The 144,179-nt window shown below is 38.9% G+C and overlaps 1 protein-coding gene across 1 annotated transcript; it reads left to right on the top strand.

The window, feature by feature from the left end:
* The first annotated feature begins 99,894 nt into the window (after nt 1-99,894).
* On the top strand, nt 99,895-138,837 carry DBX2 (developing brain homeobox 2). The gene is made up of 4 exons (XM_027542643.1): nt 99,895-100,616; nt 117,309-117,404; nt 128,967-129,154; nt 136,512-138,837. The coding sequence occupies exons 1-4, from the start codon at nt 100,217-100,219 to the stop codon at nt 136,848-136,850; spliced, it is 1,023 nt and encodes a 340-aa protein (XP_027398444.1). The 5' UTR covers nt 99,895-100,216; the 3' UTR covers nt 136,851-138,837.
* The last annotated feature ends 5,342 nt before the right edge of the window (nt 138,838-144,179 follow it).

The following is a 144,179-nucleotide window of genomic DNA, read 5'->3' as shown; positions in this document are numbered from 1 at the left end:
ATGTATGTGAACAAAATGGTTTCATTATTTTTCTCATCTAAAATTGTCAAGCTACTGGAACATAATTTGATAGACCCCTGGAGACCACCAGTTATCTATAAGCCACACTGTAAGAAATATTAAACGTCTAGGTGACAGTGGAATTCCAGACAAGGTGGAATTTAAGGTTGAGAAATACTGCAGTGGAAGAATAAAGATGTATAATTTTCAACTAATTACAGGAAATGAAATGATTAAAGAACACTATTTCATAAGCATTTTCTCATGTCATAAAAATCCCTTTAGACCCTACTCTTTAATTGGCTGTTTAATTTTCTATTGTGCTGTTGGGCCAGCAAACAGAATTCAACAGTATAGAAAAAAGATTTTCACACCACAAGAATGCAGCAATGATGTTATTAGAATTTTTATTAACACTATAAATCAAATCAATAGACTCAGAGAAAAATAACATCAATGGATAGTGAAAAGGTACTTGATGCAATTCAACAAAAATTTCATGTTTTCCTATATTCTTAATAGTTTTTGTGCACAAGAGACTTATATTTCCTTGAAAGTTGGAAAGAACTAGTAGGAAAAATCCTGAAAGTTTTCTATTTTTTAAAGTAATGATTTGGTAACCCTCCATTTCTTGGTTATAGATGATTATTCTTCTATGCAGATTTTGTTGATTTTCTTAAATTTGTATTTTCACAGAAAAGTGTCTGTTTTTTAAGACTAAATTTTATAGGCAAGGAATTAGAAATGGACCACTACCATCATTAATTACTCTTTTTCTAGCTGTTATAATAGCTTTTTTTGTCCTTAGTTTTGTTTTTTTGTGGTTTTCAACTTTTCTTGATTAGATTTTCTAGAAGTTTATCCATTATATTTTTTCACCAAGAGATTCTTCATTTAACTGTTCAACCTACTTTTCAAAATTCATTAATTACTGTTTATTTTTATTATTTTTCTCTTCTTTACTTAGATATTTTATTAGATAATTGAGTATACTTTATCTCTTTCAACTTGAGTTGGGATTATTTATTTTCATTTATAGTTTAAATAATAATAATTAAAATTATGCATTTGCCTTCAGAGGAATTTTTTTTTTTTTCAGACAGAATATTTTAATTTACTCCGTTGTACTTAATTTTTTTTAAATTCATGAACATTAAAAAGTAGGAAATAAGGACATTTAATATCTTAGAGTTGGGAATTCCCTGGTGGTCCAGTGGTTAGGACTCAGCACTTTTCACTTCAGGGACCTGGGTTCTTTTTTTTTTTTTTTTTTTTTTATTTTTAAACTTTACAAATTGTATTAGTTTTGCCAAATATCAAAATGAATCCGCCACAGGTATACATGTGTTCCCCATCCTGAACCCTCCTCCCTCCTCCCTCCCCATACCATCCCTCTGGGTCATCACAGTGCACTAGCCCCAAGCATCCAGTATCATGCATCGAACCTGGACTAGCAACTCATTTCATACATGATATTATACATGTTTCAATGCCATTCTCCCAAATCTTCCTACCCTCTCCCTCTGCAACAGAGTCCATAAGACTGTTAATTCATTTAACAATTTTATTGAAAGTCTACTGTGAGCCAGGCAATATTTCAAGTGCTGGGAATTTAATACTGAATAAAACAGACAAAATCTCTGGCTTTGTGACATTTACATTTTAGTGGGAGAAGGTGGAAATTAAGTAAAAGATAGAGTAGATTATGTAGTATATGAGAAAGTGATAAATTTTAGGGAAAAAAGAAAGCAGAAAGGGTAGAAAAAGAATTCTAGGGAGTAGAATTGGTAATTTATTATATTTTGAGAATTCTCAATTTAGTACCTTAATTTTATTTTAGTCCCAGTATAAATTTGCATGCTTATTTTCTGCTTTTCCAGTCATCATTGAGAAGAATACTCTAAATTTTATAATTGATTTTAAAACTCTTATTTATTTCTAGTTTTCTTGAATTTAGTTAGAGACTGTGTACAGAAAGGTTTTGTGTTGGTGTATTTGTTGATATTTCCTTTGTAGCCATTTAAGTTAGTGTTATACCTAGCAGCAAGTACCAGAAAACACAATCAAGGAAGAGGTTGACTTATGTTCCAGAACAAGGGGCTGACTTATATCCTGGAACAGTAGGAAGTTCAGGACAACCATGAAGGAAAAAAGCTCTCTCTCTTCCTGCTCTCCTGATCTGCAGAGATGGTGCTGCCATCTTGGGCATTCCATGTATGGGCTAGACAGTTAGGAAGAGTGAGGCAATGAGGCAGCCCTAGGAGATTCATGCTGCTGGGTCTTTGGCCAGAACAGAACCACATGGGCACCCCCAGCCACAAGGGAGAACACAGATAGGTTTCTGTTTAGTTTCTGGTCTCAAGTAATAAAATTCAGAATGACTGTTTGGTAGGCCAACCTAGTGAATACAGTACACTATCAATTTTTATAAACATATTAGAAAACTATATTTTTTTCCAATTAAAAATTTTTTTAAAAACGGAAATATAGATAATTTACCATGTTGTGTTAGTTTCAGGTATATAGGAAAGTGATTCAGTTTTTTTTATATATATATATATATGATTCAGTTATATATCTATATATATGATTCAGTTTTATATATATATATATATATATATATATATATATATATATATATGAGAAGGCAATTGCACCCCACTCCAGTGCTCTTGCCTGGAGAATCCCATGGACAGAGGAGCCTGATGGGCTGCAGTCCATGGGATCGCTAAGAGTTGGACACGACTGAATGATTTCACTTTCACTTTTCACTTTCATGCACTGGAGAAGGAAATGGCAACCCTTTCCAGTGTTCTTGCCTAGAGAATCCCAGGGATGGGGGAGCCTGGTGGGCTGCTGTCTATGGGGTCGCATAGAGTTGGACACGATTGAAGCGACTTAGCGGCAGCATATATATATATATATATATATATAGTTGTTGTTCAGTCCCTTAGTCATGTCTGACTCTTTGCAATCCCATGTACTGCAGCATGCAAGTCTTCCTTGTCCTTCACCATCTCCTGGATCATGCTCAAACTCATGTCCACTGAGTCAGTGATGCCATCCAACTCTCTCGTCTTTTCATCCTCATCTCCTCCTGCCTTCAATCTTTTCCAGCAACAGGGTTTTTTCAGTAAGTCAGCTCTTTGCATCAGGTGGCCAAAGTATTGGAGCCTCAGATTCAGCATCCGTCCTTCCAATGAATATTCAGGACTGATTTTCTTTAGGATTGACTTATTGGATCTCCTTGCAGTCCAAGGGACTCTCAAGAGTCTTCTCCAACACCACAGTTCAAAAGCATCAATTCCTCAGCACTCAGCTTTCTTTACGGTCCAACTCTCACATCCATACATGAACACTGTAAAAGCCATAGCTTTGACTGGATGGACCTTTGTTGGCAAAGTAATGTCTCTACTTTTTAATATGCTGTCTATGTTGGTCATAGCTTTTCTTCCAAGGAGCAAGTGTCTTTTAATTTCATGGCTGCAGTCACTATCTGCAGTGATTCTGGAGAGCAAGACAATAAAGTCTGATACTCTTTCCACTGTTTCCCCATTTATTTGCCATGAAGTGATGGGGCCAGATGCCATGACCTTCATTTTCTGAATGTTGAGTTTTAAGTCAGCTTTTTCACTCTCCTCTTTCCTCTTCATCAAGAGGCTCTTTAGTTTTTCTTTGCTTTCTACCATATGGGTGGTGTCATCTGCATATCTGAGGTTATTGATATTTCTCCTGGAAATCTTGATTCCAGCTTGTGCTTCATCCATCCCGGCATTTCACATGATGTAGTCTGCTATAAATTAAATAAGCAGGGTGACAATATACAGCCTTGACGTACTCCTCTCCCAGTTTTGAACCAGTCAGTTGTTCCATGTGTGGTTCTAACTGTTGCTTCTTGACCTGCATACAGGTTTCTTAGGAGGCAGGTGAGGTGATCTGGTATTCCCATATCTTTAAGAACTTTCCATGGTTTGTTGTGATCCACACAATCAAAGGCTTTAGTATAATCAATGAAGCAGAATAGATGTTTTTCTGGAATTCTCTTGCTTTTTCTATGATCCAACGGATGTTGACAATTTGATCTCTGGTTTCTCTGCCTTTTCTCTTTTTTTTTTTTTTCCCAGTTTTTAAGCATCTTTATTGAGGTATAATTACACAACATGAAAGTCATCTGTGTTAAATTTACAATTTCATGAATTTTAGCTTGTTAACAGAGTTGCACAAATGTCACTATAGTCAACTTTTAAAATATTTCCATCACCCCCAAAAGATCCCTTGTGTCCATTTACACTCAAACTCAAGAAAAACACCATTTTCTCTCCCTCTAGATTTGCTTTTTAGGGGGAGTAGTCCTCTGCCTTTTCTAAATCCAGCTGGAACATCTGGAAGTTCTCAGTTTAAGAACTGTTGAAGCCTATCTTGGAGAATTTTGAGCATTTCTTTGCTAGTGTGTGTGTTACTATTCTTTAGAGCTCTGCATTCAGATCTTTCCTTTTCTCCTTTGTCTTTTGCTTCTCATCTTTTCTCAGCTATTTGTAAGGCCTCCTCAGACATCCATATGCCTTTTTGCATTGCTTTCTCTTGTGGATGATTTTGATCACTGCCTCCTATACAATGTTATGAACCTCCATCCATAGTTCTTCAGGCACGCTGTCTATCAGATCTAAACCCTTTAATCTATTTGTCACTTCCACTGAATAATTGTAAGGGATTTGATTTAGTCATACCCAAATGGCCCAGTGATTTCCCCTACTTTTTCCAATTTAAGTCCAAATTTTGCAATACAGAGTTCATGATCTGAGCCACGGTTAGCTCCAAGTCTTGTTTTTGCTGACTGTATAGAGCTTCTTCATCTTCAGCTGCAAAGAATATAATCATTCTGATCTTAGTATTGACCATCTGGTAATGTTCATGTATAGAGTTGTCTCTTGTGTAGTTGGAAGAGGGTGCTTGCTATGACCAGTATGTTCCCTTGGCAAAACTTTGTTAGCCTTTTCCCTGCTTCATTTTGTACTCCAAGGCCAAGTTTGCCTGTTACTCCAGGTATCACTTGACTTCCTGTTTTACATTCCAAAATGACATTTTTTTTTTGGTGTTAGTTTTCTAAAGGTGTTGTAGGTCTTCATAGAACCATTCAACTTCAGCTTCTTCAGCATTAGTAGTTAGGGCATAGCCTTGGATTACTGTGATATCAAATGGTTTGGCTTGGAAATGAACAGAGATCTTTCTGTTGTTTTTGTTTTTTTTTTTTTTTTTTTTTAACTCTTTTTTTTTTTTTTTATTTTTTTTATTTTTTTTTATTTTTTTTTTAAACTTTACATAATTGTATTAGTTTTGCCAAATATCAAAATGAATCCGCCACAGGTATACATGTGTTCCCCATCCCGAACCCTCCTCCCTCCTCCCTCCCCATACCATCCCTCTGGGCCGACCCAGTGCACCAGCCCCAAGCATCCAGCATCATGCATCGAATCTGGACTGGCAACTCGTTTCCTACATGATATTTTACATGTTTCATTGCCATTCTCCCAAATCTTCCCACCCTCTCCCTCTCCCACAGAGTCCATAAGACTGTTCTATACATCAGTGTCTCTTTTGCTGTCTCGTACACCGGGTTATTTTTGAGACTGCACCCAAGTACTGCATTTCAGACTCTTGTTGACTATGAGGCCTACTCCATTTCTTCTAAGGGATTATTGCCCACAGTAGTAAATATAATGGTCATCTGAATTAAATTTTCCCATTCCAGTCCACTTTAGTTCACTGATTCCTAAAATGTCAATGTTCATTCTTGCCATCTCCTTTTTGACCACTTCCAATTTACCTTGATTCATTCCAGGTTCCTGTGCAATATTGTTCTTTACACCATTGGACTTTACTTTCACCACCAGATACACCTACAATTGGGCATTGTTTCTGCTTTGGCTCAGCCTCTTCATTCTTTCTGGAGGTATTTCTCCATGCTTCTCCACTAGAATATTGGGGACCTCCTGACCTGGGGAGTTCATTTTCCAGTGTCTTATATTTTTGCCTTTTCATGCTGTTCATGGGGTTCTGAAGGCAAGAATGCTGAAGTGATTTGCCATTCCTTTCTCCAGTGAGCCATATTTTTTTTCAGAATTCTCTACCGTGACCCATCTGTCTTGGGTAGCCCTACATGACATGGCTCATAGTTTCATTGTGTTAGACAAGGCTGTGATCCATTTAATAAGTTTTGGTTAGTTTTCTGTGATTGTGGTTTTCATTCTGTCTGCCCTCTGGTGGATGAGGATAAGATGCTTGTGGAAGTTTCCTGATGGGAGGGCCTGGCTGTGGGGAAAACTGGGTCTTGCTCCTGTGGGCAGGACCATGCTAAATAAATCTTTAATCCAATTTTCTGCTGAAGGGTAGGGCTGCATTCCCTCTCTGTAATTTGGCCTGAGGCCAAACTATGGTAGGGTTAATGGTATAATCACAAACTCCTTCAAAAGGACTTATGCCAGGACTTATGTTCCCAGGACTGTTGTATTCAGTGCCCCTGACTCAAAGGCAGGCCACTATCAACCCATGCCTCTGTTGGAAACTCCTGGACACTCACAGGCAAGTCTGGTTCAGTCTCTTGTGAAGTCACTGTTCCTTTCTCCTGGGTCCTGGTGGGCACAAGGATTTGTTTGTGCCCTCCAAGAGTTTGTTTCCCCACTCCTGTGGAAGTTCTGTAATCAAATCCCACTGGCCTTCAAAGTCAAATTCCGTGGGGTTCTCAGTCCCTTTGCCGGATCCCCAGACTGGGAATATCATATATATATATATATATATATATATATATATATATATATATATATAATATATCTTAAATGTGGAATCTAAAAAAATTAAATGAATCTATTTACAAAACAGAAAGCCACAGATGTAGAAAACAAACTTATGGTTACCAAGGGAGAGTGGGATAAACTGGGAGGTTGGAATTTACATATATTCACTCAGTTCAGTTCAGTCGCTCAGTTGTGTCTGACTCTTTGTGACCCCATGAACTGCAGCACGCTAAGCCTCCCTGTCCATCACCAACTCCCAGAGTCCACCCAAAGCCATGTCCATTGAGTTGGTGATGCCATCCAACCATCTCATCCTCTGTCGTCCCCTTATCCTCCTGCCCTCAATCCTTCCCAGCATCAGGGTCTTTTCAAATGAATCAGCTCTTCGCATCAGGTGGCCAAAGTATTGGAGTTTCAGCTTCAATATCAGTCCTTCCAATGAACACCCAGGACTGATCTGCTTTAGGATGGACTGGTTGGATCTCCTTACAGTCCAAGAGATTCTCAAGAGTCTTCTCCAACACCACAGTTCAAAAGCATCTATTCTTTGGGGCTCAGCTTTCTTTATAGTCCAACTCTCACATCCATACATGACCACAGGAAAAACCATAGCCTTGACTAGACAGACCTTTATTGACAAAGTAATATACTCACTGCTGCTGCTGCTGCTTCTGCTAAGTCGCCTCAGTTGTGTCGGACTCTGTGTGACCCCATAGACGGCAGCCCACCAGGCTCCCCCATCCCTGGGATTCTCAAGGCAAGAACATTGGTGTGGGTTGCCATTTCCTTCTCCAATGCATGAAAGTGAAAAGTGAAAGTGAAGTCGCTCAGTTGTGTCTGACTCCTAGTGACTCCATGGACTGCAGCCCACAAGGCTCCCCTGTCCATGGGATTTTCCAGGCAAGAGCACTGGAGTGGGTTGCCATTGCCTTCTCTGAATATACTCACTACTATATATTAAATAGATAAATAATAAGAACAGGAAACTCTACTCAATACTCTATAATGACCTACATGGGCATGCATGTGTGCCAAGTTGCCTCAGTCCTTTCTGACTCTTCACGACCCTATGGACTGTAGCCTGCCAGGCTCCTCTGTCCATGGGATCCTCCAGGCAAGCCCTGACCTATAGGGGAATACAGTCTTAAAAGGAGTGTATATATGTATATATATGGGCTTCCCTAGTGGCTCAGCAGTAAAGAATCCACCTGCAATGCAGGAGACATGAGTTTGATCCCTCGTTGGGAAGATTCCCTGGAGAAGGAAATGGCAATCCAGTCCAGTATTCTTGCCTGGGAAATTCCACGGACAGAGGAGACTGGTGGGTTACAGTCTAGGGGGTTGAAAAGATTCAGACATGACTTAGCAACTGGACGACGGCAAATGCTTATGTATAACTGATTCGCTTTGTCATATAGAAGCAACTAACACAAAATTGGCAGAAGGAAATGGCAACCTACTCCAGTATTCTTGCCTAGAGAATCACTCGGACAGAGAAGCCTGGTGGGCTGCTGTCCATAGGGTCGCACAGAGTCAGACACGACTGAAGTGACTTAGCAGCAGCAGCAGCAATACAACATTGTAAACTAACTATACACCAATAAAAACTGATTTAAAAATAAAATTTTCAGATTCTTTTCCATGATAAGTTATTGGAAGATACTGAGTATAGTTCCCTGTGCTATACAGTAGCTCTTTACTGTTTACCTATTTTATATATAGTAGTGTGTATATGTTAATCCCAAACTCCTAATTTACCCTCCACCTTGCCCTCTTGGAAACCATAAGTTTGTTTTGCATGCCTGTGAGTCTGTTTATGTTTTGTAAATAGTTCATTTGGATCATTATTTTAGATTCCATAAGTGATATCATATGATATATTCTCTCTCTGCTTAACTTATTTTACTTAGTATCATTATTTCTAGGTCCATCCATGTTGCTGCAAAGGCAACAGTGAACTACATGTTTTTTATAGGGCTCCTTTTCCCCTTGCTAAAGCTGATACTTTGGCCACCTCATGTGAAGAATTGACTCGTTGGAAAAGCCTCTGATGCTGGGAGGGATTGGGGGCAGGAGGAGAAGGGGACGACAGAGGATAAGTTGGCTGGATGGCATCACTGACTCGATGGACATGAGTTTGAGTGAACTCCGAGAGATGGTGATGGACAGGGAGGCCAGGCGTGCTGCGATTCATGGGGTCGCAAAGAGTTGGACACGACAGAGCGACTGAACTGAACTTTCCCCTTGTATTGCAAATGCCATATGTCATTGTTTATTTTTTTGTACTTGATCAGTAAAAGGTTAAAAATGATCTTCTAGAATAACATGTTTTTTGTTTCTGCTTTTATTTTTACTAATCATTATTTTCTTTCTTCTTCTTTTTTTTTTTTGGCCCTACCTTGTAGCTTGCGGTTCCCTGACCAGGGATTGAAACCACGCCCTATGCAGTGAAAGCACTGAGTCTTAATCATGGGATTGCCAAGGAATTCCCCTCATTACTTTCTATATTTCAAAGCTATTTTATTTACAGCTTAAAGGTTAATGATACTTTTTTATTGTGAACTGATGCCTTTTATGTTATTTATTTCTTTTTTACTTGAACTTTGCAAAATTTATCCTGCTTCTTCTGCTTTTTTAATTTCCCCTTGGCTAGAATATCTTGGTCCATCCTTGTATTTTAACCTTTGTCATTTTGTTTTAGGGCATCTCTTATTTGCATCACATACTTCCTCGTTATTACAACTATTTGCCCTGTTCCTATGATGGGCCTGGCAGTTCTTGATACTGGAGAGATAACAGGAAAGAGAACAAAGGGTGCAATTGTGGGACCATTACATACATTGGACAAGTATAACCCTTGGAATGTAATTATTGAGCAACTTTATTTTTATTTATTGGCATCCCTTCAAATTTACTCATGGAGTTAATTCATCTTTATGCTGATTTCCTTTCCTCCTCTAAGTTTCAATAAAATTGAGTTCAAAAGAAAAACTACATTAGAAGATGGGAAGGATCAGTAACAGTGCCCAGATTTTCTCAGAGGGTTAATTTGTAAAAGGCCTGAGTTGGGGAAGGGGGTTGTCTTTAAATAGTGTTTAAATTTTAATTATTATTTGACATATTAATTATTACCTGAAGGTAATGAGGAGAATCATAGATTTTGCATTAAATTTCACGTCAGGAAGAAGGAAGAGCCAGACCCATATGCATACACTTCTCTCTCCTTTTCACGTAATCTGGGGTCCAGATTGCATTTATTATTAAATTATAATTTTTACAAACCTTCTCTTTTGAATTGTTCTTACCCTATCAATTTGATTTTGCACTATATTTTCAATGATTATTTAGAATGAGTTTCATTTTTAATTTCTTTTTAAGTTGCACCACATTTTTTATTTTTTTTGCAACCACATTTTTTATATCACATATTTTCTCTTCTAAATTTTGATTTTTTTCTCTGTAGGTTAGAACATAAGTTTTTACATATCTGAGATAATGTATCTATGGCCTAAGTAAATTATAAGAAATTTATCAGGTTATTACATTCTTGAGCCTCACAGTCTCTCCCTTGTAACTTGTGATCTTTGATTCAGTGTCTTCTGGCATTAGTGGTACATGAAATTTGAAGGGAAGCTGGCTTTGTTCCTCAGTAGGAAACTAAACGGTTTGTGTGAAAGGCTACAGAAATTTTTCATTATCCTTGATGTTCAGGAAATTTGCCAGAATAGTTGACGGTTAATTTAATTTATTTTGTCTGGGATGTAGTGTGCCTTTTAAATCTGCATACTTAGCACATTAATAAAATTTTCCTTAGTTTTGGTTCCGATCTTTAGTTTATTGTTCCTGTAGATTTGCAATTAGATTGAAGAAGAGTCTCCATCAAATTTAAATTCAAATACATGCTGCATAATTTTTCCACATTCATTTATTTTTGTATAGAAATATTTGAGTAATAAGAGTGATTTAATAATTTAGGTAAGTATTTTTTACATACAAAGCCAAATTTTAAAAAGTATCTAACAACCTTTAATGAAGTCTAAAATTCTAGATAGTATTATCATGACAATTCAAGATAAGGGTGTGGTAGGAGAGACAAAAGGACAGTTAGAGTATGTTACAGTACTTGTCTTATTTAGGAAAAATAGATCATAAGTTTAAGAAATTTACAGAAAAAGAAATCTAAGAATGAGTACTCACCAGAAAAATAAAAATAGAATGCATAATTTTCACATCAGACAAAATTTTACTAAGTAGAAGACAGAATATCAGAAATAAAGTACAGTAAAGTATAGAATAAGATAGCAGAGTAAGTTTGAACACAGCACAAATTAAAATGAATATAAATGTGTTGAACCGATGATGGTTCACATACTCTCGGATAGAATAAACAACAACCAAGATCTGGCAACATTTGCTCCATATGTTACTGGGGACTTGTGCCAGACTCATTGTGTGTAACAGGAAATAGGGACTGCGGTAGGTTCCCCAGACTGTAAAGATAAAGCTAGGACATCTACCAGACCTTTATAATTTATGGAAGGTGGTTTATATGGGGAGGCAAGGGAAGATGAGAAGAAGAGAATGGCAATCCACTCCAGCATTCTTTCCTGTAGAATTCCATGGACAGAGGAGCCTGGTGGGTTATATGGGGTCTCAAAGAGGCAGACACGAGTGAGCAACTAACACACACACACACACACACACACGAGGGAAGATGAAGTGTTACTTGCTTAGTATGGAATTCATGGGTGAAAGTGAAAGTGTTAATCGCTCAGTTGTGTCTGACTCTTTGTGACCCTTTGGACTGTAACTCATCAGGCTCCTCTGTCCATGGAATTCTCTGGGAAAGAATACAGGAGTTGGGTAGCCATTCCCTTCTTTAGGTTCAGTCCACACCTAGGGACTGAACCTGGATCTCCTGCACTGCAGGCAAATTCTTTACCATCTGAGCCACCAGGGAAGCCCCGTGGAATATGTGGGTAATTCTATCTAATCCTGGATTTCAGTATTGGAAAGCCTGTTTTCGTCTGGACCCATGTTATATTTACCCATTGTAAATATAACACTGCTCTTGACTGTCAGGCAGATGCTAAAGGGAAAGGAAGAGGAAAGGGCTATTTTTTGTTTGTCCTGTGTCACCAAGCAGATATCTTCTCCATCAGTCTGGTGGGGGAGTTATGTGAGAGGGCAAAGAGAGGCCTGGAGTGTTCCTTTAGAAAACTCCCTCCACAGGACAGGAAACATTGAGAGTAAAAAGAGGTTTTCCTTATATTAGTCTCTTTTTTAAAATGCATTTAAAAATTGTGGTAAAATTCACATAATATCAAACATACTGTTTTAACCATATTTAACTGTACAGTTCAGTGGCACTAAGTACATTCAGACTGCTGTGTAACTCCCACCATTATCCATCTCTCCAATTTTTCACCTTTCTAAACTGAAACTCTGTTCCTGTGTTAAGCACCAAGTCCTCTTTTCCTTTCCCTCCTCGGGCCCTGGCATCTACCAATGTACTTTCTGACTCTGAATTTGACTGTTTTAGGTATCTTATGTAAGTGGAATCAAACAGTATTTGTCTGCACCTAATGTATGCAGCAGCAGCAGTATATGTTGGAACACATTATTAAGCTTAACAATATATGTCCTACAGATTGTACCTTCTTCCCCCACCCCCTGTGCTACACAGTAGGCTCTCATTAGTCATCTTGTTTATTCACAGTAGTGTATATATGTTAATCCCAAAATTTCCCAATTCATCCTCCCTCCTCTTCTCACTCTTATTCTCCTTTTGAAGTCGTTTCTCATACTTTCCTACTTCTCTCTCAATCTTCTGGCTTGCTTTAATATCTTGTCTGCCACTTGGAGGACCCCAAACAGGGTCTTCTGCTTTTCCTATCATTCACCTGTGCCTTTCATCTCATGTCTGGTTGGGTCTCTATTGAACCATCATTTGCAATCTTGTGTGTTTATCCTCCTCTTCTTGGACTTGAGGACTTGTGAGGTGCATGCAGGGGAAGTTAGAGGAGATAGTACCTACAGTGCAAATTATGACCACAAGCAAGCACTACAAAAATCACTTCACTACCCAATCTATTCCTTAAGCAGGCTTGTGAAGTTCTTGTATGTATGTGTGTATATGTGCTCAGTTGTGTCCAACTCCTTGCAACCCCATGGACTAAAGCCTGTCAGGCTCCTCTGCCTATGGAATTTTCCAGGCAAGAAATACTTGAGTGGATTTCCATTTCCAATCAAGGGGATCTTCCCGTCTCAGGGATTGAACCTGAATCTCTTGCATCTCCTGCATTGGCAGGTGGATTCTTTAGCACGTGTGCCACCTGTGGAGTTATTAGCACTCTTATTTTATAGAAGCAGAAACTGAATTTTAGAAAAATTAAATATCTTTTTCTCAACCACTCTCCAAAGTGGAAGAACCAGAATTCTAAGCTAATTTTTTTTTTATTTTTAGTCCTTTGCTCTGCCTGCTATAACATGGTTCATTTTTAAAAAGTGTTTCTTTTTCAGCATTTCTTGACTTGCTAGCCTCTTTCTCTTTAGCCTTCAGATAAGAGAATGCCAGAGTAATTCTAGAAAACAGACATATGCGAGAACATCTTTTCTTATATGTTTGAGAGAATCCATACAAAAGTACTTTAACAATTAAGCATGCACACATTCTGTCCAAGTGTGCACACATTCCGTGTTAGTTGGTGCTGTTATCTTCCCAATGCCCAGTCCCTGATAACCCACATTTGACTGATTATCTCTTTAATCCCCACTTGTCAAGTTTGGAAAGTGGGTTGGAGCAAGTGGAACAGTCCATTTCCTAAAGATTCTTCTTTCAACTGGTAAATCTCTCTGGGAGGACAGACATTATTTCCATCACACTTTAGGTAGAATAAATTGGTCAACCGTGCTCTTTCCAGCTGGAGATCTTAGTGCTAACATCAGCTTCACTTTCTCCTCATCTACACTCTCATCTGGACCCAACTCCCTTAGTTTCAGGTTCCATATTGCCCAGTCCCAGAATTATCTTTTCAAACCATCAATTGACCTTTTAATGAAAAGGTATCATAGAACATTTCAAACATACACAAAGGCAGAATAGTAAAATAAATCCCTCTATATCCATCATTCAGCATCAATAGTTATCAAAACTATACAATGTTGCTATATATATTTTCTTTGCTGAAATATGTAAAAGAATACCCCAGGCTTCATGTCATTTCACTCCTACACACTTCAGAATGAGTTGAGCTCAGGTTTTTAAACATCATCAACACTCCTCTAAGAAGTATGGATCTTATTCTCTATGTTCATGATTCACCAAATTATTTTGTAAACACCCCATGCATTTGGTGTTCAAATTTCCAACTCAACTATATAAAATAATTTAAATGAATCCATCGGTTGTGTTTACTTCAAAATCTATGAGGAAAAAAAGTCTGCATAATTTAAACCAGTGGATCAGTGGCCAACAGTTACGTGGCGTAATGGCTCAGCTGGATGGAGGGGTAGGAAAATCTAGTTGGAATGGCTGCTCCCCAGCTGACTCCTGCAGAGCAGGAGGCCCTGACCTCCCTTCCCCAGCCTTGCCTCCAGAACGACTGCCATCGGCTCTGCTCCCTGCTGCACGATTGGCTCAGCTGTGCAGCAACAGGCTGCCAGCCACAATGAAGGCATTCTTTAAGGTCAGCTGGAGTCCCACCTGCTCAAGGAAGGCTTTCACAGATACAGTTTCCAGTTGGTACTCTCACTTTCTTTCCTTTTTAAAAAATTTGGCTGCCTTGGGTCTTAGTTGCAGCGCGCAGGATCTTCACTGCAGTGTGCCTGCTTCTTCAGTTGCAACACGGGAGCTATTCTTTAGTTGTGGCACTTTGGCTCAGTGGTTGCAGTGCTTGGGCTTAAGTTGCCTTGAGATGTGTGGGATCTTATTTCCCTGACCAGAAACTGAACCCTTGTCCTCTGCACTGGAAGGAGATTCTTAACCACTGGACCACCAGGGAAGCCCCCCAGTTGGTAGTCTCTTTAGCACACAATTTAGCCACTGTTTCGCACATATATCTTGTCTTCCTAGGTAGACTGCAGCTACATCAAGATAGAAACCATGTTTCGTTTTCTGCCATGTAACTACCTGTACTCAATAATGATGGCAAGCAGGTGCTCAATAAATATTTATTAAGGAGCAAACGGAGTTCAATTTGAATTTTCATTTGGGCTGAAGTTTTTAGTGGCCATTTTTCTGCTCAGCATCAAGGCATAAAAAGAGAGAGATAGAAAAAAACCTGCAGAGGCCCTTCTGTCTGAGAATGTAGATAAAAGCCAAGTTGAGTTGGCCCTCACCCATCTACTTGTTCAGCTTGCCCTACAAGTCCTCTTAAATCCTGCCTGTTCTCTGCTTGAACAACCTACAAATGCTCTTTTCTTTTTCTTCCCTTGCGCAAATGACTAGGGCAATTTTCTGTTGTTGGCACACATTGTGGTATGACCACATGTTTAAGAATCATGAAACCCTACATGAGAGATCAGTCCCTAGATGAACCTTTACCCAAATCAACAGGCTCATTCCTGCGGCAGCACCATGGTGCCACCAAGTGGACTGTTTTCAAACAACTCAACTCATCGTGAACTGGCAAGTCAATTTGGAGTTGGAGCACGGGTGGCCAGCACATTTAGGGAACTGCAGCTTTTATTCTCTGCATTAGTATGCCTTGAATTTTTGATGAATTCTGAAAACTGACTTACTTAAACTTCTTGAAATTTTATTTTCTTTAACTTCTGCTTGATTTCTTTAAGAAAATTCCTAACGAAAGTGTCATGGCATACAATATCGTGTGTGCTTACCTTTTATTTTACTATATTTTGGGGAAAAAATCAGATCCTCATGATTTGGGGGAGAACTTTTAAACACTATATCTCCTAGAGAGGTCTATTTAAAGGCTATGACCACATGTTTAAGAATCATGAAACCCTACATAAGGAATCAGTCCCTAACTGATGCCCGTTGCCTATGTACAGTTTTGATGTTTAAGATTTTCTGGAGTTAGACTATCTTATTATTCAGAACAGCAAACAAATGGTGCAGGAAGAACTGGACACCTGTATGCAAAAAAACCTGAATCTCAAGTCGTACCCTGCAGCACATACAAAAATTAACTTGAAATGGATATGATTGTCACAGATATCTCAAGCCTCAGCTGACTGCCCAATTTGAGAAAATCCTTAAAGAAATTAGATAACTCTAAGATGCCTTACTCTCTCCTACTCTCCAGAGGCTAAAGATCTCTTACCTGTATTTTTTTCAGTAAAGTCCCAAATAATGAGTTTTCTTTCTTTAAAAAAGTATTTGGTTGATTTAATATTTAATTTTTCTAAAACTGCCTCTTTACAGTAGTGTAGTAGGGAAGTGTATTGGACAAGAAACCAGAAACCTTGTATTTCATGCCTCTAAGCACCTGATTATGGGGAAAATCACTTAATGTGTCTAAGTCTTTGTTGTATTATCTGCAAAATGATAGTAGTCAATTACCTGAATATGTTTAGTTATTCTAAGGTTCAAGTGAAATAAGGTTTGAAGTTGTTGTTATTCAGTCCCTCAGTCATGTCCAACTCTTTGCAACCCCATGGACTGCAGCACACCAGGCTTCCCTGTCCTTCACTATCTCCCGGAGTTTGCTCAAACTCATGTCCATTGAGTCAGTGATGCCATCCAATCATCTCATCCTCTGTCATCCCCTTCTCCTCCTGCCCTCAATCTTTCCCAGCATCAGGGTCTTTTCCAATGAGTCAGTTTTTCACATCAGGTGGCCAAAGTACTGGAGCTTCAGCTTCAGCATCAGTCCTTCCAATGAATATTCAGGGTTGATTTCCTTTAGGATTGACTGTTTTGATCTCCTTGAGGGACTCTGAAGAGTCTTCTTCAGCACCACGGTTCGAAAGCATCAATTCTTTGGCACTATTTAATATTCCTCAAATCATTCTGAAAAAATGTTATAAATAGGTAATCTGGGTGAAAATATATGTATATTCTCTGTGCTATTCTTATTTGTGCAACTTTTCTGTAAGTTTGAATTTATTTCCAAATAACAACAATTTTTAAAAAGTGAGACAAATATTTTAATGAAGTCTTCCATTCATTCTCATCATTATTTTCAGTTATTATAAAACTAAACATCTGCATGGCTCCTAACCATTTACAGAGTACTTTCACACATTTTATTTATTTAATCTTCATTAAGAAAGTGCCATTTTAAATGCCATTTGGAGCAACATGGATGCAACTACAGATTATCATACTAAGTGAAGTAAGTTAGAAAGAAAAAGACAAATATATATGATATCACTTATATGAACTTATCTAAGAAACAGAAACCCTGGACTCACAGACATAGAGAACCGACTTGTGATTGTCAAGGTGGAGGTAAGAGAAGATACGTATTGGGAGTTAGGGGTTAGCAGATGCAAACTATTATATACAGAATGGATAGAAACAAGGCCTAACTGTGTAGCATAGGGAACTATATTCACTACTCTGTGATAAACCATAATGAAAAAGAATGTGTGTGTGTGTATATATATGTATATGCATGTGAATAACTGAATCACTTTTCTGTAACAACAGAAATGAAAACAACATCTTCCATAAGATCTTAAGAAAAAACCTGAATGAACGTTTTGGCCAACTCAATAAATCTATTGTACTTCAATAAAATAAAAATTTTAAAAGCCTGATTTAATAGATAAAGAAACAGTCAGAGGCTTCTTGTGAGGCCTTTACTAAGTCATCTTTATATTTCCACTGCCTTACCCAGTGAATGAATGAAGGGAGGAAGGCAGGGATGGTGAACTGACTTGCCCTAAATTTTAAACCTAGAGTTGCATGAACAGGACTGAGACTCAGCGTCTGGGATCCTCTTGCTATTTTGTGGCTATCAGACATCATAAAACACACTTAAGTCTTAGACCAGGATTAGCCATTATTTAATTACTCTTTGATGATTCACAAGTCACATACTCTTACTGTGCCCTAGGCTAACTTTTATATATGCCATTTATCATCCTGTAGCTAAGGGAAATAACAGTTGGAAAAAATGTTAATCAAATCCTGGAAGAGTGAAAACTACCCTGTAGTAAATTCCAATATATTGCCTTTATCAGTGATGCTGCTTAACCTAACAGGAAAACAACAACAAAAAAATCTTACATAGACATTTTCTTAAACATGAGAATAAAGAAGATGCTATCAAGATACCTACACTGCTTATTTTGATGGCAAAGCTCACCCCTAATATGAAATTTTGTGTACTCTTACTTGGAGCTCTTGAAATTTAAAAAATATTTTTAGTATTTTTCCCCCCTGCATTTAAGGTGAAAATCCTGGAGAGCTAAAGGAAATTTGCTCTAACAGGTGAAGAAGAGACATGTTACCAGCAGCAGAAATAGTTTCTGGGAACAGGTTATTAATCTTCTTGGTTTTAATCCCTGTGAAATATTTTTGACGTTAGCTGAATTCAGTTTTTTTTTTAAAGTGTAAAAAGTTATACTAATTAAAAGCAACAGCAGCACAAGAATAAAGAAAAACAGAAATGTTAAGAACATGAATGGAATCCTAGGCTGCTGGTACTGCAAAGGATTTCCCAGTCTAAATGTACCTATCTGGTGAGAAGAAAATTTGGTATCAGTGGCAGTTGTGGGAATACATCATGACCAGACTTCCTTTCATGACTGGGCCTTTAGTCAGCCTGAATTGACTTCTCTTTTGTTATGTGAGTACTGAATCTAAATCTGGACACTCATGTGTAGAGAGGTGCTATGGTTGGGAGATGACAAGGGTGTCATCTAGGGAGGATAGTTGTCCACTTGACCCAGCCTGAAAGGTGATTAGACAACTGATTATGGCTTATTAATCACCCCTCCCTAATCGGGCCTTGGGACAAATAGACATGGCCTATGACCCCTCAGTCTACATTCAGCTCTCCATCTCTTTTCCATGTTGTATCATCCTGCTCATCAGTGAACTGAAAATCAGATGCAAGTTGATTCTTAATGCTAAGGCAAAAGAAAATGGTTTGCAGTTATCCTCATACAGATTTCTATTGGCATAATTCATAGCAAGAGAATCTCCTCCTGTGAGTTATCCATCCTCCATGAATGCTCAGTTTGGTAGATTATGTGAGCAGATTATGTGATTATGTGAGCAGACAAGCCTACCATTGTCATTTTAGGAACAACAAATTTACTCCTCAATTCTTTAGTCAGTATATTGTTATTGAGCACATTTACGGACTGATGGTTCAAAGATGAATAAAGCTGTCTCTCTGCTTTGGGGAAAACATGATCACCAAAAAATGATGTGCACTAAGATAGAATGGGGGTGAGCACAAAGTTCTACAGTACAATTTTTGAAGTGAAGTTGCTTAGTCGTGTCTGACTCTTTGCGACCCCATGGACTGTAGCCCACCAGGCTCCTTGGTCCATGGGATTTTCCAGGCATGAATACTGGAGTGGGTTGCCATTTCCTTCTCCAGGGGATCTTCCCGACCCAGGGATCAAACCCAGGTCTCCTGCATTGTAGGCAGATGCTTTACTGTCTGATCTAACAGGGAAGCCTAACAGTACAATTTTTAGTAGGCTCCTAATCTATTCTATGATAGTTACTTGACTCTTTTATGGAAGTCAAGTAAAACCTCCGGAGAAGAAGATAACTAAGCAGAGCATCGAAGGACTCATAAAGGATAGCCACAATAAGGAAACCCAAGGGAAGAAGGGAATTCAAGTGGAGGGGCTAAAATATGTAAAGGACACGAAAGAGAACAGGATAGATTAAGGAAATAGCAAGAAGTTGGTACAGCTGGAGTTAAGAAAGTGTCAGATCATGAAGTTAAGGAAAAGTCAAATCCTTATAGGGCACTTCAAGAAGTTTGGATTTTATACTGATGGTTTTAAGACCACACTGAAGGGTTTAATGGATTGACATGTGGGTGAGTCTGGAAGCAAAATTCTAGCTAAGAGGCTATTGTGCAAATGCAGACTAGGAAGCATGGTGGCCTGGCCCCAACTCCAAACCCAACATGGCACACCTTCTTACAGCTGTGTGCTGTGGATTGAATGTTTACTGAGAAAGAAGAAATGGGGGTGGAGAAATCTGGAACCCATTTGTGCTCTCCATCCTTTTAAGAATTGTTAAATCATGTCATATTCAGTTTTAAAGAATCGCATACTTAGAAGGCTGTGGTCTCAATAACGTAATCTGATAGAGGGTAAAAGTCTTGCTATTCAACACTGAAACACTGAGTGCTGACCCATGAATACCTAAAAGATGGATGAAACCAGGTAGAAAAATTACTAGAAAATTATGGTGTCATATTTCACCAAAACTTGTTATTATGTCTTCTCATAGTTATTCATATTACTCCATGAATTCTACATGGAGTATCTTCATGAAGTACATGTATTCATCAGTTTAGTTCAGTCACTCAGTTGTGTCTGACTGTTTGCAACCCCATGAACTGCAGCATGCCAGGCTTCCTTGTTCATCACCAACTCCTGGAGCTTGCTCAAACTCATGTCCATTGAATTGGTGATGTCATCCAACCATCTCATCCTCCGTCGTCCCCTTCTCCTCCTGCCTTCAATCTTTCCCAGCATCAGGGTCTTTTCCAATAAGTCAGTTCTTCGCAGCAGGTGGCCAAAGTATTGGAGTTTCAGCTTCAGCATTAGTCCTTCCAATGAATATTCAGGACTGATTTCCTTTAGCATTGACTGGTGTGATCTCCTTGCAATCCAAGGGACTCTCAAGAGTTTTCTCCAACACCACAGTTCAAAAGCATCAAATTCATATATTCATAGGTTAGAGCTGAAAATTATTCCTTTGTTAATTCTTAGTTTTGAATCAAGAAGACTGTATTATGTTCATTTTAGCACACTCAGAACCTCAGACAGGGACTGCTATATAGTAAGTGCTTAATAGGTGGTTGAAAATCAAGAATTAAAAACACATTGACTAGAACTGATTTTCTAGGACCTTTGATGATCTTCATGAAAATTCTAAAAAACTTATTTAACACCAAATAAAATATTAATTGGAAGTAAAATAAATAAATACCATATTCATTGATGATAAATACAGCTTTTGAAGTGTTTAATACAGTTTACAAAAAAGCAGTGGGAATCGTGTGGGTGTAACTGAGTGAAGAATTTGGTCTTTTGTAATTCTGAGCTATTTGAAATGAGAAGGGTTGAATAGTTTAAAAAATGGATGGGAAGAGCTGGGGGTTTAATTGCACCCTGCAATTTTCTTCTCATAACTGTGACTACAGAAAGAACACTTTCTAATTTTTTCTAATGTTCACAAAGATGATTCTGGATCAAGGACTGTGAGAACCTTTGAATATAAGAGCTAGAAAAGCTTAAATGGATTCATGCACCTACCTCTTCATTGCATCCAAATTTTAAATATAATCAAATAATAATCAATATATATATCACTATGTAATTGTAATTTATAATTATATAAATCCTTTAGCTTTAGGGAAAAAAATCACATTATATACTTTTTAAATACTAGTATTTCATTTTCCTTGGTCATTTTGAGCGATGCTTTGTAATATGAAGCCTTTATTTTTGCAATAAAAGCAAAACTTTTCAGCAAGTAGAGTGCAAATTATGCACCTTGTATCCTTACACCATAGTACAGTCATGAAATTTATATTATACCAAACAAATTATTTACTAAATGCATGCTAGTACTTTCTTTGTCTTTTTCTTTGTATTTTAGTCATGCAGATAAGGAAGAATATTTTCATAGAGATTCCTTACTAAATACTTGTTAACAATAGTGACCAGTCACTACAGGCGAAGCCCATACTGTGCCTATACCCAGAGCATATACCTTTGTGTCTATTATCCCAGGAGGCCTCCTCTTTTTTTCTTTTTTCTATTATAAGATGCAGTTTTATTTTTTTTTTAAGTTTCATTCATCTAAGGAGCTCTCTTCCATTTTTTCCTGTTGTCCATATTGTGCTTTAGTTTATTTCCTAAGAATTCCAAGTAGAGGAAATGGAGAATTTTGGTTTAAGTGGAGGCACGGGAACTTGCATTTTCCTGTTGGTGGCAGCACTGCCTTTGTTTTCTTTGTCCGTACAAGGAGGGCTTGCATTGAGAACAATCATACTAAACATGCAGGGGAGCTTTGAGTACAGAATGTTTTGAACGAATCAGAAGAACAAAAATGAAACTACCTTATATGTACAGTAAAGCAACTTCATTTTAAGAAAACCAAATGAATTAAATCCGAAAAAACAAATTTACATTACAAAAACATTGCAAAATCTTCAACTAGTGAGTTTTTTTTTTTTATCAAATATACATTTTTTATACTGATAAAATTTTTACTTAGTCATTCTACAGAGTACTGTATGATAATAAAATATTTTGTGATAATAGAACATTTTGCATTTGATAGGATTTTTTAAGTTCTCAAAGCTTGTGACTAGTTCTTATCTCACATCTTCTACTGACAATGTGTAATATTCTATAGCACAAGAAACACAGCATAGTATCGAACGTGTAACTTCTAATTCAGCACCCCTTTCACAAAACTCCATTCCTATGAGGTGTTTTTTGTTTTTAGTCTGTTGGGCTTTTTTTAGTAGAGGCATATGTCTATTAAAAATAACATAAAATTGTTTTGAACCCCTGGCTATATTAAAATACTGTGCATTTAGCAGAATATTGAGATATATCATTTAAACTCTTAAATAATGGACGTATTGTAACATATTTTAAAGTTACTTCCCTTTTATTTGAATATGTTTTAAGCAAATCTATAACACGCTGTATGGAAAATTTAGGAGATACCAATCTTCTTAGTATGTTAATGAACATTTTACTGGTATTTTATTTTATATTCTGGAGTAATAATTTGACATTACTTCTATGTGTAATGAAAATTATTGGCTTATCAATTTATGCCAGGCCCCTGGATTTTTTTTTTTTTTTTGAGGAAATAGTATAAGCATGTCTTTGATCCAATAGTTTAAAGAAATAAGCATAACACACAAAAAGAACGAGTAGAAAATTTGCCCTCAGCACCACCACTTTAATTTTACAAGAGGGACAGAATCTAATTTTATTCTGTTGAGAACAAAAGGGGGTGGAGGTGTGCAAAAGCACCAAACACTGGTGATTTGCATCCAAGATCAGTCATTAAATTGAGTGCTTTAAACAAATCTGGTGTAACTTATTTTTCATGTAGCTGGTGCTCAATAGTACTGACTGATCAGTTAATTGACTTTGATAAGTTATTAATTTGGCTGGTTTAGTTCATAATTTGTTTTCCTATTTGCTGCCTGATTGGTCCATCTCTTATCAATTAGCTTCAGACTAGGTTTTTTTCCTTGAAACTAACCTTCTTCTGTTGTTCCATATATTTTTTTCTGAAATGGCTTTCTTTTCAAAAAAGGGCTTTGTTTTTGAGCAGCAGAGTTGAGAACTGTGACCAGGTTTCCTGTTAAGAAAAATAGTAGCTGCTCTGGGACTAGGAAGTATATCAGTGCCACTGATGTAGGGAGGCAGCCAGCCAATTTCTCACAGGTAATTTGCTTCCTTTGTCATCTAGTGTCTGGGTGTGTGCTCAGTTCCTCAGTTGAGTCCAACTCTGTAGCCTCACGGACTGTAGCCCATCAGATTCCTCTGCCCATGGAATTTTCTAGGCAAGAACAGTGAAGTGGAGTGCCATTTCCTACTGCAGGGGATCTTCCTGACCCAGGGATTGAACCTGTGTCTCTTGTGTCTCCTGCATTGGCAGGCAGATTATTTACCATTAGTGCCACCTGGGAAGCCCTCTGGACAGTAGTTCTTAACCCAAAGGAAAGTGTGGAGTATCTACATGGCCCCTTGCCTCTTGCTCTGCCCTGTCTCCCAGTTCTTGAGTCTTCTAGCACTATTTGCTTTTCAATCTGTCCACCTTTCCAAACTTCTCCTGGCCTCTAATGCTCTACTTAACCTTGACTACTCCGAGGTGGTGTCCCATTTTCCGAAACCATTTCCATATCCTTGTCTCAAGATCAAAAATTTATTTTGATAGAGATTTTGCTACCTGGTTGTTAAAAGAGTAGCAATTAAACCAATTCATAACAACAACTGCAGTAATCTTTATAAGGGTATTAACATTTTAGAAGAATACGTTTTTAAACCAAAAAATAAAGCTGTAATGACAGAAGTTCATATCAGTAAAGACGTGTTTAAGCCAGGAATCTTCAGGTTCTTATTAAGTGGAGGTTTATTCTCATTCTTATTCTATCTAGATCTTTTAAAGAATGAGAGACAATTTGTTGCGATAAAAGCTAACAGTTTGCCTATACACCGGCACCATACTTGGTCAAGTTCTACTTGGGCCTGACAGCCTTGTAAATGGTTAAGCACACTTGTAGTTTAGTGAAGAGAATCTCAGTAATTTAATTTATCACCTTCCTTCTCTGATATGAACAAAAGAGGTGACTAATGTTGTAGAATTTGCACCAGAGATATATCAAGGGAAGTTTCTGTTTTTTGCTGAGTGTATGGCCTTGGGCAAGTTTCAGAAACTTTCTAACCTACAGCTTTGATATTCACCTCATATAGTTGATGTGTGTGATTCCTGGACAGGGAAAATTGCTAAAATTCTCAAGTATGTGTTTAAATTTGAAGTAATTTGCATCAGAGTGCCATTATTGTTATTGTTGTTTTTAACTCATCAAAATAATTCTAAAGTTAATATGGAAGAGAAAGTGTACAAATATTCTCAAGAAAATTAAGAAAGATACAAATAGTGAAGGGGAACCTGTCATATCAGCCAGTAAAACTTCCTGTAAGAGTAATACAATCAGAAATTATGAATATTGGCTCAGGAATGAATGAATTGATCTATGAGACAGAGAGTGCAGAAACTGATTCAAGTATTCTTTAAAGTAAAAACTTAGTGTATGGGGATGCTAACATTTTACTTTAGTGAGAAGAGGGAGAATTACCTTATAAACAGTGTTAAAGTAAAGGAATATTCACCTGGAAGGGAAACAAAATATATTTGTATCTTACAACAAGTATAAAGAGAATGTTAGAATATAATGAAGGTGATTATGAATCTTTAGGGTAGGGTTGAGGGATTTATGGGCAAGACAAAAATTCATAATTCATAAAAAATGGACAGACTTGACTCCATAAAAACCTAAAATTTCTGAACGGTAAAATATACTATTACAAAGTTGAGAGGCAAATGATAGACTAGAAAATAATATTTGCAGCATTTATAACAAGGTGTTAATTTCCCTCATATATAAGAACTCCTGTGAATGGATAAAAAACAAGAAATATAATTTAAAAATAGGTCCTCAAGATGATCTAGCAAATCTCAAAAGAAGGATACAAATACCCAATAAATATTTTGAAAAGATACTGTACCTCAATGGTAGTTAAGGATATTAATATTAAATAAATAAAAGATACATTATTTTTTAGGTATCAGGGAGATAGAATTAAAGAAAAAACTTTTCAAATTGACTTTGGCAAAAGGGTGGAGAAAATTGATATCTCTTAAGCACTCTTGGTGAATGTGTGAATTGTTAAAACATTTTTGAAAATCATCTGGTAACATGAATTTAAATGTGCTTATCTCTGACCTAGAAATGCATTTCTAGGAAGCTAACTTACATAAATCAAATCAGCAGTTTTAACGAAAAAGCTGAGTGAAACTTCATATTGCTGCTTTTAAAAATGGACATTTTCAAACCCTGGGAATACCCTGAATATTCACCAATATTGACAAGTGTTTGCATAGATTATTATTCATACATACTATAGAATATTGTGCAAATATTTACATAGGTTTATAGTTTACAAAAATTTCCATGATTTATTACAAAATGAAAAAACCAAGGGGCTAAGCAGTATGTGTAGTATGATTGGATTTTTATAACAGAAAAAGACTATATATGTGTGTGTCTAAACATAAGATGAATATGTGGTGTGTATGAGCATGTGTGAGTGAGTGTGAGTATGTTCATGTGTGTGAAGACATCGAAAAACTTATGTAAGGATACATTACAAATGTTAAAAGCAGAGGAATGGAATTGGATTACAGGGAGAGACCACTAATTTTTTTTTTTTTTTATTTCCATGTTGCTTGAATGAGTACACGAAGCTTTATGACTTATGATTTGAATTGTGTCCCCTCTCCAAATTCATAAGTTGAAGTCATAACTCCCAGTACTCAGAGTGTGATATTATTTGGAATTAGTTACAGATGTAAATTGGTTAAGCTAAGATGAGATCATATTTGAATAGGTGTCCTTATCACTGCTGTCCTTATAAAAAGGGGAAATTTAGATACAGAAACAGCCAGGCATAAGAGAAAAGACAATGTGAAGAGATACAGGGAGAAGATGGTTATCTGTATGCTGAAGAGAGAGGCTTGAAAGTCATCTTTTCCTCACAGCCTCAGCAAGGGCCAACTGTTGCTGCCAGCACCTTGATCTCAAACTTCTAGCCTCTAGACTCATGAGACAATAAATTTCTGTTGTTTAAGCCACATTGTCATGGTAGCCCTGGCAGATGAAGATAATTGCTGTGCAAATTAAAAACCAATACAGTAGGACTTCTCTGGTGGTCCATTGGTTAAGAATCTGTAGGAAACATGGGCGGAGAAGGCAATGGCACCCCACTCCAGTACTCTTGCCTGGAAAATCCCATGGACAGAGGAGCCTGGTAGGCTGCAGTCCATGGGGTCGCTAAGAGTCGGACATGACTGAGCGACTTCCCTTTCACTTTTCACTTTCATGCATTGGAGAAGGAAATGGCAACCCACTCCAGTGTTCTTGCCTGGAGAATCCCAGGGATGGGGGAGCCTGGTGGGCTGCCGTCTATGGGGTCACACAGAGTCAGACACAACTGAAGCGACTTAGCAGCAGCAGCAGGAAACATGGGTGCAGTCTCTGGTCCAGGAAGATTTCACATGCCGTGGAGCAACTAAGCCCAATGTGCCACAACTACTGAACCTGTGCTCCAGGGCCCTCAAGCCACAATTACTGAGCCCACATGTGCATCTACTGAAACCTGCGTGCCTAAAGCCTGTGCTCTGCAACAAGAGAAGCCGCAGCAATGAGAAGCCTGCGCACTGCAGTGCAGAGTAGCCCCCACTCTCCACAACTAGAGAAAGTCCATGTGTAGCAGTGAAGACCCAGAGCAGCCAAAAATAAATAAAAATAAAAATTAAAAATCTGTTGAAAAGAATCTGCCTGCCAACGCAAGGGACGTGGGTTTGACCCCTGGTCCGGTAAGGTTCCGCATGTCGCAGGGCAGCTAAACCTGTGCACCACAACTGCTAAAGCCTGCGCGCCTCGAGCTTGCATTCCACAAGGCACCGCAGTTAGAGAGTAGACCCTGCTTGCCACAGCTAGAGAAAGCCCGTGCACAGCAGCAAAGACTCAACACAGCCAAAGATAAAAGAAATAGAAAACAAAAAAGCACAGAAGCTTAAAAAAAAAAACAAAACCCAATATAGTATTTTTGAAAAGGCAAGGAATAAAAAGTTTATTCATTTAAAAAACACTTATTAAAGGTATTCCATTTGGAGAATCATGGATTCTAATACATAGATTGTATGGATCTAATACAATATTGTAAAGTTTAAAAATAAAATAAAAAAATAAAAAAATAAAGGTATTCCATATTAATTCTTTTACTTAATTTTTTAGAAATGTTGAAGGAAAAGATATAGTGACCACATTTTATAGAAGCTCAGTAACTTTTTCAGAGTCACATAGTGAATACATTTGTGGGTAGGAGTCCAGCTGACTTCAAGTGCCTGGGGAACAGTCGCTTTTCTCTGCTGAATCCCACTGCTGAGTGTTTGATCTCTTCATTGCCCATTTCAAATCTAAGGTGAGCGTTCAGGGAAAAATTAGTTCTCCCCTTCGCATCTCTATAATGTCAACATGAATTGCAGAATAAAAATGTCAGAATGACATTGCCCATAATAAATGATACCCAAGTGGAATGATTTTAGGGCATCTCGCTTTATTGTATCATCTTGAAGGGAAAGACAGTGAACAATGGTCATAGGCTTTTCTTGGTTGTTCTCAACATTTCATGTTCATTTTTATCTTGCTAGGTATATAAACTGGAGAGCTTAAAATCCAGGAGACTGGAAGAAAGGAATATTTCACAAATCGTAAGACTTAATCACAGATATATGTTTGGCTCAATGACATGTTTCAGAGTTTTATCAAGGATAAATCAAAGAGAAAACATCCATGACCTTGTGATACAGACATTATACTTTCCATATCTTTTAGTGTAGGATTTCTTTGTTGCTCTAATTGCTTAGGAAGGGAACTTTGATTATCTTATCTGTCAGTTCTAGTGATAGTAATTATCCATGTTTAGATGCTTATTGTTTTATTGTATCATTTATAGAGAAACATTTAATTCACCCTTAACATCCAGCTCAATTATCACTTTCTGTCCTACTCTCTCTGGTCAATTAGTTGTACCCACCTCTTTGCACAAGAAACACATTTTTATTTTTTTATTTTTTATTTTTTTCTCTAATTTTATTTTATTTTTAAACTTTACATAATTGTATTAGCTCTGCCAAACATCAAAATGAATCCGCCACAGGTACACATGTGCCCCCCACCCCGAACCCCCCTCCCTCCCCCCCTCCCCATACCATCCCTCTGGGCCATCCCAGTGCACCAGCCCCAAGCATCCAGCATCATGCATCGAACCTGGACTGGCAACTCGTTTCCTACATGATATTTTACATGTTTCATTGCCATTCTCCCAAATCTTCCCACCCTCTCCCTCTCCCACAGAGTCCATAAGACTGTTCTATACATCAGTGTCTCTTTTGCTGTCTCGTACCCCGGGTTATTGTTACCATCTTTCTAAATTCCATATATATGCGTTAGTATACTGTATTTATGTTTTTCCTTCTGGCTTACTTCACTCTGTATAATAGGCTCCAGTTTCATCCACCTCATTAGAACTGATTCAAATGTATTCTTTTTAATGGCTGAGTAATACTCCATTGTGTATATGTACCACAGCTTTCTTATCCATTCATCTGCTGATGGACATCTAGGTTGCTTCCACGTCCTGGCTATTATAAACAGTGCTGCGATGAACATTGGGGTACACGTGTCTCTTTCCCTTCTGGTTTCCTCAGTGTGTATGCCCAGCAGTGGGATTGCTGGATCATAAGGCAGTTCTATTTCCAGTTTTTTAAGGAATCTCCACACTGTTCTCCATAGTGGCTGTACTAGTTTGCATTCCCACCAACAGTGTAAGAGGGTTCCCTTTTCTCCACACCCTCTCCAGCATTTATTATTTGTAGACTTTTGGATCGCAGCCATTCTGACTGGTGTGAAATGGTACCTCATAGTGGTTTTGATTTGCATTTCTCTGATAATGAGTGATGTTGAGCATCTTTTCATGTGTTTGTTAGCCCTCTGTATGTCTTCCTTGGAGAAATGTCTATTTAGTTCTTTGGCCCATTTTTTGATTGGGTCGAAGAAACACATTTTTAGATACAGAGTATGTAATGTGTTCTCAATGACATGAATTCTCTTGTATTATTTATATATCAGAATCTCTTGCTAAATTACAAATTCATTAGGGTTTGAGGCCACTCAATCTCTATGTTTATTAGCATTTTAAAAACTTTCATGTAAGAAGTGACCACGAGAGCAGAGGGAATTAAAGGTACAGGACGGGTCAGGAATGAGATGGTGGACAAGCGTCTTCACTACCTGGGCCTTCATCGTTCATTTATCACATGTACTTCACCTTCAGTTGGCATGATCACAGCTCAGTAGTTTGCATTCCCTCCTCAGAATGTACTTTTTCCTTTCTTCTTTTGTCTCCTTTCTCTGTGGCAAAAACAGTTATTAGTAGTAATATCAGTACCATTACTAATACTGGTAATACTAACACATAGCATGCATTGTGTCTGGCATTGTCCTAAGTGGTTTCAGTTCAGTTCAGTTCAGTTCAGTCGCTCAGTCGTGTCTGACTCTTTGTGACCCCATGAACCACACCACGTAAGGCCTCCCTGTCCATCACCAACTCCCAGAATTCACCCAAAGCCATGTCCATTGAGTCGGTGATGCTATACAACCATCTTATCCTCTGTCATCCCCTTATCCTCCTGTCCTCAATCTTTCCCAGCATCAGGGTCTTTTCAAATGAGTCAGTTCTTCGCATCAGGTGGCCAAAGTATTGGAGTTTCAGCTTCAACATCAGTCCTTCCAATGAACACCAAGGACTAATCTCCTTTAGGATGGACTGGTTGGATCTCCTTGCAGTCCAAAGGACTGTTGCGTCTTCTCCAACACCACAGTTCAAAAGGATGAATCCTTCAGCACTCAGCTTTCTTTATAGTCCAACTCTCATATCCATACATGACCACTGGGAAAACCATAGCCTTGACTAGATGGACCTTTGTTGGCAAAGTGATGTCTCTGCTTTTTAATATGCTATCTAGGTTGGTCATAACTTTCCTTCCAAGGAGTAAGTGTCTTTTAATTTCATGGCTGCAGTCACCATCTGCAGTGATTTTGGAACCCAGAAAAATAAAGTCAGCCACTGTTTTCACTGTTTCCCCATCTATTTGCCATGAAGTGATGGGACCGGATGCCATGATGTTTGTTTTATGAATGTTGAGTTTGAAGCCAACTTTTTCACTCTCCTCTTTCACTTTCATCAAGAGGCCCTTTAGTTCTTCTTCACTTTCTACCATAAGGGTGGTGTCATCTGCATATCTGAGGTCATTGATATTTCTCCCGGCAATCTTGATTCCAGCTTGTGCTTCATCCAGCCCAGCGTTTCTCATGATGTACCCTGCATATAAGTTAAACAAGCAGGGTGACAATATACAGCCTTGACGTACTCCTTTTCCTATTTGGAACCAGTCTGTTTGTTGTTCCATGTCCAGTTCTAACTGTTGCTTCAAGACCTGCATACAGGTTTCTCAAGAGGCATGTCAGGTGGTCTGATGTTCCCATCTCTTTCAGAATTGGCCACAGTTTATTGTGATCCACACAGTCAAAAGCTTTGGCATAGTCAATAAAGCAGAAATAGATGTTTTTCTGGAACTCTCTTGCTTTTTTGATGATCCAGCAGATGTTGGCAATTTGACCTCTGGTTCCTCTGCCTTTACTAAAACCAGCTTGAACATCTGGAATTCATGGTTCACATATTGTTGAAGCCTGGGCTTGGAGAATTTTGAGCATTACTTTACTAGTGTGTGAGATGAGGGCAATTGTGCGGTAGTTTGAGCATTCTTTGGCATTGCCTTTCCTAGGTGGTTTACCTGTGCTAAATAACTTAACTCTTAGAAAAAATCTCTTTGGTAGGCACTATTACTAGCCTCATTAAAAATAGGTGATAAAACAAAAGTATCAATACCTGCCTGATTAACTTGCCTGCAGTCATGTAACTCCTAAATGACAAACCTATAATTCAACTCAGTCAATCTGGTTCCAGAGTCTGTGCTCTAAAGCACTACGTCTTTACCAGGAATATCATACCTGTAATTGTAATGTGGTAGAAAAGGGGGATAACATTCTTTCTTCCTATCTATCTGTGCTCAGTCATATCCGACTGTTTGTGGCCCCATGGTCTGCAGCTCACCAGGCTACTCTGTGCGTGAAATTCCTCAGGCAAGAATACTGGAGTGGGTTGCCACTTCCTACCGCAGGGGATTTTCCTGACCCAGGGACTGAACCTGTGTCTCCCGCATCTCCTATCTACCTATCTATCTATAGCTGTTTATGTTAAAACATATAAATGCCTCATTTAGTTGCCAAACTTTAGTACAGGGCCAAGACTTTTTCTTTGAGAATGATGCTGCTGATTCAAGTTTCTGCTGGTTCATCTTGCATTATCTCTGTTCCTTCTGCATTGTTCTATAATTTTAGTTTTGGTTTCATTAAACAGGAAGAGAAATTTAAGCGCATTTGCAAAGGAATCTAGGCTTAAAATCCATCTAGATGTTTTTTTTTTTAATTTTATTTTATTTTTAAACTTTACATAATTGTATTAGTTTTGCCATATATCAAAATGAATCCGCCACAGGTATACATGTGTTCCACATCCTGAACCCTCCTCCCTCCTCCCTCCCCATACCATCCCTCTGGGTCGTCCCAGTGCACTAGCCCCAAGCATCCAGTATCGTGCATCGAACCTGGACTGGCATTTTAGAGTGTTCTTCCAGTGATTTATAGGTGTCTTACCTACACCTAATGCAACACCAATTTCATTTTTTATAGTGACTAATTTATGAAGCCTTTCCAAAGCAATCATTTTTATAGACAAATCATTCTCTTCCTTATCATGCAAAAATAGAATGTTTAATATTTAATTCAATTCAGTAATTACAGTAATAAGTATAATTGGCATAAACACTGGAGAATAAATGCCCCTGACTTTTGATAAGCACTTAAGTCATCAAGTGAGAGGGCAAGGCTGGCACATTCTAGAGGGCGGTTACTGCCACCAGCAACCTGTAGCCATGATCATCAGGAAGTATGTTTACAAAGGGAATGGGAGGGAGTGTCAGTAAATCTGGTGTTGAGTGGAGGTGGTTGAGCAAGTGCTAATGTGTTCTGTATCTTCTGAAGCCTCACTCAACTATTTCCTCCTCTGCAAGCCTTCTCTGGGAGTCTCTCCACCACACACAGAGGTGGTCACTTCTTCTGTGACTACAGTACATTGTTTATGTTTCTATTATATACTTATCGGAGAAGGCAATGGCACCCCACTCCAGTACTCTTGCCTGGAAAACCCCATGGATGGAGGAGCCTGGTAGGCTGCAGTCCATGGGGTCACTAAGAGTCAGACACGACTGAGCAACTTCACTTTCACTTTTTACTTTCATGCATTGGAGAAAGAAATGGCAACCCACTCCAGTGTTCTTGCCTTGAGAATCCCAGGGATGGGGGTGCCTGGTGGGCTGCCGTCTATGGGGTCACACAGAGTCAGAGACGACTGAAGGGACTTAGCAGCAGCAGTATATACTTATAATTTAAAATATACTTTTCTCAATTGTTTATGGTGATAAAATACATGCAGTATAAATTTACCATTTAATTATTTTTAAGTCTACAGTTCTGTGGCAGTAAGTATGTTCACTTTGTTGTGCAACCATCATTACCATCAGTTCAGTTCAGTTCAGTCGCTCAGTTGTGTCCGACTCTTTGTGACTCCATGAACCACAGCACGCCAGGGCTCCCTGTCCATCACCAAGTCTCAGAGTTTACCCAAACTCATGTCCATCAAGTCTGTAATGCCATCTAACCATCTTATCCTCTGTTGTCCCTTCTTCTCCTACGTTCAATCTTTCCCAACATCAGGGTCTTTTCCAGTGAGTCAGCTCTTCCCATCAAGTGGCCAAAATACTGGAGTTTCAGCTTCAACATCAGTCCTTCCAATGAACTGATCTCCTTTAGGATGGACTGGTTGGATCTCCTTGCAGTCCAAGGGACTCTCAAGAGTCTTCTCCAACACCACAGTTCAAAAGGATGAATCCTTCAGCACTCAGCTTTCTTTATGGTCCAGCTCTCACATTCATACATGACTACTGGAAAAACTATAGCCTTGACTAGATGGACCTTTGTTGACAAAGTAATGTCTCTGCTTTTTAATATGCTGTCTAGGTTGGTCATAACTTTTCTTCCAAGGAGTAAGTGTCTTTTAATTTCATGGCTGCAGTCACCATCTGCAGTGATTTTGGAGGGCCCCCCCTCCAAATAAAGTCAGCCACTGTTACCATCCATATCCAGAACTTTTTCCATCTTGCAAAACCAAAACTCTGTGCCTATTCAACAATAACTCCCATTTCCTCTTTTCCCAGACCATGGCAACCGTCATCCTACTTTCTGCCTCTAGGATTTTGAGTGTTTAGATACCTCATACAAGTAGACTCACACAGTATTAGTTTTCTTGGTGTGATTGATGTATTTTAATTAGTATAATGTATTCAAGCTTCTTCCATACTGTAGGATGTGCTAGAATCTTCTTCCTTTTTGGGACTGAATATATACATTGTATGTATATACCACATGTTGCTCATCCATTCATCTGCCCACAGATGTCCAAGTTGCTTCCACATTTAGCTCTTGTGAATATTGCTACTATGGGCATGGGTGTACAGCCATCTCTTTGAGATCCTGCTTTCAATTCTTTTGGGCATTAGATGTATCTTTTTTAAAGGTAGCTCTTCCCCAGTAGAATGTGAACCAAATTTTCCCTCTTCAGTGGATATCACATTTCCTGACACATAGTACTGTAATAAAGGCTTATTAAGTAAAACATACTCCACACATAAGTGGAGGTTGTATCTAAGACAGATCTAGAGCTATGATTACTAGCTGTTTGCAATTTTGTACCTTGAGAACTATTCAAACTTGAAGTGAAATTGCTTTGTGAACTTTACATAATTTCTGTCCTAAATCCTAAGGTTTGCTTTCCTCCTTTCTTCTTTTCTCCATAGGTAATGGTGTATAGACTTGAACAATGTGTTTTCCTTCTAAAACTAGGTCTACTTAATTTTTCTAACTGTAGCTTCCTATATTTAAATTCAAGGTGACAGAATTTCCCCAGGAAGTCACAAAACACTATTAATTCTTGATGTCTGTTTACAGAAGAGTCTAAGCCTTTAGAATACAACATGAAATCTCATATTTTTTACTTAACGTTTGATGCAGACATGTTGGATAACTACTGAGTGTTTATATCAGTTAACTGATCATCATTACTGCCACTCAAAGAGTCAATTTCTAACTGCTGAAAAGACTGTATGTAACTTCTATAGGGAAGGCATACGTTTTAGAGTTTAAAAAGAAGAGAGAAAAGAAATGCTTTGAAGCATAGGCTCACACAAACAATTTAGTGGAGAAACATTTCAATAGAGAAAAGGAGCCAAACTTTGATGAGGCTGATCACTGTCAGGAGCTGTTTCAGCTAAACTGCTGACCTAGTGAGGTCGATGGTGTAAGTGAAGTGTAATTAATCATGCTTTTAATGGGATAAGTCCTGCATTTCTTCTCCTTTGCTGCTATTCTAAGGAAAGTATATATTTTTTACTTCAGTCATGGTATAGTAACTTTATTTTTACAATGACTTCCTGTATGTACATTTTTACTGGTATAGTCTACAAGTAATTGTTTGAGATAAAGAGATTAAAGGAATGGAAAAAGAAAAAAAAAGAAAAAGACCAGGAAACACAGTAGCCTTATATTTATGAGAATTCTTCACCAATAAAACCATTTTCTTTTTGGTTTGTGTTCAGATTGTAGTTATCTAGCCAATTGTTTTTCCATTTCAGTCTTATTGGGCTAGAACAATAAACTTATCTTTAAAATTTAACATTTTATTATTTAGCAAATGATATTTTTGTATAAATATATTTGAAAGGATAAGGGCCTGATTTTAGTAATGTGCTTATATTCTCATTCAAGGAAACAAGCTGAGGTGGACCGCAGAAGGTGAAAAAGACCTTCAGAGGTTTCCCTCATGTTCTAATCACAGAAAACTGAAGAAATCTGTCAGCAAATACTTTTTATTTCTCTGCTCCCAAATTAAAATTATATAAGATTTCCCTAGTTTTAGTATTTAATTTTAATATGTACATAAAAATCTGGAAAACACTTATACTTTGTGGTATTTGTCAGACATATCCCCAGGCAACAGTAAATTGGTTAATTTTTCTGCAATCCCTGTATGTCCTTCTTTCTAGCCAATCCTCCCTTTCTTACCCCAATACGCACATCACACACTGCCCAGCAGTGACCCAGAGAAGAAAGGAGAAAGGGTTATTATTTACAGAGCTTGCAATCTAGTTGGGGAGACAGGCAATAAAAAATTAATTTCTAACATATGTCAGGAAAGGATGAGTCCACCGAAGAAAATTAAATCTGGAAGAGGAATTAGAGAACCATGAGCATCAGAATGTGTTTTTTTAAAAAACATTGATTTTATTATTATTTTCTAATAGTGATATCAGTACATTTCCAAATTAAAGTATCTCTTATTTATCTTTAGATAAATACATATGCAAAACATTAAAAATGTAATCATCTCAGCCATGTTCATAGATAGGAAGATTCAATATCGTCAAAGTGTCAGTTTTTCCCAATGTGATCTATAGATGCAATGTAATCTCAATCAAAATCCCAACAAGTCATTTGTGGATATTGATAAACTGATTCTAAAGTTTATACAGTGAAACAAAAGATCCAGAATAGACAACACAATGTTGAGGGCAAAAAAAAAAAAAAAAAAATTGGAGAACTAATGCTACCTGATTTAAAGACTTACCATAAAGCTATAGTAATTAAGACAGTGTGGTACTGACAAAAGACAGGTCAATGTAACAGAACAGACAGCCTAGAAATAGATCCAGACATTTAGTCAACTGATATTTGATGACGGACTAACAAAAGTACAATGGACAGAAGATAGGTTGTCAAGAAATGGTGCTAAAACAACTGGATATCCACATGCAAAAAAATGGATCTAGACACAGACCTTACATTCTTCAAAAAAAATGAACTTGAAATGGAATGTAGAATTAAATACAAAGTGCAAAACTGTAAATCTCCTGGGAGATAGCATAGAAAAAAATCTAGATGGACTTGAGCAAGGTGATAACTTTTTAGATACAATGTCAGAGGCTCAATCTGTGAAGAAATAATCAACAAGCTAGATTTCATTAAAATTAAAAACATCTGCTTCACAAAAGGCAATGTCAAAAGAATGAGAAATCAAGCCGCATATTAGGAGAAAATATTGGCAAAAGACGTACTAAGTAAAGAAAGGATCACTATCCAAATATACAAAGAACCATTGAGACTCAAGAGTAAGAAAACAAATAACCCGATTGAAAAATGGGCAGAAGACCTGAACAGATGCTTCACCAAAGATATATATATATGATAAGCACATGAAAAGATGCTCAACATCATATGGCATTAGAGGAATGCATAATTAAAATAATAATGTGGTACCACTACACACCTACTAGAATGGTGAAAATCCAAATCATTGAAACACCAAATGCTGGTGAGGATGTAGAGCAACAGGAACTCTCATTCGTTGTTGATAGAAATATAAAATGTTACAGCCACTTTGTGAGACATTTTGGCAGTTTCCAACAACTCTAAACATATTCTCACCATATGAGCCTGCAATTGTGTTCTTTGATATTTATCCAATTGAATTGAAAACTTATGTTCACACAGAAACCTACACATGGATATTTATAGCAGTTTTATTTATAATTGCCCCAAACTTGGACTTAACCAAAACATCCTTTAGTAGGTGAATAGATAAATGAACTGTGGTACATCTCAACAATAGATTATAATTCACTGCTAAGCAGGAATGAGCTATCAAGTTATGAAAAGATATGGAGGAATCTTCAGTTCAGTTCAGTTCAGTCACTCAGTCGTGTCCAACTCTTTGCGACCCCATGAATCCCAGCACGCCAGGCCTCCCTGTCCATCACCAACTCCTGGAGTTCACTCAGACTCACGTCCATTGAGTTGGTGATGCCACCCAGCCATCTCATCCTCTGTCATCCCCTTCTCCTCCTGCCCCCAATCCCTCCCAGCATCAGGGTCTTTTCCAATGAGTCAACTCTTCACATGAGGTGGCCAAAGTACTGGAGTTTCAGCTTCAGCATCATTCCCTCCAAAGAAATCCCAGGGCTGATCTCCTTCAGAATGGACTGGTTGGATCTCCTTGCAGTCCAAGGGACTCTCAAGAGTCTTCTCCAACACCACAGTTCAAAAGCATCAATTCTTCGGCGCTCAGCCTTCTTCACAGTCCAACTCTCACATCCATACATGACCACTGGGAAAACCATAGCCTTGACTAGATGGACCTTTGTTGGCAAAGTAATGGCTCTGCTTTTGAATATGCTATCTAGGTTGGTCATAACTTCCCTTCCAAGGAGTAAGTGTCTTTTAATTTCATGGCTGCAGTCACCATCTGCAGTGATTTTGGAGCCCAGAAAAATAAAGTCTGACACTGTTTCCACTGTTTCCCCATCTATTTCCCATGAAGTGATGGGGCCGGATGCCATGATCTTTGTTTTCTGAATGTTGAGCTTTAAACCAACTTTTTCACTCTCTACTTTCACTTTCCTCAAGAGGCTTTTGAGTTCCTCTTTACTTTCTGCCATAAGGGTGGTGTCATCTGCATATCTGAGCTTATTGATATTTCTCCTGGCAATCTTGATTCCAGCTTGTGTTTCTTCCAGTCCAGTGTTTCTCATGATGTACTCTGCACATAAGTTAAATAAGCAGGGTGACAATATACAGCCTTGACGTACTCTTTTTCCTATTTGGAACCAGTCTGTTGTTTCATGTCCAGTTCTAACTGTTGCTTCCTGACCTGCATACAGATTTCTCAAGAGGCAGGTTAGGTGGTCTGGTATTCCCATCTCTTTCAGAATTTTCCACAGTTTATTGTGATCCACACAGTCAAAGGCTTTTGCATAGTCAATAAAGCAGAAGTAGATGTTTTTCTAGAACTCTCTTGCTTTTTTCCATGATCCAGCAGATGTTGGCAATTTGCTCTCTGGTTCCTCTGCCTTTACTAAAACCAGCTTGAACATCAGGAAGTTCATGGTTCATGTATTGCTGAAGCCTGGCTTGGAGAATTTTGAGCATTACTTTACTAGCATGTGAGATGAGTGCAATTGTGCAGTAGTTTGAGCATTCTTTGGCATTGCCTTTCTTTGGGTTTGGAATGAAAACTGACCTTTTCCAGTCCTGTGGCCACTGCTGAGTTTTCCAAATTTGCTGGCATATTGAGTGTAACACTTTCACAGCATCATCTTTCAGGATTTGAAATAGCTCATCTGGAATTCCATCACCTCCACTAGCTTTGTTCGTAGTGATGCTTTCTAAGGCCCACTTGACTTCACATTCCAGGACGTCTGGCTCTAGGTCAGTGATCACACCATCATGATTATCTGGGTCATGAAGATCTTTTTTGTACAGTTCTTCTGTGTATTCTTGCCACCTCTTCTTGATATCTTCTGTTTCTGTTAGGTCCATACCATTTCTGTCCTTTATCGAGCCCATCTTTGTATGAAATGTCCCCTTCTTAAATGCATATTGTTAAATGAAAGAAGCCAACCTGAAAAAGCAACATAGTATTTGATTTCAACTGAATTGAAATATATGATGTTGTGGAAAAACCATGGAGACAGTGAAAAATGATTGGTTTTCGGGGGTTAACAGGAAGGGATAGAGGAATAGGCAGAGCATAGAGGAATTTAAGGTAGTGAAGCTGTTTTTTATGATACTACTGTTATGGATACATGTCATTACACATGGGTTAAGACCCACAGAATGTACAACACCAGGAGTGAAAATGTAAGCAATGGACTTTGGGTGTTAGCTGATGTTGGTTAGCTACATCAGCGAACCAACTGATGTAGGCTCATCAGCTGTAACAATCATATCACTCTGGGGTGGGATGTTGCTAGTGGGAGGCTGTGTGAATGGAGGAAGATGAGGATATATAGGAACTCTGTGCTTTCCACCCAATTTTGCTGTGAACCTAAGACTACTCTAAGAATAAACTCTATTTTTTAAAAAAATCATTGTTTTGAGCATCACTGTCCTTAATCTCCTAATGTTCAGTGTCTAGAAAATCACTGTTTCAATCATATATATTTATGATGGGAGGGTTAATCTGGCCCCTGTTACTTCATCTTAGCTGGAAGTGAAAGTGTCTCTTTTCCAACATCTGTGTTGGTCTCACTTCTAAAATTAGATCCGAAGAAACAAATTACACTTACTTTAGTGTAAAAATTACACTTTATATGTTTTAAGCCAGAGAGTATAAATGCAAATTTCTCTAAGAGCCATTAATTTAAGGAAACATTTAAAAACACTTCACTAATAGCCATAAGTAGGCTTTGTCCCCAGTTTCATAAAAGGCAGCCTTGAGCATCACCCCCAACCCCCACTCAGTTCAGTTCAGTTCAGTCACTCAGTCATGTCCGACTCTTTGCGACCCCATGAATTGCAGCACGCCAGGCCTCCCTGTCCATCACCAACTCCCGGAGTTCACTCAAACTCACGTCCATCAAGTCAGTGATGCCATCCAGGCATCTCATCCTCTGTCGTCCCCTTCTCCTCCTGCCCCCAATCCCTCCCAGCATCAGTCTTTTCCAATGAGTTACCTCTTCTCCAAACTCCAAAGTACTGGAGTTTCAGCTTTAGCATCATTCCTTCCAAAGAACATCCAGGATTGATCTCCTTTAGAATGGACTGGTTGGATCTCCTTGCAGTCCAAGGGACTCTCAAGAGTCTTCTCCAACACCACAGTTCAAAAGCATCAAGTCTTTGGCACTTAGCTTTTGTCACAGTCCAACTCTCACATCCATACACGACCACAGGAAAAGCCATAGCCTTGACTAAATGGACCTTTGTTGGCAAAGTAATATCTCTGCTTTTCAATATGCTATCTAGGTTGGTCATAACTTTCCTTCCAAGGAGTAAGTATCTTTTAATTTCATGGCTGCAATCACCATCTGCAGTGATTTTGGAGCCCAAAAATATAAAGTTTGACACTGTTTTCACTGTTTCCCCATCTATTTGCCATGAAGTGATGGGACCAGATGCCATGATCTTCGTTTTCTGAATGTTGAGTTTTAAGCCAACTTTTTCACTCTTCTCTTTCACTTTAATCAAGAGGCTTTTTAGTTCCTCTTCACTTTCTGCCATAAGGGTGGTGTCATCTGGATATCTGAGGTTATTGATATTTCTCCCGGCAATCTTGATTCCCGCTTGCGTTTCTTTCAGTCCAGCATTTCTCCTGATGCAGAGTTCCAAAGAATAGCAAGAAGAGATAAGAAAGCCTTCCTCAGCGATCAATGCAAAGAAATAGAGGAAAACAACAGAATGGGAAAGAATGGAGATCTCTTCAAGAAAATCAGAGATACCAAGGGAACATTTCATGCAAAGATGGGCTCGATAAAGGACAGAAATGGTATGGACCTAACAGAAGCAGAAGATTTTAAGAAGAGGTGGCAAGAATACACAGAAGAACTGTACAAAAAAGATCTTCATGACCAAGATAATCATGATGGTGTGATCACTCACCTAGAGCCAGACATCCTGGAATGTGAAGTCAAGTGTGCCTTAGAAAGCATCACTATGAACAAACCCCACTCAGAGGTGCCTTATTTCTCTCTCTGTACAGTGCCTTAGGATGACCTGAATCTCCACAATTCCTTTCACATCCTACTTTACTCCAGTCTGCACACTTTCAGTTCAAACAATCTGCTCTGGACTGTGTCCTGTTTTTTTTTTTTTTTTTGACTAATATATACTGGAGAGAGAATGGATATTATTGGGTAAATATACTGTGTGTGCATTTTAATGGGCCTTCTGTGAATGTTTTGTGCACAGAAATGACTCCAATGATGGAAATTCTAGGTATTTTGGCAGGTTCGTGGAAGTGATATTTTAGGTAGGTCAGAGTTTTGATGTTCCTGCATCACACACATTTGGCTGGCTTGTACTATCCCTTCTTTAGGGTCAAACCCATAAACAGATACATGCTTCCAGATTTCTCTTTATTAATAAATGTTAGTTGGTTTCTACTTCTAAATTTCTCTGCATTGCCTTTAAAAATAGCAACAAGTGAAAGTAAAATGAGTATGTCATTCTTTCCCTTCCTGTTAGTCAAAGAAAACAGTCGAAGAGCTGTGACAGCAATTAACTATGTATCTTAAAGAGTCCAGGAGTATTTCCAGTCTATAAATGTCCATTCTTTATGGCCTTGAACATTGAAACTAGTTATCTGAAGCCTAAGAGGTTTTTCGTTTAATTGAACCTGGTCTGATTTTACAAATATGAAAGTGACATTCAAGTAACCTTTGGAAATTAGTGGATGGGGAAGAGGACTGAAAATCAGATCAATAAAGTAAAGTAAAATGGGGGAGCAGAGTTACTATCTGCTGAAAGTGACTTGCTTTGTGGTCCAGTGGTCAAGAACCTACCTTTCGATGCAGCAGATGTGCGTTTGATCCTTGGTCGGGGAACTAAGACCCCACATGCCTCGAGGCATTGTGCCATGCTAGATATAAGCCCACATGCTGCAAGCAAGATCCAGCACAGTCAAAATAAAAATAAATAAATAATATGAAGTAAAAAGTAAAAAATATATAAGCTGTTGAAAGTACATGATGGCATATGTGTCTTCTGATCTAGTTATTAATAGTCTGACAATATACTGCCTGAATCGGACATTACTGAGTGACTGAAATGAACTGATACTGCCTGAACTTCCTGAATAAACACGATTTGCTACTTTTGTGGTAATCAAGTCATGGAAAAAAGAGGAGTTGGTAAGTAATGAGTTGTTGGTATCTATCAACAATAGCATGGCTTTATCTTTGGTATTGGGAATAGTAACATGAAGCAACAGAAGTAGAGTGTGTGTGTGTGTGTGTGTGTGTGTGTGCTCAGTCATGTCCGACTCTTTGTGACCCTATGGACCGTAGCCTGCTAAGCTCCTCTGCACATGAAATTTTCCAGGTAAGAACACTAGAGTGGATTGCCATTTCCTAGTCCAAGGGATCTTCCCGACCCAGGGATCGAACTCACCATCTCTTGAGTCTCCTGCCTTGGCAGGCAGATTCTGTACCACTAGTGCCACCTTGGAGGCCCAAAGATAGAGTCCTTGTCTTCAAATGATTTATAGCCTATGTGAGTCAGATTCAAAGAAAACTATTTTACCCAGCAGAGAATAAAAACATGGAAGGTGCATAAACACATAAATATTTTTACTGGCTCATACCTTCAGATCTTCCATTTTTACCCATGTGAGAGAGTGATGATGCTTTTAAATGTTAACTTATGAACAAAAGCATGGAGTGTGGTGCTCTTAGGCCTCAGGTCTGTGGCTTACATTGCATCATTTGAACTGAAGTTCATTGTAATAACAGACCAGGTTTGTTGTGATGAGCCAGCAACTACATGGACCAACGAGTCTGCTTAAAGTGTCCTATATTTACACAAGTTGTTCTCTTCATGACATCATACTCAGTGTGGTTATGTTTTACTTATTTCAAACCAAGGGACACCAGTTTTATTTTTCAGAAACCAGACCACTAGAGGAGAAAAAAATCTTCTGTTTCACTTAGAGAAAGTATATATTTAAGTGTATGAACTGTATAAGCAACACAAAAAGTAAGTACATTTTATTCCCATTCAATGAATATTAGATACTGAGAGTATCCTGTTTATTTCTATGGGCAAGAGATTGTCAATGTCTAAAAATTATAGGTAGTCATTGCAGTTGCATAATTTTCTATTCTAATATTCTTTGTGGTTGGGAAGCAAATTCATGTATTGTAACCAACTTAAAGATGTGTTACAGGGTTATTTCATACATGGCAGATTTTCAAAGTCCTGCAATGATGACATTGATGTAGTGCTGCTACTCTGTTATAACCTTTGTATATTCTTTAAGTGTAACAAATACTTCATTCATTGCTTGCCCTAAACTTTGCATTTGGTGACATTCTTGCTGCTGTGTTAATATCAGGTCTATTAAGCTGGACCTCATGGTCCATTACCCTTTCTTTAGATTTGACCCCGTGACGTTTAGGGGTCTTGAGCACAGTGTGAAAAAGCAAAGGGTTTTACTCTCACCCAAGGAGCTCATTAGGACTTTATAGAAACACAATAAATACTCACACAGTACTAACATTTGCACTGAGGGATGCTCACCAGACGCACAGCCTGGTGTCAGGAGGTGTCCATTGTTCCCTTTATCTAGGCCTGCACACTAATTTAGCCCACTAACTAAAGACAGCACTCATTTGTAATCTGGCATTTTTTTCTTTGAAGGAAAGATTCACTTACTGGTATCCTAGCTTTGTGGGATTTTTTTGGTACATTTCCCTGTCTTGGTTCCTTTCTTAAGGCTCTCACATACATTTTAGACTGCATAATTAAAATCAACTCCCACAGTTCATGAAAGAATTACACTGTGAACTGCTGGCAGCAATATCTGGACTGGAGGCCTTCATTTGGTCATAAACTACATTGTAATACATTAATCCATTTGCCTTATTAAACACAGTTTAATCCAGGAAAATACTATTAGATCAGTTTAGGGGAGACCTGTCATCCACAGTACTACTTTAGCTTTAATTTTAAGGTCTAGTTGCATTAACTCTCTGATATGCCTTCTAATATTTTCAATTTTATAGTAAAGAGTTATGTCATTACAGAGGCCAACATTTGATTTCATCATATTATTATGCCCAACCACTGCCATAAGCCGGTTTCCCTCTTTTAATTGTATTTCAGTCTGAAAATGTCATGTCTTCCAGGGGCTTGCTGGCTGCACAAAATGGGATTTCTACCCAGAAGTAGAAGTAGCCTATTAGTGCAAAGGAAGGCTCCAACTCCACTATTCAAATTAATCAGATTTTCTTAGGCAGAATGCCTCTGGAATCCCCTACAAACACTCTTCTCCTCCCTGCTACATTGCAAATTACTTAATGAAAACACTGGATTATAGGAAACAAAAGGGTTTTTTCACTGATGTCAGTCAAGCCATGATGGCTTTTTTTGTTTGTTTCTAAAACAAGAAAATGAAGGGACAATTTTGTTTCACAAAGTCTGGATGAATCATCTCACTGCATAACTTTCCAAGGAAATTTCACTGAAGACCTGAAAAAAATACTGGCAACTCAACAATTTCCAATTCAAGTTCATGTGATAAGATTCAAATATAAGCCAAAATGAATCATCTTCTTTTACCAACCAGCTACTCTTTTTTTTTTTTTTTTTAATGTTTTCTTATTATGGTAAAAGTCACATAATATAAAACATACTTTTTACCCATTTTTAACTATACAGTTCAGTGGCACTAAGTACATTCATATTGTTGTGCAACTTTCACCATCCTCCACCTCCTGAATCTTTCACCTCACTAAACTGCAACTCTGTCCCCATTAAACACTAACTCCCCATTCCCCGCTCCTTCCTCCCCTCCCTCCAGCCTCTGGCATCCACCAATATACTCTTTGACTCTTTAAATTTGACTGTTGTAGGTACCCAACCAACTCTTTAAAGAGGAAACTGATGTAGAAGATGGGGTATGCTTTGCTTTGGCCTATGCCAAGAACACTCACTAATCCTTTGCTATGTATTAGGGACTCAGTTATTCATATTATAGATACAAAAATGAATAAAACTACTCTAGGTTTCAACAGCCTAGTGGGACAGATTCAACTAATCATCACACAACACAGAAACATGCACCAATAGTGGAGGCTGTGCTGAGGAGGGGAGAGATAGGGAGATAAGGAGGACAGGAAGGAATTTATAGTTCTATTGGTGACACTGAAAGATTTTAAGGATCCATTAAAAATTTTTAAATTTTAAGGATTTTGATGGAGACGAGGGAAACCACTCATATGGTCAGATCAATGCTTCAGGAATATAATTGATGGCAAGGAGGAGAATGATTTGGGGAAGTAAGTAATTCATTCCTGGCTAGATGTTATTGTAAGAATCCAGTAGGCGGTCCCTGATGGTCCTACCTAGAAAGGTGGTTAAGGGTAAGAAGTCACATATTTAAGAGACATTTAAGAAGTAGAATTAATGTAACTTAATGATCAAACTCTTATGGAAATGAGCAGTGAGAGATAAGAAAAAGAGATAAGCCTAAAATCTCTAGGCTGAATGATTCCCAAGTAATTCCCAAGAGTAGGTTTTTGGAAAATATAGTAAGTTTGATTTTGAACAAGCTGAGCTTGAAATACTAAGTGAACAATGACTTTAGGTTATTGGAAATACAAAACTCAAACTCAGGAAAAATGTCAGGTAAAGTTTTGGAACCATCTTCATAGGTGTGAATGTTGAAGTTGTAGGAGGAGACAAAATCATTCAGGAGAGAGGTGAAAAGGAAGTAGATTTCCTGTTGCATATCATCCAAATGACAGAGCTTTCTGAGGTGTTGCATTGAGAAACAATTTGAGGTCACCTTCAGGTATGGTAAAGCATCCGTCTGCAATGCGGGAGACCTGGATTCGATCTCTGGGTTGGGAAGATCCCCTGGAGAAGAAATGGCAACCCACTCCAGTATTCTTGCCTGGAGATCCCATGGACAGAGGAGCCTGGCGGGCTACAGTCCATGGGGTCGCAAAGAGTCGGACACGACTGAGCGACTTCACTTCAGGTATGGTGGAAAGAGTGCCATTAATTATGGGCAGGATCTACCATTGGTTCTGGAGATGTGAGTGACTACCTGGGACAGATGTTAGCCATCCCCGGTAATCGAAGGAGGAGATTCAAGAACAAGTCCCCACAGGCCACCAGTTTCTCAGGGATGGTGGGAAACTTGTGGCTGCAAAAGTAAACAACAACTGTCAGAGTTAGGAGAAAAATGAGCCAGTACACAGTACTGTACTTATCTCAGTATCTCAGACATCATACCCAATAAATATTTATGGAAGGAATAAGTGAGTTAATAAAGTGAAGTGTTGACAGCTATACTGCAATTGGAGCAACATAAAAAGTCAGCACATAATTCATAGCAACACTAGCAATATACCCAGGTGTTGTTGGTTAAGGATATTAATGTTTTGGTTAATTTCTCCATAAGAGCTTGCTTTTTTCCGACTTTTCACATTAAGATGGAACTTATTCTATTGTATAACCAATTGGAATGTTTGGAATAATTATAAAATTATCAAAATAGTAACATGGAAAAGTTTGTATGATTTGATGTAGAGAATTAAATTGAGAAATTAAGTGTAGAAAAATAGTGGTTAATGAAAAAAGGAAATGAAGGAAATACCTTCACATATCCAGGGAAGAGTGAGCTAAATTCTCTCTTTTATACCCTAAAAGACAAATTCTTAAAAAAAAAAAAAAAAAAAAGATGCTCTATCTACCTAGATAATACACAGATTCAATCAATTACTTGTAGCTTGCAGCAGGCAGGTAAATATCACTATTCTGCTATTCAAGTATTTTTAATTTTAAAAGACTTTGCTCGTGAAATTGGGGCCTAAAAATAATTATCCACTCACCCATTCAACACTGTACTTTTTCTAAAGTATTAAACCTATGGATGACACTGGTCAACTTGTTATGAGCATGTGGCAGAGTAAACAAAAGGATGCAGGCACTTAGAAACAAGTGGAAGGTAGTTGTTATCATGAAGAGACAACTTTTTGGAGTTGTATTATGTCTGCTGAATTGTGATAGTATATGCATAGCAAGTGCCAACACAAACCCACGAATAACTAGAATATTCAGCAATTATAATACATGGGCTTCCCAGGTGGTACTAATAGTAAAGAACCCACCTGCCAATGCAGGAGACATAGGAGACACGGGTTTGATTACTGAGTCAGGAAGATCCCCTGGACGAGTGCATGGCAATCCACTCCAGTATTCTTTCCTGGAGAATCCCATGGGCAGAAGAGCCTGGTGGGCTATGGTCCATAGGTTTGCAGAGAGTTAGACACAAAACCAGGAATAACTAGAATATTCAACAATTGTAATACGTAGGATGAGATAAAGTCCAAAGAAGGAAGCCATCCCCTTTATTTTATCACAGGAAGGAAGATACTCTGAAAAGCTTCTTTGGAGAATGTAGGATCTACACTAAGTCTTAAGGAAAAACACATATAGTTTTAGTTCATGGGCAGTAGAAGTAAAGGCAAGGCAGGTAATTTGAGTGAGGGCAAAGGAAGAAAAGTCTGGTAAGTTCTGGAAGAGGGAATGAACCTGTTGAGCCAGAGAATCCACCTAGGAATCTTGAGTCTCTGACTGCTCTTAACCTCCCCGTCTTACTCAGGCCACCTCTCTATTTCTCCTCTGGCTTTGGGTCAGGCTTTGGCTGTCTAAGTTCCTCCCAAAGGAGAGAGAAGTCTGAAGGTGCCTTCATGTCTGCTTCCATTTCTCATCTCTCCTGATGTGCTGAGATGATGCCAGCACAAGGTTTTGTAAGCCAGCTTCCTCCAGCTGTTGGAACAAGAATTTACTGATGTAGTCTCAAAACCTCAGAGGACCTAAAACAAGAGAACACTGACTAAACATGGGAAGGCCGAGCTAGTTATCTTACATGTGTTATGAGGAGGCGCTAGAGGAGGGACTCCAATATTTCTGAACTTTTGTAGCTTTCAGTGTTGGAAAATATGATTTGTCTTTGGATAAAGGTTTCAGTTTTTTTCTGCGAATCATAGAGTTGTTTTGTTTTTTTTTTGGAAGCTGTTTAATCAGGCAGATGTGATGCACTCTACTTATTGTTTTAAGAGAAGCCCTGAATGGGCAATCTAAATGCGGCTGTTTTTGACTGAGAGGCAATGCAGCCTTGCTTTGATTAAATGCTGAACTTTTGACTTTCATTTCCCAGAATTTGGTATAAGTTTCTTGATGACAAGATCTTTATTTTGTACTTATTTATATCTGCCACATTTTATTTTATGTCGCTTACTACATGATTCTGTGTTGAATGAACATTGCCTGTCCATCTACTTGACTCAGAGTTATTTAAACACATCACATTGAGATAGAGGAAGCTCTGAGAAAGATTTTCATTATCCCTTAAGGCTTTTAATAGCTTTAATAAAACTTACTTTTTAAAATATAAAATTAATTCATATGTCACAATAGTCAATAGTTAGATACAACCAATTTGTCCACTAACAAATAAATGGATAAACAAAATGTGGTGTGCACATATAATGGAATATTATTCAGCAATTAAAAAGAATGATATTTTGATACATGCTCCAACATGGATGAGCCTTGAAAACATCATGCTAACTAAAAGACATCAGACACAAAAGGTCACATCTTGTGAGACTCCATTTACATGAAATGTCCAGAACAGGCAAGTCTATAGGGACCGAAATAAGATTAGTGACTTTCAGGCACTATGGAGAGTGGGGTGTGGGGAGCAAATGCTTAATACGTACAGAATTTCCTTTTGAGGCAATGAGGAAGTTCTGAAACTGGGTAGTAGTAATGGTCGCACAACACTGTGAATGAACTTACTACCACTTAATTGTACACTTTAAAATGATTAAAATGTTAATTTTATGTTACATCTATTCTACTACAAAAAATAAGTTTGAAAATTAATTCATGATCTTTTTAGAAAATTTATCCTCCACTAAATTAAACTCCTTGAGAGTTAAAGTTGACAGATAAAATATTATATTTATACTACAAAATTATCATTTGCTTAAAGTTCAATTTTAATTGGAGGTCCTGTATTTTTTATTTGGCAACCCTGTTTGGAGCAGGAAATGGCAACCCACTCCAGTATTCTTGCCTGGAAAATTCCATGGACAGAGGAGCCTGGCAGGCTACAGCCCATGAGGTCACAAAGAGTCAGATATAACTGAGCAGCTGAGTAGATATTAATTTATATGCACTTATTATAGATCAGAGAGATGAATTCGTTACCTACCACTTTTTTAACAAATATTGTTTTCAGTTTATTGTTAAATTTTGATTGTTCCTTTTGTGAGAGAGGTTTTACTCAAGAATAAGACTGCTGGTTTATCTGTCACTGTATCTTATGATTTCCTTTGGCCTGAAATATAGTGGCAGGGTCAACATCACCTTCAGTTCTCTGGATTTTGGAAGAAGACAAAAATAATGAATGCAGAGAAAAAGCAAGATAATTTGATTATTGGAGAGCAACATTAGCCAGCTGGCTTCCCTGCCTGCTAGGGTTTTGTTTGTTTCAACCATAGGCTGAAGCCTCTACCTGTTTCACTGTGTGTAGCTTTTCCTTACTGAAAAATAAAAATTTTCTCAATTTTTTTATTTTTAAGAAAATTCACTTTACTTGTTTGATTCTGTGTCTCATTCAGTGTTTTGGGGAGCTACAAAGTTTCACGGAACTTACACAATTGGAGAATTCAAATGCCTTATACCTAAAGTTTAGAACTGCCCTTTAGGACACTCAAATTGATATACTAAGAACAACTCAGCTCAGACAAACTGACAGTCTTGTAACAATAGGCCAGTGTACAAGGTGACCACTGGGGTGTGTGTGGGAAGAAAATACAGCTTCTAGTTACATTTAGTGTAGACTGCATTTTAAAGGTTTTATTATTTATCCACCTTATAATATCTTTCAGTAAATAAACATAAATTGGAAGAATGTACTAATTTTTTAAAGATAAAGATGAACAAAAACGCCTTGGAAATGACTGTAAGAGGTGATTGGAAAGTGTAAGCATTGCATTAAAGAGGTATCAAAGAAAAGAGTAAGAATGACTGTAGAACTGAGTAGGGCTTCATTCACTTCTATTGGTCCTCACAAAGCTGAATGGATCCCAAGGTTATTTTTTGTCAGATTATTTTCCACTTCTTTAGAGAGTATCTGAATAAAATCTGATTGCACTGAGGAGACTTACTGAGGCAGAAAGTCTGAACTCTGCCAATGGTGAATCATTAGTAATTTTACAGTAAAAAACCTTTATAAGCTCAAACAGAGTGATGTTATTTTAAACCAAGTCAACTAAGTTTTATTTCTAAGAGATGTCTTGCTTAGCAATTAAGGCAGACAAATAAGTGAACAATTAGGCTTCTGGAATAAGGGTTCTGATTTTTACTGGAAAGTGAAAGTCTGACTCTTTGCGACCCCATAGACTATCTATATAGTCCATGGAATTCTCCAGGACAGAATACTGGAGTGGGTAGCCTTTCCCTTCTCCAGGGGATCTTCCCAACCCAGGGGTCGAACCCAGGTCTCCCTCATTGCAGGTGGATTCTTAACCGGCTGACCCACAAGGGAAGCCCTGATATTTACTAAAGTGGAAGTGAAGTCGATCAGTTGTGTCTGACTCTTTGCAGCCCGTGGACTGTAGCCTACCAGCTCCTCTGTCCATGGAATTTTCCAGGCAAGAGTACTGGATTGGGTTGCCGTTTCCTTCTTCAGGAGATCCTCCTGACCCAGGGCTCAAATCTGGGTGTCCTGGATTGCAGGCAGAAGCTTTACTGTCTGAGCCACCAGGGAAGCCAATATTTACTAAGTACATTGCATTTTGTGAATTATAATTTTTTTTATCATTCTGCATGTTTTTATCACAAGTCTAACCTCAGCACGCAACAAGATATCCAATACTTCTCTCATTCCCTCTTCTGATTTTGTCACAGGCAAAACCTAGGGACATGGTGTCTGCTTTGAGCCAGTCCCTTCTCCAGTGTCTGCTCTGGCTCACAGTGACTGCTTCATTTCCCTCCTATCCTGCTGAGGTGGGGTCCCTAGCAGCCATGTTGACTGCCTTGCTTCCCTCTCATCCCACTGAGGCTGGGTCCCTGGCAGCCATGGTGAGAACTATAACCTTATCTTTCAAATAAAGCTTTTATTATCTTTACAGTGCTGACTGCAACATGGTGGAAAGCTATATTTCTCCATGCATATTAAAGGAGCAGATGAAATGAATGACAAAAGAGGGGGGAAAAATGATACAACACAGAGTGAAGGAGAGGTGGGGAGAGCAGGATGATGGATTTTCTCCAGATTCCCTTTTACAGTACTCAGTATCCTTGTCTTCCCTTGAATTCCGAGAATCCCCTTGAATTCCCCTGAATTCTGTTGAATCATTACACCCTTGTAATACAGTCCTCTTTATTTTTGTTTTTTAAAAGCTAGCTATGATTGGCTTCAGATGCCAGCGAGCAGAGTCCTAGGGAGCCTACTGTGTATATCTTGGTCTTCACAACTGTAGAACATGGAACTATGTGCTGGCAGGGAGAAAGCTGTTCATTCTTCTGTTAGAAGTCACGCTGAACACCCAAATGTGGCCTCTGCTTGGCTTAACTCAGCAGTCACAGTTTCCCCACCAGGTCTTTCACATACCTGTTCGTAGTCTGTGTGATTGATAAGATTGTAGTTGCTAAAGGGCTGAAGTCGCTGACTTCATCCTGATGACAGTTACATTTTAGTGTATCACATGGCCAGACCCTTACTCTCTGTGATTAAACAATTGTATTGCTTTGAATGTGTCTGTAGTTCTGTGGGAGCATTTTTCCAGTGAAACTGTGGGCTCTTGGGATTCTTTTTTTTTTTTTCCTGCAGAAGTTGAGGAATGGAGATTTGACAGTGGCCAGGCTTGAAGATCATAAGGGTTTCTTCTCTGATGAGGTCATGATCATAGGTGATGATAGCACCCTCAGAGGAGCACCCTCAGAGGAGCAATAAGTTCCTTAAGGGCAACTGGGAACTCAACTTAGGTGTGACTTGGGTGCATAGGAAATTACTTTGTAGTCAGAATGGTGAGCTCTGAACATACTGGTTACACTTCTGCAAATAAGAAACTCTGCTTAACTCATCAGCAGACAGCTGCTCACATAATTTGATTTGAAGAATACTGCAAAGTTTCTCTCTCCAAAAAAAAATTTCCTCAAGGAGGACATCACCCACCCCTACAGGAAATTCCAACCCTCTTTGATCAGACAATTTAAGGAGAGCCAGGGTTTGTCCCCAGAAGGTTAGTGTTAAACTGCAGATGTTATCTGGGAGCAGAGGAGAATCCTGGGGGTTCTATTGATCTCATTGTACAATGGCAAGCATTGGTTTATTATTAGACTAACAAACCGTTGCCTAGGAAACTAGAAGAGAGACGAGGTGGGGTGAAAAGTGCGGATGAGGGATAAGGTGAGAGTATGTTATCAAATAGCTTGGGCTAGACATGCATCCTCAGGGCCAAGCATGAAAGGTTGGCACAAACAGCGCCCACACAATGACCCTATTGTGGTTGGGATGCCAGAGAAACAATGAAAGAAACCAAGGGCAGTGTGAAAAAACGTCCTGGGTGAGGATACAAAAGCAGAATGTCTCAAAGACCTCAAAGGTTTCCCTTGGCTATCTTGTTGATCAAAACAACCAGCTATTTGAAGAATTTATATTAATACATGAAAAATTTCTCCTGGGTTCCTCATATAGCCACTATAATTGTAAGACTATAAGACTCAAGCTATAAATTTGTTCTTCTGCTCTTTTTTTCTCCCAAAACATTACCTTCCCCTTAACACCAAGAGGATTCATGGTGGCTATACACATATAGCCACGGGACTTCCCTCATAGCTCAGTAGGTAAAGAATCTGCCTGCAGTGCAGGAGACCTAGGTTCGATTCCTGGGTTGGGAAGATCCCCTGGAGAAGGAAATGGCGCTCACTTCAGTATTCTTGCCTGGGAAATCCCATGAGCAGAGAAGCCTGGCGGGCTACCATCCATGGGGTCGCAAGACTCAGACACAACTTAGCGATTAAACCACCACCACCATACACATATTGCAATAGCAGAATCGGATGTGAACAGATTCACACCCACACTAATTCACTATTGCCCAGAAGTTAACACTGACAGTGGTGAAACTGTCACGTGTTTGGACTGGGGATGCCAGATTTAGCAAATAAAAATATAGGACCTTCAGTTAAACTAGAATTCCAAATTCAAATTTACCTGAATGTTCTCTATTTTACCTGGCAACTCTACTTTGGAACTAATTAGGACTGTCTTTTTCTCATAAACTTATCATAATGGGTTGCCATTTCCTATTTCTGGGTCTGGAAGATCCCCTGGAGGAGGGCATGGCAACCCACTTCAGTATTCTTGCCTGGAGAATTCCATGGACAGAGGAGCCTTGTGGGCTGCAGTCTATGGGGTCGCAAAGAGTTGGACATGATTGAGTGCATACACACACACACACACACACACACTTACAGAAAGCAACTAAAACTGGTAATTAAAGATTCAATTCAATTCAGAAAACAAATACTGAGCAGGCATTTCCTTTTACAAAGTATTTATTGTGTAGATAAGCTGTGGGGAAATCAAAGGTGATAAAAATACAGTCACTGTTTCTCATATGCTTATAAGCATGAGTGTGAATAACCGTCATTACAAGGCAGAAGGAAAGATGCCAAATACAGTGTGTCTTAAGACCCCAGAGGAAGGAGTGATTAAATTTGATGGAAAGAATTTGGGTAGGATTTTTGTGACGAGAGAAGTAAAGAAGGGTAATCTAGGCTAATGGAACAGTAAACATGAGCAAAAACTTGGAGGAATGAATAGTCATAGTACATATTTGAGAAGTGGTGAGTAAACCAATGTCTAGAGTGCAGAATGTACAGAGAAATTAGATGAAGTTGATGCTGAAAAAGGTAGGTTAGGGTTGGATGGAGAAGGGTCTCGGATGTTGTGCTACAAGTTTCATGGCAAAGATGTGGAGGTGTAGGAAGAGCCTAAGTACTTACTCTGAGAGGAGCATAATCCATCCTGTGTTTCAGGATGAAACACGTCTAGCAAAGTAATGATGTTTGGTGAAGCAAGCCGTTTAGAGGCAGAGAGCTAGCTTATCAGGATGATTGCAATTATTAACAAATGATATCTTAGGATTTTAGTAAAATGTAATCACTCTCTCTTTAATGTGCTGAAAAGCCTACTTTCTGCTTCTGAAGTGAAAAGAGTCCTCTCATTGCCACCTGTTGTTGGTCCTGGCCTCTGATGTCTCCCTCGATCCATATCAGCATTTCTCTGCCTGCAGGGCTTCCCGGGTGGTGCATCCACCTGCCAGTGCAGGCGATGCAAGAGGTGTGGGTTCAATCTCTGGGTCAGAAAGATCCCCTGGAGAAGGAAATGGCAAGCTGCTCCAGTATTATTCTTGCCTGAAACATTCCATGGACAGATGAGCTTGGCAGGTTGCAGTCCATAGGGCTGCAAAGATTTGGACACGACTGAACACAGCACAACACGGCATAGCTGGCAGCTCTGTGGATCACACGCTGCAACACTTCCCTACACATCCAAGTGGTGCACAGGCCTGTTCCTGGGATAACGTATTCCTGGACATCTATGGACTCACCACTCTGTTACCAAGTAAGGGATGTTCTTGTGATGGTCACAGGGACTGGGAGAGTCATGGATAGATTACTATCCAAGAACATCTTCTTTCCATAAATTTGTGATTTCAGGTTCTTTATAGAAGTGATACTTTTATTTTACAATTATGCATGTATCCTCAGAGTAATAATAATGTAATCTTAATTTGAGTTTTTGTATTGACCACATTTATATCTATAATAAGAGATAAAACAAATCAAAACACATAATTATAACTAAAACTCACTGGACACAACATTTTGCTGTATTGAGATGGGAATACCAGACCACCTGACCTGCCTCTTGAGAAACCTGTATGCAGGTCAGGAAGCAACAGTTAGAACTGGACATGAAACAACAGACTGGTTCCAAATAGGAAAAGGAGTACGTCAAGGCTGTATATTGTCACCCTGCTTATTTAACTTATATGCAGAGTACATCATGAGAAATGCTGGGCTGGAAGAAGCACAAGCTGGAATCAAGATTGCCAGGAGAAATATCAATAACCTCAGATATGCAGATGACACCACCCTTATGGCAGAAAGTGAAGAGGAACTAAAAAGTCTCTTGATGAAAGTAAAAGTGGAGAGTGAAAAAGTTGGCTTAAAGCTCAACATTGAGAAAACGAAGATCATGGCATCTGATCCCATCACTTCATGGGAAATAGATGGGGAAACAATGGAAACAGTGTCAGACTTTATTTTTTTGCGCTCCAAAATCCCTGCAGATGGTGACTGCAGTGAAAGTAGAAGAATGAAAATTATGAAATGAAAAAAATGAAATTAAAAGACACTCCTTGGAAGAAAAGTTATGACCAACCTAGATAGCATATTGAAAAGCAGAGACATTACTTTGCCAACAAAGGTCTGTCTAGTCAAGGCTATGGTTTTCCCAGTGGTCATGTATGGATGTGAGAGTTGGACCGTGAAGAAAGCTGAGCAATGAAGTATTGATGCTTTTGAACTGTGGTGTTGGAGAAGACTCTTGAGAGTCCCTTGGACTGCAAGGAGATCCAACCAGTCCATTCTGAAGGAGATCAGGCCTGGGATTTCTTTGGAAGGAATGATGCTGAAGCTGAAACTCCAGTACTTTGGCCACCTCATGCGAAGAGTTGACTCATTGGAAAAGACTCTGATGCTGGGAGGGATTGGGGGCAGGAGGAGAAGGGGATGACAGAGGATAAGATGGCTGGATGGCATCACCGACTCAATGGACGTGAGTCTGAGTGAACTCCGGGTGTTTGTGATGGACAGGGAGGCCTGGCGTGCTGCGATTCATGGGGTTGCAAAGAGTCGGACACGACTGAGCGACTGAACTGAACTGAAGATATCATTAAAAAGCCATTTTAACTTATTAATTCTGTAAAGATTAAGAATAAATTACACGAAATGCTGGTTTTGATATAGTCTTATGTACTACTACTAAGATGAAAATTGGTAAGACTTTTATGGAAGGCCATTTTTCAATAACTGAAAGTTTCACGCTCCAGAATTTCTAAATTATATGTGAGGGAATTCATGCCAAAGAAATAATTTAAAATATATATCAAAGATTATGGTATAATTACATTCATTACAATGCTAGTATTGGGAAATGAAAAAGACCTAATTGCTTAACAATAAGAGATTTGTTAACTGTTTTTTTGAAATTTACTCTACAAGGATATTTGGTTAGGAAAATAAAAAGTTATGACTTTCTTGTTCATTCTTTAAATTTCTTTGGAAAAGTTATCAAAACGTTTAAAAATGTTCCCTATGTTAACTAAGACACTACTTATTTTTCTTTACACTCTATCCAAACAGTGGAAGAATAAATATGGCTAAAGATTTAGCAGTTAATTTTTTGTTTCTTCAATTAGCAGTCATTATTCTTCAAAGCATAAATTTTAGAAACTATTATATAAGTATTTGTATTTATGTAATTAAACCCATCAGATAAGTCTTATATCATTAATGATTTATTCTCTTCAAATCTTTTCTCATAGGTTTGGTTTAGGCTGCAGTGAGCCAGTTTTTTTTTAAAAAATCTTTTTTTCTTTAAAATGTGTTTTATTTTTCAATGAGAAAAGAGATTTGAGTATCTAGCCAACTCATTAAATTCTTTTTCCTTTGCTTAAAAGAAATACCAAGAAAATTTTTTCTTGAATTCTATTGCTGATTTGATTTTCTCCTATTGAGTCTTTAGCTTTTATTCCCCTCTCAACACGCAAATTTGGTTTCATTTGGTCTTTTCAAGTCTAGTGGGCTCTCAGTCTAAATTTTTTTTTATCTACCTGACAGTCAAAAGAACTCCTGGTTTCTATAAGGATTAAGTCAGGAAGCAGTTTCTAACTACAACAAATTGAAACGTTTGCACAAGGAAGTGTTGCTTTTATAAGTGATGGGAAACTTCAAATTTGATTACAAGCAACCTTTGGCTTCCTATCTGTTCAACAATAGGCCATGTTGTTAAGGGCAATTTCCATGCACAGCATGTGGGTCCCATTTTTTCCATCCTTAGACATGGTTGTTTACTGTTCAGCACTGTTTATGCATTTTAATCAGGCTTTTTCAGTCTCCCTTAATAAATCACTACAAAGCGAATGTACCAAAACAAGAACTATTATGCAGTATTGGTTGCCCTTACACATTATTTGTTGCCCTGGAGTTTCACTCAGTACCCAAATTTAAAAAATAATGACCACAAGAACAAAATCCATAGCTAAGAGTATTATAGTTGGAATTGCAACATTTCTGGCTAAATACCCTCTTAGAGCACCATTCTTTAACAGTAGGAGCCTGACTTTAAAATTCAGTTCAAGCAAGAATGACTTAACAATTGGAACCTGCCATCAGTCTTGGGGACTGAAAGTCTTTCTGATGGGATGAAGCTGACAGCCTAGTTCCTGCCTGGCAGGCATTCACATGAAATGTGCCTGTATTAGTACAGATAAATGTTTAGACATTCAGGTATCTTGCTGTCTGAGAAGAGTATTACCAGTTAAGGCAATGGTAAGCAGGAGAAAAAGGAGTTCTCAGGCATTTATGCCTGAGTGAGAAAAAACAATGACGTGTTAGCATCATCTGGCAAGCAGGCAAAAGAAAGAGTGTGGCCTATCTCTCTTCCCTTTTTAAAGCTAAACTTTCATTTGCTTCTAAACAAAGACAAAAGCACAAATTTCCCTCCAAGAATTTTTTGTTGTTGTTGAATTAAGTAGGTTTTTTTAACTTTGGTTTCCAGCATCAAAGACAGGTTATAACAAGCTATAATATTTTAAAGCCCAGGCCAGAGGTAAGAAAGCCTTAAAGGAAAAAAGAAAGCAAGGAGCATTGTACAATGTAGATTTGCATTTTAAAACATGACAGCACTTAGAATTTAGATCCGCTGATGTATTTCAGAATAGTCACTGGAAAATTAACAGCATAAATATGTATTACAATTTCTTGGGAACTCGGGAGGAAAGTTTATAAAAAATAGGAATTCCCAGAAAATGTTTTAAATGAATAGATGGTCCCCAAACCAAGTAATTATTTGGAAATGTGAATGCTAACCTACTTTACAAAATATCTTGTATTTCCCTTTGACATTACTGTGTAAAATCCACTTGAGTCCCATGGAATCCAGCAGAGGCAGGCGCTGTGCATAATTCCTTACAAACCCAGCCAGCCGAAGTGCTGTTTTGGACATGGCCGGGAGAGAATATTTCATGAGTGAGAAATCGGACTGTCATCTGTTTAATTAAGAGGCAGAATAAAGTGTTTAAGGACCTTTTCTGAAAGTATTCATCATGAAAGCGACAGCCACACTTTTAGAGGTGTTTTTTTATTTTTTTTTATTTTTAAACTTTACATAATTGTATTCGTTTTGCCAAATATCAAAATGAATCCGCCACAGGTATACATGTGTTCCCCATCCTGAACCCTCCTTCCTCCTCCCTCCCCATACCATCCCTCTGGGTTGTCCCAGTGCACTAGCCCCAAGCATCCAGTATCGTGCATTGAACCTGGACTGGCAACTCGTTTCTTACATGTTATTTTACATCCTTTGCATCCAATGGTATAGTACACAAGTATTCTGCCTGAAAAACAGAAACGTGGCATTTAATTGACAAGTTGTCTAAATTGTAGCAAAATCTCCAGAAATTCACTCTTTACCTCTTTCTTTTTGACTATAAATTTTTAGTCCTTTTTCTTTTCTGAAAAAAAATTTTTTTTTTCTTTCCAGCCCAGGTCCTCAAGCATTGATTCCTTTCCTCAAGATGTCTCCCTGGCTGCTGGTTGCAGTAAGGATAAAGTAACCTGGAAAATATCTTTTCACAACAACTCAATTTGTCTTTCAGGAAATTCATCACAATTCTCTTTATTTCTTTGTCCATAGAACTTTGAAGCACAGACTTTTAATTTGTGACCCTGATCCAGCCCCTTCTCTTTAGTGAATAAACGCACTTATGCATGGGTAAAGGACTATATTTCCCAGTCTTCTGTGGCTAAGTGTGATGATGTGACTATGTTTCAACCAATAAAAGACAAACAGGAGTATTGTGTAGACTCTCCAAGAAGTCTTCCTAAAAGGAGTTTCTTTAGCCTCCATGCTCACCTCAAAATCCAACTGCTTAGAATATACATGTGATGTTGGAGCTCTAGCAGCCATATGGACCCTGAGGATTAGAATCACATCCTATAGGTGGCAGAGTGGTATACTGCAAGGATTCTGAGTCTTGGATAACTTTATGGAACTTTGAGTCCAGTCATTAGCAGTGTTAGGTTTTTCTGTTATACACAACTGAAATAATCTTAATGGATACACCTAACTGAAATAGAGGGAAGTTTTTTTAAATGGTGATTTTGATATAATTAGAAGAAATGTATTAAACTATTTTTTTAAAAAGGTCACAAAAAAAGACAGCTTAACACAGATGGAATTTTTATGCTCAGGAATTTTCCTTTTGAGTATATGTTTTTGATAGCTAAGTATCTATTTGAACCTGTAAATGTTTATGATTTGGACAAATTCTCCCTCTGGCCTATGGTAAAGTCATTGATTGGCCAACTATATAGAATTATTGGCATAAGACTTTGAATCTAATGCTGCTAGACATCTGGGGAACATGTTGGAGATGTAGGGTTTATATCTGGTTTGGTAAGTACAAAGCATTTCTTTAAAGTTCTGCTTGCCTTAATAGTTCTGTCTTGGACTGCTCATGGCTAAAAAGAAACACATTTCCCAAATACATTAATCAGAATGATGCTATGATTATTTTATTATTATTATTGTTGCAACATTTACTGAGCACTTACTACATATAAGTACTTTACTAAGAATCACTTTATCTGTGTAATTTTATTTAATTCTTTCATCTATAAGATAGAGATATCATTGTTTTTATCATTTTACAGCTGAGGAGATCAAAGCCCAGAAAGTAAATCAGCAGTTTTAGGAACTGGAAGATAGGCAATTTAGACTTATCTCAGACAACTGGAAAAGTTGGGAGGAACCCCCAAAACATTTGCTTGAACATAACATTGCTGATACTGTTCATGGGGTTCTCAAGGCAAGAATACTAAAGTGGTTTGCCATTCCCTACTCCAATGGACCGCATTTTGTCAGAACTCTCTACCAAACCCATCTGTCTTGGGTGGCCCTAAATGGCATGGCTCATAGTTTCAATGAGTTATACAAGGCTGTGATTCATGTGATCAGATTGGTTAGTTTTTTGTGATTGTGGTTTTCAGTCTGTTGGCCCTCTGATGGAGAAGGATATACAAAAAAGATCTTCACGACCCAGATAATCACAATGGTATGACCACTCACCTAGAGCCAGACATTCTGGAATTCGAAGTCATGTGGGCCTTAGGAAGCATCACTACTAACAAAGCTAGTGGAGGTGATGGAATTCCAGATGAGCTATTTCAAATCCTAAAAGATGACGCTCTGAAAGTGCTGCACTCAATAACCGGCAAATTTGGAAAGCTCAGCAGTGGCCACAGGACTGGAAAAAGTCAGTTTTCATTCCAATCCCAAAGAAAGGCAATGACAAAGAATGTTCAAACTACTGCACAATTGCACTCATCTCACACGCTAGTAAAGTAATGCTCAAAATTCTCCAAGCCAGGCTTCAACAGTACATGCACCGTGAATTTCCAGATGATCAAGCTGGATTTAGAAAAGGTAGAGGAACCAGAGATCAAATTGCCAACTTCCACTGGATTATCGAAAAAGCAAGAGAGTTCTAGAAAAACATCTACTTCTGCTTTACTGACTATGCCAAAGCCTTTGGCTGTGTGCTGCTAAGCTGCTAAGTCGCTTCAGTTGTGTCCGACTCTGTGCGACCCCATAGACGGAAGCCCACCAGGCTCCCCTGTCCCTGGGATTCTCCAGGCAAGAACACTGGAGTGGGCCGCCATTTCCTTCTCCAATGCATGAAAGGGAAAAGTGAAAGTGAAGTCACTCAGTTGTGTCCAACTCTTAGCGACCCCATGGACTGCAGCCTACCAGGTTCCGCTGTCCATAGGATTTTCCAGGCAAGAGTACTGGAGTGGGGTGCCATTGCCTTCTAGCTAGCCTTTGGCTGTGTAGATCACCACAAACTGTGAAAAATTCTTGAAGAGATGGGAATACCAGACCACCTGACCTGCCTCTTGAGAAATCTGTATGCAGGTCAGGAAGCAACAGTTAGAACTGGACATGGAACAACAGACTGGTTCCAAATAGGAAAAGGAGTACATCAAGGCTGTATATTGTCATCCTGCTTATTTCACTTACCTGCAGAGCACATCATGAGAAATGCTGGGCTGGATGAAGCACAAGCTGGAATCAAGATTGCTGGGAGAAATATCAATAAGCTCAGATATGCAGATGACACCACCCTTATGGCAGAAAGTGAAGAAGAACTAAAGAGCCTCTTGATGAAAGTGAAAGAGGAGAGTGAAAAAGTTGGTTTAAAGCTCAACATTCAGAAAACTATGATCATGACAACTGGTCCCATCATTTCATGGAAAATAGATGGAGAAACAGTGGAAACAGTAACAAACTTTATTTTTTTGGGCTCCAAAATCACTGCAGATGGTGACTGCAGCCATGAAATTAAAAGATGCTTACTCATTGGGAGAAAAGATATGACCAACCTAGACAGCGTATTAAAAAGCAGAGACATTATTTTGCCAACAAAGGTCCATCTAGTCAAGACTATGGTTTTTCCAGTAGTTATGTATGGATGTGAGAGTTAGACTATAAAGAAAGATGAGCACGGAAGAATCGATGTTTTTGAACTATGGTGTTGGAGAAGATGCTTGAGAGTCCCTTGGACTGCAAGGAGATCCAACCAGTCCATCCTAAAGGAAATCAGTCCTGAATATTCATTAGAAAGACTGATGTTGAAGCTGAGACTCCAATACTTTGGCCACCTGATGCAAAGAACTGACTCATTGGAAAAGACCCTGATGCTGGGAAAGACTGAAGGCAGGAGGAGAAGGGGACAACAGATGAGATGGTTGGATGGCATCATTGACTCAATGGACATGAGTTTGAGTAAACTCTGGGAGTTGGTGATGGACAGGGAGGCCTGGTGTGCTGCAGTCCATGGGGTCGCAAAGAGCTGGACACGACTGAGAGACTGAACTGAACTGAACTGAACACTGCTGATGAGGTAGTGAATAATTATAGCCTCCAATCCAGAAGAATACAGAAATAGAGAAATATGAGTTTAGTATTTGAGGAAGGGTATACAAGAAGATGGGAACAGTTTCCCTGTTGGAGCTTGAAAGTTTGCAAAGGATGGCTGAGGAGTACTTTTGATAGGTTCATAGGACTAGGGCAACAAAAATTGGAGTCAAGGACTTGTTAATGTTGAGTGCTCAGGTGAATACTTTGGCTTGGGACCCTGAAGGGCTACACTCTACTAACAAAGGTGAAACATAAGCAATCCAGCCCTTCTGTGTGTCCTAGAGAATTTCAGTTCTTGAAATTGATTAAAGGTAATTCTTGATTGCTAAAATCCTTAGATGCCTGGCAAAAGCAGATGGAAAATCTTCTCTGGAGAATGGTAACATTACCCCAGGTCTCAAAATCATTTCACAAACAAATTTTTATACACAATGTGTGGTACACAATAAAAGATAACATGACACAAAATGAGTTAGTTAGCATAGAGAGAATTAGTAGAAACAACAGATCAAAAACAAACAAACAAACAAAAAAAAACCCCAGAAGCTTCAGATATTAAATTAATAAGACACTGTTTTTAATATAACTTCCTTGCCAAGTTCAAGGATATAAAAAATAAAATTAAAAAATTCAGTTGAGAGCTAGAAACTACAAAAAATATTGACATTTGACCCCTGCAAAATATCCTTATCCAAATAATTTTATAAGTAAAAAATATGGCAATTAAAATCAAGAAGTTAATGAATTGATTAAACAGTGTATTAGACACAAATGAAGAAAGAATTGGTGAACTGAAAAGAGAGTTCAGAAGAAAATATCCAAACTTCAGATGGAGAGATAAGGCAAAAGGTGATGAAAAGAAAAAGGAGAAGGAAAACACAAGGAAAGAATGTAAGGGTATAATCTATATTTAAATGAAGTACCAGAAAGAGATAAGAAAATGAAAAGAAGCAATATTTGAAGAGAGAATGGCAGACTTTTTCCAAAAGTTGCTGAAAGACAACAAAGGTTTAAGAAAGAACAACAGGTTTAAGAAACTGGATATAACTGGATTCAGGATAAATAAAATGATATTCATATCTGGATACATAATAATAGAAATGAAAAAACAAACAATTAAAAAGAAGGAAAATAGCCAGGGGAAAAAAAGATAACCACTAAAGTAATAACAGTCTGAGATGTGATCTATCAACTGTATCAGTGAAAATCAGATGGCAATTGTATGAAACCTCTAATGTGCCAATCTAGAATAATTTACCCAATCAAAATATCCTTCCATAGTAAAGATAAAATTTTAAAAATGGAGAGAACTTATTACCAGCAGATAGTATATGAAACCTGAAACTTCCTTTGCTAAGTCACTTCAGTCGTGTCTGACTCTATGCGACCCCACAGACGGCAGCCCACCAGGCTCCCCCATCCCTGGGATTCTCCAGGCAAGAACACTGGGTTGCCATTTCCTTCTCCAATGCATGAAAGGGAAAAGTGAAAGTGAACTCGCTCAGTCGTGTCCGACTCTTAGCGACCCCATGGACTGCAGCCTACCAGGCTCCTCCACCCATGGGATTTTCCAGGCAAGAGTACTGGAGTGGGGTGCCATTGCCTTCTCCGGAAACTTCCTTTAGGAAGAAGGAAAATGATGGTAAATAAAGAGTCAGAGACTAAGGAAGATAAAAAGGAGAATAGAAATGATAAAAATTTGGATAAATATAAGTAAATACTAACTTTATAAAATAATTATCATGACTCAAGTAATTAAAAATATATATGGAGTTGAAACATGACAGTTTCATATATAGCTTATATATTGGGAACAGAGTTAACGGTGTTCAGTATTCCAAGATTGTTTCATTATCTCAGAAGGGAGTAAAAGCATCAACTAAGATTAGATTTTGATAAATTATGTATGAACGTTGAAACCTCTGAAAAATCACTAAAGAATAACAAAAGAACTAATTTCCAAGCTAGTTGAGGAAAACTATGAAATAATAAAAATAATTGATCCAAAATAAAGGAAGAAAGGAGAGAAGGAACATAGAAGAGACAAGATGAATAGAAAAACTGAGTAAAATGGCATATTTTTATTTAAGTAAACCAATGCTTACCTTAAGTAGTAATGAATTGAACATCCCAATTAAAAGAAAAATATTGTCAGGCTGAATTAAAATATACAACTATGTATCTTTATAACAGATTCATCTAAAGCATGTGTGCTATATATTCAGAAAAATTAAAGGTAAAAGAACAAAAGAGGCTCATTTTTACAGAAAGATAAACAATTATAAAAATGTATGAAATTAATCGTAGCCTCAGGAACTTCTTCAAATGCAGGGTGTGCAGGTTCAGTCCCTGGTCAGCAAACTAGGATCCCATATGTTGTGCGGTGTGGCTAAAAAAAGCGACCTCAAAATATACAAAGAAAAAAATTGACAAAACTACTGGAAAAAAACCCCATGATTATAATGAGTAACTGTTATAAGAGAGCAAGCAAAACATAAAACAAAATGAAGCAAGGATATAGAAGAATTGAACAACACAATTAACAATATAGACATGATGGAAATAGATGTAACACTTTACCCAACAACTGCAGAATGCACATTATTTTTAATCACGTACAGAATATTTACAAAGATTGACCACACACAAGCAAATTTCAAAAAATTTCAAAGGATGTTTTCACACCAAAATCGAGTAAGCTAAAAAATATGATGAAAAGATAATTTGAAAATCCCAACATATTAGGCAACTAAAAATACACTTGTAAGTAATCAATATGTCAAAGGAGAAATTATAATACATTGGAAATTAGAAAATATTTTTAAACTTAAAATTTTTGGTAAAAGCAGTGCTTAGAAAATATGCAGTCTTAAAATGCAAAATACTTGGAAAAAATTCTGAAATTCATGACCTAAGTATCTATCTTAAGAAGTTAGAAAATGAATAGCAAAATTAATTCAAATAAAGTAAATAGTAGGAAATAAAATAGAAGCAGAAACTAATGAAGCAGAAAGCAAAAAGATTAAGAAAAAATGTAAAAGACTTGACTAATATGCTAAGAATAAAAAGAGCACAGTTTTGTAAATCATGCAGATATAAAAAAGACAGTAAAAGGGTGTTAAAAATAATTTTATACCAGTAGAATAACAAATGAGGGGAAATAGGTATCAACACATTTCTGAAAAACATATTTAGCCCAATACTGACCCAAAAAGAAAATTTGAATATTCTTACAATTGTTTAAAAATTAATTTTAAACTCAAAATTTTCCTACAAAGTTCCAGGCCCACATAGTATAAGTGGCAAATTCTAAAATATATTTAAAGAAGAAATAGTTCCAGTTTTGTAAAACTCTCCCAGAAAAGTAGAAAAACACTTTTGTGAACTCATTTCCACAAGTTAGTATAACTTTAATCCAAAAGTCTGACAAGGACACTATGAGAAAGGAAGATTAAAGTCAATCTTATTTATAAACATGGATGGACATAACAAATCAAATTCAACAATAATATCCAAAATATATAATAGATCAGTTATATCATAAACTGGTTGGGTCTTCAAAAATTCTAGATTAGATACAATTTGCTAATGAATTAGTATAATTTGTCACATTAATGAAGTTAAGGAGAAAAATATCATTGCAATAGATGCAAAAAAATGAAGCTTCCACTATAATTTAAAATTCTTTTAGTAAACTAGGAGTGGTTTATTGATAGAGGGTTTCTAAAAACCCTTAGAGATATCATCAAATTTGATGATGGTTAAAGGTTGAAAGCTTTCTCTTAAAATGAAAAACAAGACAAGGGTATCTGCTTACCATTGTTTATCTGTCTAATATTGAAATGGAGAGTATACTAGGGAAACTCTTATGTGCATGTAACAGAAGGCCCTATAAAATATGGGTTAAATCATGAGAAAAAATTTTAATCTAACATAACAGTTCAGTTCAATTCAGTTGCTCAGTCATGTCCGACTCTTTGCGACCCCATGGACTGCAGCACACCAGGCTTCCCTGTCCATCACCAACTCCCACAGTTTATTCAAACTCATGTCCATTGACTCAGTGATGCCATCCAACCATCTCATCTTCTGTCATCCCCTTCTCCTTCCACCTTCAATCTTTCCCAGCATCAGGGTCTTTTCCAATGAGTCAGTTCTTCTCATCAGGTGGCCAAAGTTTTGGAGTTTCAGCTTCAGCATCAGTCCTTCCAATGAATATTCAGGACTGATTGATTTCCTTTAGGATGGACTGGTTGGATCTGCTTGCAGTCCAAGGGACTCTCAAGAGTTTTCTCCAACACCACAGTTCAAAAGCATCAATTCTTCGGTGCTCAGCTTTCTTTAACATAACAGGAACTCTGCTAAAAAGTGCCTGGATTTTCCCAGAGGCTTAGTAATGTCATAAAGGATCCAAACTCTCCTCTGTTCCGCTCAGGTTGGTTCTTTGGCTTACCCTTTCATATTTTTCAAGATGACTGCCACAACTTCAGGCATCAGAGACAAAACAATATTTGGCCAAAGAAGAACTGCATTGCATTCATTACCTCCTATTCTCTATTTAACAGCGAGGGAAACCTGTCCTAGGATATCTCTAGCAGGCTTTCTTTACAGCCCATTGGATAGCATTGGATCACAGGCCAATACCTAACCTCAAGGGAAGCCACAAGAATCATCGGTATTTTTGGCCTCTATAGGGATGTAAAGGCTCTGTCAACCAGAAAAAGGCAAAGGAGAATAGGTAGAGAATGTCTTTTGTATAGTGAACAATAATGTCTGCCATAGACAGCTTAAGTAACTCACCCAAGGTCACATTTCTAGTAAGTGGCAGAGCTGGGATTTGAACTGAAGCAGCCTGACACACTCTGAAAGCCTATATATTCTTGGCCTAGTATATGACTTTGAAAACAGTGTACTTTAACTTAATTCTCCATCCAGAACCCATAAAGTCATCTGAATACATTGACTCTCAGTGCTACCCTCAAAGTCTTTATAGTACTCTATTACAGTATTCACAGAAATTGACAGTCATTGAAAAGCTTAAATAAGCTAAAATTCATCTGTTTTTTCACAGAAAAGTTTTAATTTCACAGAGAACTTTTTTAGAAATAATTATTTATAACATTTGGGAATTTTAAAATCAATCTATTATGTGTTTGAAAGAATGTGAGAACAGCTCATCAACTTTGAAAAGCAGTAATATCCATACAAATCACATAAAAGGTTTATAATAAGATTAAGTATCACTAAGCAGAAAAAGAAACACAAAATACAAGCACACATTTAAAAATAAAATGGGTACATCTTAAAATAAATCTTTTCAGCAAAGTTAAAGTAGTAGAAGATGCTTATGCAGGAAAAAAAGTTTTTAAATTGTGAAATCATATTTTTACTTTATAGAACACAAAATTATATGAATACTATTAAAATTACATTATAACAGAACAATTGTACCTATTTATCACCTGTTGTAATAAAAGCAGATACAGCTAATTGATTTAAAATACCCTCAAGTAGTTTTAATTATATAAACAAAAATTAGCTTCTATAAACATGTGTGTGTGCATGTGTATATTTAAAATTGGTAAGCAAAATAACTTCATGAAATTAAGTTACTCGGCCCTAATCATTACTATGAGGCCAGCATCTTTTAGCTTCCATAGTCTATAGTTGTATTTTTATACTGAAACAAGACCACATATTGCAATAAATAATAATTTTTTTTCCAATTTCCAGTACAACTTGGGCAGTATTTTATCTTCACATCTTTGTGGGTATTTCTATGGTTTACAAGTCAAAAATGACTACTCAGCTCTATGCTGTCTATCTCCAAAGGCACTGGCCAGTCTTGCTTGAGATGAGGGAGAATGGGGTAGAAACAGGAGGACTCCTCTACCTGGGTCCCTGCAGGTTATTTTCCACCATCCTAGGTACAGTGCTGAAGTCTGGAGGCCCCAGGGTGAATAAAGGGGAGAACTCAATAAATGGGTCAGTACATTTCTATTGACCTTTGACAACAGTTCTAGGTACTATGGAGAATAGAAACCACCCTATATCTGTGGTTCAGGGGCTCACAATCTATTGTGGGAGACATAATTATATATAAGTAAATAAGTAAGTGGCAGATTACATTAGGCAATTATAGTGATATGTGGAGAAATGAATCCTGACTTGGTAAGAACATGGGGAAATTTCCTAGAAGCAGCAGGAGAGAGTAGCGATAAAGCCATACTGTGCAGTAGGATCAGTTTGAACTAACAAGTATATTGGTGTGTAGAAGGTTTTAAATTGAATGGGTAGAGGATTTCAGAGGAGTATGCTTGAGATCAGACTGGAAAGGTAGGAAACAAACTCCTTACTAAATCCCTTTTATTAATATGTCATGTTTCCCCAATAGAAATCATCACAGGAAGTCTAAGCCCTTACGGTCTTCATGTATTGCCCGAACACTTGCTGTCCCTGTACATCCAATAGTCTAACCCAAATCCCACCCATCCTTGATCTCCAAATCCTTCCATGATGCCCTTTGGAGCTTCTCATTGCCATCAGCAAAGTCCCCTCTATCCTTGATTTCTTTCTCCGAAGGCTCCATCCACATACTTGCTCTAACACAAATCTTGTACTTCTCTAAGAGTAGAGCATCACCCAAGCCTTCTCAAGTGATGGCTGCTCCCACCTCCATCTTGCAAATCACTGGACCTGAAAGTGAGATGGTTGCCCTTTTACTCCTTTTTGTTATTTCCCAACAACCGTTCTTACCTCCTTGCTTAAAAATTCCTCTTCTTTTGATGAATTATATTGGTTTATCACCCTTCACTCCACCACACTGCAGACATCCATGATCCTTCTGGTCACTTTTCCTTATTCACTGAAGATTTTAGCACATCCCTCACTGCTTTTCAAACGTCTACACATGACTCAATGAACTGTCATCATTTTTGGTCATTTCTGTTTCCACACGACTGTTTCATCCCAAATCCTGAAATTTCAGTTCCTCCCTGACCTTCTTCCTGCCTGTGATCTTGTCTTCACTCCTCCTGGTACCTACTTCCATAAAACTTGTCATTATCATACACCCACCACCACCACCACCACCATCCAAACCATCTTATTAATCAGTTTAGGCTTCTGTCACAGAATGCCATAGACTGGGTGGCTTAGAAAAAACACGCATTTCTCACAGTTTGGAGGCTGTGAAGTTCAAAGTCAAGTCCCAGATCAAGGTAGATCCAGTGTTTGGTGAGGGCACTCTTTCTGGTTTGCAGAAGGCATCTTCCTCTTGTATCTTCACACGGCTGAGAGAAAAACCATCTCTCTGGAATCTCTTCTTATAAGGATACTCATCCCATTCAGGAGGGCTCCATCTTCATGACCTTATTCATTTCCAAAGTCTCTACCTCCTAAGACAATTACATTGGGAGTTGGGATTTCAAAGTATGGATTTTGAGGGGACACAACATTCAGTCTGTAGCACTCCCAACAGCAAGCGTTCTACTCTCTAGAGAGCACCACTTAATATCCTTTTAGTTCAGTTCTTCAAACACTAAGATTTTCACAATTCTTTGAGCCCATGGGAACTTTTTTGAGCCCATTGACCTCACCAACTTTTTCAGTTCATCACCCACCTATGTACTCACAACTCTTTTTACCCAGCTTAGGTTCCATTGTTAATTATTTTAAGTCCCTTCAATCTAAACTTAGCTTCTTGCCCTTCTGTCCCCCTGCTGTATTCACTGGAAAAAAATACAAACCATGTTTAAGTCAAATTCTCCATCTTCTCTGCTCCTGGTGCAGCTAAACCCCAAATCATACAGAATGCTCTCGTTTTAAATTTACAGCCACAAATCTTAAGTGGGATCTCCAACATCTGTCAATTCACTTCCTTATTTTCTGAGAATACTTTACAAAAAAATAAAAAAACAGTTTCCTTTGTCCTCAAATGTAAAATTGACTCCTGCTCCACTCATTCACTGTTGGTATCTTTATTTATTTCATTACATGGAAAAGTAATTGGTTAAGAACTTATTTTAAATCTATTAACCAATGACATCTGCACTTACAGCTTTTGCCTTTCCACCTGTTGAAATGGATAAATCGTCTAGACTCCCTTGTAAGTCAAGTAATCCAGTTGTACATGGACCAGTAGCCCAGGTATGCAGGTGAGGATCTTCTCACCTACCCTCAGACTTGGCTTCTGTCATTAGCCCTTCTTTTTTCTGAATTATCATTTTTTCCGTAACACTTTTCTTATTTTTATTAGTGCCTTAGAAAATGAAGCAAAACAAAAAACCTTACACATTCCCATGCAGATACTGCTCCCCTTTATAATAAAATTCTTCAAGAGATGTCCTTAAATGCATTGCCACTCCTTCATCTCCTATATTCTTTTTTTAAAATTATAGTTGATTTATAATGTTGTGTTAGTTTCAGGTATACAGCAAAGTTATTCAGTCATATATATTCTTTTTCAGATTCTTTTCTATTATACGTTATTACAGGATATTGAATAGAGTTCACTGTGCTATGCAGTAGGCCCTTGTTGGTTATCTATTTTACATACAGCAGTGAATATCTGTTCATCCCAAACTCCTAATTTCTCCCTCACCCTTTCCACTTTGTTAAGCATTAGTTTGTTTTCTATCCCTGAGTGTACTTCTGTTTTGCAAATAAGTTCATTTGTATCATTTTTTAATATTCCACATATAGGTGATATCATATGGTATTTGTCTTTCTCTTTCTTCACTAAATATGATAATCTCTGGGTCCATCCATGCTGCTGCAAATGGCATTACTTCATTCTTTTTTATGGCTGATTTATATTCTATTATATATATATACATATATATATACCACATCTTTCTTATACATTCATCTATTGGTGGACATTTAGGTTGCTTTCATGTCTTGGCTACTATAAATAGACTTCTATATTCTTTGACCCATTACAATCAAGCTTTAGTCTTTAGACCAGGTCTAAAACAAGGTCCCTATAAACTCAGTTTTGTCAAATGTAGTCATTCCTTTTAAAAAGTGTGTTTCCAATTTAAAAAGTAAGGATAACTCGGCAGTAGAGTTTGGTCGAGAAGAGCCTTGCTACTAAGTATGATTCATGAACAAGCAACATCTACATCTCTTGGGATCCTACTAGAAGTGCAGACTCTCATGTCCCATCCAAGACCTTGGGCAACCTCTCTGAGCCTCAGTCTATCTCTAAAATGGATAACAGTCAAGTCTCAATCCCTGCCTTACTCAGTCTTGCTGCAGAAGCTGACTGGTTGGTTCTTCCTTCTTCAACTGCTTTGTTTACTTGGCTTCTAGGATGACACATGGTCCTAGCTTGCCTCTAACCTTAACTGCAACTCTTAGTCAGATTCTTTTGAATTCTTCTACGTCTTGACCTGTAATTGTTGGATTGCTCATGATATTCTTTTTCACAGTTTCCTAACCATCACGAACACACAAACTATAAATATTTCCATGATGTGATTCCTGAAGTCTCTGGACCATCACTTGAAGCTTCAGGCAATACTGTCTATTTGCTTTTTCACGTGTGTGAGTGTGTGTGTGTGTGTGTGTGTGTGTGTGTGTGTGTGTGTGTTCCATCACCAGGTTGTTTCCAGTTCTTTGCATCTCCATTGACTGTAGCCCACCAGGCTCCTCTGTTCGTGGAATTTTCCAGGCAGGAATACTGGAATGGGGTTTTCATTTCCTCCTCCAGGGATCTTCCCAACCCAGGGATCAAACCAGCATCTCTTGCATCTCGTGCATTGGCAGGTGGATACTTTACCACTGCTCCAGCTGGGGAGCTTGTTTTTCAAGTGTACAAGTAGTATAATTTTTTATGTGGGCCACTGCATGAAAATGATTAGAAAGTACTTTCAGGATGATCACACCCAATTGCTTGGTTTTAAATACCACTTATAGGGAACTCCTTGGCAGTCCAGTTGTTAGGAGCGCCCACTTCCACCACAGGGGGCAAGAGTTTGATTCCTGGTTGGGGAACTAAGATCCCCATGCCACGTGGCATGGCCAAAATAAATAAATAAAAATAAGTAAATACTATTTATATATTGATGATTTTCAAATTTGTATTTCTAACCTCAACTTTCCCCTGAACTCCAAGCTCCTGTATCTAGTTTCCTATGAAATACCTTCACTTCTATGTCTAATAGGTCATCCCTAACTAAAACTACCAAAACTGATCTCCTCGCACCTCATGGAATCTCATGGCATTCAGGGAAAATGAAAAAAGGAGGAATTCTTGACTTACATATTTACAGAAGCAAATATGGGAACTAAATTCAAAACAGTCCCCAAATATGACCACTTCAGGGGTTTCCTCATAGCTCAGTGGGTAAAGAATCCGCCTGCAACGCAGGAGACCCCAGTTTGATTCCTGGGTTGGAAGATCCTATGGAGAAGGGAAAGGCTGCCCACTCCAGCATTCTGGTCTAGAGAATTCCATGGACTGTATAGTCCTTGGGGTTGCAAAGAGTCAGACACGACTGAGTGACTTTCATCTTCAGTTTCATGACAACTTCTCATTGCCTCTACTACCTCTACCCTATTCCACACCACCATTACCCTTACTTAAATGTATACGATTCCCTTCCAATTTCCCTACTTAGAGGATTGAGTGACTATTGGACAATGTAAACAAATCACCTAATTGCCCTGCTCCTGACTTTCCATTGGTTGCCCATCACTTAGAATAAAAAAGTCCTTTGGATGCTTATTAATCTATACATGATCTGGCTTCAGGTTCTCTCTCCAAGATCAATTCCCCTCTCTCCCCAGCCAACCACGTCCCATCCATACTGGTCTCCTTGCCTGTGTGCGTGCTTAGCTGCTTCAGTCATGTCCAATTCTTTGTGACCCTACAGACTGTAGGCCACCAGGTTCCTCTGTCCATGGGATTCTCCAGGCAAGAACACTGGAGTGGGTAGCCATGTCCTTCTCCAGGTGATCTTCCTGGCCCAGAGATTGAACCTGCATCTCCTGCACTGCAGGTGGATTATTTTACCCACAGAACTACCTGGATAGCCCCACTGTTCTCCTTGCTGCTGCTGCTGCTAAGTCGCTTCAGTCGTGTCCGACTCTGTGTGACCACATAGACAGCAGCCCACCAGGCTCCCTCGGCCCTGGGATTCTCCAGGCAAGAATTCTGGAGTGGGTTGCCATTTCCTCCTCCAATGCATGAAAGTGAAAGTGAAGTCGCTCAGTCGTGTCCGACTTGTAGTGACCCCATGGACTGCAGCCCACCAGGCTCCTCCATCCATGGGATTTTCCAGGCAAGAGTACTGGAGTGGGGTGCCATTGCCTTCTTCCACTGTTCTCCTTACTGTTCTTCAAAACCAAGTGTGCACTCATCTCAGGCCCACGTTCCTTAGCTGCTAATCCTTTGTCCTAGATATTTTCAAGATTTGTGTCCATTCAGAAATTTGTCAAGATATTATCACCTTCTTAGATTGGCCTTTACAAAAGTTCCAACCAAAATAACTTGGCACTCCTCCCCTCACTTTGCTTTATTTTCTTAGTAGCGGTCAATTTTACCTGCCAACACAATTTATATTTATTTATTTTTTGTTGTTTGTTTTCACTTGAGAAAGTTCTGAGACACAGGAAGCACTTGTTTTGTTTACTTCTGAGTTCTCAGTACCTAGAACAATACCAGGCTACCAATGCAGCTCAGTAAATGTTCATCTAGTTAATTTTGAGTGAAGAAATGTTGTATGATACATTGGCATGGAGGTGTGGTTGGAGAAAATACAGGTAAGAAGCAAGGAATGTGGCTGGGATGCTTTTTGCAATAATTCAGGTCAGGGATAAGACTTGGTGCTAAAACAGAGCATTGGAAATAGTTTTCAAAAGAAAGCAGGAAAAAACATACAAGCTTGAAAACCCAACACGAGTCATTTTGATGCCCTCCTGGGATTAAAAAGTTGAATGAGGTGTCATGATGAGGTGACACTCAGGTAGTTAAACATTGTATTCAACATGTATATTATCATATATAATGTGGCATATATGGAGAGAATAATACAAGTTTCCTCTTTGAGAAAGAAAAAATATGAAATCAGAAATCTGAGTCTCCCTTTAAGAACCAAATCAGCTTTTATTAAAGGGAGGTGATGAATTAAAGAGTACTTTGTTTATTCAGATACTTTCTTGTAAAATGTGTATGTATTAAGGAGGCTAAATTTGGCTAGCTAACTAAACACATTTTAAGATTAAATTTGAATGCTCTGTACTTTATCATAAGTGACATATTTCTTTGTTAAATTTCCTGCCATTCAATGTAAAGAAAAAGGAACTTTTTAATTAGATGTTATCATCATTATAACAGAGCTTGTCTTTTATAAACTGTTGTTCTTAGCTTTTTAATAGATGCCAAGATTTGAGAAATATAAATAGTAAAAAAGTAATAACAATGGCTACTGCAGGCAATAGGAATAGTCTATAAATTATACTTATTAATGGTTACTTCAGAAACAATGGAATTTAACATAAATTACTTTATAAAAATATTTTCCTGTCTAGAATTCAGCTCTTCAGTCTCCAGCACTCTAAGAACTTCCATACAATTCCTTGTATCTGAAACAGCAGTTTGATTTACTGATACAGCTTTTTGCAGCAAGTTCATATTAAATAACATGTTCATCTGTTTCAAAACATGTTATAAAACACAATAGTAAGCTTTGTTTTTTTTTACTATTCAACATAAGCAATGTACCTACGGGTAGGAATGAACAGAACCGACAGACTGGCATCATGCACATGGAGCTGTATATTCACATGAACAGAATTGATGACCAAGCTGCATTCACCTGGAGCTTAATAAGGTGCAGAGGACAGCCATTAAATGAAAAACAAATCATCTGATTACACTTAAATACAATCTTTGGGGTACTCTGAAAGTGGATAACATGAGTTTAACCTCAGCTGACTGTAAGATTAGGGAACTCAGGGAAGGTTTCCCAAGGAAATGACACTTAAGCTCAGACTAAAAAGGCAAGCCTGCATTTTCTAGGTGAAGCTGAGAATGAGGCTTTCTGGCAGCAGGAAGAGAATGTGAAAAGGCTCAGGGATAGGAAGGAAAACAAAACACCTTCAAAGGAACCAAAGAAAGAGCAGTAACCCAGGGGAAACTGATTGAGATGCCAGGAGGCAGATCATCCAGGGCTTAGAAGAACATGTACCATTCTGAAAAAGAGAATTGAAAACCATGAAGAGTTTTAAGCAGGTGAGTTATATAACTAGATTAATACTTTATAAAAATATTAATCTGGTTCCTATTGAAAAACAAAGCATTTCCATTTTTGGTATATGGTGTCTTAAAATCCCTACTCCTATAAAACAATTAAAAATTATGGGGTAAAATATGACCTGTTCACTTGAAATATATAGCTTGGGTTTCAGTTTCAATTGCTTAATTTGCATCTTCCCAAAGTCTCATCTTAGCAAGGCTGGAAAAATTGGAACAAGCAGCCACAAAGTATCTCTAGAGTGATACACATTAAAGTCAGATCACAGTGGGGGCTTCCCTGGTGGCTCAGACGGTAAAGCGTCTGCCTGCAATGCGGGAGACTTGGGTTCGATACCTGGGTCGGGAAAATCCCCTGGAGTAGGAAATGGCAACCCACTCCAGTACCTTTGCCTGGAAAATTTGATGGATGGAGGAACCTGGTAGGTTACAGTCCATGGGATCGCAAAGAGTCAGACACTACTGAGCAACTTCACTGGTTCATAGTGGGTTTCTCTAAGATACAACTCCATTAAAAATGACCTCATGATCAAATGCTGCAATACATAAGGAAGCAATCTAGCAAAAGCAAATTTCATGTGACACATTAAAAACAGATATGGAAGTTTAGGATCTTCAGATAACAGAATTATTAACAGAACCCATAAAATAAGTATTCTTAAATTGTTTAAAGACATTTAAAAGAATGAAAATATAAGAAAAGATCACTACAGTATTACAAAAGACCATGAAGATTTAAAAATAGAATTTTAAAAATTAAAGTTGAAAATATAATCATTTAAGTAAAAATTTCACTAAATCAAATAGCAAATATTTAATTTGTTGAAATAGTGTCTAGAATATAGATATAAGGAAATTACCTAGAAGACTGAAGAAATGAAAAGATGAAAATGTAAATAAGAGAAATGGAAAATCAAGCAAAAAATGTCTGGAATTGGTCCAATAGGATTTTAGAAAAGACAGATTAAAGAACAGTTTGAAGAGAAGTTACATTTAATGAGATAATAGCTGAGAATATTTTAGAATCGATCCACTATATGAATCATCATATTCAGGAAGCACTACACATTCTGAAAAGGATTTTTCAAAAAGGGTAAAAAGTAATCATTAGATATATTATAGTGAAAACTTAAAAGCAAGCAAGCAAGAAAAGATAGATTATAGACATACATTAGAGATATTACAGATTCAATTCCAACCACTGCAATAAGCAAATATTTTAATCAAGTGAGTTTCACGAACTCCTTGGTTTCTAAGTGCCTATAAACATTATGTTTACACTATACAAACTAGTATATGAAGTGTGCAACTATAAATTCAAGGTTTGTGGCAAGCTTGAATCAGGCAAATCTATTGGTGCCATTTTAAAAACAGCATGTGCTCCCTTTGTGTCTCTGTCACATTTCGGCAAACTGCAATTTTTTAGACATAATGCTATTGTATACTTAATAGACTACAGTGTGGTGTAAATGTAACTTTTATATTCAGTGGGAAGCCAAAAAATTTATGTAACTTATTTTATTGCCTATTCACTGTATTGTCACCACAATGAAACTGAATCCACAATATCTCTGAGGTATGACTGTAATTCTTTTAGTCTGGTAAAACAATCTATTTCTTAACTAACAAAAGGCAGTCTGGCTATTTAAGAAAGACATAGGAAATTGTTTCCTTAATTAGGAATTATTAAGGCATTATTTCTTTAACTAGGCCTAGCTTTGAGAAATCTTCTAGTAAATATACTTTTACTTATATTTATTTGTCTCTGTTGGCCTTCCCTGGTGGCTCAGCTGATAAAGAATCTACCTGCAATGCGGGAGGCCTGGGTTTGATCCCTGGGTTGGGAAGATCTCCTGGAGGAGGGCATGGCAAGCCACTCCAGTATTCTTGCCTGGAGAATCTCCGTGGACAGAGGAGCCTGGTGAGCTATAGTCCATGGGGTCGCACAGAGTCGGACACAACTGAGCGACTATGCACATTTGTCTCTCAGTTGTTTGATATGTTCGTCCAGAGTCTTAAATGTTCCTGTACTTCTAGATTGTCCAATTTGTTGGTGTATAACTGTTACAGTATTCTGATTTTTTTTCCTGTGTTATTGGTTGATATTCTATCTCATTTCTTACTTTGTTTATTTGGATCCTCTCTTTTTTCCCTTAATGAGGCTGACTATAGGAATACTAATTTTATTTTTTTTTAAATTACTGGTTTCATTGATTTTTTCTATCATTTTTTTTGTCTCTTTTATTTACTTTTTTCTGGTCTTTACCATTTCCTTCCTTCTGCTGACTTTGGGGTTTGTTCCTTCTTTTTCTAATTTTTTAAAATTGTAGGTTAGATTGTTCATTTGCAATTTTCTTGTGTCTTGAGGCAGGACTGTAGTGCTATAAAATTTTCTCTTAGAACTGCTGTATCCTATATAGAACTAACACCCCAAAAATATCCTTTTCATTATAGAGGACTGGAATGCAAAAGTAGGAAGTCAAGAACACCTGGAGTAACAGGCAAATTTGGCCTTGGAGTACAGAATGAAGCAGGGCAAAGGCTAATAGAGTTTTGCCAAGAGAATGCACTGGTCATAGCAAACACCATCTTCCAACAACACAAGAGAAGGCTCTACACATGGACATCACCAGATGGCCAACACCGAAATCAGATTGATTATATTCTTTGCAGCCAAAAATGGAGAAGCTCTACAGGGTCAGCAAAAGCCAGACCTGGAGCCAACTGTGGCTCACATCATGAACTCCTTATTGTCAAATTCAGACTTAAATTGAAGAAAGTGGGGAAAACCACTAAAACCATTCAGGTATGACCTAAATCAAATCCCTTATGATTATACAGTGGAAGTGAGAAATAAATATAAGTGACTAGATCGGATAGACAGAGTGCCTGATAAACTATGGACAGAGGTTTGTGACATTGTACATGAGACAGGGATCAAGACCATCCTCAAGAAAAAGAAATTCAAAAAAGCAAAATGGCTGTCTGAGGAGGCCTTATAAATAGTTGTGAAAAGAAGAGAAGTGAAATGCAAAGAGAAAAGGAAAGATATACCCATTTGAATGCAGAGTTCCAAAGAACAGCAAGGAGAGATAAGAAAGCCTTCCTCAGTGATCAATGCAAAGAAATAGAGGAAAACAATAGAATGGGAAAGACTAGAGATCTCTTTAGGAAAATTAGAGATACCAAGGGAACATTTCATGCAAAGATGGGCTCAATAAAGGACAGAAATGGTATGGACCTAACAGAAGCAGAAGATATTAAGGAGAGGTGGCAAGAATACACAGAACTGTACAAAAAAGATCTTTACGACCCAGATAATCACAATGGTGTGATCACTCACCTAGGGCCAGATATCCTGGAATGTGAAGTCAAGTGGGCCTTAGGAAGCATCACTATGAACAAACCTAGGGGAGGTGATGGAATCCCAGTTGAGCTATTTCAAATCCTGAAAGATGATGCTCTGAAAGTGCTGCACTCAATATGTCAGCAAATTTGGAAAACTCAGCAGCCGCCACAGGACTGGAAAAGGCCAGTGTTCATTCCAATCCCAAAGAAAGGCAATGCCAAAGAATGCTCAAACTACTGCACAACTGCACTCATCTCACACGCTAGTAATGTTCAAAATTCTCCAAGTCAGGCTTCAGCAATACGTGAACTGTGAACTTCTAGATGTTCAAGCTGGATTTAGAAAAGGCAGAGAAACCAGAGATCAAATTGCCAACATCCACTGGATCATCGAAAAAGCAAGAGAGTTCCAGAAAAACATCTATTTCTGCTTTATTGACTATGCCAAAGCCTTTGACTGTGTGCATCACAGTAAACTGTGGAAAATCCTGAAACAAACGGGAATCCCAGACCACCTGACCTGCCTCTTGAGAAACCTGTATGCAAGTCAGGAAGCAACAGTTAGAACTGGACATGGAACAACAGATTGGTTCCAAATAGGAAAAGGAGTACGTCAAGGCTGTATATTGTCACCCTGATTATTTCACTTACATGCAGAGTACATCATGAGAAACACTGGGGTGGATGAAGCACAAGCTGGAATCAAGATTTCAGGGAGAAACATCAATAATCTTAGATATGCAGTTGACACCACCTTTATGGCAGAAAGTGAAGAACTAAAGAACTTCTTGATGAAGGTGAAAGAGGAGAGTGAAAAAGTTGGTTTAAAGCTCAACATTGAGAAATGTTCATGTCATCTGGTCCGATCACTTCATGGCAAATAGATGGGGAAACAGTGGAAACAGTAACAGACTTTATTTTGGGGGGCTCCCAAATCATGGCAGATGGTGACTGCAGCCATGAAGTTAAAAGACGCTTACTTCTTGTAAGGAAAGTTATGATCAACCTAGGAGGCATATTAAAAAGGAGACACATTACCATGTCAACAAAGGTCTGTCTAGTCAAGACTATTGTTTTCCTAGTAGTCATGTATGGATGTGAGAGTTAGACTATAAAGAAAGCTGAGCACCAAAGAATTGATGCTTTTGAACTGTGGTGCTGGAGAAGACTCTTGAGAGTCTCTTGGACTGCAAGGAGTTCCAACCAGTCCATTCTAAAGGAGATCAGTCCTGGGTGTTCATTGGAAGGACTTATGTTGAAGCTGAGACTCCAATACTTTGGACACCTGATGCGAAGAGCTGACTCTTTTGAAAAGACCTTGATGCTGGGAGGGATTGGGGGCAGGAGGAGAAGGGGATGACAGAGGATGAGATGGCTGGATGGCATCACAGACTCAATGGACATGAGTTTGGGTAAACTCTGGGAATTGCTGATAGACAGGGAGGCCTGGTTTGCTGCAGTTCATGGGATCGAAAGAATCGGACACAACTGAGCGAGTGAACTAAACTGAACTGATATAGATTTTGGAAAGTTGTGTTTTAATTTTAATTTTCTCAAGGTAGTTTCTGATTTTCTTTTTGGTTTCTTTGTTGACCCACTAGTTTTTTAGTAACATGTTGTTTAGTCTCATGTTTATTTTTTTCCTATTTTTCTTTCTGTAATTGATTTCTAGTTTCACATCAATGCAGATGTAAAAATGCTCGATATTATTTCTATCCTCTTAAATTGGTTGAGACTTGTTTTGTGACCAATCATTTGATTATCCTGGAGAAAGTTCTGTGTGCATGTGAAAAAATGTGTATTCTGCTGTTTTTGGATAGAATGTGTGATAGATATCTATTAAGTCCAATTGGTCTTATGTGTCATTTAAGACCACCGTTTCCTCACTGATTTTCTCTCTGGAGGATATGTCCATTGATGTAAGTGGTATGTTAAAGTCCCTACTATCATTGTATTACTTTCAGTTTCTCCCTTTATGTCTACTAATATTTGCCGTATATATTTACATGCTCCTATATTAGGTGAATGTTATATGCTCTTCTTGTACTAATTCCTTTGTAATTATATAACACTCTCCTTTGTCTTTTGTTATAGGTTTTGTTTAAAAGTACATTTTGTCTGACCTGAGTATTGCTATTACAACTTTAATTTGTTTCCACTTGCATGAAATATTTTTTCTATCCTCTCATTTTCAGTCTAAATTTGTCTTGAGCTCTAAAGAGTCTCTTGTAAGGAGCACACTGATGGGTCTTGTTTTTTCATCCAATCAACGACTATATGTCTTTTGATTGGGATATTTATTCCATTGATATTTAAAGTGATTGTTGATAGGTATATACTTAGTGTCATTTTATTACTTGTTTTTTGGTTGTTTTTAATTTTTCTCTGTTTTTTTCTTCTTTTAGCTTTTTCCTTTGTAGTTTGATGATTTTCTTTAGTGGTATGCTTGTGTTCATTTCTTTCTATTTTTGTGTGTATTGTAGGTTTTTGACTTGTGATTACTATGGGATTCAGAGTGACTGAACTGAACTGATAACAATATTTACTTGTTCTAAAGTGATTTAGAAGGCAATGGCACCCCACTCCAGTACTCTTGCCTAGAAAATCCCATGGATGGAGGAGCCTGGAAGGCTGTAGTCCATGGGTCACTGAGGGTCTGACACAACTGAGCGACTTCACTTTCACTTTTCAGTTTCATGCATTGGAGAAGGAAATGGCAACCCACTCCAGTGTTCTTGCTTGGAGAATCCCAGGGATGGGGGAGCCTGGTGGGCTGCCATCTATGGGGTCGCACAGAGTCGGACATGACTGAAGCGACTTAGCAGCAGCAGCAGCAAACTGATTTTAACTTCAAATACATTTTAAAAGATCTACCTTTCTGGCTTACTTCACTCTATATAATAGGCTCCAGTTTCATCCGCCTCATTAGAGGGAGAGGGTGGGTTGATTTGGGAGAATGGCATTGAAACATGTATAATATATATGAAATGAATCGCCAGTCCAGGTTCGATGCATAATACTGGATGCCTGGGGCTGGTGCACTGGGACGACCCAGAGGGATGGTACGGGGAGGGAGGAGGGAGGGGGGTTCAGGATGGGGAACATGTGTATACCTGTGGCAGATTCATGTTGATGTATGGCAAAACCAATACAATATTGTAAAGTAATTAACCTCCAATTAAAATAAATAAATTTATATAAAAAAATAACAAAAATAAAAAATAAAAGATCTACCTTTTTTTCTACTGCCCTCTCCTGCATTTTGTGTTTTTGATGTCATATTATACATCTTCATATTTATCCCTTACTATTATTATAGCTGTGGTTGATTTTACAATTTTTATATCTTTGTCCTAGCTTTTCAAAATGGTTGATTCACAACCTTTACTATATATTTATCTTTACTTTTGGGGTATATCTTTACTATATATCTATCTTTCCTTACTTATAAATCTTTGTTATTGTAACCTTTTCTTTTCCACTTGGAGAAGACTCTATAGCACTTCTTTATGGTTTGGTTTAGTACTGAGGAACTGTTTTAGTTTTTGCTTATCTGAGAAGTTCTTTATCTCTCCTTCAATTATGAATGATAATCTTGCCATATAGAATATCCTAGGTTATTGGATTTTGTATCAAGTCTCTTGCTTTTGTTCTGCAAAGTTCTTACAGAAAACTCAGCTGATAGTCTTATTAGAGTTCCCTTCTATGTGATTGTTTTTCTCTTGTTGCCTTTAGAATTCTCTTTTTAACTTCTGGTATTTTAATTATGTCTTGGTGTGGGTCTTCTTGGGTTCATCTTATTTGGGATTCTCTGTTTCCTGTACCTGGATATCTCTTTCCTTCTTCAGGATCAGGATGCTTTCAGTCATAATTTCACTGAACGCATTTTTGACCATTTTCTCTCTTGCTCTTCTGGGACTCCTATAACGCATAAGTTGGTATGCTTGTTGCTGTCCAAGGGGTCCCTTAAACTTTTCTCATTTTGTAAAAGTTGTTTTTCCTTTTGCTATTCTGATTGGGTGAGTTCCATAATTCTACCTTTTAGAGCATTTATGCATTCTTTTGTGTCATCTAATCTGATGTTAATTCTTTTAGTTTATTTCTCATTACAGCTATTTTACTCTTCAGTTCTGACTGGTTCTTTTTTTATATTGTCTAGTTATTCTCACTGTGTTCGTATATTATTTTTCCAAGTTCAGTTAATATTCTTATTACTGCTTTGAACTCTTTATCTGATAAAATTTTTATCCCTCTTTCATTAGGGTTTGTTTTTTTTTAATCAGGTTTTCTTTCTTGTTCTTTCATTTAAGAATATCTTCTGTCTTGACATTTTGTTTAACTTTCTCTGTCTACCTATCCTAGTCTTAGATAGGTGCCCCTCTATGGGAGCTTTTGATGCAGTCTGTGTGTGCCCACTGGCTTTGGAGGAAAGCTAATTATGAAGTGAGCACAGGTCACATCTTCCCCGGGGTGTGCTGTCAGCTACCACCTTGGTGGGAGGCAGCAACAAAGATGGAGGGGCTAGAGCTACAGCCAGGTGTGATCCAGGGCTTCTCTGATGCCCAGTGGTAGTCCCTATCTTATCAAGTATAAGGGCAGGGCTCGAGGTGCTGGAGCAAAATCCCTAAAGGAACTGGATTTCTCTTATGTTGGTGATTGCAGTCTCTACCTTAGCTGATTAAGTGGCAGTGGGCCTAAGGGCATGGGACTCACTTCTGTGTTGGTTTCACTTTTTCCCTGTTGTGTGTGCTTTGGTTAGAGGTTGGGTCAGGACCACAGGGGTTGATGTCACACTACTGAGCTGGTTTCACTCCTGCTGGCAAAGTCAGTCTCTGTCCTGGAGCTATGTGCACTCCTCCTAAATGCAGGTAGGGATGTGTGTGCTGGCAATGGCTACCTTCTCTCTGATAGGAGATAGGGTCATGTCCAAGCTGGCTCTGTTCCCTCTAAGTTTACACACTGCCATTGGCAATGGCAGCCTTTGCCCTAATGGAGAGCAGCACTGGGAGCAAGATGGGCAGGATCATGTGCTTGGTACAGGCTTAGAGGCATGCTGGGGCTGTCCTAACAAACCAGCCAGAGCACCAGCAGTTTTCAATGTGCTGCTTCTGCATTGTTGCTGGGAGTAAGGAAGCATGCGTATGCTCTTCAAGAGCAGAGTCTCCATTTCTTAGTAGCTTCTGGTAAGCCTCACTAGTTTTCAGTCCAGCTAAGGAGATTTGCCTTCCAGGTGTTGGACCCCAATGCTGGGGTGTCTTATATGTGGCCTGAACCCCTTGCTCCCTGGAGAAGATCCCTTAACCTGTGGTATCCCTCTCCTTCCCTGGGTCCCCCAACAGGTGTGCAGATTCCAAGCAGATTGCTTCTCTTCCCTTCCTCCCAGATTCCATGGGAATCTTTCTGTAGGGCTTTGGTTAGAGAAGACCCTTTCTGCCAGTCTCTAGGTTGTTCCAACAAGAGCTGCTATGCATGTTGCTGTATTTTTGATGAATTCATGGAGGGAAAGGAGGTCAGTGTCCTCCTAACTCTGTCATCTGGCTCTCTACCTGCCCTGACATTAAGCCTAAATTAATAGGATTCTCCCTGGTGGCTCAGAGGTAAAGAATCTGCCTGCAATGCAGGAGACTTAGGTTTGGTCCCTGGGTTGGAAAGACCCCATGGAGGAAAGGGCAACCCATTCCAGTATTCTTGCCTGGGAAATCCCTGGCAGGCTGCAGTTCATGGAGTCAGGGTCACAAAGAATTGGACATGACTGAAGCCAAAAAAGGTCTGTCTATGGTTTTTCCAGTGGTCATGTATGGATGTGAGAGTTAGACTGTGAAGAAAGCTGAGTGCCAAAGAATTGATGCTTTTGAACTGTGGTGTTGGAGAAGACTGCAAGGTGATCCAACCAGTTCATTCTAAAGGAGATCAGTCCTGGGTGTTCATTGGAAGGACTGATGTTGAAGCTGAAACTCCAATACTTTGGCCACCTCATGTGAAGAGTTGACTCATTGGAAAAGACTCTGATGCTGGGAGGGATTGGGGGCAGGAGGAGAAGGGGACAACAGAGGATGAGATAGCTGGATGGCATCACCGACTCGATGCACATGAGTTTGGGTGAACTCCAGGAGTTGGTGATGGACAGGGAGGCCTGGCGTGCTGTGATTCATGGGGTCGCAAAGAGTCAGACACGACTGAGCGACTGAACTGAACTGGAGTGATTAAACACAATAACAACAATAAAATAGGGTCAAAATGCCAATTTAATATTTTGTGAAAATTAATAAAAGTTACTAACTTAGTAAGACTAATCAAGAGAAAATAAAAAGAAAATAAAAAGATTTATTTAAATCATATTATGAATAAAAAGAAATATACTTAGAAATTTCACAGAATATAAACATAAAAAAGTATATTATATTTTTTGCCTATAAAATTGCAGTTAATACATTTCTAGGAAATACAACTTACTAAAGGTGACTCAAGAAAAATATAGAAAACCAGTGTAATCCAGTAGTTAAAATCTCCCTCCACCAAACACACACAAAAACACCTGATCTATTAAGTTTACGGAAAAGTCTTCACCAGGCTTTCTTAAAAAATAATTTCAATTCATATAATTCCAGAAAATAGAAAAAAGAAGAGAGAATCTAAAAAGGGCAACATAGGAATGCAAAATCATTGGCCAATCTGACTCATGAATATAGGTGCAAAAATTCTAAACAAAATATCTGTAAACTAAATCTAGCTATGTATACAGCAGAGTTGAGTTTATCTTGGGAATTAATTGTAGTTTTGGTCTCATGGATCTCTTTAGCAGTTTATCATAGGTAAAGCCTATGGAACTATTCTCAGAAAAATGTTTCATAAAGTAAAGTCTATAGGGTAAAAAAGGAAAATAAGTATGTTGAAAAACAGTTATCAAAATATAGAAAAGGAAACCCGTGATATAGGAAATATATAATTTTCCTATTATATATTAAATAATGACAGGGCCTAGTAGTGAGTCTAATAACTATCAAAATTTTGAGGTAGCAGTAAGTGTAAGTCATATTTCAAGATATCTACAGCAAATGCATTTTGATATAAAAGTATTTGTGACTTCTATTGGCACAGATACTGATTGTTTCATTGTGGTTTGTTGCTTACATTCATAATTGAAGGAAATGCTAAATTTCAGTTAAAGAATAATGAGAAGAAAGATACAATTTTTTCCCACCTAAGTTATTCTGAGTTCTGCAATGAGCCTGAAAACCCCAGGTTAAAATTATAGTTCAGATAGGAATCTTGGCTAGAGACATTTGAGGAATCTCATCATGGAGCTAGAGGTTGCACAGAGATGCATATTTAGAGCAATCAATGAGAGTGTAAAGTATTAGAAAAGACATTCCTATGGAACACTAAAATTTAAGAGACCCTAATCCTATCAGAGTTGGACTGAGAGTTGGACTATAAAGAAAGCTGAGTGCCGAAGAATTGATGCTTTTGAACTGTGGTGTTGGAGAAGACTCTTGAGAGTCCCTTGGACTGCAAGGAGATCCAACCAGTCCATCCTAAAGGAAATCAGTCCTGAATATTCCAATGAATATTCATTGGAAGGACTGATGCTGAAGCTGAAACTCCAATACTTTGGCCACCTGATGCAAAGAGCTGACTCATTCGAAAAGACCCTATTGCTGGGAAAGATTGAAGGCAGGAGGAGAAGGGGATGACAGAGGATGGGATGGTTGGATGGCATCACCGATTCAACGGACATGAGTTTGAGTAGACTCCGGGAGTTGGCAATGGACAGGGAGGCCTGACATGCTACATTCCATGGGGTTGCAAAGGGTCAGACATGACTGAGTGACTGAAATGAACTGAACTGAACTGAATCCTATCAGAGGAAGGGACACTGATGAATAGAATGAGATGTTCAAAATGTAAGTGGAAAATTAGAAGAGACTGGAACCAAAATGTTAAAGAAGGAACTGTTTCTAGGAGAAGGAAATGGTTATAAGCATCATCAGCTTAAAAGAAATCAAGAGGATTTCAAGAAGGATCCACTTTGACCATTGGGTGTAGAAAAAAAAAATCACTGATGACTCAGGCATGATCAGGTCTGTAGGATAAGAGAGGAAATCAGGTTACAGTAGTTTGAGAAGTGAATGGGGGTGGGGAGAGAGTTAGAAAGTAGACAAGCCTTTCTAGAAGGTAAACTTGAAGTCAAAAAGAGAGAGAAATGCTAGAGAAGAATCTCTAAAGTTAATGATGAGCTTTGTTTTGTCAGATGGAAGAAACCTGAGCATGTTTAAATATAGATAGAGAAGACTCCAAAGAAAGGGACATATTAACTGGACATCCAAGATGTTTCATTCACACGTCTACTTGTCTGTATGTGTCTTAGTGTCTATCTGTATCTCTCTGATACTGCCTTCTGCCAGCTCTCCTCTCTCTAAACGGCACTGCATTTTCTAGATCCTCTTCACATGGCTTGAGCTTGTCTTGCATGAAGGTCTTTGGAAGGCACACTTCTATGATGACTTGTTTCCAAGAAGCAAGAAGCAGGAAGCACAAGTTTCCAGCCAACTAAGGACTACACTCAGCCCCACTGTCCCTCAGCAACATCTGGGGTGATTGTTAACGATGCTGATGCTAATTCTGAATCAGAAAGTGTTGAGTGGTGCCTGACATCTGATTTTCAGCAAGCTCTACACAGGCTTAGCATATCCAGGTTTTGAAATTACAGGGTTAGGAAGCTAGAAGAGAAACACTGATTGCTACAGTTGGTTCTCAACGTGAACCCTCCCCTCTCCTTCCTTGTCAAACCTCCCTTTCCTTTTAAAGATCACAAATTTCCATTTTGATTTCATGATTGTGTGAAACACTCCTTTGTTTTAGGATCATATTTCTTAAAGGAGAAAACCTCCTTTCTTTCTGACTGATTCAAAATTACCAAATCAAACTAATCCAAAGTTGAACACAGATTTCACCTGTCAAACATCCTCTTACTTAGGAGACTTTATTTACATGAAGAATTTTAAATGGTCAACTTTTCCTTTGAATCTCATGTTTCTATAAATCAGCATCCCATCTCTGTTTTTTACCACTCTCCTACTGTCAGACTGGCCTGACCGTCTATGGACTCACTTTTGATTCTCTGGTTCCCTTACAAAATACAAGGATGGCCTCTTCTCTTCCTCCTCATAGTACATGTCAGCAAAACCTCAAACTATCCATCTTCTCCTACTCTAACTTGAGCAGCTGGAAAGGTACTATAGAAAATCATATCATCAGGCTGACTGATTGACATTAGAAACATGAACACAAAGCTCAATCATGCCAGGCAATCTTAAGACTACCTGTAAGTTCAGTTTTGTACTTTTCAAAAAATAGTGTTCTATTTCATGTCTATACCTCCAAATCAGTTTGCAACATCTCACTTTTCTGAATATGTGAAAGCCATCCAGGAACCTCCTTATCTTTCTACCATCAAATTAACAAGCTGTCTGCAATGATATCTGCAATGATATCTTTTCCCAGGTTTTTCTATGTATTTACAACAGAAGTTGCCTCCTTCTTCCCACCAGAGAACCATACTTGCATGAGTAACCTGGATTTCAACATCTCTGTTCTTAAGGACAGTTCTTTGGTTTTTCTTCTCTCTTGCCTCAAGAATTTCTTTTTCTACTGGATTATTCCTATCAGCATACAAGCATGCTCTAGAATGGACTGCCTTTTTTTTTTTCCTTAACCCCTCCTTACTTCATATATCTCTCTAGCAACTGCTTCATTTTAGACTCTTCCTAGCAAAAATTCCTTTTTTCTTACTTTTAATTGGAATATAATTGCTTTATAATGTTGTGTTAGTTTCTACTGTACAGCAAAGTGAATCAGCTATACATATACAGATATCTCTTTTTTGGATTTCTTTCCCATTTAGGTCACTACAGAGCACTGAGTAGAGTTCTCTGGCCATAGGTAGGTTCTCATTAGTTACCTATTTTATACATAGTATCAATAGTGTATATATGTCAATGCCAACCTCCCAATTCAACACACTCCTCCAGTCCCCCATGGCATCCATACATTTTTTTCTCTACGTCTGTGCCTCTATTACTGCTTTCTAGCAAAAACTCTTGAAAATGGCCTTCATAAAGTATTACTTAACTCTCCTGCAATTCATTCTTTGTATCAATCCCTTATACTTAATAAATACTTTTCCATTATCTTTCTAACCCTTTAAGCACATTGACTACAGTTGACCACGTCTGCATTCTGAAATCACTCCCCTTTCTCAGCCTCTGTGTGTAATACCACATTCTCCTAGCAGGGGACAGCTTCTAAAATAACTCCCAATGATCCCCACTTCTGGTAGTCATGCCTTTGTGTGATCCTCTGACCCTGAGCATGAGCTAGACCTAGCAACTTGCTTCTAAATGAATGTGTGTGTGCTAAGTCACTTCAGTCATGTTCGACTATTTGCAATGCTATGGACTACAGCCCACGAGGTTCCTCTGTCCATGGGATGTTCCAGGCCAGAATACTGGAATGGGTTGCCATGTCCTTCTCAGGGGGATCTTTGAACCCAGGGATGGAACCTGCATCTCTTATGTCTCCTGCATTAACAGGCAGGTTCTTTACCACTGGTGCCACCTGGGAAACGAATAGAACAGAGCAAAAGTGATACTTCTGAGACTAGATTACAAAAGGCTCTGGCTTCCAACTTGCTCACTCTCCCTGGTTTGCTCTTTTTCATATTGATGGAAGCTTGCTGCCATGTTGTGAACTTCCCTATGGAAAGGCCCATATGGTTAAAAAAAAAAAAAAAAACAAAACTAAAAGAGGTCTCTGGACAGCAGGCAGTGAAGAACAGAATCCTGCCAACTACGACTGGGTGAGCCTGGAGGCGGACCCTCCCAGTGAGTCTGGCAGCGACAGCCTCAGCCAGCACCTCAGTGGCAGCCTGTGAAAGACCCTGGGCCAAGGACTCAGTTAAGCTGAGCCTAGATTCCTGAAACACAGGCATCACGAGAAAATAAATATATGTCCTTTTAAGCTGCTAAATGCTAAGGTAACATGTTGCACAGCCACAGGTAACTAATAGAGGGGAGTTGCCCTCAGTGTTCAGCAAACTACAGCAATGGGCCAGATCTAGCCCACCACTGGCTTTTGTCCTATCTGTGAGCTAAGGGGCTTCCCAGGCGGTGCTGGTGGTAAAGAACCTGCCTGCCAATGCAGGAGACCTAAGAGGTGTGGGCTTGATCCCTGGGTCAGGAAGATACCCTGGAGGAGGGCATGACAACCCACTCCAGTGTTCTTCCTGGAGAATCCCCACAGACAGAGGAGCCTGGCAGGCTACGATCCATATGGTGGCAAAGAGTTGGACATGACTGAAGTGACTTAACATATACACCCATGTGAGCTAAGGATGGTTTTCATATTCTTATATGGTTGAATTTGAATAAAAAGGATAATAACATTTCATGAATTGAAAAAGTTACATGAAATTCAAATATGCCCATAAATAGAATTTTATGGAACATAGCTACATTGTTTATACTGTCTTTGGTTCGCTTTTGTATTACAACTGCAGAGTTAAGTAGTTGTTCAATGACTTGAAGATAAACTATTTACTATCTGACCCTTAACCGAAGACATTGTCCACTCTTTTTCTATCTTCTTTGTGGCTCCACCTCTTCTGGACTATCTCTAAATGTTGTACTCTGTCTCCATCTCTCTTTCTATACACACACACATATAGAAATATTATGCACATTCTAACATATGATAACATTCTATATTAAACATATTAGATGTTATATATGTTACTCTCTTCCTATTTGATGCTTGTGCTTCTGTATCTAATAAGCTTCTCAAACTTAACATGTCGAACATAGGAGCCCTCTGCTGCCAGCTACCTCCAAAAGTTGATTTCTTCTGTTCTTCCCCATCTCAGATGATGACACTATCATCTACTAATCTGATCTAGATAGACACTGAATAACCCTTGATTTCTCTCTGTTGTGCATTTTGTACATACAATCCAGCAATAAGATCTATATATTTTATTTCCAAAATATATTTTGGAATATACTCAGTCCGTATCAGTTAGTTCCCTAAACACAGCATCCATTTCATTTTTTTCTTATAATTTATCAACGTGCATGTGTGCTTAGTCACTTCAGTCATGTCCAACTCTCTGCGACCCCATGGACCATGGCCTGCCAGGCTCCTCTGTCCATGGGATTCTCCAGCCAAGAACACTGGAGTGGGTTGCCATTTCCTTCTCCAGTAATAAAGTATGAAGTGAGTGAAGTAGCTTGGTTGCATCTGACTCTTTGCAACCCCATGGTCTGTAGCCTACCAGGCTCCTCCGTCCATGGGATTTTCCAGGCAAGAGTCCTGGAGTGTGTTGCCATTTCTTCCTCCATCATTTATCAACAGTATATACTTATTTTACTTAATTAATAATGTATTCTCTATCTCTTTAACTAGAATTTAAACTCCCTGAGGAGAGACCATCTCTGTCTTATTCACTATCATAGCTCTAGGGCGTTGTCCACTGTAAGTACCAGGGCAGTTGATAAATATTTTTGAATAAATAAAGTGGGAGATACTTGCTATGTGGCTATAGTTCAAAAGGGCATTAATTCACCTTTAAAAAGTTGTACTTATCTTTTGGTTAACTATAACTACATTTAACAGAAGGAAGCAAATAGCTTCAACTCTTAAAAAATGGGTAATGCTATGAGGAAATTAAAATTGAAAAAGACACATGTACAACAATGTTCTTTGAAACATTATTTATAATAGCGAGGACATGGAGTTCGATTCCTGGATCAGGAGGATCCCCTGGAGAAGGGATAGGCTACCCACTGCAGTATTCTTGGGCTTCCCTTGTGGCTCAGCTGGTAAAGAATCCACCTGCAATGCGGAAGACTTGGGTTTGATCCCTGGGTTGGGAAGATCTCCTGGAGAAGGGAAGGCTACCCACTCCAGAAGGGCTTTCCTCATAGCTCAGTTGGTAAAGAATCCGCCTGCAATGCAGGACACTCCAGTTCAATTCCTGGGTCAGGAAGATCCCCTGGAGAATGGATAGGCTACCCACTCCAGTATTCTTTGGCTTCCCTTGTGGCTCAGCTGGTAAAGAATCTGCCTGCAATACGGGAGACCTGGGTTTGATCCTTGGGTTGGGAAGATCCCCTGGAGCAGGGAAAGGCTACCCACTCCAGTATTCTGGCCTGGAGAATTCCATGGACAGTCCATGGGGTCACGAAGAGTTGGACACAACTGAGTGACTTTCACTTTCACTTTCAGGACATGGAAGCAACCTAGATGTCCATCGACTGATGAATGGATAGAGAAGCTGTGGTACCTTTATACAATGAAACACTACTAAGCCATAAAAAGGAACACACTTGTGTCAGTTCTAATGAGGTGGATGAACCTGGAGCCTATTATACACAGTGAAGTAAGTCAGAAAGAGAAAACCAAATATCATGTATTAGTGCATATATATGGAATCTAGAAAGATGGTACAGATGAACCTATTTGCAGGGCAGCCTTGGAGACACAAAGAGAACTGACCACAGACACGGGCAGTGGAGAGGAAGGTGAGGGTGAGATGAATGGAGAGAGTAATGTGGAAGCATATACACTACCATATGTAAAATAGATGGCCAATGGAAATTTCCTGTTTGACTCAGGAAATTCAAACCAGGGTCCTGTAACAACTAAGAGGGGTGAGAAAGGGTTGGAGGTGGGAGGTGGGAAGGAGGTGAAAGAGGGAGGGTATATAGGTACATCTATGGCTGATTCATGTGATGTATGGCAGAAATGAAACCAATATTGTAAAGCAATTGTCCTTCAATTAAAAAAAAACAGTGATAAGGGGAGAAGATTGTTCCTCTATTTTTAACTAGAGTAGTTCACTAAACAACATATTTTGGGAGAATAGTTATGTTATCGTAATGACTGAAGAAGTAAAGACAGTAATTTATACAGAAATATTTGTGCTATTGTGCAAAATATCTAAAAATCTGATGTCAGTGATCTGTGCCATACAAAAACATGACTAAAAATTATTCAGTGCTATCTCAGTTTAACAATTATATTAGGCAAAGCAAGAAAAATCCAGATAATTAACAGAAATAAATGAAAAAAGCTGCATGGGTATCTAATAATTGCATTATTATGAGGTTTTGTTACTACTCACACAAACCAAAGATAATTCCTTCTATGGTCAACTGAGTTTATCATATTTTCTTTTGATTTTATTACCCAGTAGTAGTATATGTATGTTTTGATTTCTAATTAATGCAGAACATTATGTGATTAGGATACTGCAGTGTACTTTCAAACTATTCACATGTGCACACTGTCCCTCCTTACAGGAGGATTTCATTTGCTCACACTATTGAAGGCAAGCATGGCCACATGACTTGCTTTGGCCAGTGAAAAGTTGAGCAGGGGTGACATGCACCCACTTTGGGCAGAAGCTTTAAGGGTCAGTATATGCTTTGCTATACTTTCTTTTCTTTCAATCAAAAGGCCAGAAATACTTCAGATGGAGGTTGCTCCATCGGTTTGAATTCTTGAATAAATTCTACGTGGAGGACAGCTACGGCCCACCAGAAATGGACATAAGCTTTCAGTGCTCTAAGCCATTACAATTTTACAGTCATGTGTTACCACAGCAAAACCTAACCTACCCCTATCTTTGAACATTATATACATTTGTAACAAATACGGTAAGATCGTACATTGACAGAGTGTTGCCTAGGAGAAGCCATTTTGGATTAGTAAGAAGTCAGAGCTATAGAATATTTTAAAGAAATCAAAACTCATTATTTGCAAATCTAACATTAACCTAACCAGAAGACTAATGAGTAGTTACACTCTATTAAAAAGGCGAGACTTTGGCAGAACATGTTTAATCAAACAATGCAATCTATAATGAAACATTGCAATGTAAGAAGAAAGGAAAGACCCTGGTATGTCATTCAGTTAAGTGGTGTGCCATTTCACACGTTTATCGCTGGTCAAAGTGCGTAGCTAAAGAAAGAACGTGTAGCTAGAGCAAAGGTGTTGGATTGGGGCTGGGGGTAATTAGTAGATGGAATGATGGAGAGAGTGTAGCAACTGGAAAAACAGGGAGAGTACTGAGGTGACATAAGGAATGTCACTGGAGAATTGTACCGTGTGATTTATATGGTTGACTTTCAAGCAATGCTTACTCTAGAAGCTTTGTAATATTACTCTAGTTTCCAAATAAATCAAAGCTATGGAACTCAATAGAGGATGGGTGGAGGGCTAGAAACAAACTCTAGGGATTAATTTTTGTTTACTGCCCTAAAACACTTGTTATATTTCACATGAAACAAATTCTCACCAGAGAAATGACACTCTGAAGCAAGGTAATTAACATATCTAAATTTGGTCCAGAGAGTTTGATTCATAGCCTTAGGTGGAGCTTCACCAAGGGATTAAATGCTCTGTGTGTACTTCATAATTTTGGTAGCAGATGCAAACAACTTAATACTCATTGGAAGGGACTACTGGAAGGGTCTACTGTGGTGTAAACATTGGATAATATGACAAAATTCACCATGCAGGGTGCATCCATCCTTTTGTCCAAAGCTGTAATTCAGGGCCAACCAGAAAGCTTTGCAGGATTTCAATATGAATGAGAGGCACCTGTGTCTGTGAGGACACTGAGCTAATGAGAGACGGTTGAAAAGCCGCTGCTCAGCAGCACTCAGGGTAATTTCCTCAAAATCTTTCAGTGGTTCTCACATTTCACTTCAGGCCAAACAGTACAAGCGGAGATGTGGTTAGAAATGATCAATGAGCGAGGAATGCCAGAGAAACTGAATGGCCTGGAAAGAAACTGGGAAGTCTCCCAGTTACAGAAGAAAGTCAGTAAAATAGAGCTTGGAGGTAGAATGCAGGGCACGGAGATGAACAATGCCCAAGGCATGGCAAAATAATATACCAACGCCAACAGAGCCAGCCAGGAAAGACATGTGCAGGAAAAGCAGGACAATCAGAGCACAAGTCCTGCCAGATCAACACTGAAAACATATTTATAAATGTGTGTCAGACTTTTAGAATTTATTTCAAAGATCAGAGAAGTGTATAGGAATGAGATGGGGTGGAAGGAGAAGGAGAATATTTAGAATTCAATTGAGTAGTGATTATTGAAGTGGTTGAATATGCCTACCTCTTAACATATTCCTGTAGTTTTCTTGAAAATATTTTTTTCCTCTGCCTCAAGGATTAGGATGTAATCTGTCCAAGACTCTGAGTCAGGAGTGGGTATTGAGCTACAGTTAGCAGTTACTGGGGAAAACCTGTTTTTCCTTGAGTAACCCTGTACCAGCGAGGTTTCCAGGTTACTAAAAGGGCTACGATGGGTTCCTGAAGCTTCCCTTTTGAGAACAGAATCTAGCTCCTCACTGTGACTTTTTTTTTTTGGTTGCACCATGTGACATATGGGATTTTAATTTCCCTACTAGAGATCCAATCTGTGTCTCTGCATTGGAAGCATGGAGCCTTAACCACTGGACCACCAGGGAAGTTCCACATCGTTTTAAAGATGTTTGATTGTTGGAGTGGGTGCTCAGCGTCTACCAATGAGAGGTCAGCAGTTCATCCTAGACTTCCACCATATCTGTGAAACAGCTATGAAACAGCTTCTCTTTCCACCAAGCACAGAGACACTCCTGCTCAAAGGGAAGAATTGTGCTGATTATGGAGGGATGGGAAGAGCTTCTTCAGATGCCATTGCAGAGGTCCAGGTCTTAACAGAGCTGTTGTAAACATGTGTTTAAGAGAAGAGATTTACCCGTTTGTTGTATTTGTTTACTACTTAAAGGCTTTGAGGAGACAGACTAGATGGATATACATACCACAGAGGAATTAAATTTAACATAAAAGATGTAAAGTGAGCTAAGGAAAGGATGGAGATGAGGGAAATGCAAGCTAAGAGAGTTACTGCCATTGAACTCTAAAATTAGCTCAACTTCTTGGCATTGAAAACACATTAGGAAACACAATGGCTATATAGTTCTCACGGTCTGATAAAATTAAGCACACTGGTTCCTTACAAGAGACAAGACTTCCTCAGGCTCTACATTCACAGGTGCCTTCTAGATAGCTCTCAAATTCTCCTCCTTTCCATCATCATTGCCACAAACCCAGCCCAGACTCCTGACTGAATTACTTTAATCATCTCCAATCACAGTCTTCTCCAACTCTTAGCATAGCCTCCGTATCGCAGAAGTGGTCTTTTTGAATGCAAATAGGAGATCACATCTCATTGCTTTTTAAAAACTGACATACAGTGTTCTGTTTTAGGTGTACAGACATAATGATTTGATATAGGGATATACTGAAAAATTATCACCATGATAACTTTTGTTAATATCTATCATCACACATAGTTATAATTTTTTTTTCCCTTATGCACACCTCATTAACGACAAAGTCCAAAATCCCGAGTGCTGCATACAAGACACAATCTGGCCCCAGCCTACATCTCTAGTCTAATGACAACATACGTCTTACTTTTCCCTATGAACTCTCTCCCCTCGTTGCAACCTTCTTTAATAGATAACTCACACTCACTATTTTACACAAGGCTATCGCATAGGTTTTACCCATCTGAACTTGAAGGCATTCAAGTTCTTTTTTTTTTTGGACCAGATTTCAGCATAGGCCAAGGTGGTTCTTTAAGGAATGACAGCTCTGTAGCAAAATGGCTGAGACTCAGTGTATTGTCAATTATTAGGTTTTTGTGTTTTTTTTTTTTTTTCATAAATATCAGTAGCTTTTAATAGCTACTTGGGCTTCCCTGGTGGCTCAGATGGTACAGAATCCACCTGTGATGCCAGAGACCTGGGTTAGATCCCTGGGTTGGGAAGATCCCCTGGAGGTGGGCATGGCAACCTACTCCAGTATTCTTGCCTGGAATATCCCTATGGAAGGAACCTGGCGGGCTACAGTCCGTGGGGTCACAAAGAGTCGGACACAACTAAGCGACTAAGCACAATAGCTACTTAAGCAAATTAAGGAATACAGAGCCATTCCTATAACCTCACTACCACCACATGTGAAAGCAAGAGTCAGGCTGAATTCTACAACACACTTAAACATTTATGTGCAGGCAGGTACAGAGACAGTCACATAATATGTTTTGGAAGCTCAGTGATGCCAGCTCTTGATCCTTTCAATTTCACATTCTCTAAGAGAGATTTGCTTGAGGAAATGTGACAGTGTTCTAGTCCTGGGATGCTGCTAATCTCAGCTGGGTTTGGGCAATACGTTCTCTAAATTAGTAGCTGAAGACAAGAGTGGTTCAGAATTAAGCCTTACACTCCATTCTGGAGGTTACAGGCTTTCATGTAAAGGTGTAAAGGATTCCCTCCACATCTTAAACACTACTTATTGATCTCCTGAAAAATAATTTGTGATGTCCATTGTACTAACTAAAAAAAGTCCGGTGTTAATTGAAGATAAAGATAAATGTTGGGAAAGGCAGTCTTTCATCCTCCACTTGGCTGCATAACAATGGGCCTGGGGCCTGGAGCACTTCTTTCCCAGGAGAGAAAGAGCCCACTCAGCCTGTGCTGGGCTCATCGCCTCTCTTGGCTCCATCAAACAGCCCCATCTCTTTTTAACCTTCAGCCTCTTGTCCGTAGCACCTCTTTTCTTCTCATCATATAGACATAGTCATCTCTTCTTTTAACCCATGACTTTCTTTAGCTTTTCCCCCATGTTTCTTCAATCTCTACTTTCCTATTTTCTATGGACCCTCAATCATCCACAAACAGGTTTCTGCCTCTCTCTGCTCTCCATGAAAAAGTCTCTTGCCCAAGTCACTTAGAATCAAGTTATTTTTTTGGTCTGAAGCAAAGAGTTCAAGTTTACAGAGTTGCATATTATTAACTAAGGTAGGTGAGGATTTGCCGTGGAAATCAACTCTTTAAATTTTAAAGGTATTACATAATAAAGATTGATTTTTTTGCTTAGTAAAAGAATCCACCTACCAATGCAGGAGATGCTGGTTCAATCCTTAGGTCAGGAAGATCCCCTAGAAGAGGAAATGGCAACCCACTCCAGTATTCTTCCCTGGAGAATCCCACAGACACAGGAGCCTGGTGGGCTACCATCCAAGGGATCGCAAATAGTCAGACACGACTGAGCACACTAGCACACATGCTAGGTTTGTCATAGCTTTCCTTCCAAGGAGCAAGCGTCTCTTAATTTCATGGCTACAGTCACTGTCTGCAGTGATTTTGGAGCCCAAGAAAATCTGTCACTGCTTCTACTTTTCCCCCTTCTGTTTGCCATGAAGGCATGCGACCAGATGCCATGATCTTAGTCGTTTTTTAATGTTGAGTTTCAACCCAGCTTTAATGTATTAAACACTGGATAAATGGTGGCTATGATATGGGAATGGTGGTGATGATGTAATCTCTCTATTCCTTGTTAATTTCAAAGGTTACTGATTCACACCTTATTTCTAACCACTGTTCACTTTTAAGACAAAGTAGGGGAGACTTCTGGAAGTTTTCTCACACTTTTCCCTTCAAATTTCAAGTCCTTTTTCAGATGTTATTTGTTTTTCCGCCTCACTAGGCTGTGAATTATTAATACAAAGCAAGGACCAGATCTTTCTCTTCTCTATATATTCCCAGGACCACCACTAGGGCTCAATTTATATGAAATGCTCTGTAAAGGTGTGCTGACTCAATCAGTAAGTGAATGAATATTAGTAACACGTACCAGGCTTGCCAGTAATTTCTCTGTCATTTGGCAACATGTGGGGGTGTGGGCCTTTAAAAATCTTTGGACATACCAAGTGTAAATGAAACACAAATCAACCAGGTGAATTTTCAAGAAGAAATCTATGTAACAAACCTGGCCAATATTTTAGGAACAAAATTATTCTTAGGGTAAAAAGTAAAACAATACATGTGACCCCAAACTTTGAAGACATCCTTTAAAAACCACATTCTAAATAAATGCATCTAAATTTGCATAGGAGAGAGGCAGTGGGAAGTATGAATTGACAGAAGTCACAGTTTGAACTTATTATTATCAAGGTAAGACAGTTTCCAAAATGAAGTTGCCTTGTGGTTAACTGGAACACTTAAAGACACACAAGCTTGTTTCATCTGTCCAGTCTCTATTTAGCAGACTGTTAATAAATTGAAAAATACCCACATTTCTAGGGAAAAATAAAAAAAAAAAAAAGTAGCTGTAATCCTAAGGAATTCAGAGTTCTCACCCTGGTCTCTCTGAAGAGTCCCTGGCCACCTTTGCTTTGGTGGTGGCTTTCTTCCTGGAATTTGGACCCAAGCACCTGTTACTTGCCATTTAATCAACTCCAACTAAGATCCCTTTTCCTAAATCAAAATTTATTAGATCACCTCTTCTAAAGTGACTCCTAAATCAAATTTTACCAAAAAAGTGACTGGACATGAATTGCTGGAAACAGAAATTTTGTAAGGGTCTTCCAAAAAAACCTCATTTCCTTTCCTCTTAAAAACAAACAGGGGCCACATTTCATACACAAACAACGCATTCTTTAAAAGGTGCCTTTTCATCTGCACAAGTCTCAGTAACACATGTGACTTTCTCTGATGATTATACCCCTCCAGGACACTAGTGACTCCCATTCACTTCCCCTGGTGGCCCCGAAGTGACGTCAACCCCGGAGAGCCAGGGGTCGTCCAACAGGTGGTCCGCCGAGCGCTCTCCAAATGTGAGCGCCGTCCGCGCTCTGTGCCCGGCTCCAAGCTCCCCCCGGGCTCCGCAGGCTCACGGACCACGGCCGGGATCCCCTCGCCCCCGCACCCCTCCTCCTCCCGCTACGCGTCCCCTCCCCTCGCCAAAGTTCGGACTCTCGGGTTGCCCTTATTGTTGGCCGCGTCTGTCACTTTGTGGACTGGGTGACACGAATGGATGGGTTGGACACACCTTCCAGCCTACTAGAAAAAAAAAAAGTCCGGATCTGCATAGACAGCGGGAGGGACTCCCCGGAGCCCTCAGAGCCTACGCCGCGGGCCGGGGAAAAGCACAGCTCCCCCTCCCACATTCACTCCTCCCCGCCTTAAAAAAAAAAACAACGCTCCGCGCAAATAAATAATATCGTTCTCAGCCCGCCAGGGTCCTCGGTGTCCTCGCTTCCCTGCCGGCTGAGCGCGTTCCAGCGCGGCGGGAGGAGGCGGCGGCGGGAGGCGAGCGCGCAGAAGCCCCGGCGCGCATCATGCTCCCCAGCGCCGTGGCGGCCCACGCCGGCGCCTACTGGGACGTGGTGGCTTCCTCCTCGCTCCTGAACTTCCCCGCCGCTCCGGGCTTTGGCAACCTGGGCAAGAGTTTCCTGATCGAGAACTTGCTGCGGGCTGGGGGCGCCCCGCCGCTCGGACTCCCACCGCCCCAGCACCACGGCTCGGCAGCGGCTCTCGGCGCGGGCGCGCAGGTCCGGTCCCTGCCGGCCAGCCCCGTTCCCCTCAAGTTGTGCCCCGCGGCAGAACCAGTCAGCCCCGGCGGGGCGCCCTACGGCACACGGTGGGCGTTTCAAGTGCTCAGCCCCTCGGCGGACGGCGCCCGGCTGCCGGGCCGGGCTCCGGGGGACCCGGACTGTGCCTTCCAGCCACCAGCCCCAGGTGAGCCCGTTCTCCCCTCCCCAGCCGCGCCCTGCGCCTCCCGGGCCGCGGGCCCACCCGCTCCAGTGCTCAGGAATCCTCTCGGGCTTCGAGCTTCCGAGAGCATCTCGAGCATCAATGGAGATGCGGCCTCGGGAGTGAGGAGGGTACCACCGCTAATCGTGATGTTCCTCCCCATCCCATCCCACCAAGCTTCCTCTTCTCCCCTTCTTTCTACAAGTGGTAGGGCTACCTTGAATTTCAGGCCTTTCTGTAGAAATCCTGAAGTCACCTCGGGCCTTAGCCGAAAGCGCAGCCCCGCTCCGCTTCTCTGGGCTCGCTGGACCTATTCCACTGGGTTTCCAAAATTCAGCGTCTCTACCCGCCCGCTTCTGTCTCGGAGGCCGAGAGATACCCGCTCCCTGGAAAGTTCTTGGCTTGAAGAGCCTCGCGCTCCCGCTTTGGGGGCTTTTGCCTCTCAAACCTTAGCGTCGGTCGGGGAGGTTGGAGAACACGCGCAAAGATCTTTGGAAAAAGAGTTGCGCCAAGTTTTGGCTTTCTCCACTCTTAAATTTTGGATTGCTAAGGCACAAGAAAATCGACGCCGGCTTTTTCTTCGGGCTGAGCTAGAACAGTTGAATTGGCACCTGGAGTAGGAAGTTCACCAAATAAATGAGAATTTACCCCAGCTGTTTTAGTTTGCTTGTTTTAATTCCCGCATAAAACCGAAGTGTTGTGACTGGGAAGAGAATGCGGACAGTGTAATTCTATATTAGCTAAAACTTACGGAGGGGCTGCCGAAGTTGGCCTTGAGAAGGGGAAAAGCGTCTTAGTGACTCAAAAGTTGAGATCCAGTCGGATTAATTTTTTTTTTTTTTGGCTGCGTCCTTAGACGATCTTAATTCATTCTTTTAATCCTGATGGGTTTGTCCAGAATGACTAATCGACGCTTTTTCAGCAGATTTCATTGTCCCAGCAAACTGCCGGATCAAATTTATTGCTAATGACTTTATAGAATTGAACATGTTTAGAACCTGTCCTGGTCTTTCACTTTGAAATGGTTACTAACAGAATGGAACAAATATAATTACATGAGTACCGGTCTCATTCACACAGTGTAAAACCTAAATTCTAAGCAGCATTTTTGCACCCTGGGAGAGGAACAAATGCAGTTAAAGGCAAAGTTTATGTGCCTTGGAAATCTGGGCCACTCTCTCCTTTTTGAAGTATTCGGAAAATTAGAAACATGTATAGCTGGTCCGTTTAGACAAGCACTAGTAAATAATGTCTCATAAAAATAACATTTTCAAGAAAATTTAGTGATTTCTGTGGTTTTTGATGGCTTGGCATTACGTTCATAGATGTTACTTTTCAAGTATTCTTAAGTTGCTCTTGATCATGATTGGCTACTCCAAAAAGCTAATTTCAACCTTTGTAGATTTTACAGGTTAGATTTAAGTAAACCAAATGCAAATCAAATACAGATATTTCAATACCTCTGAAAAATTATTTTGTATACCTACTCTTTTCATTCAGAATATTGCAATTATTCAGTAAAGGGTTTAACTACATTATTTTTGTTTTCAAGAACATATTCATTCTGTACACTTATTGAAACATCAAAATGCAAAAATGCTTTTTGGAATAATTGAGAATGTGAGAATTTAAATTTCACTTTGAAGTATTTTAATATAGCTTTAGGCCCGTATATCTCCTAATATTTTATTCAGTCCTTATTGAAGATTTGATGCTTTCTGAAGTTAATTTTTATTTGAACAAATAACTTTTTATTTTAAAAAATCATTCTTGTAAAGAGTGCATTTAATTTTTGAAACTCGAAAAATATCTTAAGAAGAAAATTAAAACCCTGTAAATTTGTGCCCACAAATATGCTTAAAAACATTTTTTAATAATTTGACAGAGAATACAGTTTTGTGAGCGCTGCTCCAGTTTTGTCCTTCCAAATGACAGATTCTTGTCCTGCCAAATGTTGTGGGAATTCTTTTGTACCGTGTAGAATTATAAAGTTATAATGAGTGCTGACAGTGTTCGCTATCACCTGAAAATTAGATGAGGATGAAATAGTGATTGATGTTCTATAAAGAGTGGAAAGGAGATTTAGAGAAGGTACTGTTTTTAGAACGATAACAGTATTTCTCTCTGAAACATCAGTGAACAACCAGTTCTGATCTGTGCATTAACTTAGTGGATCACTGGATGTGATTTTTAATGATTTCAGTGTAATGATTACCCGTTTTTTCCCTCAACCTTAATTTGTTGAGTGCACCAGTCTAAATATCGAGTAAGGAAGCCTCAGAGTTGTTTTTAAGTGCATTGGTGAAAGACAGCACCATTTAACTAGGGGATTTATGCCACTGCATGCATTTCTGCTTCATTATTTCTGTTACCCACTATTAATTATACCATATAGTTCATTCATTCAGCAAATGCTTACTGACTGTCTCCCATGTGTCCAGACTTTGTTCCAGGCCATTGGGATAATCAGGGAACAAAACAGATGACCGTCTCTGCCCCTGTGGAGCTTACAGTCCATGTTCTGTCCTACTTTATGGTTTACCAAGCATTTTCATAATTGTTAGCTGCTTTAATCCTCATAATAGGCCAATTTTTTCTACAATGATTATTCCACTTGCTAACTTTTTTTGGTCTGAAGTATCAATTAAAAACCCTGTGATCTTGTGATAAAGAAAAATTTTGCCCCCAATTCTGTGACCTTGTGAAAGAGAAAACTATTGCCCCAAATATTCCTTACACTAGTTTTTCCCTGAATAAGAACTAATGAGGGCTTATGGGATAACCAGTTACATGTATCTTCATAATAAATCAGATTGGGGTGTTATATCTGAGCCCATAGGAAATTGGTCTTTCCCTTCATCTCGTTGTGTGTCTGAAAGATGGTGACAGTTAAACAGTAACACAGGTTTACAGATTATGAATGAAATTTAGCTGTCTGTGCTTCATTCCTAAAAATTGGCAAGTCTTTAAGTATTTAGAGTTAAAAAAAAAAAGGAACACTCCATAGCTATATGTTGTCAAGTGGTGTATATAGAGTAGTTTAAAAACTTTAAAAATCAGAGCACATTCTCCAAGATTTGAGAGGGGCATGTTTACTGTGATCACAGGTAGTGAGTAGATTCACCTCCAGACATTGTATGTGAAAAAGAGAAGCTTGAATGTCATAGTGTATTGGTGGAAATCAGGTCTGTCAAGTAAATCCTAATAGTCATCAGAGACCCTTCCCCAGAAGTTCATTCATGTCATCATTTGGTGGCTGTTGTACTAGATTCAGATATCCATGCTTTTGTATATTAAAGAAGGTCTTGAAAATGTGAAAATCTGAACAATTTAAATTTCTTTTAGTTATGCAACCTATTTTCTTCAAAGTGGAATAAATAGCCTTGCTTTTCAGTGACATTTGTTATTTTAAACATTTTAGATAATGTTTGAAATAAAGATAATTTCCTGAATGTAATTTAGTGATTATTAAATCTACTTCTTGTGCTGCATATAAAAGGATTAGAAAGCAAGTTTTTTTATTCTGAAGAGTTGAGTTAAACTGTCCTTTTTTAAAAAGTAATTTTGTCCAGTAGGTTGTACCATATAGTAGTACAAGCATGGAATCAGATCCATCTTATTTTTTCTGGTACCCTGTTAAGTTTCTTATTACTAGTAATACCTCATGTGCACTCATTTTCTTGTCCACCTCACAGTGCCAGCTAGTATTTACTTACTAATCTTGACTCTGTCTTAAACTACCCAAACTTGTATTTTGTGTCCCAACTGGTAGTTTTTTTCTGTTTTCACTGAGATGTAGTGAAAGTGTGACATAAAATAGCTTCTCTTACGCCTTTGGCACTTTGAGGATGGAGGAGAAAATGGAGCATCTTGTATTCTAGGTGGGGATTCCAGTCCAGTTGAACATTTTGCGATCTAATTTATGAAGCTAGAGTTTGTTATTTATTTTAGCTAATGCTATGCTCTAGTTTTGTTTTGGCAAATTAAAATCACAGAATCTTGACTGTTGATAATGCTGACCCAGAACCAAGACAAAGACAATGGGGGATCTAGAAAAGGATAATAATGGGGCCCATGCTAGTAGTTCCTTGCTCAGACCATCACCCTAAAAACACCCTTTGGTGGAATTGTAGATAACACCCATCAATATTCTTATTACACTTGTATTTTTTAAATAAGCTGCTTAACATATATTTGGATTTATATTAACATATTAATAACTTTTGCATAGTTTATAAGGAATCAACTCTGAACAAATTACTATATGGTCTCAAACTTCATAAAGTTCTTCAGGTTCAGGAAGGTTTTGCAGTGAAGAGGACCAGTTGTACTAATAGACAGTCTTTTTACTTCCAGCTTTGGATTGAGAAAACCACATTGTCTCTATCTCTTGAGTTGAAATTACAAAATGATAGCAATTTATGTGCATCATATTTGCCTCTGACATTAGTATCTGTCCCTCTCCCAGTCACTAAAATATGCTTCTCTGCTTTGCTTTAACAGCAAGAAATCTCAATCTGTTCACATGTATTGAAGCTTTATTATTGAGGTTTAATAATAAAACGAGTAAATCCAGGGGGCAAGTAGGAACATTTTAGAATTTTCCCTTTACCTCTTACTCATGTTAGGGATTTGAGGATTATTTTAAGAGGCACAGTGGTTTGAATGCCCAGAAAATTGTGTATGGATTTAAGCAGAAGTAATTGGAGGATCTAGAGAGTTCAGAGTCATCAGGATGCCAAAGGATGCCAAATGTTGTTATATGTTGTAGATGTGTGACACCATATGTTCTGGACAGTTTAAAAGAATTGTCAACCGTGATTTTAGCTATGTTTGTTTACTATCAGTGTGGCTCAGATACTGAACCCAACACTGTACATTAGAGTCTGGTGTATTGCTCTTGGAGTGTGCCACCTCCTTCCTCCCCTTTGCCCAGCAGAAATAGCTCTTTTTGCTGTAAGAAAACATCTTATGGTTAGTTTTGTCATTGGTCAGTGGTAGAAATTGTAGCAACTTGAAAGTAAGAGAACCAATATAGGTAATAGCTGCATTGGTAAAATACTTTGAGCTTCTTTGCTATGAAAGTTTTTACAGAAGCAAAAATGTTACCATCTTTCAAATATTTAAACAAATGTGTTCTTACGTTAGAATTGGGAGGTAAATACATTATTTACTCTTCAAGCTACTTTCCGCCATCCTATTTCCTTTGTTGATATCATGCATAACTTTTGAATCTATCTTATTCTATCTTTTGAGGAGATTTGATTTGTGGTTCTTAAAAATAGTATTTGTCCACTTAATCATGGGCTAACAGAGGCTCCAAATAAAGTTTTTTTTTTTTTACCTTATTACCGTGATTTTTTTCCACAATGAAGGTACATAATTTTTAAGTCAGTTAAAGAACTTTGTTTTCATTCAAGTACACCTGGAGTCTGTCAGAAACAAAAAGGCAAATTGTAAAAAGAAACAGTATGATTTCTATGTAGGAATGCTTGTTAGAATTTCTCCTTCTTTAAGACTTCATTAGATCATGCTTCCGTTTTACACTCTCTTAGTAAAAAAATTGGATTTTTGCCTTAGCGTCTAATGTGCTTACCAGACCCTTGTATATTTTATTCCAAAATATTTTTATTTTACTTTCAGTAATGTTTCCACTTTTAATGAAATCTCTCCCTTTCATTCCTTTTAGCCTCTGGTCAGTACCTGATTTAGCAATGCTGAGTGATTCATCACTTTTATATAAAGTTACCATAACCGATTTTATTTTTAATAGCATTATTCATTTTGTCAGCCAGCTATTAGTTGGGAATGTTTCAGGGGCACACTCTTTATGTGAGTTATATGAACAGTAAACTTAAGGCACTAAAATTCTCTCTGAAGTCAGAGATCAAAAAGTCTCTATAAGTTTTTAAACTTTTGTTTCAGAATCAAAGCATCTGGGAAAAGGAAAGGGAAAAAAAAAGCAGGTCTTTTTTCTATATATTGCTAAAATATTTAATTGCCTTCTTGTTCTTAAATATTCCAAAGATGAACTGGGTTTTTCCCTTTTCTTTCACATGTTCAGACACCATGCATGCCATAGCCACCTTGATTTCGTTAATTCTGTGGCCATCAGAAATAGCATGTACAATATATACATGTCTAACGGTCCCCTTCTTGCTTGGAGAATCCCGTGGACAGAGGAGCCTGGCAGGCTACCGTCTATGGAGTCGCAAGAGTTGGATGTGACTAACCACACACAGCATGGCAGTCCTCTGGAGAGAGCTCAAAACTTCTTGTTCCTTAAAAATTTAAATCTCTAATTTTTAAAAATTAAATTATATGAAGGAAATAGCTATTCTTTGAGAAGATTTATGTACATTAAAAGGCAATAAAAACCATGATGGTTGGTGAATTTTTTTTTCTAAGATTTATTTATTTGTTTGGCTCCGCTGGGTCTTTGTTGCTGCACGTGGCCTTTCTGTAGTTGTGGTGAGCGGGGGCTGCTCGCTGGTTGCAGTGCGCAGGCTTCTCATTGTGGTGGCTCCTCTTGTTGGGGAGCACGTGGACTCTAGGGCTTGCGGGCTCAGTAGTTGTGGCACACAGGCTTGTTTGCTCCAGGGCATGTGGGATCTTCCAGGACCAGGGATCGCACCTGTGTTCCCTGCATTGGCAGGGGAATCTTAACCACTAGACCACTACCAGCAAAGCCCTGGTGAATTTTTAATAGACTAACCTAGGACTAGATTGAGTTTAGGTGTGTTGAGCCTGTGCTGTGCTTAGTCACTCAGTCGTGTCTGACTCTCTGCAGCCACATAGACTATAGCCCACCAGGCTCTTCTGACAATGGGGATTCTCCAGGCAAGAATACTGGAGTGGGTTACCATGCCCTCCTCCAGGGGATCTTCCCAACCCAGAGATTAAACCCAGGTCTCCCAAATTGCAGGCGGATTCTTTACCAGCTGAGCTACCAGGGAAGTCCGTATTGAACCTACTCTAGAGTTATATTAGGTCTGAAACCAAAAGACAGTCTGATCCTTCAAAGCAGGAAAAGAGTCATTTCTGTTTGCTTATTTCTTATTTTTTTTTTTTATTTCTACAGGTGCTTTTGCACTACAAATTGAACAGATGCAGCAGAGACCACATGACCTGCAAAGCCTAATGTATTTACTTTCTGGCCTTTTATAGTAAAAGTTTGCCAAAACTTTCTCCAAAGCAAAAATGCATATTGAGTCAATTTTAAAATAATATATAGTTTTCTGAGCTGGTTTTAGCAGCATTTCTTTAATTTTAAAACCTAGATTCAAGTCAAGATCTTTAAATGACTGATTATATAATCCTAAGCAATTCGTGTAACTGTGTTGAGCCTCATTTCAAAATGAGCACAGGTGATAGGCTCACCATGGGACTTTCAGCCACACATCTCAAAACCCTGTTGGTAACATACAGGGAAAGATGTAAAAGCCAGAGTTCCACCATTCCGCCACAAACAAAATGCATACTGGTAAAAGGGGTATTGCTGTGTAGGAAACCATCTCAGAACTTAGAGGAACAATCAATTATTTTTGCTCACGGTTTGTTGGGCTGTCTAGGCTCAGCTGGGTGGTTCTCACTTGGAATCTCATTGCAGTTATAAGTCAGCTGCGGTCATCTGCAGGCTCAGCTGATCTGGATGTCCAAGATGGATGTCCATGGACTCACACGGCAGTCAAGGATGCTGGCTGTTTACGGGGTGCTCAACTGTGAGCTGTTCTAGCATCCTTTGATGATTGCAGTGAACTGTGATTTCAGGGTACCCCAGCTTGATGAGAAGCCAGACTCCAGACACTTGTTGGTGTTGTGAGGATAGCGGAGAAGGTGTCAGTGGGAGTGTCCAGACAACTGGTTGTTACCTCTTGCCACAACATATGACCACAGCAGGATCCTTCCATATAGTCCCTTCTTATTCAACCACAGCTCATCCGCCATGGTTAGGTGGATGAGCTAACCAGATGAGCTAAAAACAAATGAACATGATTTGTTTTTTAAGTTGCTCTGATCATATAATCAAGTTATTTATGAGAACATTAATTATTCCTATTTGACTATCAGATCAAATAAAAATATTCAGTTTGTCCTTTAAGACCTTCATTCTATCAACTGCATTTAGCTCCTCTAACCACATTCCTTTTTTCAGTTATACATAAATATATATTTATATATATCCTCTTATATTCTTTCCCATTATAGATTGTTATAAAACATTGAGTATATTTCCCAGTGAACATCCTTGTGGGTTATCTGTTTATGTATAGCAGTATGAAAGTATGAAAGTGAAGTCGCTCAGTCGTGTCCAACTCTTTGCGACCCCATGGACTGTAGCCTACTAGGCTCCTATCTCCAAGGGATTCTCTAGGCAAGAATACTAGAGTGGGTTGCCATTTCCTTTTCCAGGGGAGCTTCCCAACCCAGGGATCGAACCCAGGTCTCCTGCATTGCAGGCAGATGCTTTAACCTCTGAGCCACCAGGGAAGCCCTGTATAGCAGTATATGTCTGTTTATCCCAAGCTCCTGATTTTTTCTTCCCTACTGCTATCCCCTCTGGTAACCATACGTTTCTTTTCTGTTTGTGAGACTATTTCTGTTTTGTAAATAACTTTGTATTATTTTTTTAGATTGTACTTTCAAGTGATATCAAATATTTGTCTTTGTCTGACTTACTTCACTTAGTATGATAATCTCTAGATCTATCCGTGCTGCTGCAGATGGTATTATTTCATTCTTTTTAATGGCTGAGCAATATTCCAGTGTGTGTGAGTGTGTGTGTGTGTGTGTGTGTGTGTGTGTAGCAGCCGACTCTAGTATTCTTGCCTGGAAAATTCCATGGACAGAGGAGCCTGGCAGGCTACAGTCCATAGGGTTGCTCAGAGTCAGACACAACTGAAGCAACTTAGCACAATACACGTGCACACACACACCCCTTATTTATCCATTCATCTGTCAGTGGACATTTAGGTTGCTTTCATGCCTTGGATTTAGTAAATAGTGCTGCAATGATTGTTGGGGTGTCCAACCACATTCTTAATGCTCACACCTTTGACCTTGGTCCAGCAGTCAGGCTGGTCTTAACCCGCCCTGTGTGTCACCATCATCCTTGCCTTCTTTCATTTTTTTCATGCCACCTTTCTTTCCTGGAATGCCTTATTTCTCTTCTTGTGCCATTCAGATACTTTCCCAGTCAAGTTTCCAGATCAAGATGCTTTTCCTGCTTAAAGCCTTCTTGACGGAGGCTTCCTGACAATACTCTTTACTTTTTACTTGCTCATATGTTTTAGTGCAGGTCTGAACCATGCTGCTTCTTTTTATTTGTTGTCTTAGAATCGATCCCAAATTATGTAATAATGGTAGGAATAAAGGCTAACATTTATTGAGTGCCTGGTGTGTGTCAGGCATTGTTTTGTGTTCTAGTCAGTGGTCTCATCCTGATTATGCATTGTAATCATGTGTGCAACTTTTGAAAAAATATTAATAGTATGTTGGTGGACCCACTCCTACCAGCCCGATTTAACCCAATTGCTGTGGGGTTCAGGCTCTGTATCTTTGAAAAGCATTCTAGATCATTCTCATGTGTATTCAGGGTTGGAAACAGTGGTTAGGGGAAGGTACTATTTTTTTTTAAGATCTTTTGGCCATGGGAAATGCCTCAGATTTTATAGAACAAAATTGAATTTGGAGTGTGGAAATATTTGTATTTCATTTATTTGATCAGAAGATTCAAATTTGTAAGTTATGGAACATTTAAAAATAGAAATTCTTCCAGGGAGGGAAGCTATCCTATTGTAATCTTTGTCATCCAGCACACATGCATTATGTGGCACTTGATAGATAGTAAATATTATTTGCATGGAATTAAAAGGACAGAATCAAACAAGTAGACACTGCACTTGACTTATTTTCTCATGAACTGTACCAGACTATTAAGACCTTTGCTTTCTGTCTCTGAAATACTCAAAGCAAAAAAAAAAAAGAAAATGTGGACTTCTGTCATTTTTTGATGAGCAGAAAGGTAAAGGATGACTTAACTTGCTTTGCCTTGTGATGGAAGGCATGTTTGCATGTGGATCGCATAAATGAATTACTTCCAGCTTGTGTGATAAAATAAATCATACCTTATTCAATAACTGATATTTCTTAGGTTTTATAACTCATGACAGATAGTTGTCATTCTTTAGAGATTTTTTTTGGGGGGGTCCTCTTAAGATAGTCTGTTCAATCATGTCATATATAAAGGTCAGAAGTTTAGATTTCTTTATTCTCAGTGCCCATATACCCAGCAATTGAAGGAGGTCATTCAAATCATCTTTTTGAAATTATTTAATTCCCTGTTATTCTTTCCCAGAGGTATGTTTTGATCCCTTGGTTGCCTTTGTAAGACATCTTGGAATCTTTTCTCTTTTTTCCTCCTCCTCCTTAAAATGTTCTGTCCAGTCGGCATAGCATCACAGTGGCTCCTGAAATGTATTTGAAGGTTTTATTAGTGGTCTTTAAGATTCTTCCTTTGAAATGTCAGCCCGCATCAGTTAGTACCACAGTTTGCTATGACAATAAAAAGAATGTGGTTTCACCCTATTTAGATACACTCTGTTCTTCTCCATTGATAAAGTGGAAAAAAAAATGAAATATTTTGCTTGCTTTCTAGACCACAGAATTTTGAAAATGATTTCTCTGTAACTAGGCTTGTAACCATCCTTGACTGTGGGGTGCTTTTGTCACAGAACCATCTAGTTAGGTTTAAAAAAAAATCAGGCCAGTTCACCATTAAGTTGGCTCTAAGTTCCCATCTTAATTAAACATTCAAAATAATTAATAGTTTGATTCTGTGTTTTCGGATAAGTCAGAACATGTGATTAAGAAGTGAAAAGTTCACAGAGTTTTCTCTGAATAAGCACGTTTAGTCATTTGGATTCAGACAGTTTTGTTCTAGAAATTTTAAATCATTTGTTTGTAACTTGAAACAGATTCCCACAGAACCCGGAAGGCAGATTTTTTGGCAGAATACAAAATGTGGAGTATCCTGAAGTGGTGTGCTCAGAGAACCTAGCATCTTGCTGCAGGACCTGACAGCATGCATCCCCCCCCCCCCACCCCCATGGGGAAAGCCATTGGCTTTTCTCTTATGGAAAGCTGGGGAGATTTGGAAATGTCTGCCTCTTACTAAGTGACTGCCAGTATGTGTGCCTGACGTCCTTCTCTCTCATGGCTGCTGCTGCTGCTAAGTCGCTTCAGTCGTGTCCGACTCTCTGTGACCCCATAGACGGCAGCCCACCAGGCTCCCCCGTCCCTGGGATTCTCCAGGCAAGAACACTGGAGTGGGTTGCCATTTCCTTCTCCAATGCATGAAAGTGAAGAGTGAAAGCAAAGTCGCTCAGTCGTGTCCGGCTCTTAGCGACCCCATGGACTACAGCCTACCAGGCTCCTCCATCCATGGGATTTTCTAGGCAAGAGTACTGGAGTGGCCTCTCATGGCTAAGAACTATTAATACATATTATGCTAAAATACCTGTGTTTCCCCTGTCTGCTGAGAACAGTCATCATCACATTCCAGACGCATGCCCATTTGAGGATGAATATTAATAAATGAAATAGCAAGTGTTAACTTCATACCCATGTATGAAGTCTAGCGCCCACGTAGAGTAGGCATTCCTGTCATATATATTGTTCGGTAAGCTTAAAACAAATTGTTCCTAACATGATAAATGATAAAGGGACTGCATCTAGATTGCACTGATGGGCTTTGAAATGCATATCATGGTCTTGAAATTGCCTTGTTTTCTGCCCCTTTCAGAGAATCTCCCAAGTAGTTCTTAAATGGTTTGCTAAAGTTTTAACTTGTTACTTTGTTTTTATCATACTTGAGTTTCCATATTTTGCTCACTGCTTGAAAAAGTATGTGATTGACAAACATTAAAATGTAATATATATCTTTAATGCATTGCATTGTTTTAAATGGCTATTTCTTCACACCATTCAACATCCTGGCCATCACATGCTCCGTTAGATTAACATTTGACTTATGTCCAAGTAGGAGCATGTAAAAACATGGAGTACTTAATTGAAATTTCACAGTGATTTCCACATAAACCAGATGTATTTATGCGTAGAAATTAGGAATCAACTAATCTTCTGTGTAAATACTGTGTGTCAATTAGGTGATTTTAGATGGTGAGAAAATACTATGCAGTGGAGCTTTAAGCCTGGTTATGTCACATGGAGTTCTTTAGCCACTATAGAGTTGCTACAGTAGACATAGCAACTGTCATTTTGATTACAAATTTATTATATTAAGATAGAATAGTATGGAGGAATATAAAAAACTGTTCAATTAAACTTTTTCTGGTTAAATTTAACCCCAAGAGTCTATATCTCAGAACCTCATTTATCACAATTGAATTTAATGAACACTTGTCTCAAATGAACCGTACTTTTTTTTTTTTTTAATTGGAGGCTAATTACAATATTGTGGTGGTTTTTGCCATACATTCACATTAATCAGCCATGGGTGTACATGTGTTCCCCATCCTGGCCCTCCCTTCCATCTCCTTCCCCATCCCACCCCTCAGGGTCATCCCAGTGCACCAACCCTGAACACCCTGTCTCATGCATCGAACATGAATTAGCGATCTATTTTACATGTGATGATATATGTGTTTCAATGCTATTCTCTCAAATCATCTCACCTCGCCTTTTCCCACAGAGTCCAAAAGTCTGTTCTTTATATCTATGTCTCTTTTGCTGTCTCGCATATAGGGTCATCATTACCGTCTTTCTAAAATTCCATATATATGCGTTAAGATACTGTATTGGTGTTTTTCTTTCTGGCTTACTTTGCTCTGTATAATAGGCTCCAGTTTCATCCACCTCATTAGAACTGATTCAAATGCATTGTTTTTAATAGCTGAGTAATATTCCATTGTGTATATGTATCAAATGAACCATACTTTTAAAAAATTCTTTGGTTTCATTTTTAGGGCTGTAGGATTAAACTGAGAAACATTTTGGCTAGAATAGTAAAATTTGTAATTTGTACCTAGCCTGCATTGTTATATTGATATCAATAGTATCACCATATCATACTTATTTTCTACACTAGATATTGAGCAAAAAAAATTTTGTGTGTGTGTTTCCAACTATTATGATAGATGCTTACATGCACATATATAAATGCAACATGGCTGAGCCTTTTTCTTTTACCTCAGTTTACAAAATGCCAAGCAGCACAGTAGCTGTAACTTAAAATACCTATAGAGTACTTAGTTTGGAGGTGAAGTAAGTAAACAGAAATACTTGAGAATAAACATGAGACAACTTTTATTATATATATTAATATCTACTTTTCAAAGTGCTTCATATATTCATCAGATCAGATCAGATCAGTGGCTCAGTCGTGTCCGACTCTTTGCGACCCCATGAATCGCAGCACTCCAGGCCTCCCTATCCATCACCAATTCCTGGAGTTCACTCAGACTCACGTCCATCGAGTTGGTGATGCCATCAAGCCATCTCATTCTCTGTCGTCCCCTTCTCCTCCTGCCCCCAATACCTCCCAGCATCAAAGTCTTTTCCAATGAGTCAACTCTTCGCATGAAGTGGCCAAAGTACTGGAGTTTCAGCTTTAGCATCATTCCTTCCAAAGAAATCCCAGGGCTGATCTCCTTCAGAATGGACTGGTTGGATCTCCTTGCAGTCCAAGGGACTCTCAAGAGTCTTCTCCAACACCACAGTTCAAAAGCATCAATTCTTCGGCACTCAGCCTTCTTCACAGTCCAACTCTCACATCCGTACATGACCACAGGAAAAATCATAGCCTTGACTAGACGAGCCTTTGTTGGCAAAGTAATGTCTCTGCTTTTGAATATGCTATCTAGGTTGATCGTAACTTTCCTTCCAAGGAGTAAGCATCTTTTAATTTCATGGCTGCAGTCACCATCTGTAGTGATTTTGGAGCCCAGAAAAATAAAGTCTGACACTGTTTCCACTGTTTCCCCATCTATTTCCCATGAAGTGGAAACATTAAAAAATGTAACTCTTAACTCTGCCTAAACAGTGCCATATTATTATAATGTTGTTGCTGTTTAGTTGCTAACTCGTGTCCAACTCTTTTGCAACTTCATGGACTCAAGCCCACCAGCCTCCTTTGTCCATGGAATTTTCCAGGCAAGAATACTAGAGTGGGGTGCTATTTCCTTTTCCAGGGAGTCTTCCCAACCCAGAAATCAAACCCACCTCTGCATTGGCAGGCAGATTATTCTTTACCACTGAACCACCTGGGAAGCCCTATTCTTATAAGATATTAGGTTCAAATAAAGTGATTTATCATTTCTATGATGGCTTTTCAATCAGCATTAGAACAACTTATGATAACAATGACAATTTTTTTAAAGTTTTATAGAACTTACTGAATACCAAAATGGATCTCTTTCATACTTTGGTTAGTTGCCATGTTTTCAAAGTAGCATTGACATTTTATTATTTGAAAGTTCAGGTATTAAAAAACTAAAACCATTGACATTGACAGCTTTTCATCATATTGTTACCCCATGGACTATAACGCCTCTGGCCTCTCTGTCCGTGGAATTCTCTAGGCAAGAATACTGGAGTAGGTAAGCCATTTTCTTCTCCAGGAGATCTTCGCAACCCAGGGATTGATCCTTGGTCTCCCATATTGCAGGCAGATTCTTTACCATCTGAGCCATCAGGGTAGCCATATTATAGAAAAGACCCTCCATTATGGTTAATTTGCAGTTTGACAGCGTTAAGCACCATAAGACCATAAAATTATTTTATATACTTATATATTTATTTTGATATGTCCTTCAAAGATCTTGGTAAAATAAATGAATGCTTATCAGTTGGTTAAAATATGAGTGCGAAATTACTCTGTTCTTGAAAAAGGCGTGTATTTGCAGCAAAATTATATTCACTGTATATGATTAAGAAGTGAAAAAAGTTTCCATTGAAAATAAAGGGAGAATAGTGAAAATATTTATTTTCAAGTCATCCTCTAGATTTAAAAGTTATCTGTTATAGAAGATACTATGTTTCAGAGTGTCAGGGGAACAGGGAAAAGATTAATTCCTGATTTCCTATTTCTTAGTTTTAAGATTATTCGTTCATTTATCAAAAATCTATTGACTATTTAGAATGTGTCAGACACTCTGATGGTTATGTGATGGTAAAAGCAAGCTGCCCACCTAAGGAAATCTCACCTGTGTTTGTATTATATTAAAGCCTACTGTGCAAAAGGACATCTTGTATTAAAGGTACTACACTTAACCAAAGCCTGGCATAGAGTGCGTGAAAGTCAAGTTGCTCAGTCGTGTCCGACTCTTTGCCACCCCATGGACTGTAGCCTACCAGTCTCCTCAGTCCATGGAATTTTCCAGGCGAGTACTGGAGTGGGTGCCATTTTCTTCTTCATGGGATCTTCCGAACCCTGGGATCGAACCTGGGTCTCCTGAATTGCAGGCAGACGCTTTACCATCTGAGCCATCAGTGTATATAGTAAATGTTCAGTATAGGAGAGCTACTAATATTCTGTGACATCCATTATAGCCATTTTTCATGTGCTGAGGAACAGAGTTTAAAATTTCTTTTACAAGATATATCAAGTAATGATAACTATTCTGTATATATGTATTAAAAATGTTCTGAATAGCAGAGTTTAATAAAGTGAGCAGAGCAGAATTACATGGCAACTCCCTGTGCTATAAACACACGTGCTTTCAGGTTAACTAGATGTCACTTGAGATTAAATGTTGTTATTATTCTCAAATACTTTTAAGCATGTAAAATGATCAGAAAAACCACTGTTATCATTGAATTACTCAGTAAATTAACTGTTTTCACCTTTGGAATCCAGCTGTCTATATATTTCAAAGCACCTTCTGAAAATAAAAAGTGGAGTAATATAATCTCTTTAAAAACTAAACTGAAGCGTGTAACATACAAACTGTCTCTTGGTAAGTATTTTATCTAGAACTGTGTTGCTCAATGTGTTAGCCCCTAGACATACGAATCTACTTAAACTTTAAAAAACTGAAATGAAGAATTCAGTTATGCAGACATACTGGCCACATTTCAAGTGCTCAGTGGCATATATGACAAGTAGATACATATTGGACACAGAGAGACAGAGGATGTGTCCATCATCACAGAGAATTCTCCTGGGCAGTGTTGCTCTGGGCAAGTTTAAATAAAGCACTATTTGATATTTACTATTTATAACCACACAGAAAATGAACAATGAAGTTTGGTTTTGATAATTCGAGTGTTTATACCATAACTTCCAAACCAGGATTAAGTTATTCAGCAAGCTCTGACAGATGAAGACTACTTTATTTACTTTTAAATTTTATGTATTTATTTATTTTGAAGGATCATTGCTTTTCAGTTTTGTATTGCTTTCTACCAAACATCAGCATGAATCAGCCATGGTTTACCCATATCCCCTCCCACTTGAATGTACTTCCCACCTCCCTTCCCATCCCACCCCTCTAGCTTGTTAAGACTACTTTAAAATGACTTAAATTCCAGTAAAAATTGTAGCTAACTAAATGCTCCGAAGATGTAGGGCTTTACCCCGTGACTTTGGGAAAACTGGGATTTTGAATATTGTGTAAAAGAAATGGCTAATCAATGCAATCAATGCTTTCTCTGCAGCGCCTTCCAAGCCTTTTTTTCTGAGCGCCCCGCCATTCTACTCGGCGTGCTGCGGTGGGTCCTGTCGGCGCCCCGCATCCCCCACTGCTTTTGCAAGTAAGTTTTTATGCTTCATCAGCAATGCCTCAGTTACTCTGTAAACCAAAGCAGCAGGATTTAATGTGCTCTGGAAAACTAATTGGTAATGCAATGACAAGGAGCTAATTCCTCGCTAAAAATCACAGCGTTTCTATTCAGGAGGTTTCCAGAGATTTATCAGACCTCAGCACACTGTGCGATTGTGAGCAGTTTCTAACAGCATTGAAACCCAGGGCTGACACATCAAGGAAAGCAACTTGTTTTCCATTTGATATAAAAGATCTCAGAGGGACCCGTTTGGCTCTTGCTGAAACATGTAACGATGCTCATTTAAAGAAGAAGAAAGAAAGGAAGGAAAACTAAGAGATTGTGTAAAAATTTCCATTCGGTTTAAAATGTGACACAGAAAGTCACTAGGTGTCCATGGAAAATAATCTAAAATTGCCAAGATTGTAAAAGGAGATAAATACCATCTCTTATGATCTTGAAGAAAACCAGCCAGGGTTGTAGGAAGTGTTTTCAAGAGAACTTTTCTTCAAACATTACATCATTTTAATAGTGTCTGAGATAGAGGGAGAATGACAACCTTTGAAATTGAAGAGCACACACACATTCACATGCACAAAGAAAAAAAATGTCTAAGTGAAAATAAAAAGAAATAATATTCACAATAATCTTGAGATTTTTGGTCAACTAAGAATCTGTAGGCAGGAGGACTCAAGTTTGTGATAAAGAAGTCCAGCAGAGGGGTACGTGGACTTCTGCTGCGGAAGAGAAAACGTTGATTCAGGTTAACAGCTCTGTCAGGTGAAGAGTGAGCTAGGAGTACAGTCAGGCTGAAGTCCAGAGCTGCATCATGGTTGAATTCAGATCTCTGTTGCCTCTCTGCATGTGTTTTATGAATGTTTTAGGAGAGCAGTTGCCCAACAGAATGATTCCTGACAAGTGAGGCAGCAAATGCTGGCCGTTTAATGAGCTGCAGGCTTCTGAGCATCTCTTTAGGGGGCTGATACTTTCCCACAGGGCACTTTACATGGCCGAGCCCCGGCCACAATGGGTGGCAGACCCGTGACCAATCGCCACTTTCACTTGACTCATCCACACGCGACCTCACCACGATTTTTCACTGTGCAGATGAACTTTCGGAACCATTTCACAGGGAAAAGGCTCGGGCAAGGGTCAGTTGCCCTTTTGTATGGTCATAAAGTGAGGCTCTGTGTGTCAGCCTTTTCTCCTGTCTCACATTCCAAGTGAATTTCTGGACACCATTTAAAGCACTTGGCTGAAAAATAAAGCAGTGAATGAAACTGACTTTTATAGACTCGTTCCAGCTCATCTTCCCATATAACCCTGTCCACCTGAAAGGGGATTTAGTGGATGAGCTGAGTGTATACAGGGCTTGCTGAATACATAGGGCCCATTATCCACTGTGGGGATCGTTTATTAACCAGGACTGATACACTTCTATTTTGGAAGTGACCTATTAATTGTCCATTTAACTAGAATGTATTGATTCAAATAGAAAAATAGAAACCATGACTAAACCTTTTACTCGCTCCTTCAAGGTGGTCTCCTATGAGGGTAATTGAAAAATGTTGTACAGATTAAGGAAACATTTATCACCATATATTAGAGTATCGGAAAAGAACGGCTGGAGCAGAGACTTACACCCCAAACATCTGATAGCGCAGCGTGGTGGCATCTCTGTGGAATTAATCTTCAGTGTGATATCCCAGGGGTGGAGATTGAAAGAGTTCCCACACCTAGTTTCAGTGATTTCAGCTTGGTATAACACTGGTCTTCTACTTTAGAAAGTCTCTGGCAGTGCAGTTTAGGTAGGAGGCAATGGATCAAAACACTCCATGTGACAGGTGGACATTCATGTGTGTGTGAGTGTATTCATTTTATAGTAGTGTTTTGATGGATTCATTTTGATATTTGGCAAAACTAATACAATTATGTAAAGTTTAAAAAAAAAAAAAACTCAATGATGTGTGAAAAAAAAAAAAAAAAGAGTTTCTAGGCTGTAAAAGTATTCTGGTGCCCAGGCCAGTTTAATAAATAAAGCCCATAAAAGTGAGTCGAAAGTTATTTCCTAGACAAGTTCATCTTCTCGATTGTTTGAAAAAAAAAATCACTCTAAGCAAGTCTCTTTATTCTCCATCTGGTTCTCGGCCCTTCCCACTTTGTGCCTTTAGTATGGCTGTTGTAAATTGTGGTGTTTATTCCTGGAAGCTTATAAAGCCCTGTGTTTATCTCATTTATTTAATAAAACATACAAGTGGAAAATCAGCGCTGCTCAGACTGACATTTGTCTCCATTTCTAGGTTGCCATTTTAAAACAGCTTAGAGATGCCACCAGTGTTCTTAATAAAAAGGATGGCACCTCATTAGTGATAAATCTGAAGTGAATTTCTTATATTCTTATGTATACTGTTCATTGTATTAGGAGCAAATAATAATGAAATGGTAGATTTCAGCTGTCAGTAAGAATTTTACATAAATTCTCATGATACCAAGGAACAGTTGATAAAGCTTACAACTGCCCGGTAAGGTTTTTATTTAAGGCATTTTTTGGCTTTTCTTTGGAGAAGGCAATGGCACCTCAATCCAGTACTCTTGCCTGGAAAATCCCATGGATGGAGGAGCCTGGTAGGCTGCAGTCCATGGGGTCGCTAAGAGTTGGACACGACTGAGCGACTTCACTTTCACTTTGGCTTTTCTTCTTCTTGTTTTTAATAATAAGAATGATTTTATGCCCAGGAATTTAATTTTTTTTCCATTTGCACAAAAGAAGGAAAATGAACTGTCCAAGTAATTTTGTATTTAGTTTCAGCCTGGATAGCCAAAATTATGGTTTATACTCAAAATTTTAATAAGTAGTAAAATCAGTGGCCCTCATCATTGTTCCACAATATTGATTTCACTATTTCTAAAAGTTTAGGATTAGATCAACACATCCATAGCAAGAGAAATATCTTTTTGATTCTTTACATGATTCACTTGTTTAAAATTGATTTAGTTTTTCTTGTTAACCTGTTAGATTTATGATTGACTTGTTGCAATGTGGAAACAATCATTCATCCAGTGCCCTTCTCACATATAATAAATAGTTTAATTAGCTATTTAAGCGCAATCCTTACAGTGGGGAAAAATTAAAAGGCAGTGGTAAATTCTCCTCTTCCCCAAATCAGTGTAAGGAAAATCTTTGATAGTGTATTCATAAGGTTCCTTTCAAAATAGCATACAGCTCAGCTAAAATGAAATGGAAAGTTGTGGAAATTATGCAGAGAATGACTTTAAGAAAAAGACTACATGAAAATGTGTAGGTGTCTTAATTATGTAGAATATCTCATTGAATTAAATCATTATTTCTTTGTCTTTGAATACCCAACTTGAATTTAACCTTTCAAGAATTTTATGCATTAAAAAACAAAGTTTAAATTTGGAGCAGCATTATGAAGATATGAGTGAGGAAATACTATTCTGGAATAAATTGTTTTAGCTTTCTTGGTTGATGAACTTAGATTCTGCATTTAGAAATAATTTTACTATCTTCCCTTCCTTGTTAAAACTTAAAAGAATATAATATACTCTTGAAATTTGAATTTAGAATTGTGTTGAAGGCAGCAGGAAAGGGACCTTGTTATTATTGTAGGTTGGTCCTAAGAGTGTCACTTTCCAAGGTGGCGATGCTCTGTTGGGCACACACCTTGATAAACACACCTGTCCTGGCTGTGTTCTGCTCTCAGCTGGAGTGGTCAGTAGGTGTGGGGAACTGAACAAGACCTATGCATGCATGCTAAGTTGCTTTAGTCGTGTCTGACTCTTTATGACCCTACATACTATAGCCTGCCAGGCTCCTTTGTCCAGGGATTCTCTAGGCAAGAGTATTGGAGTAGGTTGCCATGCCCTCCTCCAGAGGATCTTCTTGACCTAGGGATCAAACTTGCATCTCTATGTCTCCTGCATTGGCAGGCAAGTTCTTTACCACTAGCGCCACTTGGGAAGCCCCATCAAAACCTATGGAAATCCATAAAAGGCTGCCTGAGAGCTTCTTTTATGAGGATTTAACTTTAGAACTCTAAGATTTTCAGAAGGATGCAGCATATTGTGATAATAGATAACTAGTCTAGTTATTGTGCTGAACATGTAAATGAGTTTGTGTGATGAGTTGAACGTAGGTTTTGACTTCTCAATAGTGAAGGGAGGGTACTCTATAGATACATGACAGTCAACCAGGAAGAAGGTTTAAAGGCATCAGAGACTCAAAGACAATAGCTTTTCCAAGTTGATGGCTCTATTCAACAATTCCACAGAGGCAGTGAAAAGTATTCAAGTAACATTTCTAGAATGGAGTTTTCTTTCTCCCCAAATGTTTATAAGTAGTAGTAGCCTACCCTGGGCTAGACAGAGACCGCCACCAGTTTATCTACTGCATTTTTCTCTATTGTTCATCACCCTGTATCATTCACAAACAGCACACCTCCATTTGAAGTGCCTTTTGTAAGGCTCACGTCACATAGGGATTCCCTGGGGGTGGAGGTGGTACAGGGGGCCCGTCGCAAGATGCTGGGGATTATACCTGTGAAAACTTTGTTATCCTAGGTCATTCTGACATTTTAATGACTCTCCCCACCTTCTGACCTCTTTCCACGACCATCTGTAACTTTGACCATCTTCGGTATAGTTTTAAAGGGTGTTGGTTGTGCTCACTCAGCTTGCATGTGATGTCTCAATTGCAGAAGTTGTCTTTTCAGAGCCTCAGTTTTTTTTTCCTATGGAAATGAGGATGCTAATATCTTCTTCTTGGGATTGTGGTAAAGATTTCATGACATACTGCTTATTGTTGGCACATATAGCATCACATACTGAGCCCCAAATATATATGGAAATCACACTATAAAATAATATACTGACATCTGCAAATTGGCAGAGTCTCTAGTACCTTGAGTTGATGGCCCTGGCTTCTAAAGCCTCTTATCTAGGCATGCTCTAATCTTTGTATCTGTTCATTGTTATTTTATAGTATTTATTTATTATTGTCACCTATAAGTTTCCATAAAAATCAGATTTGTGTCATGAATTTAGGAATAATCAGAGGTATTCGTTGCTTGTAACTTTTTAATAGCTCTTGAGAGACTTTTAAATCACCATCCAGTTCTTGAAGTCCCTATGTCTGTTTTGCAGGTGTAAATTTGAGCTCATATTCCTAGATTTAGAAGGTAGGAAAATGGGGTAAGTTCATCATTGGTTTATGGTTAGATCCAGAGAAAGCCCACAAAAGACTCCCAGGGGAGATGTGGAAAGAGGCAGCCATTGTGGAAGCAGCATCTTGTCTCATGCTTCTTGTAGGAAACTGAGCCACGTCTATTTATGCAAACAGTCATGATTCATGTATTGAGAGCAGAACTTTGGAAAACCAAGCAACTAGCAGACAAAAGAAGAATGGAATATTCTTTATATTTGCTGTGGCTTTTGTCCAGTGGTTGTATTTTTGCTATAGAGCACCGAATCCTGAGGACCAGACCAAGGAGTTAACCCTCTGATCCTCACAACTACTCTGAAGGTCTCTCTTTTAGAGATGAGGTCTGGTCTGTGTGTATTCTCACCCTTCACACTGGTGAGACTATTGTATTTGTAGATCTCTTTGATGGGGCTCTTCTTTCTATTCTTAACATAGATCAATAGAAAACATAATAGGAAAATCTGTGGGTTCCTATTAAAAAGTCTTAGGGGAATTTAAAAGTGTTACCCACATTGTTTTATGTAAACATTTAGATTTTAGTGAAGAAAGTACTAAATGAGTAGAATTATGACCCCTATCTACAAAACCTTGATTTATAACAAATGTAGGAAAAAAAATTTAAACTAGCTTATATTGGGCCATAAATTTGTTTGTATTTTTATATAGATTTAAGAAGTTGTATTATAAAATATGCGGCTTCCCAAGTGGCTCAGTGATAAAGAATCTGCCTGCCAATGCAGGAGATACAGGAGACCTGGGTTCAACCCCTGAGTTGGGAAGATCCCCTGAAGTAGGAAGTGGCAACCCACTCCAGTGTTCTTGCCTAGAAAACCCCATGGACAGAGGAGCCTGGCAGGCTACAGTCCATGGGTTACAGTAGTTGGATATGACTGAGAGACTGAGAATACACACACACATATATGTGCGTACATATATGTGTATGTATGTGTGTATGTGTACATCCTGGCTTCCCTCATAGCTCAGTTGGTAAAGAATCTGTCTGCAATGAAGGAGACTGTGGTTTGATTCCTGGGTCAGGAAGATCTGCTGGAGAAGGGATAGCTACCCATTCCAGTATTCTTGGGCTTCCCTGGTGGTCAGCTGGTAAAGAATCCACGTGCAATGTCGGAGACCTGGGTTTGATCCCTGGGTTGGGAAGATCCCCTAGAGAAGGGAACAGCTACCCACTCCAATAACCTGGCCTGGAAAATTTCATGGACCGTATAGTCCATGGGGTTGCAAAGAGTCGGACACGACTGAGTGACTTTCACTTCACTTATGTGTACATACATATGTGTGTATAACTGAATCATTGTGATGTACACTTGAAACTAACACAACACTGTAAATCAACTATACGTCAGTTAAAAATAAATAAGAAGTTGTATTAACTCAGAAAGTATTGACCTTCTGAAATGCAAGGTCCTCAGAAGACTTTCCACTGTGGCAAGGTATATCCTAAATTTGTTTGAATCACTCCTGGTCCTACTCTACCTCCCAGCTAATGTCCTGTGTTCCTCCTGCTCATCCCCTGCATCCTCTAGAAGCACCAAGCTCTGAGCTTCCTGGATTCACCGTGTCTCGCCCTTGTCCTCACCACACTCAAGCTTCTGCAGATGTCAGTTGCTCTCTCTGCCCCATTGTTGAGGTTTCCCACAAGAGGAATTGCTAGTCCTTTGGTAGCACATCTCTCTCAAGACTTACTCTGTTGGCCTCCAAAACTAAAGGGCTTCTCACCTGGTGCTTAAAAGTTCTCTGTGCGGTGGTCTGTGGGTGTTTCTCTCTTTGTACTATGTCTGATCCTAGCCTTCTCACACTTCTCCTTATCAAATATGAACATCTGAAGGATGGAGTGGGTTCATCAGTTGGGTTTTCAGTTTTCACTCAGTGATGATTCAATTACTTGGCTAGATTCTCCCCCAAAGGTTGCTACAATGTTTGCTTGTTTTCCTAATAAAACTGAATCAGAGGTAAAATGTAGAGTGGAGATGCATTATTTGTCTATAACGGTATGATGATAGCCTCTCTTAGTTTTTATTTTTGCTTTATCAGTCTTTTTTCCTCTGCATTTTTACTTAGCTTGAGCATGATATGTATCTTATATACCATATAGTGTATTTTTCTTGCTGCTGCCTGATCTTCCTAGTCATCTTTAACGGTTCTTTAAATTTTCACTTAGTAGGTATAACATGATGTGCTTATGCATTTCATTACCTTTGGGTATTTAAGTTTTTTCCCCTAATTTTAATATGTATGGCTATAATAATGGTAGATTGGATACATTTATAAATTAAGAATTACAGATCAAAATATGAAGTGAGAAGGGCACGCTGGAATTTGAGGACACTGTTGCCAGGCTATATCGGAGATGCCACGTGGTCCTGACCAAGGACAGGGAGCAGAAGCCCATAGTCACAAGCAGAAGCTCTGGCTGTGTTCATAAATGTTTCTTTCTTCACAATCTTGACCCACCAAGAAACAGTGGGGGACAGAGGAGAGAGCCAAGAATTTGGATTCAAAAGGTCTTGCTACCATTTAATTCTACCTTTTGTGCCACATTGAACCTTCACTGCTTTGAACACTTTTTCATCTGATCAGATGTCTTTAGTATATGATGATCTTTATTGTGGGCTCAGCACTGGAAGTTGTCTTGTGCTATTTCATCAAATCCTTAGAACAACTCTGTAAAGTAAGCTGAACGAGTGAGTAACTCTCTCCAAATCACACAGGTATGTGCCGAGGTCTAAACCTAGTTTTCCCATCCTCCAGAGTCCTCTGTCCTGAGGCTTCCTAGAGAGACACCATCTCAACAGATGAATCTGTGCTCTGAAATAAAATGCAGAGGGCTAATTTCTGTGGTATCTATACCAAGGATAGTTCAGAGAAGAAAAGCATTTAGAAATACATGAACATATTGAGATGTCCATACTATTTTTATCGATATTATTGACCAATATTGCGTGTGTGTGTGTGTGTGTGTGTGTGTGTGTGTGTGTACACCCCGTCATATCTGACTCTCTGTGGCCCTATGAACTGTATAGCCCGCCAAGCTCATCTCCATGTCCATGAGATTCTTCAGGCAAGAATACTGGAGTGGGTTGCCATACCTTCTTCCAGGGGGTCTTCCTCACTCAGGGATTGAACTGGTGTCTCCTGCATTGGCAGGTGGATTCTTTTACCACTGAGCCTTGACCAGTATTGCATAAACCTATTTAAGCCTCTGAGAAAGAAATAGTGAATCCAGTTGCCAAAGCCTGACTTTAAGATATGACCTTGGTGTGAGGCAGGCAAAAGTAACTGGTGCTATAGATGGAGAATTAACCAAGATCCCACACTTTGATGAATCGAAAAGGCATCAGTAAAACTAGAACTTTGTAAAGAATTGGGCTTCATTACATCCCAAGGATTATGGCATTTCTATGGAGATTTTAATTAGTGTTGTAGAGCTCAAAGAAAGAGCGAGAGGCCAGTGTTTCTTCTGGGAATGTCAGGATGAATGAGAATGAGACGTAACCCAGAGCTGAGAGACTAGCTGGAAGTTGTTTACGAATCTTTTAGACAAATAGGAAAGAAAGCAATTATATTACAAAGGTAGAATTGACAAGATTTATCCATTTATTGACATTTTTCTTCTAAAATACAAGTCAGTATTGTGTCAGTACTGTGTAGGTTTAAGAGCATTTGTTTTGGAATAAGTCTCTGGACAAAGTTCCTTAAGCTACCTAAGCTTCCTTTTATGCATCTTTAAAATGCAGAGAATAATAGCATTCGTGGCATAGTTAGGTTTGGAGAATTAAATGGAATAGTGCATATCAGCTGCTTAATACAGGGCAAGTATGAGGACAGAGGAAGTGCTCAGTGTATGTTTATTATTATCATGTCACATCCTGCTTAAACACATTCTGTTGATGTTCACCACCTATTGGATAATGTTCCAGACCCTTGTAGACCTCTTCAGTCTGATTCCACTCCATTCCATAACCTCTACACCACAGGTCCAGATGTCTTCAAGAGCCTGACAGGTATAAAGCAAGTTAATGAGGCTATGGCAAACTGGGGGATCACGTGCTTCCTGTAAGGGGCATCTGCCACTCACCCTGGTAACTCTTTGCTCTGTGGGAAGGTAAGCTCAGTGAGGTTACCTTTGAAAATATGTTGAAAACCTGAGCTTCAAATAAAACCTCCCAATTATTAATTATGAACAGCTAAATCAGAATTTTTTTACCAACAGTCTAAGACCAAACAAAGCACACCTCCAGGCTGGATATGGTTTCTAGCTTGTACCCTCTGCTTTAGGCCGTTCCTTGGCCTTGCTGACTGTTTACTTTTCCTTGTTGTTGATCAGTTGCTAAGCCACATCCGACTCTTTGTGACCCCGTGGACTGCAGCATGCCAGGCTTCCCTGTTCTTCACTGTCTCCCAGAGTTTGCTCAAACTCATGTCCATTGAGTCAGTGATGCCATCCAACCATATCATTCTCTGTTGTCCCCTTCTCCTCCTGCCCTCAATCTTTCCCAGCATCAGAGTCTTTTCCAATGAGTCAGCTCTTTGCATCAGGTGGCCGAAGTATTGAAGCTTCAGCATCAGTCCTTCCAATGACTATTCAGGGTTGATTTCCTTCAGGAGTGACTGGTTTGGTCTCCTTGCAGTCCAAGGGACTACTTTTCTTTGGCAACACTTTATTCCCTTGTGCCTTAGTATTTTGAAGTATGCCTGGGTTGGCCTTAGTTCCTTTTCTCTGGAACTGAATTGTTCTTTTAGACCTGATTCAGCCTGTTTTCTCTGAACTCATCACTTCATTTTTTGTAATGCCAGAGCATTTTTGAGATCATTCTATTCTAGTACTTAAGACATTCATTTGCTTCTTTATTTAGAAATAATTATTAAGCACCAAAATGCATACCAGCTACAACTGTAAGCTGGAGACCCTGCTCTCCTCGTGCTTGTATTCTGGAGTGATGTTCGTGTGTTGGTCCTGCCATGAGAAGGTGAACTCCTAGTGGCAGGGACCACGTACTTTTTGTCTGGTTTCCTCAGCAGTTAGCCCAGTGAGTCTGATACCCAGTGTCCTAGTGTCTTCTTGCTGCTGTAACAATTTCCATAAACCTGCATCTTAAAACAACACAAACTTACTGTCTTACAGTCACAGAGGTCAGAAGCCTGAAATGGGTCTCACTGGATTAAAAATCCAGGTGTCGGCAGGGCTGCATTTCTTCTGGAGGCTCTAGGGGAGAATTTGTTTCCTTGCCTTTCCAGTTTCCAGTGACTGCCTGCATTTCTTGGCTTATCACCCCTTCTTCCAATATTCAAAGGAAGAAGTGTGACATCTTCAAAACTCTGACTGTGACTTCCTTTTTGTCTCCCTCTTCCACTTACATTGGACCTACCTGGATTCTCCAAGATACTCTCCCAATTGCAAGGTCAGCTGATTAGCAACCATAATTCCATTTGCAACCTTAATTCCCCCTTGATATTTAATGTAGCATATTCATGTGCTCTGAGGATTAGGACATGGGCATCTTTGGAAAGGACATAATTCTGCCTACCACTACTAGAAAACTGAATGAACGAATGAATGGTGAATGATGAATGAAACTCACAGAGGCTGGGAACCAGTGTTGTGCCAACCAAAAAAAGGCAGAAAAAGTAGTGTCTCTGCCCTGAAGGAGTTGATAACCAACTGAACTGAGAAGGTAGGAGGTGATTGGAAGTCTTCCAAACCTTCCTTCTCATATTAAACATCTCCGACTCTTGCACGCTTTCCCTGACATCCCAGATTAAGGTTAGACCCATTGTTTTGTGTTCCTAAGGAACCCTCCTTAGGAATACTTCATCACACTTGTGATGCTAGTTCAGTAAATGCCTCCCCTTGATTTTATAGGTAATGAGTATGATAAAACATATGTCTTACTTCTCGTTGTGTGGTATTGAGCAGAGAGTGCCTGGCATATGGTAAGTGCTCAACAATTTGAGACAATAAATGAATAAATAAATGAAGAATTAGAGAAAATCAAGTATTTAAACCATCTATCACTTGTTCTACATTGGAGCTTTGTAACTGGGACCGTGGACTTTCGGAGATGGCATGCAAAATTGTGAAGGCAAGCGTCTGTATGTTGTTTTTGTTCCCCCAGTGGGGAGCAAAGAACTTTTATCAGATTCTCAATGGAGTCCATGACCAAAAAGAGGTTAAGAAGCACTCTACGTGTGCAGAGTTCAGAGATGAGATAATTTGGCCATGGCAAAGAGGTGGAGGATACGGTTCTGGGGAATATGAGTGGAATTCTCCTCCCAAAGCTAACGGAGCTTTTTGTATTATTTTTTCCCTCTAGGAGAAGAGAGTGTACTGCCTCTTCTGACCCAAGAATCTACTTCCAAAGTTCGGAGGGGCATTTTAAGAAGAGCTGTCTTTTCTGAGGACCAGAGAAAGGCTCTGGAGAAAATGTTTCAGAAGCAGAAATATATCAGCAAAACAGACCGAAAGAAACTTGCCATCAACTTGGGACTAAAAGAATCACAGGTACTGATGAGCAGGAAGATGTGTGATCAGCACACAGCTCCTGATTTCTGAAGGAATCCAATGAAATCCATTCATTTGGCAACTGTTCCTTGTACTAAGCATAATACAGGACCCCAAAGCATTATTGAAATGATTCTCATAATTTTTTAGTAAGTGGAAATATGTACAACAATTCCTGTTTGGAAATTGGTCCATTTGCTGAGAAGTCTAGGTTTTTGCCTGATTAATTCTTCCCAAATGAAAAGCAAAGGCTGTGGCATTTACATCATTACATTGTTTGCTCTGTTTTCAGAGAAGCTGGCTGCATAATTGCCTACAAAAGCAGGAACCAATTTTCCTGTCTTTTTCTTCATTTCCAATCCAACAGTCAAGGCATAAATGAATGACTCATAAGTACCTCTTAATAGATGTCATTATTTTGTACTGTGGGCTTATGTCAAGTACAGTTAAGTAATTTCACGTTTGCAATCTTTACAAACCTTTCTTGTACAATGACTTTTCATATAATTTTGAAAGAGACTTCCTGACCTTTGGGGAAGTGCAGCATACTTCATTTAAAGATTGGCCTACTTATAAATAATTAACAGTATAAGGCACTGGCATTTTCCTATTTAATCCTTGTTATGAAATATCCCCATTTTCTAGATGAGGAAATGTAGAGAAGTAAACAGAGATCCAGTGTCACAGAGTGAAACTGCTCTGGAGCTGAGCTCCCCACCCCAGGCACCCTGACTCTGGAATTTGCATTCTCTTTAACCTGGAACCACCATGTACATTTGTGCAGGCTGTTCACTGCACAGGGGCACTTGGCTCATGGGGATGGCAGCAGCTGAAATGCAGCAGGTACTCGTTTGTCTAACTGGCTTTCCTGGTGCAGGGCTCCATCTACCTGAATTTTTTGAATCAGCATAAAAGCTTTAAAGGGCTAGCAGAGGCTCTGTGTTAACCACCGTGTTCTTCTGTATTTCCCCTCAATACAAATGACCTGGTTTCTAACTTCAGATGTTACTAAACTAGTTATTTTTGGATGAAACCTTTCTTAACCTTGCTTCCTTTCCCCAGGGAAGTAATCTGTCCCCCTGACCCCTGACTTTTTGAAGTCATAGGAAGCAGTACAAGGTGTGGTTGAGGGTAGTTGGCCTAGATCAGCCAGTATGTGTTTTCCTCATGTGTGGTACTGGTGAGCCCATGCCCTTAATTGACTGCTCTGTGCCTCAGTTTCTCACTTTTATGTAAGACTCAGAGCTTCCCAGGTGGCTCTCATGGTAAATAATCTGCCTGCAATGTGGGAGACACAGGTTCAATCCCTGGGTCGGGAAGATCCCCTGGAGAAGGAAATGGCTACCCACTCCACTATTTTTGCCTGGGAATCCCATGGACAGAGGAGCCTGGTGGGCTACAGTCCATGGGGTTGCAAAGAGTCGGACGTGACTGAGCAATTAACACACTCTGTGCTAGGTAAGAGGGAAAATTGATAAGTATTGATTCAGGTAACACTCCTTGGATCCCAGGAATGTTTACAACCAACTGAGAAGACAAAGCAGAAGCTTACGAGCAATTAGATAAGAATATAAAACAATAATATAGGAAACAGTGCCTGGCAGGTTAGTTATACTGCCATATAGGAGCAGGATCAGTAGTTCTTCTAAAACTTATATATCTCTCTGGAGCCTTACACTAATTCCCACCTCTGGAAGGGACGGTCATATGACTGGTCCATATATCCTTGGGGAGTCTAGTGATGGGAATTTTCTGGTCCTCAGAGGAATTGTTGGGTCTGAGAAAGGACCACATGAGGGCTCAGTAGGCCTGGCCTGCATTGCATTGGCTTGGATGAGTGTGTAGTTTTGTAAGTTTGGGGGCCTCTGGTTGACTTGGAACTTGAGGTAGGTGTTGTTTAGTTGCTAAGTCACGTGAGACTGTTTTTCAATCCCATGAATAATAGCCCACCAGGCTCCTCTGTCCATGGGATTTCCCAGGCAAGAATACTGGAGTGGGTTTCCATTCCCTTCTCCAGGGGATCTTCCCCACCCAAGGATCAAACCAGCGTCTCTTGCAAATGTATTGGCAGGTGGATTCCTAGGTGTTAAAGAGCAACAATGGCTAGGATTAATCTGACAGTGCTCTGAGAAAGTGTGAAAATCCATAATAGTACATAGTATCTTCTTTAAAATGAACTATTGAAAAAGGATTGCATCAAGCCTATTCAATAATATTTATGAGGAGTTGACTGTAATATTTCCACTCTGAGAAAACAAACTGTTTCCATATTTTTATGTTATCTCTCAGTTCTTATCCATAGGCACATAGTTGTACATAGTTGATTATATTGGTTTTAAAATTCAAATGCCTCAGGAAAGAATGTTTTTTATCTCATTGAATTTGGTGAACAGCTCAGAAGTAGGTTAACATTTTCTTATTTCATATGTTGTCATTGTTGTTGTTCAGTCACTAAATTGTGTCCAACTCTTTGTGATGCCACGGACTGCAGCATGTTAGGCTCCTCTGTTCTCCACTATCTCCTGGGGTTTGCTCAAATTCAGGTCTGTGAGTCAATGATGCTATCTGACTTTCTAATCCTCTGTCATCCCCTTCTCCTCCTGCCCTCAATCTTTCCCAGCATCAGGGTCTTTTCCAGTGAGTTGGCTCTTTGCATCAGATGGCCAAAGTATTGGAGCTTCAGCTTCAGCATCAGTCCTTCCAATGAATATTCAGTATTGATTTCCTTTAGGATTGACTGATGTGACCTTCTTGCTGTCCAAGAGACTCTCAAGAGTCTTCTCCAGCACCACAATTCAAAAACATCAATTGTTCGGCTGTCAGCCTTCTTTATGGTCCAATTCTCATATCTGTACATGACTACTGGAAAAACCAAAGCTCTAAGTATACAAACCTTTGATGACAAAGCGATATCTCTGTTTTTTAATACACTATCTAGATTTGTCATTGCTTTCCTTCCAAGGAGTGAGCATCTTTTAATTTCATGGCTTTAGTCACTGTCCTCAGTGATTTCAGAGCCCAAGAAAATAAAATCTGTCACTGCTCCCACTTTCTCCCCTTCTATGTGCCATGAAGTGATGGGACTGGATGCCATGATCTTTGTTTTTTGAATGTTGAGTTTTAAGCCAGTTTTTTTTTTTTTTTTTCACTCTCCTCTTTCATCCCCATCAAGAGTCTCTTTAATTCTTCTTTGCTTTCTGCCATTAGAGTGGTATCATTTCCATATCTGAGGTTGTTGATATTTCTCCTGGCAATCTTGATTCCAGCTTGTGATTCACCCAGCCCAGCATTTCTCATGATGTACTCTGCATATAAGTTAAATAAACACAGTGACAATATATAGCCTTGTCGTACTCCTTTCCCAAATAAGCTTATATGTTTCTCATATATGCACAAACACACAAAAAACACATGCTAAGTCACTTCAGTTGTGTCCTACTCTCTGTGACCCTTTGGGCTGTAGCCTCCCAGGCTACTCTGTCCATGGGATTCTCCAGGCAAGAATACTGGAGTGGGTTGCCATTTCTTCCTCCAGGGAATCTTCCCAACCCATGGATCGAACCAGAGTCTCTTACATCTCTTGGATTGGCAAGTGTGTTCTTTACCACTAGTGCTGCTTGGGAAGTCCTGTTAAAAAAAAAAAAGGTAGACTCTTGCATAATGATTACCACATCCCCTGACATTTGATGTCATTTACAGATAATAAAATAGCTACTTCTGTTATTTCTGTTTTACAGATGGAAGAAGCTGTGACCTAGAAGCACATATATGTATTTTTAGGTAAAAATGGGATCACACTCTGCACATATTTTGATGTTTTCCAGAGGACAGTACGAATCACCTGTGTGACCAGCACACAGCTCAGGCGGTAGAATTTGACCATGGGGCCAGGTGCCCCCGGCACACCCGCTCCCAGGCACTACCTGCTCCTTCCTGACTGAACTGCATGGATTAGTTTGCCCATTTTTGTGCTTTGTATAAATAATATCACTCAGTTCATATTCTTTGGTGTATGGCTTCTTTCACTGACCATATCTTGTGAGATTCATCCCTGTGGCTGTGTTGTAGCAGTAGCTCATTTACACTTATCACTGTGTAGTATTACATGGTACACCACGGTTTATCCATTCTAACGGTGGCCATTGGGATTGTTCCCATTTTTTGGCTATTATGAAAATGCTGTTGACAATGACTGTTGTTTTACACTTTGCTTCCCCCCTGCCCACATTCAAATGTCATGAGATACATCCTTGCATATCTGCATACATATTTACTTCATTTTTCTTTAGTGTCTTAGAACTGACCATTACATGGATATACTGTAATTCACTTAGCCATCTTCAGCTTTAAGTTACCTCCTAGTTTTTACTATTACATATATTTATGCACTTTAAAAATATTAAAAGTAAGATAGGAAACTAGGAGTGGGACTTATAGGTTAAAGTTTATGTACATTTTAAATTGCAATCAATTAAAAAATTCCTTTCCAAATATAATTTTGTATCAAGATATTGAACTGTGTCAGATTTCACTCCTACTAACGAACAGTCCCCTTTTTTAAAAATAGTCCCATTACTTAAATTTTTGAAAATGTTGCCACCTTCATTGGCATCTTGTATTTGTTATTTTTTTTCCTAGTTATCAGAACTTGGGAATCTTTTAATCACTTTACTGGTTATTTTCATCTGAATTTAGACTTCTCATGGCTATACCATTTCATTTCTATCATATTGTCTTTTTGTGGATGGATATGCAGCAATTATTTTGTCTGTTAATCAAAATATTTGAAATATTATGGTTAGTAACATTTTCCTGTTAACAGCTGTCACAGAAATCCCTTCCAAGTTTGTGGCTTTTTTTTTTTTTTTTTTGTGGTAAAATACACATAACATAAAATTTACCATTTTAACCTTTTGGAAGTGTACAATTCAGTGGCATGAAGTACATTCACATTGTTAGGCAGCCATCATCACCATCCATTCCAGAACTTTTTTAATCGCTCAAAACTGAAATTTTGCACTCATTAAACAATGACTCCCTGTTTCTCCCTACCCCAAGCACCTGGCAACCACATTCTATTTTCTGTCTCTGTGAATTTGACTACTCTAGGTACTTCATATAAGTGGAATCATACTGTATTTGTCCTTTTGTTACTGGCATATTTCACTGGATATAATGTCTTCAAGTTCCATCTGTATTGTAGCATGTGTCAGAACTTTCTTCCTTGTTAGGGCTGAATGATATTCAATTGTATATATAGACCACATTTAATTTATTCATTCATCCATCAATGGTCATTTGGGTTGCTTCTGCCTTTTGGCTAATATAAATATTGCTGCTGTGAACACTGTGTGTACAAATACCTCTTTGAGTCCCTACTTTTAATTCTTTTGGGTAATTCGTGGCTTTTTCATATGTTTATGGTCATCTTTATTTGTCCAAAAGTTTCTCCTTTTTATGTAGTCAGATCTAGCTTTTCTTTTGTAGCCTTACTGTTTTGTGTCATGCTTAAGAAAACATTCATCTCCCTAAGACTGTAATGATCATCTCTTATATTTTCTTCTAGAACTTTTATAGTTTTGTGCTTATGTTTAGCTGTTTTATCTATCTGATATTTTTATTGAGAGGCAGAACTTTTATGCATGTATGTGTGCTAAGTTGCTTCGGTTATGTCTTGACTCTTTGTGACCCTGTGGACTATAGCTCACCAGGCTCCTCTGTCCATGGGATTCTGCAGGCAAGATTAGTTTAATGGGTTGCCATGCCCTGCTCCAGGGATCTTTCTGACCCAGGGATTGAACCCAGGTCTCCTGCATTGCAGGCAGATTCTTTACCACTGAGCCACTGGGGAAGCCCAGACCTTTTATGATTTTCCCCAAGTACGTACATTTGTCCTAGTATCACTTATGGTACTCTTGTCCTGATACCACTTATGAAAAAACATCTTGTATGATTTTCTTCAAATTGAGATATTACTCAAAAATTTTCTAGACAGAAAAGCTAACAAGAGAAGAAAATAATTGATGTGATGGAAAGGCAAGAATCACTAATGGGAACACGTAACTGTCTTAGTAAAGACCCATTAGAAATACTTGGCAGATTTTCTGGGAGTAAATGCCTACTGCAAATAATAAACGAGTTTATGAACAGAACCAAATGCTCTGGTATGTACCCAGTAGTACTGTTTTCTTATGAAAAGCCTTGTAACTGAGACGGCTGTGTTTCGGACTCAGCTGCCTGCGATAAGCTTCTTTTGCAGCCATTTTGGACATTGCCACTCACTTTGAAAGAATGTTTTGCCAATCTGGAAAGACCGTCTCAGTTAAAGTTAGAGTTTTACTTCATTGGGAGAAGTATTTGGTTTGTACACTTTAATAATTATTTCTTTAGGTAAAAATTTTCCAGTTTTTGTTTTAAAAATAGAAAGCTACTCAGAAGGATGCAGTGTAATGCGCAGGAAAGCAATGTGATTGACTTTTCAACCACCAGGAAACCAATTGTGGTGTTTTCTTCTCAGGTACAGTTGATTACATAGTAGGTAAAGAGGGAAGTTAGTAGAAAAGACTCAAGTGGGATGGGAGCAGATATGGCTCAGATAAGAAACTACCATCATAAGCACTTTGAGGTTCGTTACAATCAGGTGTAATTTATTGAGCCTAATTCTTTGAAGTTGATAAGCCGTGGGAGTACTCGAACTTGGAAATTATAGTAAGCCTGCAATTTACCTAAGCATTATGAAATATAGTCTTAATTTAGTCTCCAAAAGTTTCTGATGAAGTTTGAATGTTTATAGGAGCCTCAGCACTGGAGTGGGACTGTCACTGAATCTAGTCTAAGTACTTTCCATTTTACAAACTGTGTGACCTTGAGCTAGTTCATTGTTTTGAGCCTCAGTTTTATGTGAGCAATAAGGACTTCTTGCAGTCACTGTGAGGATCAAATTTTAAAATCTATGTTGAGTGCCTGGCTTGACACCTGGCACCAAAAAAAAAAAAAAAAAAAAAACCACTCAGATGATATTACTAGCTGATAACATTTCCTTTGGATAAATAATTTAGCATAGACTAAATGAGGTTTTAAAATATTGAAGAGAGTTAAACCAGTCTTGAAAGATGTCCGACTTATAGGATGTCACCAACTTAACCACAGTTGTTTTGTTTCGTAAGTGTGTGTGGAGATGTTATATTAAAGTAATTTCTCAGATGTTTCTGGACTGAAAACTACAAGGACTTTGCTAGGCTGGCTCTCATAATAAGGCATTCTGTGGAATGAACAGTGGGGAAAATTACAGTTTAAAATGCTGAATTGAAGCAATGTGGAGTTAAGTGATCATTTTGTTCAATTACTTTATTACTAGGTGAAAATCTGGTTTCAGAACAGAAGAATGAAATGGCGGAATTCCAAAGAAAAGGAAGTACTTTCCAACAGGTGTCTCCAAGAAGTAGTCCTTCAAGAGGACCCCCTCTCGCGATCGGCTCTGGGTTTCCCTTCTCCTTGTGCTTCACTCTGGGAAGTCTCCCAGCAGCACCCGAGTCCAGGATGGAGGGAGAATTCGCCTGAACCTTCAGAGAGACTAATCCAGGGGAGTCCAGGGGCAGAGGCACTGCCCCCAGAAGCAAAGTCACTGCAAGGTGCCTTGTATTTGTGTTCTGAAGAGGACGCAAGAGACAAGAATGCACTTACTGGCACAGTGTGAATGGACACAGTCTGCCACGTTAACTTAAAAGAACGCTTGATTAATAACATTCGGGCTCTAAAGCCTGCTAGCTTGTGCCTCATCAGTGCCTAATACCTAATACCTTAGGAGTGAAACATGGACTAATGTTTTAGGAAACCCTCTCCAGTGTTCTCTTATTTGGGTCCTAGACTCAGACTTAATTTGTAAGTGGAACAGAATCTCCTGGAAATTGCGATGAAGCTAAAAAAAAAAAAAAAACAAGAGTAATAGTTGACTCAGTCACTGCTCCGAGTTTGTGCATATAAGCTTGTGTCTCTATGTGTGTGTATATATATATATAAATAGTCATTAAAAATACATTAGTAGAAACTAGTTCCTTTCTATATAGTGCATTGAGCAAATTCACTTCCTTTTATATGAAGAAAAACCAACGATCGACTGAATGTTTTTAATTTTTTAAAAATTATGTGAAATTTGGACTTTAGTGCAAATTTTCATATCAATAGAACATGTTTTTAAGAATTCTCTTTTTTTCTGGCTTCTTTCAGTATCCAGCTATAAATGTTTTTTTAACAACTCAGCTCAGCAGTCCTAATTAAATGGGCCACTGTTAAGCATACACATTGAAAGTATGTATTTAAAATTAGTCCAGTAGGCAAGCTGGAAGAATTTCTGAATGTGACTGTTAGTATCCTTAATTTTCCAGGCTCTGGACTTCAGGCTGTCAGTGATGGAGGTACCTATTTAACTGCTGATTATCATATGATCTCTTTTCTGTAATGATGGGCCTTAATCAGGGTTTGCCAAATAAAATGCCTTTAAGGGCATGTCAGGAAAATAGAGGGCATGGCCCACCTAAAGATCTGTGAGTTTAATAATTGTTGAAATACTGTGATGGCTGAACAAATATCTGTGCCAAGAAGTCTGTGACCTCTGGCTAAGACTTCAGTGTCACAGTTCTTAAATGTTCCCAACAGGACTTCAAAACCCAACACAGATGGAATCTATAGGGATTTCTATTTGCACTTCTGGTTATAGACTAAATTTTCCACTTAGGTGGTGTACACGATAATATTAGGTTATTTTTATGTATTAACAAATACCACACAGATGTTTTATGTTTTTTGAATACTGTGAAATAGTATTATTATAAAATTTCATTTCTGGTAATGATTTGCTTAGTTCAGCTAGAATTTTTTATTCTAGGTCCAAGAAAAATTATGCTTCACTTTGAAGGAAATGAGGCAGAAAAAGGAAATGATGTGATTTTGAAGTAGGTTATTATAATCTGTGGGCAAGAAACATTATTAGAAGTTCATGATGTGGAATTTTGTTAGAAAGCTACACAGAGAGAGTGACTTCTAATTTGCTTACATTCTTAGCTATTGGCTTTGAGAGTTTAGAGTTTTTAGCAAAGGTAATATTTTCGAAGATAACAATTTTGTCAACATGAGGAAATTATTTTGTGTGAATGGAATTTGATTTGGTGTATGATAGCTTATATCTTTATCTTTTGCTTGCAAGTCATCTCAGAAGACTCAATCCCTCTTTGTGGGAAGTGAAGGCAGAGGTCTGCTGTCAACAATTTCAATTTTAAAACCTGTCTTAAAATGAGTTATAGTATGATTTCTTTTATTTATATAATGTTAACCTCATTTACATTTATTGGGTCCTTTCTATGTACTGGAGACTGTGCTAAGCCTTTAGGGTGAATTAACTCATTTAATCCTCATGACAATGACCTAATGAAGTATAGGGACTATTACTGTTAGGATTCTTGTTACCTAGACAAGGAACCTGGAGCAGTATGGTTAGGGTAATTTACCCGAGGTCATGAGGTTAATAAATGGAATTTGACCCCTGGCAGTCAAGTTTCAACTCTTGAAATTTAACCAACCATTTGGGGTTGTATACCACTGTGAATGTATTCACCTAGTTATGGGATGCATTGTAAGACATACATTTTGAAGACTAAAGTGAAATTTATTAAAGAAATTCAGAAATATACCGTACTTTTAAAAAATATTTATTTTTAATTGGAGAATAATTGCTTTACAATATTGTGTTGGGTTTCTGCCATATATGAACATGAATCAGCCATAGTTGTACATATGTCCCTTCCCTCTTAAACCTCCTCCCTACATCCCACCCCTCTAGGACATTTTACTTTTTAGTATCTTACTTGGGGAATGTTTTTCTCTTCAGTATCTTCTCTATTAACTTTGAAATGTTGGGAAAGTAAAGAATCATGAAAGTCTTCAGTTATGAAGCCTCCTCCATAGAGAATAGTCTCATAGGAGAACCTAAGTGTGAGATGAAAGAGTATTTTTCTCTCACTCTGCTAGAAATCATAGAGAGCTTATCCATGGATAAGCTGTTTCCATGGATAAGTGTTTCTTGAGAATAGCTTGAAAATCAAATGAAAGAAACCTGCGTCCTGGCCATCCAATTACCCAAGTTTTAGAAGTGGGACTCTTGGTGCTGAAATGATCTTTCCCCACGGTTTCACCTCGAATTCTGAGACCCCGTGGAGGCTCTGTCTGTATGATTGGCCTGATAATCATATACACAGATGCATCTTTTAATTGTTTTATACTTTGGATGTGTTAGGAGCTTCCTTGGTGGCTCAGATGGTAAAGAGTCTGGCTGCAGTGCGGGAGACCTGGGTTCGACCCGTGAGTCAGGAAGATACCCTGCCTAGAAAAGGAAATGGCAACCCACTCCAGTATCCTTCCCTGCCAAATTCCATGGATGGCAGGCTACAGTCCCTGGGGTCTCAAAGAGTCGGACATGACTAAGCAACCTCACCTATGGATGTATTAAAGGCTTAGGAAAAGAACATCTTGGATGAATATGAAAGTGAAAGTGTTAGTTGCTCAGTTCTGTCTGACTCTTTGCGATCTCCTGGGCTAAGCCCACAAGGGTCCTTCTGTCCATGGAATTCTCCAGGCAAGAATACTGGAGTGGGTTGCCATTCTCTTCTCCAGGAGATCTTCCCAACCCAGGGATGGAACCCGGGTCTCCTGCATTGTGGGCAGATTCTTTACAGTCTAAGCCACAGGGAAGCCCCTTGGATGGATATATTAGGGATATCTAGGAAACATGCCCAAACACATACGCATGGTCCACAGGCATATGCTTGTTGTACCTTGACTTTGCCTTCAATTTACCCAAATTGTTGGCGAGAAGTGCTGAGCTTCATAGTCTAATTGACAAGGGTCTCCTTTCTCTTTTAACTTGTGCTTAACCAATGTTCCCTCCACCTACGGTGTTCTTACACATGTATTGGGTTGGCCAAAAAATTTGAGTCTTTCTGTAATTTACAGAAAAACCCAAATGAACATTTTGTCAAACCCAATATTTTCCTCTGCTTTCAGAATGCAGATTACTTTTCTCCACATGATCACATGTGAGTATTTTTGCTATCTGCCTTCCAGACAAACACTATTATATAAAATACCAGGAAAATAGAAGCCTGAAGGCAAGAGTATTTAAAAAATTTTAAAAACATGCCAAATTACCCTAAGTGGAAAAGAAGAAAAAATTGTAAACACCATCCTTCAGCTTTTATGAAGAAAAATATAAAGCTAAGTATAAAGAGTTGGAAGTATACAGATTAGGAATGGTCATGAGGTCTGGAGATAGTGAAAGCCATGATCATTGATATTTAAAAGGCAATTCTATTTTCTTAGTGCTAAAGTGGTTTGAATGGGTAACCTGGTTATTCAAGCCAGTGGTTCAGTCTTTAAAAATCCATACCTGTAATGCCATACCTTCCAACCAGTTTTGTATATGTGCTCAGATTGGAATATACTTCGTACATGCTCTTCAAAAGTACCCACACCTCCCACTCCATCCGCTGAAAATCATACATATACTTACTTCACTTTTCAAATATGCTATGCTAAGTCACACAGTCCGACTCTGTGTGACCCCACAGACGGCAGCCCACCAGGCTCCCCCATCCCTGAGATTCTCCAGGCAAGAACACTGGAGTGGGTTGCCATTTCCTTCTCCAATGCATGAAAGTGAAAAGTGAAAGTGAAGTTGCTCAGTCATGTCCGACTCTTAGAGACCCCATGGACTGCAACCTTCCAGGCTCCTCCATCCATGGAATTTTCCAGGCAAGAGTACTGGAGTGGGGTGCCATTGTGTAAACCACACATGTCATTTCTGGCCCCCGTATTCCCCATTCTAACACATCTTTTGCAAAGGTACATACTCCCCAGCTTGCTCTGTAACCCATTCCTTGACGAACAGTGATTTTATCAAATTCTGCTAACCTTTAATAAAACAAAGCTCATTAGACACTGCTTCTGCACGCCTTTGAAATCCACAAAAATATTTTTTTTCTGGATCTCATACTTCTTAGGTATTATGTATGAGGCACTGTCTTCAGCTCTATGTAAATAAATATGAAGGAGCTCATGGTCCTTGCACTTGCCAAACATTTTTTGAAATCTTCCATGTTACCAGTGACTGGATCCAGTAGTTTTGGGGTAAAATAGTGTCCTCCAAAACCCTATCTATCTATTTGCAGAAGTAGTGGCCGTTTTGTTATTCACTTGCTCAGTTGTGTCCAACTCTTTGCTACTCTGTGGACTGCAGCACATCAGGATTCCCTGTCATTCACTGTCTCCCTGAGTTTGCTCAAACTCATGTCCATTGAGTCAGTGATGCCATGGAACCATCTCATCCTCTGCTGCCCCCTTCTCCTTCTGCCTTCAATCTTTCCCAGCATAAGGGTCTTTTCCAGTGAGTCAGTTCTTTGCATCAGGTGGCCAAAGTATTGGAGTTTCAGCATTGGCATCAGTTCTTCCAATGAATTTTCTGGGTTGATTTCCTTTAGGATTGACTGGTTTAATCTCCTTGCTGTTCAAGGGACTCTCAAGAGTCTTCTCCAATACCACAGTTCAAAAGCATCAATTCTTTGGCCCTCAGCCTTCTTTATGGTCCACCTCTCACATTCATACATGACTACTGTAAAAACCATAGCTTTGATTATATGGACTTTGGTCAGCAAAGTGATTTTTCTACTTTTTAATATGCTGTCTAGATTTGTCATAGCTTTGCATCCAAGAAGCAAACATTGTTTAATTTCACGGCTGCAGTCACTATTCGCAGTGATTTTTCAGTGCAAGAAAATAAAATCTGTCATTACTTCCACTTTTTCCCTTTCTATTTGCCATTAATTGATGGAACCAGATGCCATGATCTTAGGTTTTTTAATGTGGATTTCCAAGCTACCTTCTTCACTCTCCTCTTTCACCCTCATCAAGAGGCTCTCGAGTCTCTCTTTACTTTCTGCCATTAGAGTAGTATCATGTCTATATATGAGGTTGTTGATATTTCTCCTGGCAATCTTGATTCCAACTTGTGATTCATCCAACCCAGCATTTTACATGATGTTCTCTGTATGTAAGTTAAATAAGCAAAGTGACGGTATGGAGCCTTGTCATGCTCTTTTCGCAATTTGGAACCAGTCAGCTGCTGCATGTCTGGTTTTAACTGTTACTTTTTGACCTGCATACTGGTTTCTCAGGAGACAGGTAAGGCGGTCTGGTACTCCCATCTCTTGAAGAATTTTCCATAGTTTGTTGTGATCCATACAGCCAAAGGCTTTTAGCCTAGTCAGTGAAGCAGATGTTTTTCTGGAATTCCCTTGCTTTCTCCATGATCCAACAAATGTTGGCAATTTGATCTCTGGTTCTTCTGCCTTTTCTAAATTCAGCTCATACATGTGCAAGTTCTTGGTTCATGTACTTCTGAAGCCTAGCTTGAAGGATTTTGAGCATAATCTTGCTACCATGTGAAATGAGTGCAATTGTACAGTAGACTGGACATCTTTGGCATTGCCCTTGTTTGGCATTAGAATGAAAAGCCATCTTTTCCAGTCCTGTGGCCACTGCTGAGTTTTCCAAATAAATATGCTGACATATTGAGTGCAACACTTCAGTAGCATCATCTTTTATGATTTTAAGTAGCTCAGCTGGAATTCTGTCACCTCCACTAGCTTTGTTTGTAGTAATGTTTCCTAAGACCCGCTTGACTTCACACTCTAGTATGTCTGGTTCTAGGTGAGTGACCATACCATCATGGTTATCCTGGTCACTAAAACCTTTCTTGTGTAGTTCTGTGTATTCTTGCCACCTCTTCTTAATCTCTTCTCCTTCTGGGAGGTCCTTACCATTTCCGTTCTTTATTGTGCCTATCCTTGCATGAACTATTCCCTTCATATGTCCAGTTTTCTTGAAGAGATCCTAGTTTTTCCCAGGCTATTGTTTTCTGCTATTTCTTGGCATAGTTCATTTGAGAAAGCTGTCTTATCTCTTCTTGCTGTTCTCTGAAACTTTGCATTCAGTTGGGTATATCTTTTCCTTTCACTTCTCTTCTTTCCCAGCTATTTGTAAAGCCTCCTCAGAGAACCACTTTGCCTTCTTGTATTTCTTTTCTTGGGGATGGTCTTGGTAACTGCCTTCTGTAAAATTTAACGAACCTCCATCCATAGATCAAAGCTCTGGTAGACAGAGTGCCTGAAGAGCTATGGACGGAGGTTCGTTAAATTGTACAGGAGGCAGTGACCAAGACCATTCCCTAGAAAAGAAATACAGGAAGACAAAGTGGTTCACTAAGAAGGCTTTACAAAGCTGAGAAAGAAATTTTCCCTGGTAGCTTAGCTGGTAAAGAATTTGCCTGCAATGCAGGAGACTCTGGTTCAATCTCTGGGTCAGGAAGATTCCCTGAACAAGATATAGGCTATCCACTCAAGTATTAGAAATTTTCCCTGGTGACTCAGATGGTAAACAATCTGCCTGCAATGTGGGAGACCTGGGTTCAATCCCTGGGTTGGGAAGATCCCCTGGAGGAGGCAACCCACTCCAGTATTCTTGCCTGGAGAATCCCCATGGACAGAGGAGCCTGGAGGGCTGCAGCCCCTACAGTTGCAAAGAGTCATACACGACTGAGCGACTAAACACAGTACATACATACCTGAATGACCTAGTAGTTTTCTCTACTTTCTTCAATTTAAGCCTGAATTTTGGCAATAAGAAGCTCATGATCTGAGCCACAGTCAGCTCTAGATCTTGTTTTTGCTGATTGTATAGAGCTTCTCCATCTTTGACTACAAAGAACATAACCAATCTGATTTCGGTATTGACCATCTGGTGATGTCCATATGTAGAGTCAGAACTCTTCACTGTGACCTGTTCATCTTGGGTATTCCTGCACTCCAAGACTCATAGCTTCATTTAGTTATGCAAACCCCTTTGCCATGACAAAGCTGTGGTCCCTGAAGTAGGGTGGTGGATTGGGGGGTTGTTATTGAACGCTCCATTTTTCAGAAAA

This window comes from Bos indicus x Bos taurus, chromosome 5 (assembly GCF_003369695.1).
Source record: "Bos indicus x Bos taurus breed Angus x Brahman F1 hybrid chromosome 5, Bos_hybrid_MaternalHap_v2.0, whole genome shotgun sequence".
NCBI classification, from domain to species: domain Eukaryota; kingdom Metazoa; phylum Chordata; class Mammalia; order Artiodactyla; family Bovidae; genus Bos; species Bos indicus x Bos taurus.
Note: the sequence above shows the minus strand (reverse complement) of the source record. Positions and strands in the feature narration are given on the sequence as shown.

Bases quoted from the DNA above. Each gene is read 5' to 3' on its own strand.
- DBX2 (XM_027542643.1), top strand. From the start codon at position 100,217: ATGCTCCCCAGCGCCGTGGCGGCCCACGCCGGCGCCTACTGGGACGTG. The intron at 100,617-117,308 runs GTGAGCCCGTTC...CTTTCTCTGCAG, and splicing joins CTTCCAGCCACCAGCCCCAG to CGCCTTCCAAGCCTTTTTTT. The intron at 117,405-128,966 runs GTAAGTTTTTAT...TTTTCCCTCTAG, and splicing joins ATCCCCCACTGCTTTTGCAA to GAGAAGAGAGTGTACTGCCT.